The sequence below is a fragment of the Halichoerus grypus genome, chromosome 5, assembly GCF_964656455.1.
Source record: "Halichoerus grypus chromosome 5, mHalGry1.hap1.1, whole genome shotgun sequence".
NCBI classification, from domain to species: Eukaryota; Metazoa; Chordata; class Mammalia; order Carnivora; family Phocidae; genus Halichoerus; species Halichoerus grypus.
Genome location: NC_135716.1, coordinates 163706840 through 163838043, shown reverse-complemented (window position 1 = coordinate 163838043; position 131204 = coordinate 163706840). Strand labels below are relative to the sequence as shown.

The following is a 131204-nucleotide window of genomic DNA, read 5'->3' as shown; positions in this document are numbered from 1 at the left end:
GAGAAATGACCTCTGTTAAGTAGGGCCAGGAGCCCCGCGACGGCGGGTCTGTCTGGCTATTGAACTGGGGGCCAGGGTGGGCGGGGCTCCCGGGAGACCCAAGTGGCTGGGGAAGGAGGGGAGGAAGCTTCCAAGTTGGGGGATCCCGATCACACGCCGCCGTCGGCCACGCCTCCAGCCCGCTCTGGCCACGCCCCTAGGCCACACCCACGGCCGCTGCCTTCCCAGACTCCACACTAGGCCCCGCCTCCTATCTGGCTCCGCCCGGCCCTGGCCAACCTTGCATCCTGTCTCCAAGGTCCAGAAAGGCCGAGATGCCAGGCATATGACGGCCTGGGACTGGACCTGGGCCTGCCTCGGGAGGCCAGGACAGAAGTGAGAGGAATGGGTGCCTCCTCCTCCAGCGTGGGGTCGGGGAAAAGGAGAGCGTCGGGGGGTGGGGGTCAACCACAGCGCCATTGACAGGGAGGTCTCTAAGCAGAGGGCGTATCTGTGGGACCCCAGCGGTTTTTGAGGCCCAAGTGGCTGAGGTCCCTCGAAACACGGAAACACTGCTGTATTCGCGGACACAGAGCGGTATGCCGAGACACCTGAGGCAGAGGTCTCTGGGCTGATACCCCCAGTACTGGACCCTAGAGGTTGAGGTCACAGTCCTGGGGAGTGGGGGCAGCTGGTGGCCCCAAATACGTGAGCTCTCTTGGCAAGTTCAGGGACTCGGGGTTTGGAGAGGGCCAAGTGAAGGCCCATCCCTGGGTCGGGGGAGGGGGTGAGGGGCAGAGGATGGGAGGGGAGCCGGTCTCTTAGCACCAGCCCTCCATCTAGTGGGAAGTTTGGGAATCGCAGAGGGGATGCCGAGGTGGGGTGGGGGGAGGGGTCCGTTGCACTTGGAATCCTTCCTCTCCCTGGGTGTCCTGCTGGCACCTACCGCCACCATCCTCCCCAGCCCAATCGGCTCCATCTCAGGGATCGGCCCCAGATAGTCATTTGAAGCTCGGTCCCCCCCCTTTTCCCCCTATCCATATGGATGGTGTCCTCTTCTGTCCATCGAGGTGGCCGCCGCGGGTTCAGACAGCCGCCGTCCTTGGCCTGGATCTCTGCAGCTCCAGCCAGCTGCTGTCCATGCCTCCAATTTCCCCTTTTCCCCTCCATTCTTCTACTGCTAGCCAACTAGCGTTTCTGAATCAGAAATCTGGTCATGTCACTTCCTTGATTAATCTCCTTCAAAGGTTTTTTATGATCAAGATGAACAGCCAAACCTTGGCTGGGGACTTAGGAGGCTTTTCACCACTTAACCCCACCTCCTTCACACAGGCCAACTGTCAGTTCTTCACACACCCCTGCTGGCGCTCACCAAGAGGCCTTCCCCCCCGCTGTTCCTTTCTCCTGGAACACTCTTCCTTGCTGTTCTCAAGGCTCAGTCTGGCAGAAACTCTACTCCTTGGGAGGCCTTTCCTGATCCCCTCGGAATGAGTTTGGTGCCCCTTGTCTGAGTTCCCCCGTCCTGGATGCATCCCTGCCCCTCTCAGAGCGTCACTGCTTGGGTCTCATTACTTATGCACTCCTGTGACAGGATAATTTATTGAGATGTTCATTGTTTTGCTCCCCTCCCAATTCCATGCTGATAGCCCAGCCCTTTGGTTTTCCTAGCCTCCGGGAACTGTGTTGAGGCTGAACACAAAAGCTGTTTGAAGTCTGATGGCTCATCCTGACTTTGGAAAAAGCTAACCTTCTGGAGTGACTGTGCTGGGTATTCCCAAGGGATGGGGAGAAGAGGACGGAGGCAGAGCAGCTAGCTGCAGGATGGGCAGAAGGGGGGTCCTGGGAGTGCTAGGGACATGTGTCCAGCAGCCCCACCCCTGACTGGTGGCAGGAGCTGTGGAGGACGGCAAGTGGTGCATGGAGGGAGGCTGGAGCCCAGGCACTAGGGATCTAGCCTCGGCGCTCCGAAGTGGCAGAGGAACAGCTGAGTTGCCGAACCTCGAACCTCGAGCGACCACGTGTACTGAGACAATGGGCATCTCTGTGTGATCGCGGTAGATGGAAGGCAGGTGGCACCTCCTCCGTGCTTAGGCCCAAGTGGGACAGAAGGTCCTTGCACAAGACTCTGGAGGAAGTGGCAAGGGGACCCCAGGGGTGGTTGAGATTGCATTTGCTGCCAACTCGTAGGACAGGGCTTAGTGTGAGTCAGATTGGAGCTGACTTAACCAGAATACGGAGATGGAGTATTTCTTGAGTTTGTGCGCCAAGATTTCTACCTGCCACACCTGTCTGTTGTATCTGCACCGTGGGGCGGGGGCTGTGCCTCATTCAGAATTGAATCATCAGGACCTAGCGGGGTGCCTGGCACATAGTGCTCAAAATGCATATGTTGAACTCACTTTTCCTTGGTAGCTACAGAAATCTTTCTAAAACCCAGGTCTGCCTCAGTGATTCCCCGGCAACCCTCAGAATAAAATCCAGGGCGCCTGGGTGGCTCAGTTGGTTAAGCGACTGCCTTCGGCTCAGTCATGATCCTAGAGTCCCGGAATCGAGTCCCGCATCGGGCTCCCTGCTCAGCAGGGAGTCTGCTTCTCCCTCTCTCGCTCCCCCCTCTTGTGCTCTCTCTCTCTCTCACTCTCTCTCTCAAATAAATAAATAAAATCTTAAAAAAAAAAAAAGAATAAAATCCAAACCCCTATCGTGGCTGGCAAGGCCCACTGTGATCAGAACTTGCCTCCCTCCCGGCCTCATCTCGGCAGCCCATTCCCCCACACCGCCCCCCCATCCCCACACTCTCCTCTCCTCTCCAGCCAAACCACACGATTCACAGCTTCCCAGACTTGCCAGGCTGTTTCATGCCTCCGTGCCTCCTTTGCTTACCTGGCCCCTGCCCCTTTCTCTGCCTACTGAGCTTTCAATTAGTCTTCAAAGCTCAGCATAAGTGTTCCCTTCTTTAAGAAGCCTTCCCTAATGTCCTCCCCACAAAGGCGGAGGAGACCCCTCCAGCTCTGGAGCCTGCTGCTCATGTCCAGGTCTGACTCCCTCTTCCTCTAGTCCCAGTTCCCAGATGGCAGTTTCTCTAGCGTGGTGAGTCCCCCGTGCCCCGCACCCTGCCACATACACCATAGGCTTTCCAGAAATGCTCACTCTTCACTGAACATTAGCCCTGACCCTCCATAGACTTATGATGTGACCTTGAGCCACCTCTCCCCTCTGTGGGCCTCACTTTTCCCCTCTGCACAGTGGGGGTGGGAGTGGAGCTCAATGGTCTCTGAGGGCCCTTCCTTCTCTCAGCTGGGCTGGGCAGCGCTGGCGCGTAGAACACCATTCACCTGTGTGCCCTGCAGGCCGGCCAAGGGCAGAGCACGCTCAGACGTGCAGCTGCACCGGCAGCAGCCCCGGGCGCGGCCGCCCGGGAGCAAGTCCCTGCCTATATTGGTGCACGTGACACTCTCGCACAAAAGCGTGCATGGACTTCTGGACGTCGATGCTCTGTCCACCCAAGCCCCATCCCCAATCAGCCACTGGCCCTGACAGTGAAAAATTCAGCAGGAGCCAGAGCTGCCAGTCCGGCAGCAAGTTAATATGCAAGGAACGAACCTCCTGCAATATGCATGCCCTGAGGCTGATGTCCTGTGGGGATTTCTCCTTTCCAGGCTTGCACGTGCAATACCCTCCCTCTACCCCCAGGTCTAGACACAGACACGACCGGCTTGTGGCATGAAGGGCCAGAGCTTTAGCCCCAAGTATCCCCCTCCTTGATGTCCTATGGAAACCTTAAACTCCACATTCATTCCTTCATCCATTCAGCAATATCTATTAAGTTCACATCATGTGCCAGGCGGTGGTATATATGTCAATGGATATCACCCTGTCCTGCACTCAGAGGTTCACAGTCTAGTGGAGGAGACAGACAATAAACAGGAAACAGGTGCTGTAGTTTTATAGGGGGGAAAGCAGTACTAAGGAAGGATTAGGCTGATGTGATGCAAAATGACTCAGAGGGTCAAGGGGTATATAAGGAAGGCCTTTCTGAGGGGATGGCTTCAATCAAAAGATGAGGCGCCAGCAAAGCAGATAACTAGGAAAGAGGGTACAGCACATGCAAAGGCCCTGGGGTAGGAGAAAGCATGAAAAGTGTTTGAGGAGCAGAAAGGAGGCCACATAGCTGGAGCTCCATCAGTGAGGAGAGTGGTACGGTACACATCAGAGCTTGGGCCACAGTAGGAAGCCTTAACTTTTTTCTGAGAGCAAAGGAATGACCCTAGAAGGTCTTGGGCAGAGGAAACAAAATTCATCCCTTCTCTCTGCATCTCTCTTCCCTGGTATCCTTCTTAGAGACTGTGTCTTCCTCATCTTCACATCATCAGTTCCCAGCACAGGGCCTGGCATGAGCTGACATCAGACAATGTTTGCTGAATAAACGAATGACCAGTTCAGGTTCTCCTGGCTCAAGGCTTGAATGAGTGGCTCAGAGTGGGTGAGCTGGGCCACTGGGGAGTCCTTGGGCAGCTCAGATGGGAGTCATCTGGGCAAGATTAATATATTTAGGTGCCCTGTCCACGAAAAGAATCTGGTGTTCTTCATACATAATTCATAGTAGAAATAATACTATTCTGTGAAGCATAATACTTATAAGCATGCTGAAATGGAGACAATTTCTTTTTGGATTTTTCAATTGCAAAATTCTGGATAATTTCATTGAAGCAGAATTTCTTTGTGTGTGTGTGTGTGTGTGCGTGTGTGTGCATGTGTGTGTGTGCGTGTGTGTGTGTGTTTGTGTGCGTGTGTGTTGCTGTCAGCTTGCTGGTGCCCCACGCTGGACTATCTGCCCCTTAGGTCAACCATGCTAGAAGGCAGGCCTGGCCCAATGGTCCCCTCAGTGATATGGTCTTGGCTTTGCGCTCAGGACCACGAGGAGGGCTAAAGGTGCCACAGCGGCCCAGGCCTAACTGATAGCAAGTGGCCCATGGCAGTGTTATTGGCAGCTTCTCAAGGCTTCACCAGATGTGGCAGGTGCTCATTGCAAGAACTCGTAACACCCCCCGGGGCCACCAAGGCTTGCTGTCCCTGCCCATCCCTGACCGTCTGAAAACCGTACAAAGTGACCAAGGTACTAAGAGACTTCTCAGAGGAAGAATCTAGGGCTCAGAAAGGTTATTTAACTTGTGGTCACTCAGCAAGTGGGGATCAAGTTGCAATTAAGCATGTCTGGCCCCCAAGCCATCTCCATTCCGCTGCTGATGGTGGGTGGGCCAGAGTAGGCCAGAGTGCCAGGGGGCACGGCCTACCTGTCCAGATCTGATCCCCAGAGATGGCAGGAACAAACTGTGGAACTGAACCCAGCTCAGCCTTGCCGTGGGCTCTGCCCTCCCCCTGGCCTCTTTTGCTGCCCAGCTGAGCTCTAAGCTCAAAGCACTCCCAAGCCCTTCCCAGGGCCTAGAGCTGGACTCTTGTCTCAAGGTCTCCATGTGGGTCCCACAGCATTATATAGACACAGTGCTAGGCACACAGAGGGGCTCCAGAAGCTTGAACAGAATAGCCCTTGGGCTCTGAGTCCCAGGATTCACTCTCACTTCTCTCCCACAGTGGCGGACTTCACAGGTTCTATGCATCATTCAATTCCAACCGCACCTGCTCTGCTTATGGACCCTGCAGGGAATTAGACTCAGTCCCCGCCTGGGAGGAAGGTTGACCACCCTTCCCCACTTCAGTGCGCTCCCTGGAGACAGGGCTCGGGAAACTCAAACAAAGCAGATCAGAGATTCTCAGGGAGAATGGAAAGGTGGGTGGCTCAGGGCAGCACCCCTACGTACAGGCCAGTTTTCCCAAGCCAACCCCAGAGTAAGCTCTGCCTCCACTGGGCTCCAGCACACTCCAACCCCGCAACCCCCAGTGGGTGGGAAGTGACAAATGAGCCTGAGGAAGCGGAGAAGGGGAGGCAGCGATCGATAGCATTAACATGATGTCCAAATTAAATATTGACTTTTTTGGTTGACTCTAGGGATGCCTGGATTGATGGCTGGGGCTGTGCCATGCACCACATGGGATAGGGACGTACCAGCCTGGAGCAGGCCCAGTGGGGAGGCTTGCGGGGAGCTCCCCTCCCCCGTTCTTCCTGACCAGGCTGAGAGGGCTGCAGGGAGCCCAGGGCACATGCCCTATCTCCATCTTGTACCCTGGGAACTCGCCAGGGAATCCAAAGTTTCCTCCTCCCAGAGGTCTTAGAGCTGAGGTTTTGTTGAGCACCCACCTCTACCCCCCATCCCCTCTTAGGGGATTGCAGCTGGCCAGCAGCCCAACAAATGAGCAGAATCAATCTCCATGATGATATCCATTACCAGGTCTCAGGACCCTGCCTCCCAGAATGGCAGAGCTGGTTATTTTTGGTCTGTCATTATGTAGGATCTTGGGGAGGGGGTAAGAATGACCTCTTCGTTGCTTGGAAACATTCCATCATCCTTGCCAGCTAATTCACCTTCAGAGCCTACAGCGGGCCCTGAGCTTCCTCTCCCTTTTCACAGCCCCAGTTCAAGAGTTGTCTATACGGTCTTCATTTCTTCACCTCCCGCTTACTCTACGGCCCAGTCCGATACGGCCTCCTACCATACCCACGACCCTAGTCCAGCTCTTTGTGTTCCACTCCTGTGTGTCTAACCACCTACTTCCTACTTGAAATTCCCCTTTGACCATCTCCAAGGTATTTCCAGGTACACACTCAAGGCCAAAGTCATAAGGTGTCTCCCCCAAAGCTGGTTCTCTTCTGGTGCTCCAAATCTAATGGCACAGTTGTCCATCGAGGTGCACAAGATAGAAGCCCATGAGTCATCCTAGGCTCCTTCCCATACCGTCCATATCAGGGGCTGACAACCCCACTCACTACATACATATCAATTCCATGCCCCCTCCACTGAAATTTCCCTTCATGGATGGTCTCCTCACTGGTCTCTGCATCCATCCTTACTCTTCACTAATTACCCACCCCATTTTCCATTCACTCAGAGCAATCCTGTTAATATATAAATCTGATCATGCCAGTCCCGGCTCAACACCCTTCTTGACTTCCTACTAGCCTGTATGCCAAAGCCCTTATGGGAGGCTCCTCTGCCCTGGACACTTAGGATGTATGTTGAGGGCCTGAGAGGGTAGGGGTCTTCCTGGGGTTGGTGGCCTTGGAGAAGTACAGGGAGGAATAATAGGGAGTGCTAGGGATGGCCCTAAAAAGCCCCAACTGTGGGACCCCATAAACCGCCAGGGTAGGCAAGAAGCCTTGAGGGAAGTAAGTCCAGAGAGGCAGAAATTGGCAACATCCTGCACCCAGGGTCTCCCTCAGGCCTCCTTGGTCACCTCATTTCCTTTTAATTGGTGCCTAATGGAAGTGAATTAAACCCTATTGAGTTTTAATGTGTCTGTTCAAGTGCCAGTCCTAACCTGCCTCCCTTCTCCCAGGGTCTGGGGCTGCGGGTAGAAGGAAGACAGACTGTGGGGTGGGGGGAAGGTCTCCTCGGGACACCCCCTCCCTGTCACCTGTATCCCCTGAATACCTAGATTCCAGGAACACTGACTTAGGACCTACTTCGTGCTGGCACTGTGCTGGGAATTTTCCCTGTGTCACCTTCTTGAACCCTCACCATGACCCAGTGAGGCAAGTAGTACTTGCACCTCCTTTCCAGATGACACTGAACTGACTTGTCCAAGGTCACTGCCTTTATTCTGTCTAGAGCTGTGCCGTCCAGTATGGTAGCCACTAGCCTCACGCGGTTACTGAGCACTCAGAATGTCGCCATGCTGAATTGAGATGTGCTGTCCATGTAAAACAAACACTAGATTTCAAAGACTTAGTATGAAAAAGAACATAAAGTATCTCATTTGTAATTTACGGATCATGTGTTGAAATGATGTTTTTGATATATTGGGCTAAATATATTATTTTTTAAAAAATTTCAGGATGCCTGGGTGACTCAGTCGGTTAAGCATCTGCCTTCGGCTCAGGTCGTGATCCCAGGGTCCTGGGATCGAGTCCCACATTGGGCTCCTTGCTCAGCAGGAAGCCTGCTTGTCCTTCTGCCTGACGCTCCCCCTGCTTGTGCCCTCTCTCTCTCTCTGACAAATAGGTAATAAAATCTTTAAAAATAAATAAATAAATAAATAAATAAATAAATAAATAAATAAATCTATCTATCTCACCCTTCTCTTTTTAAAAATGGCTACTAGAGGGCGCCTGGGTGGCTCAGATGGTTAAGCATCTGCCTTCGGCTCAGGTCATGATCCCAGGGTCCTGGGATCGAGTCCCGCATCGGGCTCCCTGCTAGGCAGGGAGCCTGCTTCTCCCTCTGCCTCTCTCTCTCTCTCTCTCTGACTCTCATGAATAAATAGATAAAACATTAAAAAAAAATGGCTACTAGAGAATTTGAAATTTACAATTACATATTAGTTTTCATTTTTTTGTTGGACATTCTCCCAGGGTCTGGTCTTAACAACGGTAGGGCTGGTCTGCTCACCCATGACCCTGCCATGGCCGGGAGGCAAGGGAAGCTGCAACTGAGCTTGGGTTAGCCTCTGGGGCTGGCTCATCTCTTGGGGGGGGGGGGGGGGCAGGTCCCTTTCAGCACCCTGGAGAGCACCCTGGCTCCCCCTTGGTGCCTTGTATGGATAGCATCAAGGCCTAGGAAGGAATAACTGGGACAGGGGTTGATGTCACCTGCAAAATGCTCCCCATGAATAATACCAGTGAGGAAGGCTGGGTAAGAATTATCGATATCCCCATTCTGCAGATAAGGAAACCAATGTTGGTTTGGGCATTCCCTCTGTTCACTCAGTAAAGATCCACTGATGCCTACTCTGTGTGGGGCCCTCGACTGAGCACACAAACCTGAACCACGTCGACGTGAAGGACACCAATTCTGTGAGCAGTGTGACAGTGAAAGTGTGTGCCAGGGCTGAGGGAGCCGGGCGAGTGCCGACTGCTGAGACGGGGAGTTCAGGGATGGCTTCATAGACGGGCCACTTGGGCTGGAGCTAGAAGGGTGAAGGGGTTTGCCCGTGCGAGCAGGAGGGAGTTCCAAGCAGAAGAAATGGCTGTGCCTACGCACAGAGGTGAGAGAGACAGGTCAGGAGAGGTAGGCAAAGGTCACATCACCAAGGCCCTTGCATTCTCAGCTAATTCTAGGATCCTTAGGAGGCTTCCGGGCAGGGCAGTGGCCGGGCCAGGTGGATAAAGGACTGGAGACAGGAGGCAGAGAGAATAAGGACGACGACGAGGTGGGAAATTCAAGTCCAGGAAAGAAATGACAAGTTGTTCGCTATCAGCCGTAATGGAAGGGCTATCAGGCCTACAGATAAGGAAACCCAAGGCTGATAGGGCCTGTCCAAGGTCACACCTCCCACCGCAAGGCAGGGCCTGGGGGTGTGAGGACCACGGGGCAGAGAGGCGCAGAGCCTCAGCCCAGGAAAACTCTGCCCCTGACCACAGACGTGGTGAGTCTCCCGCCTCAGGAGCCTCCGCTGCAGCTGTGGTTGCTGCTTGAGCAGAATCAACAAGGTGAATACTAAGCTGCCTCAAACCAGATGCACAGCAAGAAACCACAAGGGGTGGGGGGAGTAAGCACATGGTAGCTCAGTCCCAGAGATCCCAGTGGTGGCCAGCGGAGCCCAGGGCCGGGAATAAAGGAGACAGGAATACAGGAAAGATACTGAGAAGGCTCTAGGTGATAGCTCAAAGGAAACCTGACCTGTGGCGTTGGGGGGGGGGGGGGGAACCACTGGCACAAGGTCAGGGCCAGGGGCTTTGTTTGTGCCAAACGTGCCCATCATAGCACCTCAACCTCTGCCTGGGCCAATCACAGCCCTTCCTTGGGGAGTTTCTGATTGGAATTTAGGGGAAAGTTTCTTTCTCTCTGGGGGCAAAGCCAGTGATGGGAGCTGGAAGGAGGCCTGGGGCGGGGGGAGGAGAGGTGAGGAAGCTTGCCTAAAAGAATGAAGCTGACACAGCTGTAAGGGACAGAACATCTGGAGGGACTCTGACCCTGGGTCCCATCATCTATGGGCAGCCACACGTGCCCACCACTGTCCTCGCTGCAGCTTGCAACTCCTGAGTGAACAAAGTTCCCTTTCACCCAGGCTGGCTGGCCAGGATCAAGATTCTGCCACTCACAGCCACAAGCCCCAGTACAGCCACTTACAAGGTGTGGGAGTTTGGGAAGGTCACGTCCCCTCTGTGAGCCCTGATTTCCTCATCTGTCAAATGGGGGAGTCACAGTACCTACCTTGAAGGCTCAAATGAGGTTGTGCCTGAGGGAGCCCTGTGCACAGCACGTGCCTGGGCTGCCCGAGGGGGGCTGGGGAGGCCTAGAAGGCTCACAGGAATGCAGGAGGCCTGGAAAAGCCCAGGGTTTAGGGGCACAGGTCTGAGGACTCTGCTCCAGCTCCTCTGACCAGGCCCACAGCAGGCAGGATCCAGAGAAGACTGGGGGAGCCTGGACCTTGTGGCCAGCCCCTCCTCCAGGGGGCTTTTAGCTGTGTCCCCTGCCGCAGCAGCGAGTCCCCCCCCCCTCCTCCCCCATCCAGGCTCCCACAGCACCTAGCCCCTCCCTCTGATGGGTCAGCCACCCCCCGAGACTGTCTGAGTCCCTGGGGAGCGGCCCAGGGGTGCCCGTGCTGCTGAATGACCAGGCCGGCAGCCACACCAGCGGCCCCCGCTCCCGATGCCACCTGACCACAGGAGCACCACTGCGCACGCCGCAAGACATTTCCACGTGCCGATCCTACACCCCTCTTCCCGGGTGCCATCATCCACTCGGCCGTGTGAGGAGTACACCCCAGGATGAGTCTCCCACCTTAGCCCTCTGGCCCCAAGCCAGCCTGGCCCCTTCCTCTCTACACCCACCCTGAGCCCTGGACCCCGAGGCTCCACTGCCACCCAGCGCCCAGCCGCTCCCCTGCAGCCAGGAAGGTCGGGTCCCAGGGAGCTGAGCTCTAGCTTCCTGTCCTATCAGGGGGAGGCTGATAAAGATGAAGGAGGGTGGCTCCACTGTCCACCGAGCCTGGGCTTGAAATCCCAGCTCCGACTCTGATAGTGGCCTTGAGCAAGTCACTTCCCAATTCTGGCCTTGTTTTCCCATCCACAGACCTAAAACCTTCCAGGTTATTCTGAGGGATCAGGGGTTGTGTGTGCGAAGTTCCTAGCACAGAGCACAGCATGAGACCAAGTGCCAAGTGATAATAGCTAAGCCTTTAGAAGTGTCTTCCATGCCAAGTCCTTGCTAACAACCCTATGAGGTAGGTACTATTACCAGCCCTATTTCACATAAACCAAGGTCACTAAGCTCTGCCTTGGCTCCAGCCCAGGCAGTCTGGCCTCTGAGTCCCAGTGAATAGCAGCAATGACCATCATAGCCAAGGGGTAAGGCCAGCTGCCAGGGGTCCCCATTCCACATTCCCAATCTGCTTATCCCACCCAGGCCCTGATGGGAGACAGGATATGCCCAAGGTCACCCAGGGAGTCAGGAGCAAAGATAGAGTCAGAGCCCAGGTGCCCCCTCCCAGTCAGGGCGGGCCTGACCCCATTATACGATTTGATGAGACCCACTGAGGTGAACCAAGGAGACAGAGGAACAAAGTTGGGGTCCCAGGGCTGGGCCTTCCCCCCCAGGGGGAAGCAAACAGTTCAGCAGCAAAATCCACAGAGTGAAGTTTATTCCCGACAAAGGTTCCCTCCCCCCTCCCCAGCCCGGGACAGGGACAGATAGCTGGGGTGAAGATGGGGGGCCTCTGAGAAACAGGGAAGGGCCCTGGCCCCCCCAGGCCATGCCGTGTCTGGCTCCCCCAGCCCGGCTGAGTCCACTGCGCCTCCCTGCCCAGCCCTCGGGAGAGGGGAGGGGGCGCCGGCTCCTGGGTGGTTCCAAAGTGGAGTGTGAAAATAGAGAGATATATATATTTATATGCAGTGGGCAGTCCGGTGTGGCACTCACACCTCTGTCTGGAAGTCACCATCAGGTGGCTCTGTGGGCTCCCAGGCGGCTGCTCGGTGCAGGCCCAGCCGTTCTCGGGGCTTGGGGGGCAGCGAGCCCAACGTCATAGACTTGAAGGTGCCCCAGCTCTGGTGTCTCCGCTGTTGGGACAAGCCGGGACGCTCCCCGGGGCTGGGCTTCTCCTGCGGGAGGCAGTGGGAAGGACCCGTGGAGATAGGCCAATACCCCCTCGCCCACTGAACAGCACAAGCTAAGGAGGCCCAGAGAGGGCCAGAGAAGCCCCAAGTTACCCAGCACCCAGGCACCTGAGCAGAGTTCAAACCCAGATCCGCCCGGCTCCAGAGCTGGGTTCCTGAGCCCTGGGCTCTGAGAGGCCCCTGGGGTTGTCCTGCTCTGAGCCCGCCCTCCTCAAGATCCTGCCGGAGCCCCTGGCATTGCCCGCCTTTCCCGGGCAGCCCCAGAAGTGTCACTCAGGCCATGGGTAGGCCCTTGGTGAGGCAGGCTGAGGTTGCCCAGGAAGGGGAGGAGGGCTGGGAGGGAAGAAGCCCCTCAGAGCCCACCTGACCCTGACCCAGCCCAGGCGGGGGACTTACGCTAGACACGCTCCATTCGGCTGTCCCACCCAAGGACACATTCCACCACTTCTCCCTCTGCAACAGGGGCCATGGGCAGGGTCCGACCCTGGGGGGCCCTTGTCGGGTTGGGCCCTGAGCTGTGGGCAGGGAGCACTTGGGAGGAGCCCTCACCTTGGCTGTGGACTGGCTATGGTAGCGGTCGAAAGTGTGGAATTTCTGGTTGAGCTCGTGGTAGAGTTCCGAGTGCCGCTTCCGGGTGTGCATCACCTTCTGGGAGCCACAGGGGGTCAGAGGAGGCGGACCTCACCGGCGGCACCGCGAGCCACCCCCGCCCCCGCCCCGGCCGCTCAGCATCCCGGCTCCCCACATCTCTGCCTGCTGCTGGCCCCCTAGGTCAAGGCCTGGCTCTCCCTCGACTTCCCAGCTCTGGGCTGGGGCTCGGGTTGGGGGGATGGTGCGAAGACCCCACGGAAGCCACAGGCTCGGGGTCCTTGGGTCAGGCTTTGCAATGGCGCTTTGGCTCCCGTTAGGAGTGGACCCTCCGGGAACAGACACCACAGACAGATGTTCCCCAACACACACACACGCACACGCATACACACACACACACACGCACACACACCACTTACCTCAAAGTCCAGGTCTGAATATCGTAACTTCTTTCGCTGGGAGAGAGCACCAAGGAAACAGTGAAGGAGAAGAAAGTTTTTTAGCACATGCGGGGGCTTTCGAGACAGGAACCCTGGTACCGAATATCTGCCTCGCACCTCCCCGCCAGCCCGCGCCCAGGAGCCAGGAATCCCTAAGGGTGGCCCTCGGGGTTGGAGGACCAGGGCAGAGGCCTGGGGGAGGAGGAGCTGAGGCGTGACCCCACCACAGGCCCACACTCCCGCCGCTCCTGCAAGGCCCGCACGTGCCCGAGCCCGCAGGCAGACCCTCACAGGGAGCGCGCGCACACACACACACCGCAGACATGCGACCTAAGCCAAGTGTCACAGAGACATGGATTCCCGCATGGGATCACAGAGCAGACCCTCCTTCCTCTGTGCCCCGGACTCTGCCCCTCCGCCCCATCCTGCCCCATCCTCTGCCAGCCACAGGCGCCCCTCTCCTTGGAACCTTCCACTTGCCCTGCAAACACAAGGACTCGGGTTTCCAGTCCTTCCTTTTGACTCTGCCTTGCTGACAAACCAGGTCTTGCCTCCCTGGCCTCTGCACCCCTCCAGGCCCTCGTTTGCCCAAGAGTGCATTCAAGGCCCCATTGACCTATGCAGCGTCCAGCGCTGTTCAAGGAGGAGGCCTTAGAGTCTTAGCATGTTGGCACCAGGAGCACTCAGGAGAGCAAAGTCAACTGTCCTGGGTTACACTGGGGAAACATCAGGGAGGAGGATAAGACCACCAACTAAGATCTCCTAAGTCTCGGGCCCAGCAGACATGGTCATCACCACTGGCCTCCATGACACCACTCCCTCCTGGTCCTCCCACCTCCCTGCCTGCCCCTTCGCCCTGCCATCCCTGGCTTCCCCAGCACCAGGCCCTCCACGCTCGGCCCTAGACCTTCTCCTGCCCTTGACCATGCACATGTGTGTACCCTCCCTGTTCTGGCCACATCTCTCCTTCTGGAGGCAGCAGGACATCACTTCCCGTCCCCTGATGCCCACAGGCACCACACACAAAGCTGTGCCCAACTAAAAAAACTCCGAATTCCCCGCCCCAAACCCACTCCTCCGCCTCCACTCCACTGCAGTTGCCTGCACCAGAATTCTGGACGGTATCCTTGACCCCTCAAGACACCGCCACATTTACTGCTACCTCCCACACACAGAGCCCCAAACTGGCCTGTCCTCCATGGCCCAACTCCAGGCAGGTGTCCACAGAACAAAACCTGCCGTGACGCCGACCGCGCCCCTCCCTGGCGCTGCTGTCGTTTTGTCTTTGTTATGCCTTCCTGTGTCTGCCATCTGCAGCAGGAGCGGGCACCAAATGTTCAAGAAGCATTTTTGGGAGAGAAACTAAACTTGCAAACCTCTAGCTGCTAACTTAATTTCCTTTGTGCGGAGGATGGGGAGAGGTGTCGGAGGCCAAACAGGAGAAGCTGATGGTGTCTGAGCTGTGACTCCTGACCCTGTCCTTATCCGCGCTTCCATCATCCCTCCCAGAGTTCTAGAATGTTCTGGAGTTCTACAGTGGCTTACTGCTTGTCACCTGCTTGTTCCCAGTGATTCCCTGAGGAGGCCGGAGAGAAGGTGGGACATCCACAGAAAACACACAGGCAGTGAGACAAAGGAGCTCGTGTTTTCTCGGGAAGAGAGGGTCAATGACCAGAGGCCTAGGGGCAGTGCCCGAGGCGGATTTCAGGGATGTTAACAGGATCAATTTCCAATTATCTAGCACTTTCTACTTGCTCCACAAAGAGACAAACGTTTTATACCACTCAATTAACCCTAGGAACAACTCTACAAAGAGGCTGCCCTCTTCCCAAACGAGGAAACTGAGGCTCAGAGAGAGAGGACGCTCGGGATCTCACAGCTGATCAGTAGGGCCCCGATCCACACTCAGACCTGCCAGACTCAGCGACCCAGGCTCCCAGCCCCCGGTGTGGCTTCCCTCACAACCCAACACTAGGCCCCTCCAAGGAAGACCCATTCTAACCAGTCACCGCAAAGGAGGCCCTGAAGCACGTGGAAAGGCACGAAAAGTGCGTCCTCTGCGGCCACAGAGTCCCAGCCCATCGGAGGAGTTCAGAGAAGCCAGGATTCCCTTGTATTGGCGGGAGCACACACCGAGGAAGAAAGGCACGGTGTACGCACCCCCAGCCACTTCATACAAAGGGGCCGCTGGGGGGGGGGTCACTGCTGGCTGTTCCCCCCCCCCCCAGCTGCCGCCTGCGACTCAGACATCACCTCTGACATACGGGGGAGGGCCTCCCGCCCCCAGCCCTTGCCCTACAGCCCCTCACCTCCAGGGAGCCCAGCTTCATGGTGGAGCCCGGCACAGTACGGGGCATGGTCCGGCTGCGTTCCCCTGGCTCAGATACTTGGCGGGCACTGGGCGTCGGTGGGGGCGGCTGGAAGGTCATCCCGTAGGGGTTCTGTAGAGACCCATAGGCAGGGCCCAGCCCCAGGCCCGAGTGGTCCACAGACAGGAAGCTGGGGTAGCCTTCGGGGTGGGCCAGCGTCTTGGCAGCCCGCCGAGGGGTGCCCTCGGGCCGGGCCCTCGGGGGCTCTTCGCCAGCCCCGCCCCCGCTGCCGGGCTGCAGGCTCAGAGTCCGCCGGGGCAGCACCATGTAGTCTCCCTCGGAGCCCGGCTCGGGCCGAAGCCACGTGAGGTCCAGCTGCCGCAGGCCGCCTTCCCCACACATGTACACGGGGTTGGCCTCCTGGGGGGGCGGTGGCTCCCCCAGCCCTGGTGAGGCCGCCATGGGCACCAGGATATTCCCGGGCAGTGGTGAGAAGCTGAGGCTGCCCTCGGGACCCACGAGGCAGGACTTGGGCTCCTCGTCCTCGTCCAGGGACAGGCGGGACAGTGTGCCCGTGATGGTCGATGGGTTGCAAGTGTTGACCTCCTTGAACAGAACTGAGGGCAGGAGTGGGAGAGAGGTTAAGTCCTAAGGAGGAAGAGTCCCTGATGCCCTGGCCCAGGCTGGGTAGGTACCAAGCCCCTGAGCTTGGACTGAGTCCAAGGAGAGGAAACTGAGTCCCGGAGAGATGGCTAGGTGGGAGGCACTCTCTCACACACCAGATGGGCTAAGAAGAGGGGTCAGACTGGCCCAGAGGCCCATAGCAAGGCAGGGCAAGGGATGAAGCCAAGGCCCAGGTCCCACAGGTCGGCTCCTGGTGCAGGTCCTGACCTCTGACCCCCACAGCCCCAAGGCTGTCAAAATGGCCTTGCTCCTCCCTTCCCCCCACCCCTCCAGCAGCTCCTCCCCAGGAGCCAGAACTGGAAAGAGATTCTGGTAAGAAGTATGGAAATGATATAATAATGTGACAGCCACTCTATGCCAAGCATCCTGCCAGGCATTTGATGTCCCCTAATTCATTTAAGGCTCAGAGAAGTAAGCTCTTTGCCCAAAGTCACACAGGAAGTGGTGTTCACAACTTTGACTCCAAGTTAGGGCTCTCTGACTCCACAGCTAAACCCCACAACCAGACCGTTAACAGGACCTCCCATGATCGGGCTGGAGGCTCTACTCGCCCACCCCTGGGGAACATTCTCAGCTCTCAGGCAGACTCACCTGTCTGACAAGCCAGATCCACATCCTTTTCAAAGTCTGACTATAGGCAGAGAGGGACAGAGCAGATGGGCAGAGAGAGGATTCATGTATCAGGGTGAGGGGAGGGGGCTCAGGCCCCTCCCCAGCCACCCAGAGAGGCTGCCCTTGGCACACTGCCCGACGGAGCCCAGATGGGCCCCAGACAGGGTCTTGTCCAGCCTCACCCGACAGGTAGGAAAACTGAAAGGGGAAAAGACTTGCCCGATGCCACCAAGCTGTCAGTGACTGGGCCTGAATCAAACCCGGGCTCTGTCCCCTCCCTGTCTCTCATCCCCTCCATGGATGGGAAGATGAGCCTGGGGCCGGAGGACTGGGGGGGGGGGGCGCACACACTCAGAACCCAACCACACCCTGCCTCGGCCTCCTCACTCACCAGGATCTGCAGCTGCCCATTCTTACAGGAGTCGGGGGAGTCTTCACTCTCATCGGCCCGGCACACGCCCATCTGGCACTTCACCACGTCCTGGACCTGGGGGCAGCGGGTGCCTGCTGGGCCTGAGGCCACCACAGGGCCCCTGGCCACAGCCAGCTGTGCCTCCCACCCCAGGCACCCAGGTGGGTGTGGAAGGAAAGAAATGCGTCCAGTGTAGGGGAAGGTCAGAGGGGAGAAGGAGCCCTAGGAGGCCCGAAGGCCATGGCCAAGGCTGCCCCAGGCCACCAGCTTCCGCACCCAGCTGGGGGCCCGGCTGGGGCCTGGCTCCTCCCCATCGGCCAGGTGAGGTGGATGGGACGGGGCGGGAGAAGCCCAGCCCCACCTCTCGGCGCAGGAAGCAGTGCACAGCAGTGATGACAAAGCCCTGCGCCGAGTTGAAGACAGCGAAGAGGGCCTGGAAGAGGACGGAGCGCCGGTCTGTCATGGCCAGGACGGCCGACATCCAGGTGAGCGCCAGCAGGGGCAACACTACGCAGGAGCTCCAGAGCGAGGCCCTGAGGACAGCAGCAGAGGGTCCATCAGGGTGACACCCCAGGGGACTGGGGGGGGTGATGAATCCAGGCCTGCACTAGGCCTGGGGCCCTTAAGCTGCCCAAGACTGGCAGGGCTCCACACTCCAAGACCTCAGCAATGTCCCCAAGCAGACAGAGGCCGAGGAGCCAAAGGCAGAGAGACAGAGAACAGAGACAGAGAGCAGAGAACGGCAGCGGGGCCAGAGCAGGGACCAGGAGAGGTGGGAGGGACCAACACGGTGGGGCTGAGCCAGAGGCGGCGTCGGGACGGAGACAGACGGAGAAGGCGGATAGAGCCGGTGGGAGAGAAGACGGGGAGGGAGGCAGATGCAGATGCTGTGAGTTTCAGCCCCAATCTGCGTGGAATCACAGGCCTGGGCTGCACCCCCAGAGATTCCAGGAGAGGCGGGACAGGGCTGCACAAGGAGAGATGGCAGACACGGGGAGAGAGCGTGAGACGGGCCGACACACAGATCCAACAGTCAGAGAGCATGGAGGACGTGAGCGCACACATCTTTGGGAATGGGGTCAGGCCCGGTGCAGCAGAGCCTCAGGTCCCCAGGGAGGTGGTGCCAGGCTCCGGGGGGGGGGGGGGAACTCAGAGCCCTGGGCAGAAAGAGCATAGCTGGGGCTGGCCGGAAAAGCTGGGGTCATGACCAAACCCACGCATCCCCCACCTCCTTGACTAGGGACAGCCGAGGGAAGAGGCAGACGGGCCCTGGCATCCAGGCCCCAGAGCCAGCCTGCCCTCCCCAGCCAGGGCCCACGTGGGTAGAGCAGGGCAGGCTTGCCCTACTGGGCCAGGTGCCACGCCCAGCCTACTCTGCCTCGTGAGCACCCCAGTAGGAGAGTCAGGCAGGGGTGGGAACGGCTCCGGACAAGGCAGAGAGATGGGCAGGGGGCCAAGACCTGACCTAGGAAGAGAAGCTGGGGGCTATTCAGCCTGGCAGGGGGCGGGCACCGTGGTCTCCACAGCCCCCGGGGGCGCAGCCAAGACTCAGAAAGGGCCTAATCACAGTCATAAGAGCTGCCATTGATTAACCACCAATCCTCTGCCAGGCCCTACACTGAACAATTTACATACATTAGTTCACACTGTGATCAAAACAACTCCAGTAAACAGGCATGGGGATTATTATCCCAATTTACAGATGAGGAAACTGGAGTGTGCCCAACTGGGAGAAAGAGACAGAGCTGGGATGCAGACCCAGCCTGTCCGCCTCCAAAGCCCAGGCTTTTCACTGCTAGTTCTGAGAGACTGAGTCGGGGAGGCAGACGGCTGCCCAAGGGAGAGGGAGCTTCCTACCACAAACAGCTTCCCAGAGACGGTGCCGGCTGCCTCCAGAAGCAGTGAGCCTCCCTGACCCCGGAGGTGTGCAAGACAAAGCTGGACCTCCACTGGTCAGGGAGGCTCTGATGGGTTTCCGGCCCTGGGAGGGAGGTTGGGTCCAAGGCCCCTGTGGATTCATTCATTCACTCAATCTGCTCTTACGTGCCTCTGAGTTTAGGATCCTCAGAGGATTCCAGGGGGTATGTTGGTGAATCGCTGAGATTCTCTGCCCCCCCAATTGATTGTGAGATTCAATGCCTCTAAAATTCTAAATCTCAGATTCTATGACAAATGATAAGACTATGATTCACTCATTCTAACATTCGTAGCTTCTGATTGTCTTATTCTAAGATTCTATCTTTCTAAGGTTCTATGAGCTCAAAAATTCTAAGGGCCTAAGATTCTAAAAGCCTCTGTAGGTTGGGGGGTGTAAGGAGGGCTCTGCAGCTGTGCCTGGATAAAACATAAGCTGGGAATGGGGGCAGGGGTGGGAGCAAGGGGTGGGCACAGGAACCCAGCATTTTCCAAGAGGCACAGACATTCACTCCCCGTTGCCCTTTGCCACATCAATGCCAAGCCCTTGAGTGTGGAAGTTGGCAGGGCAGGGCAAGCTTTCCAGGGCACTGGGCTCATATCCCTCCTCCCCCCAACCATGGGCACTGCCCCCCATTCTTTTGCCCCCGCCCGCCCCCACCCCCTCCCCCCCGGGGGGCACAACTAACATGGCGTTCCTGGCCGAGGCTGAGCTGAGCAGGGGGCTGGGGACCGCTCCACACGCTGAGCAGGGGAGGAGCAGGCTGGCCCAGGGGCACCGCTCCGACCTCGGGGGCGGCACAGACATGGGAGAAGGAGGGGGAGACACATGGGAAGCGGGAGGAGATGGGGCAGCATGAGCCCCAAGTGGGGTGGGAGGGGGAGGGCAGACGAGAGAGAAAGAGGTGGGTTAGGGTGGGCGAGGGGCTGCAGCGGAGCACTCCAGGTGCCCACCTTGCCTGCACCCTTGATGCACCAAGGTCAGGGAGCCCCGGTCGCATCGGCAAGCCCTGAGTCTCCAAGAGGCCCGGCCCTCCCTCCCTGCACTATTTCCCACAAGGCCAAGTCACAGCCCCCTTACCCGGCCCTCTGCTTCTTGGACTTGTCCGAGATGCCATCACGTGCCATGAGCTTGTTGAAGACGATGATCCCGATGAGCATATTCACCTGGGGGCCCAGTGCGGGGGGGGGGCGGGGAGAGACAGGATCACCAGGTGCCCTCCTGGCAGGGAAACCCCCAAGTGGGAGCTGGAGTGCAGGGAGAAGGTGGAGCCCCTACGGCCACACCCTTCCCAGGATGCTAAAGGGGCACATACCAGGACAATGACAGCTGCAGGGCCCACAAAGGCATAGAGCAGGCCGCCCTCCAGGGAGAGCCAGCAGCTGGGGTGGAGGGAAAAGAGGGGGCATCAGACACACCACCGCTCAGTGCCCCCTGGGCTGTCGATGGGGCAGAGCCTCCAGCTGGGTGACAGTGAGCCTGGGGCTCCTGCTGAGCCTCAGTTTCCCCTCTAACAAAGACCCAGCCCTGAGTCCACCATGGGTGTCAAACAAGGCTGATCCCTGAGCTAAATGGTTCTTAAAGATTATCCCCAATCCCAGCACATCCTTTTACAGTCAGGGAAACAGAGGCTCAGAGACAGGGAAGATTTTGCCCACAGCATGGCAGGCACGGGCCAGGACTGCAGCCTGAGTAGACCCCATGCCCAGTGGGATGCCCAAACAGGTCCACTAATCCCCCTGCTGCCCGCCACGGGAGGCCCACGTACTAGCTGGATGTACCGTATCCTTTGGTGCGGGTAAAGCCGACAGACACAGCCACCACCAGGGCCGGCAGACCTGCAGGAGCAGCGGGGGGGCCACAGTGAGATGGCTGTGGGTTCCCAGAGTCCTCTCATCCTCCCAGCCCCAGCGCAGCTGACCCCGGGCCCAGAGAGCGGGGGCCGGGGCCAAAGCTGACCCTGTCCTGCGGCTCCTGCCCCCAAGGCCCAGCGACACAGTCCAGCACGGGCCCTGCTCACCCCAGCCCAGGCAGAGGAAGCGCTTGCGAACGAGGCGGGTACGCATCCGTCCGATGACAGCCAGGTAGGACTGCCAGGCCTCCGTGAGCACCCAGCAAAAGGAGGAGAGGAAGAAGAAGTGCAAGAAGGCGGCAGTCATGGTGCATACACCCTGCAGGGAGACGGCAGGGAGGGAGTGGCCCCGAGCAGCCACCAGGGTGGGAGGCGCCAGGCTTCCCACACCCGCCGCTGGGTGCTGCCACGGCCGCCCCCCCGAGCCCCGCCCCCCCACAGAGCCCTGTCAGGCACCCCCGCCTTTCTGTACCCACACACAGCACGACACGGGCCCGGTGACACGCACACAGCACCCGACATCCGGGAGGCGGGCGGGCAGGCCACCCACGCACAGACGGGGCTGGCAGGGAGGGGCACAGACGGGAGCAGCTGCCGAGTCACGGCCAGGCGGGCCCCACACCTGGCACTTCGTAATGCTGGCACCGCAGAGCCGGCCGAGGGGGCAGAGGGCACGGCCGGCCGAGGGCATCCGCGGGCAGGCGGCACGAGAGGCCCCGCTCCGGCTCCCGCAGACGCAAGGAGGCCCGGGCTCCACAAACACCCAACGCATGCGCACGCGAGCTCAGCTCACGTACGTGTTCCCAGAGGCACACACACACTCACCACTCGGGGACACACACACCCCTCCTTCCCACTCGTGCCCTCCCCCAACCCGGGGCTCGGGTGTATACAAACAGCCGCCACGTGGGCACGGACGTGCAGACACGCGCCGGCCCCGGCAAACGCTCTCCGCCCTCAGCCCTTTCACGCCTCTCTCACCCTGGCGCCCGTGACCTGCACCTGCCTTGCTCAGCACCCGTGACTGGCCCACGAGGATCAGGACGTTGGACGCCAGGATGGACAGGCAGAAGTTCAACAAGATGATGGAGCGCTCGGATTTTATGAACCTGAGAGGGCACGGCGGGTAGAGGAGCTAGCCGCCCTGCCCAAGCGCGGCTGGCTGGCCACCCCCCGCCTCACCCTGCCCAGCGCCCCACCTACCTCCAGAACGCGGCATAGATGGCGAGGAGGGTGAGCAGCGCCATGCAGGACACGGCACAGCCGATCACGAGGGGGACCGAGGGGGAGCCTGCCAGCTCCAGGGTCTAGGGAGGATGAGCAGGCGGTCCACCGGGTCATGGGCCCGGCAGCTGCGGGGGTGCCCTCCCCCTCCCCACTCCCTGTCTGGCACCAACTGGCACCTACACCTTTCCCCACACTCACACACGGGGGGAACTCATCATCACATCCACGTGTGCATGGGGCAGACACAGTCACACATGTGCACGTGCGTTTATGCTCGGTCACCCGCACTTTACTACACACAACCAGACACGCATGTGTGTGTACACGCATGCAATCGCCCCCCCCCGCCACACGTCTCCAGGCACACGTCGTCCCTGTGAGCACCCTCCCGGGGGCACGGACTTGTGTGTGCAGGCCCCCGAGTGCACCCGCTCAGACGCACGTGCGGGATCACCAGGTCCCCGCCGACACCACCACGGATGGCTCCTGGCAACCTCGGAGGGAGCACACACCCCGCCCCCCCGCCCACCCAGCCCAGGCACCTCCCTCCCGCTCACCAGGTCCTTGGGCGGCTGGGCCAGCACGGCAAAGGTGGACAGGTGCTGGCACTGACAGCGAGTGTGCGTCGCCTGCGTCTCCAGCGTCTGGCAGCTCTCGGTGTCCCAGTCCCCTGAGCTGGCGTCTCTGGAGTCAGGGGAGAAGTGGAGTGATACCCAGCCCAACTCCGTGGCCCCTCACCCCCTGGTGCTGGAGGAAATCCAGGGTAAGGCCACACCCAAGAGGCCCGGTGGCTGGGAGCCCCCAGATGTGCCCTGGACCCCTCAGGCTGAGGACAGCCCCAAGGGACCCCCCTCGCCTTCCAGGTGAGACAGCCCCCTGACAGAGTGCTAGCGCTGCACCCCACACACACAGCCCCAGCCCAACTCACGCTCTGGAGTAGTCCCAGCTGGCGCAGTGGGGATCGGTGGTGCCCTGGGGAGCAGAAGCGACGAGCGCAGCGTGGGGCAGGGAGCTCGCCACCCCGGACCACCACCCCTCCTGCCGCGGCAGGCCCCGCACAGGCCGGAGGCGCAGCCAGCTATCGGACAGGCTTTTGGCTGCCCACAATGGGGTACCCCAGGGTTACTGTCTGGGTCCCCACTCACGTTGATGATGTAGGAGAGCTCCACTGTGATAAGGGGCTCAGCTGGTGGCTGGGTGGGGGGCCGCACAGTCACTGTCATCACCCTGGATGTGACGGCCAGCGGGGGTCTGGGGGACAGGTGCTGAGGTCAGCTCCTGCCAGTGGTGCCCAGAGCCCAGGAACCCCAAAGGCGCTCTGGATCAGGGGCAGGGGGCTACCAGGGAGCCACGGCCCGGGAAAAGCCCAGAGGTCAGTGGGGCCCGGGACTTCAGGTGAGGTCTAGAGCTCAGTCCAACAGCCCCGGTCCCTGGGAAGCCTCTGGGAGCTGCACAGACATCTTTGAGAAGCCCCTGTGTCCCTAGCCAGGCAACAGGGCCCGAGGTCCAAGAGGCTGCAGAGGGAGCTCCCCGCGGCCAGCAGAGGCTCAGTCCTCCTCCTCTCACCCAGGTGGCCCCAGCCACCCTTCCCGGGGACTCACCTGGGGGGCGGCAGGATGAGGCCCAGCGTGCGGTAGAGCACAGCACCGATCACAAAGTAGGAGGACGACTCCTCAGGGTCTGCCGGCAGGAGGCGCTGGTGGGAGTGGCCGGGGCCAGGGGGCACGGTTCCTGGGCCCCTCCCCCTGCCAGGGCTGCCCACTGGGCCGGAGGCAGCTGGCTTCCCCGGGGAGGAGAGGCTGAGCACCTCCTTGGGTAGGAAGAGGCGGTCCTCCGAGTGCCGCACCCAGTCCTTCATGCCCCTGCGGCCGCGCATGGGGAACGTGATGTCACTGGACACGGCCGAGACCGGTTCGCGCTGAATGCTGATCACTGCGACCCGCACCAGAGACAGAGGGACAGAGGCGGCCGGGAGAGTCACAGGGGAAGAAACAGAAACGGGAGAGACAGACACCAGGAAGGCAGACGCAGACACCGAGGTTGGTACAAACACACGGGTGGGGGACACGCACACAGAGAAACAACCCCGGGGGGTGGGGTGGGGAGGGGAAGAGACAGGGACAGAGATACAAAGAAGGGGTTAAATGAGGGAAAGAGAGGACCCAGAGAGACAGAAAAATAGGAAGAGCCCTCAGAAACCATCCCTCCCCCACAGCGGCCTGGGTTCTACCCTATCCAGCCCCCACTCCCTAGCCTGCCTCCTGGTACCCAGGTTGTCTGTGACAATCAGAGAGCTCTGGAAGGCCTTGAGGGCATCGCCCACCAGGTGAATGAAGTCCTCCACGACACGTAGCAGGTGCACAGAGCCAGGGGATACCTGGAGACAGAGAGTATATAAGGGTCCGAGGCAGGGGTGGGTCCTGGGGGAAAAGGCCTGGAAGCCCAGCCCCTCACCTGCTGAGCATCATCCCACTTTTCCTTGTTCTCTGCATCCACCATGAAGCTCACCACCTGGAAGAAGCGCTGGGGGCAAGAGCCGTGGGTGTCAGGAGGTCCCAGCCCCAGGGATGGTGGCTTCCCCCTCCATATAATCACACACGTCACCCCCATAGACTCTGCCACGGGGGCCCAACCTCCCACTGCAGTCTAGGGTGCCCTCCTTCCTTCTGGTGGGGCAGGGCGGTACCTGCACGTCGTCAGCCGAGGGCACATAGGTGGCCCTCTTGAAGGTGTCAGTGACATTCCTTAGAATGTCCACGGAGAAGAGCAGGTCCCCGCTGTAGTAAGTGCGCCGGGCCAGCAGCTCTTGTAGGCTGCGCACCACCTGGGACATGCCCTCCCCTGCCAGCATGCGCTGCCCTTTGGCCAGGTGCTCCCGAAGCTGCAGGCGACAGGTGGGCTGCTGTCACCACGGGGTCAGGAGCTGGGACTGGCCTCGGGCCCATCCCACTCCAGTCCACCCACTGCTTGCATCCAAGAGGGGCAAAAGGTCAGCGAGAGCTGCTCAAAGGGGCTCATAGGAGACAGGGTCCAAGAAAAAGACCTAAAGATACTTGAAAAAGACCAAAATAGAAACAGCTAGAGAAGGGAGGCGCTCAGATGTGTACATAAAAGATGACAAGCACGGCACAGGGACAAGGCACCTCCCCATCCCAGAGGGGTCATGCACGCTCCGAAGTGTAACGCGCCCTCACTATCACTCCCTCTTCCAAACACGAGCTCCGAGTGCAAACACACAAGTACCAAATACAGTCAGACACGCACAACACACAGGCCACATTCACTGCCGGCACTCTTAGCGCCCCCAGCAGGCCCCGGGCTGAGCACTGCGGACACAAACATAAATCCAACTTCGCCCCTGCCTTTAAGGAGCTCCCAGTCTAACGGGACACAGACATTTCGATGAGCATTCATGACACCTCATGACTGGGAGGCTCGGGGGACCAGAGGAGCAACAGAAGGAGGCGCCAGGAACAAGGGAAGACACTTGAGAGTCAGGCCCTGAGGTATGAGTAGGAGTGTGCTGGGCAAGGAGAGACACAGGCAGGCAGAGGTGGGCACAGCACATGTATGCCAAGGCACACGGGCAAGAGCAGGAAGCAAGCTCCCTCCACCCCCTGCCCGAGCCTGGGACAGACCCTGTGCCACCCCAGCCCAGCGGGGCACACTCACTGACAGGTACAGGTAGCGGTACTCGTGGGAGATGCAGCGGGCGAAGCTGGGCAGACCCCAGTATGCCACGCCCTGGGCACTGAGGAGACAGCGGCGGCTGGCAGACCCTGCAAGGGGGACAGGACGGGACCCGGGGTTGGGTGTGGGGGCCAGACTCCTACTCACTTCACTCCACACCTGAGCACAGAGGCTCAAACAGGCGGGGGGTGGGGGCAGAAGGGAGTGAGCAGGAAAGGCGGAGGTGGGGGCTTCGGGGAGAGTCACCCCACCGCTCACCTGAGGCATTGGGGGGGCACTTGTTGTAGATGATCTCGCCAGCAGCCGCCTTCTTCCACGTCATCAGCATCACATACTCATCCCTGCACATCTCGTGGAAGGCTGTGGGGACAGTGGAGGGGCTCAGCTAGGCCCACAGGCTTGTCCCTCCACCCCCTAGCGTCCTGTGGCCGATACCTGGACACCTCTTCTCACTGCAAGGCTTCACCTCCTCTCCGGTGCCCTCACAGGGGTAGCCCTGCGCACCCGTGGCCTGGCACATGCGGAAGCGGCGCTGCCAGCCCGTGTCGCACGTCTTGGAGCACAGGCTCCACGCGTTCCACGGCCCCCACTTGCCATCTGCGGCTGCAGAAGGAGGGTGTGAGTGGCCCCAGCTGCTCCCTGGGGGCCGGGCTGCCACCTGCCCCCCCTGGCACTGAGTACTCACCTGGGCACTCGAGGTTGCTGCACTCGCGGGTGTCCGTGAGGGCCCCTGTACACGTGGCCCAGGCTGGGCCCGCTACACTGCACTTCCGGCTGCGCTGCTGGGTCCCGTTGGCACAGGATGTGGAGCACGGGCCCCAGGGACCCCATTCTAGCCACTGGCCTTCCACTGCATGGGGAGACACAAGCAGGGGCGGCCGTTGAGCAAGGGCTGTGGGGACCAGTGGGGGCAGGGAGATGGCAGAGCCTGTTAGGCATTCAGACTTGAACGGGGCCAGACCCACGGGAGAGGGGTGGATGAAGGGGGGCTGCAGTGAGCTGGTGGTGCCTGGGCCTGGTCCTGCCTGCCTGTCACCAGCTCCAGGAACGCAGGATACCTCTCCACTCAGCACCGAGGCAGCACTTGCTCTCTCTTGGTAAGGGAAATGGGCCCCAGGGACACCTCTGGATCTCTGCCCACTCTTAAGTCCAGATTTGTGTCCCCTCACAGCCAGGCTGGCCATGAGCACCAAAGGGCAATGAACAGCGAGGGTATCTCGGGGCTTAGGGGAAGGGGCAGCCTTCTTTTGTTGGGGTTACAGTGTGGCAACTCCAAGTCTGGGCCCGGCCACATCACCTCCCACGCTGGCAGGTACGCTTTGCCATTCTCCCCATGCTTGGTTCAAGTTCATGGGCCCCCAAGGGCAGAGCACTGGACCTGACTGCCTCCCCTGGGTCTCCCGACCCCCACCCGGCTGGGCAGCGCCCGCCTGGAAGCCCACGGGCGCTACTGACCCGGGCAGGCGGCCATACTGCAGAGCTTAGTCTGCAGCTCGGGACCCTCGCAGGCCTTGCCGCCGTGCTGGGGGGGCACGCAGGTCCGCATCCGGCTCCGGGACCCCCGCCCGCAGCTGCGGGAGCACAGGCTCCAGGACCCCCACTCCTCCCACACGCCGTGCACTGCAAGGAAGCACGTGGCCGGTGGCTGGGCGGCACCTTGGCCCCGCCCACTGCCCATCCGCCCACCAATCAGGAGCTCCGGCAGCTCTGCGACAGCTCCTCATTGGCTCTGCACTGGGCCCCAGGACTCCGCCCTTTGGGGGGAAAATGGAAGACACAGGCTTCTAGTCCCAACTCACACAGGATACCTCCTGTGGACACCAGGACAGGGAGACTAGGACCGACCCAGGAGGGGAGCCGGGGCTCCTCCTCTCCTGGGGGCACAGGAAAGCCCAGGAAAGGGCTCAAGATCCGCCCCAGCCTATCTATCCCACCCCAGCCCTCCCGATCCCCAGACCCAAAGCAAGAATCCAACATGACAGGCCTGGGGCAAGAGTAGTGCCCGTCCCAACCCCAAGCGCATGGACACACACAGAGACATGAACCTCTACACGGACACTGACACAGAGAGCTCACACTCCGGAACACAGCTTTGCCCCAGCCTTCTGCAAGCTCTTGCCACACTCCCGGGTGCCAAGACCCCTTCCCAGGTAGCCCTACTCTAAGTCCACGGCCAGGAGCTGGTCATGGTCTAGGCACCGCTGCACTCCCTCAGGGAACAAGGAACAGGACTGGCTGAAGCGGCCCCCCACCTCCCCATGGCGGACCACCTGTCCCAGGCAGGCGCATGCACATTCTCAGTACTCCATGCTGGACTGAGGAGGCTCCCTGGGGACTGGGATGGGGCATCAGAGCAGGGAGGGGGGATGGTCAGGCAAGGTTTCATTTAAAAAAAAGAAGAAGAAGAGGAAGAAGTGGCATTTGTCTTAGATCTTGAAGGGCAGGCTGAATTGTAATAGCCAAGGTGGGGATAGGATGAGAATAAGCCAATGCAGGGGGATGGGAGAGTGCAAGAGGCGCTGGTATGGCCAGAGTGTAGGGAACACAGAGGGCAATGGGGTAAAAAGATGAGCCTTGATTACCAGGACACAGGCATCAAGGGAGTGCTGGGCCCAGAACCAAGCCCACTGGTGCGGGCCCTGGTCTGATTCATCTGTGTCCCCAGCGCCCTGTGTGGGGCTGGCCATGGTGTGGGGGACAGTCAAGTTTGCTGAATAAAAAAAAGGAGGCAACCCACCATCTTTGGAAGATGAACCTGCCCAAGTCCCAGGCAGGACCTACCCCTGCAGGCAGAGCAGGCGGGAGGATGGGCATACCTGGGCAGGTGGCTGAATTGTTGCAGGGCCGGGTCTCCCGCAGGGGCCCGCTGCACAGGGTCCCATAGGGGGAGGACACGCAGGAGCGGGTCCGCACCTGCAGACCCTGCCCACACGTCAGAGAACACACGCTCCACGGGGACCACTCCTCAGCCGCCGGGTCGCCTATGAGAGAGGGACAGCGTCGGCGGCAGGGGGCACCTCCCAAGCACTCAGCCTCCTAGGGATCCTCCTACCCTGACCCCAAGTGACAGGCTCTGAAGGAGGCCGCCCATCCCTGCCCACAGGCCTCACGTGGCAGGGATGTGACTGAGCTCCAGGACACAGACACAGACGGGCACACGCCAAGCACACATGCCACCAGACGCCACACCGTCGGGCCCCCGCCGCAGAGGAAGGGAGGCGGGCCCGAGTTACCTGTCTGCGCCATGTATAGCCCAGGCTCATCTGCAGACCTTGGCCACTGGGTTTTCACCTTCGGTTCCTCTTCCGGCTCCTCACCTGGAACACGGAGGTGGTGGCAGGGGCTCAGCAAAGGCCAGCTCTGTCCTGCCACAGTGGCGCAGAGAGGGCGGCCTTGCTCTCCCTCAGCCCGAGGGTCTGGAACCAACTGCAGGCGATGCTGAGTGAGCATCAAGTCCTTGCCCCTCCCCCACCACCATCATTTCACAGATAAGGAAACCGACGCTCAGAAGGCCACACGGGACTCGCCCACAGCCTTACAACCGTCTTCTCCTCCTCTTGCCTCAGCTGGACTGAGGAAGACTGGAGAGGAGTGGCCGCTCACGTCGACGGGCTCCGGGAGGCTTCTGGGCCATGGGCTACCCATACCTAGCTCCTCCAATCCTCCTCTGGGAGGCAGGGACCACCGTCTCTGTTTAAAGATGAGGACACTGAGGACCAGAGAGGGGAAGTGACTTGTCCAAGAGCACACAGCCTGGTAAGCCTGAGGCCCAGGCTCTTTCCCCTCACGGGACTGACTCCTCAGGCTGACAAACAGACCACCCCCCACGCCTGCCTCTGGGACGTGATTCATGCCAAGCCAGGGGCTGAGTGTCAGGCCTGGATTCTGCTCCCCATGCATCACTGGACTGTGACCTAGAGGCCCAGGTCAGAATGCTACTCCTCTGAGACCCCAGGGCCTCGGGCAGGTGCCTACAACCTCGCAGACCCTCCTCCCCACTGCTCCTGTGGCTGGGAGAGCAGCAGGTGCTCCCGGAGGCCACTGCTGCCTCAGCCTCAGCCTCAGCAGGCTCTCAGCTGACCACCCTGATTTATGTGTCTGGTCTAGGCCTTGGAAGCACCACCAGTGCTGGAGGAGGGGCTGGGAGCTCCCCTTCTCCAAAGCTGGCCCCTCCTGCTCAGACATGAGCTCATCCAGGCCCCCTCCCACGGGCTAGGGAGCATGGATGGGGGCTGACATGAGCACAGAGGGGCAAGACCCAGCCCATGTAGAGGCTGCTGGGCAGGTGGGAACAGCATTGGGGACAGGACTCAGCCCATGCTGTCCCCGGACTAGAAGGTACTGCTGGCCCCCAGCCCCAGGACCTCTTCTATATCTGAAAGCCAGGTCAGCACCAAGCAGGCACGGTGTTTGAAGGAACCCAAGAGGGCTATGCTCTTTCTGCCCCCTGCGGCCCAGTCCGGGCTCTGCGTCCGAGAGAAAGCTCTATCCAACCAGGCACCAAGAGGGCCACCTTGAGCAAACCTGCTGGGTAGGGGGCCCTGAAGTGCCACTCAGCCCAGCTTCTGGTCTCATCAACTCCAGGGCCCCTCCCTCCATTTCAGCCACTAGTCGCAGAACTCAATCTACATCCTCCCCAAAACTTCTCCACCAGCTCAGGACAACTGGAGTCGTGCCCCATGTCCCAACTGGGACACGGACAGTGATCAGCTGTGTGACCTTGGGCAAGTGTCTGCCTCTCTGTTTTCCCCTCTGTAGAACAGTACTCGGAATACCCCCTCCCTTGAGGGCTGACTTGAGGACTCCCTGAGAGGCAGGCCATGAAGCCCTTGGCACCCTGCTTGGCATGTGGTGAATGCTCCAGAAGGCAGGACCCATCTGGCTTATTTTTACCATCTCCCCCTCCCCTCACAACCTGCACCTCTTCTGCACCCTCACTTGCCACCCTTCAGCCCCCTCCCTGGGGCCTCCTCCCTTCAAATGGCATCTGCAACCCCTCCCGGCCTCACTTTGGGCCCTGCCTCCAGCAGGACCACAGAAAAGGTGCCCATGCCATGCTTGCCCATTCCTGAATCCCTTCACCCAGCCCTTCCACCACACCCGCTCAGCCAGTCCCCAGCCCTAGAGCCTTGTGACAAGCCGCCTTCTCCACGCCCACCCCCAGGCTGCTGAAGAAATCCACAGCTGTGCCAACTGGCACCAGGACAGATTCAGGGCTGCATATCCGCTGGGCGCCTGGGGCTTCTCAGCAGCACTCCCTGGCTCCCCGCCTTCCCCATTCCCCACCTTCTCTGTGCCAGACCTTGACCTCTCTCCTTGAGCTCATCTCTGCTCCCTCACTCTCTGCAAGGAGCTCCTTTACAGAGAAAGCAAACGCTGTGACATAGGAGGCCCCCCAAGCCTCGCCCCTGACTTCTTGCCCCAGACATCCAACTCCCAAATTCCCTGCAGTCCCTCTTACAAAGGCCAGCCCCCCCCCCCCGCCCTGCCCACCCTGGCCCTGCTTCTCCCCCTCCCACCTTCCAGGAGGGCTCCACCCATTACCCTCTGGCTCAGCATTTGGTCAGCATGGTCTTCCCATGGCCACCCAAGAATGGACCTCCATTCTGGGGGGAGCCCTCCTTCCTCCCCCAGCTACTGTCCCCCCGGCTCCTCCTCCCCATCAATAAGTGTTCCACAGCTGCCATCTAGTTTCTCACCTGCCACTCACATCCTGGCTCAAATGTCACCTCGCCTGGTAATCCACTGCAGTCTGGCTTCTGACCACATCTTTCTGCTGAAACTGTTCTTGACAAAGTCATCAGCGCCCTCCTTATTGCTAAATCCTATGGCCGCTTGCAGCTTCGTCCCACTTGACCCCTCGGCAGCACGGGGTCCTGTTGACTCTTCCTGCCTTGAAACACTCCTCTCCCCGACTCTCCTGGTTTCCTCCTACCTGTCTGGCTCCTCCATCCCAGTCTCCTTGACTGCTCTGTCTTCCTGCTGCTTCCCACATCGGGCAGCTATGCTCCGTCAGGTTTCCGCCGCACCGCCCCCCCGCCCCCCCCCACCCCCAGGTTTAATTTAGCCCCTCTGAATGGCTGCTCCCGAGGCATTACCCACAGCACCCCCACGCTGGGCTTCGCTCCTGTGTAGCCTCCTGCCTTCTGAACAGGTCTCCTGATGAGGGGCCCTCAAAGTCAGCCCGTCCAAAATGGGACCACCATTTCTTCTCAAATCTCTACCTGCTTGTTTCCCACCTTTTTCACCTCAAGAACTTCTAACTGATTTTCAAAATCCAGCTCACGTGGCTTCTCATTTCTGAAGTCTTCCTCATCCCCCACCCCCCAGATAGAGTCAGCTGTCCCCTCCTCTGTGTGCCCTGTCGCCTCTGTGTCCACCTTCTGACCGTCTGAACCTCCCTGGGCTCGTGGGCCCTTTGGAAGAAGGCCGTGGAAGCCATCTCCCTGAGCACAGTGAACACTGGCCCTGGATCCGGTCCAGAGGCATACCAATAAACGCCAACTAACACGCCGCTCCTAGCTTCCCCCCCCCCCCGTGGGGGTCACCAGAAATGGTCCCTTGTAAATCTTGAGGATCAGCTCCGCCCAGCAGTCCTCCACCTAGACCAGGCCCCATCCTGACACCCATGTCCTAGTAAACATTCTGCAGACGCTGCCCAGCCTATCACAAATCCAGCTGAGAATCCCTTCATCTAGCTCCTGCCTGCGTCTAGACCCTCACTGTGTCTGTGGCAACCCCCAGCCGTCAGCCTGGCATCCAGGAGGGCCAGCAAACCCGGACGTGATGAGAGCCGTCTGACCTGCTCGCTGCGGAACCCCACCACTTCCCGTGGTCTCCACGCCTCTACAAACTGTGCACCAACCCTTTGCTGGCCAGCCCCAAGACGGAACCAGAGGTGATGTCGGTGGTTTCTAGAATCCATCCGATTTGAAAATCAGAACGTGTCACAGGCCCAGCTCTTGAGTCCCTCTCCAGGCCTCCTGGGCTGGACCAGAGACGGGGCATGGGGACAAGCCCAAGGCCACAGGGCCAACACTGACCGCCCCCCCCTTCCATTCCCACCCCACTTCCCTCAGAAGGTAAGCCAGCAATTCATGTCCCCCACAGATGAAAGGCAGTTCTGCCTGAAGGGGAGGAACACAAGTAAGACCAGAGTAGTTACCCACTGAAACCACGTTTATTCAGCATATAGCACGTGCAGGCCCCAGCCGGCTCGGGGCCCACCACTGGGGGAGTCTAAGAGGCAGCTGAGCCAACAGGACAAGAGGGGGTTCTGGAGGGGGTGTGGGCACCCCCAGAACTTCCAAGTGTCTTGTCCAGGGAGCAGCACGAGCTTGGAGGACCCAGGGCTCGGATGCTCACAGTCCTGCAATCTATCGCCTTTTTCACCTGGGAGCCTGCCCTGGGTGGGACGGACCTACTGCCTGGAACCCGCTTCCCTGCTCAAGCCCAGCCGACCTCCTAACTGTTCTGTTTTGTTTTGAATAAGGTAACATTTACTACACAAGCCCTACTTGCCAGTCACCGTGCACCCTACCTCGCCTCATCTCATCCTCATGAGGATGGGCTCTCCCATGTTACTAATGAGGACAGCGGCTCCGAGGTCGCATGCCCGACAGAGGCTGAGTGACATTCGAACCCAGGCCTGCCTGACTCCTCCGGAGGCCACGCTCTTCCTACTGAACTGCGCGGCTCTAACAAATGCAGTCCAACTTGGACCTCCTCAGAGACGCCTTTCTTAATTCCATGGGACCTCGAGTCATTTCCGCCCACCTGCTCGTCATCCCCCCCCCCAAGCCCCTCACACCTGCTACTGTTATCCTGTTTTAACACCACCTTCTAATCGTTCCTTTGCATATCCACTCCCCACTCCCCACTGGAGAGCCTGATTCTCTTCTGTAGCCTCCAAAGTGATCCTCTGGGAGCCCAGCTCAAACCACACACACTCCCCCTCCCCTGCTGAGGAACCTTTGGCAGCTCCCCACAGCTACCAGTGTAAACCTCAGAGCCCGGCATGCGCTGGCCCCTGCTGACCTGTGCAGTCCTGTTTTCTTCTCCCCACCAGGCAGCCAAGCACACTGCAAGGTCATGTGGGCCAGTGAGAAGGATGTAGCTTTAAGAGCCAGACAGATGCAGATTTGATTCCCAATTCCACCAGAGTCTTGCTGTGTGCCCTTGGGCAAGTGGCCTCACCTCTCTGAGCTTAAACACCTCCAACTGAAAATAGAAATGATACATCCTACCACAGGTTCAGAATTAAATGAAACAAGAGATATGGACGGCCCAAATACAATAAGCTCTCCATGGAAAGGGAATGCCACCTCCTTCTTGTTATCTACAGGCTTTCCTCTCTGCGATTGGTGTTTCCTCCCCTTGGAATGCCCCTCCTCCACCTCAATCTGCCAAAATCTTCTACATGTTAAATGTTGCCTCCTCCAGGAAGCCTTCCTAGGCTGACCACACAGGAGTTTGGCTATGCTGGTCCCTTCTGTGGCTGAGACCCTAGGCTGCCGCTCTCTGCAGCTGTGAGTATTCTGGGCTCGTCCCTCTTGTGGCCACTATGGGAGGGTCTCAATCTCCCTCACTCCTCTTGCACAGAGGGCTTAGCTCCGAACAGCTAGACAGAAGACAGGCATTCAGCAAACATGGGCCAGATATCCCTGAGCGTTCCCCTACCCCAGTCATACAGGAGCCACTCTTGTTCCACGCCCCATCCCCCGGCACTGGCAGATAGGGTGGGCTCAGGCTCTCTGCCATTTGAGCAGACTACAGACACCTGCTACACCATGCTCTGCAGACCCTGCCCCCAAACCCCACGCAGTGCAGCCCCCTCAGCCTCCTTTGTCATGAATGTGTTAAAAATAACCATGATAATCATCACTTCCACGGGGAGAGCAGTGCGATTTACAAAGCAGTCCTCCCTCCCAGGGCTCTCTACATCCTCCCTGAGGCTGGCCCCGGGGCCCTGAGTAGGCACCAACAGATCCCCTTGAAACAGGGCTCTGTCATGTCTCTCCATGGCTTCCCACCCCCAGCAGTGCCTCAGAACCCCACGGGGAGGGGGTACCGGGAGATGGCTTTGAAAACCCCAAGCTCTACCTCTGCAGTCCAATGCAACTGGGTATCCCCATGAGAGCAGATGCCCAGCCAAAATGCCAGTTCCCCGCTGAAGACTTCCTCCCCCAAGCTGCTGGCCTATCTGCCCAGCCTCCCAACAGAGTGAGCTGGGGCCCTGCCACCTCCCCCACGTGGCCAGGAGCTCCTGGAGAGCAGGGACCACACCTGACTCATCCGACCTCATCTGGCCTCCCCCACGACACCCAACTTCTTGCTGCCTTAAGGCCCTCGGCCAATGGCGGCAGGGTCCCAGAGCCTTGACCCCATCTCCCACCACTGGGGCTACTGCCCAGTAACGCCAGTCCACTAGACCTCCCTGTACCGACACGCTCACACTTCCATGTCCTTGCATGGGCTGCTCCCTCCTGCAGGGTTGCCCAAAGCATGCGGTAGGAAATGACTTGGGGTGGCTCACAAACATGCCATTAAACAACCCTGGATCATGGACTGAGGCAGTTCCCCCTTCCAGGTCTCTTTTTTAATTAGGGTGACTTCCTGCCAATCTATCTGCCTGCGGTGGTCTAGTTTGTGCCTGCCCTGATGCAAGTAATAGGACCCCTTCCCCTGCTTTAAAACCTCACAAGTGTCCCAGTTTAGATGATAAATTATACGGCTGCTTTACTTTTAATCCTTCCAAATGCATGCAAGATAAAGTCTCTGGGGGCGCCTGGGTGGTTCAGTCGTTAAGCATCTGCCTTCGGCTCAGGTCATGATCCCAGGGTCCTGGGATCGAGCCCCGCATCGGGCTCCCTGCTCAGCCAGGAGCCTGCTTCTTCCTCTCCCACTCCCCCACTTGTGTTCCCTCTCTAGCTGTCTCTCTCTCTGTCAAATAAATAAATAAAATCTTAAAAAAAAAAAAAAAAGATAAAGTCTCTGTGCAGTCCGAGCCTTCAACACGTCCCCAGCACATGCTCATTTCTCTTTCTAACAAATTGAGAGGAGAGACGAGCAGCTAGTGAGAATTTACTACTGTCACTTTGTTTTCATTATGGTTGTCTCTTCTGTTATCTTCTACTTCAAATAAGTGATACTCCTTTCCCATTTATGATGTGAAATTTCTTCCTAATATATTAAATTTTAAAAGCAATTCAATTAAAAAATATTTCATGGGCCAGTGAACTCCTATTCACTCCTCAAAACCCAACTCAGAATCACCTCCTTTAGACGGCCTTCCCACCCCTTTGTGGTTGAATCCCTCACTCTTCCTGCTCCCTTGACATCTAGCCCATGTACATCATACCTACTGCACTAAATTAGGACAACATGCAGTGATTTATTAGGGATTTACCATGTGCCAGGGACTGTGCTAAGCACTGACCCACAGTCTCTTGCTTAATTACTCTGTGAATAGCTCTACTAGCCCCATTTTACAGGTGATAAAATGGAGGTGAAGAAACTTGCCCACAGTCACACAGCTAGTCAGTAGTGGGGTTGGGAACTGAACCCAGGGCTGGGCGACTTCGGTCTGTGGCCTTGACCTTGAAAGCCGTACACTAGTGGTCACGCTCCCCCATCAGAGGGCAGGAGGTGTGTCTGGTTCACCTTGGATCTCATTCACTCAGAGCCGACCCAAGGCCTGGCACAAACTCCACCCTGATAGAGACATGAAGATGTGCGTGATGGATGGGCTGCGACTGGGCCCCTGCTGCGATGTCTCAGGAATCTGGGCCCCCCTCCCCATCCTGTGACGGAGCACACAGAGCTCCAGCAGCACAGATTGGGGCTGGAAGGTCCTTCTAGGAAATGGACAGCCTGTGCTAGGTCTCCCTGCCCTCCTGCTCCCGCCCTGAGAGAGGCCCGGCCTCCCCAATGTCTGAGCCCCAAACAAGCAGGTAAGGCTGCACTTCCTGCCACCAGATGAGGCTGGCCAAAAGAGGACAGCAGGGCCTGAGCGCTGGGAGGAGAAGGACCAATCGAGGACAGGGTTGGGCAGGCAGAAGTAGCTTCCCAGAGGAAACCGGGCTTGAACAGCGCTGGGAAGAATGGGGAAGATCTGGATAACCAAGGGCAAAGGTCATTCCAGGTGAGGGAAACATCCCAAGCAAAGGCAGGGAGTCCAGAAAGCAGGGGCTCGGGGAGCCAGTGAGGAGCCCCGGTCAAGGGCAGGACAGATTTGGAGCGAAGGCTGAATAGCAGGGGACAGCGGGGTCTGGGGTGGGGCTGGAAGGCCAGGCTCAAGAGTCTGGGCCATGATGGGGAGTCTGGTGGTTGGATCAGGGAAGTGATGCACAGATGACGGGAGGTCCTGAGGCCCCCAGGGGCAGCCCCCGTGTCCAAGTCACCCAGCAGCAGTGGCAGAGTGGGGATTTGAACTTTTGCCTCAGGAATGGAGCCTGGATGATGGGGAGGTGGGTGAGCAGCAACCGGCCAAGGATGGGACAGTGGCTCTGGGGAGGGCAGGGCGTGTGGGAGAGGAGGGGGAGGGCTGCCAGAGCAAAAGAGCCCTTCTCCCAGGTATCACTCGGCACAGCCAACGCCCCTGGCCAGGGCCTCATCAGGTCTCAGGGTCTGTGGGCAGGAACTGCAGGGTGACAGCTCTACCTCTTCCCCCCGATTCCTGCCCCGGCCTCAGCCGGCATCCGCCGAGCTCCTTCCTGCCTGCCTTCCCTTTCTTCCTCTCTCCCCACTTAACAGATTGCGGCAGCAAGATGGCACAAATTTATGGCTCAACTCACCAAAAATAACAAGAGATCTATCAAAGGCAGTTTGCGTGAAATTAACAGGCGCCTGTACCCTCTTGTCAAACGCACTCGGCTCTGAGGCGGGCCCGGGCACTGCACTCCGGCGCGGCCCACCAGCTCCCGGCCTCATGGCTCTCCCAGTAGCGACCCAGCCCCACTCCACCTGGCCAGGCCACTGACTCTACTCCGGGTGTCCCAGGGAAGGGGAGCACAACTCCCCTGCTGCAGTACCTAGCAGAGGGGCTGGGACAAGGGTCCTCCTCTTCCTGCTCACCACCAATCTTGTCCTCCATCTGGCAGTTCCATGTGTGAGCCGGTTCTCCCATGGCTGGTACCTGTGTCCAGCCGGCCCGGGGGGCTGGGGGTGGCGCTGCCACCAGGCACAAAGTGCCCTGAGCCCTGATGATGCCCTGGCCCTCAGACGTCCCCTGCCACATGGAACGAACTGAGCCCTATGTCCATTGTCTCTTGCCCCTAAGAGATTGGGCAGAAGGGAGGAGATGGCAGAGAGGAAAAGTCTCTTGCCTGCCAGGGGAGAGGAAGGAAGTCTGGGCAGCAGTGTGCTATGCAAGCCCACTTAGGAAGACGGATGACACCTCACCCCCTGCAACTCCCCACAAGGGCCCTCCCTGCAGGCAACCCCCATGAACAGCCTGAAAACAGGCCAAGCAGGACAAGGGGCGTGAGCTGAGGTCAGGCGTGGAACAGCTGGGAGCCTAGGGCTCCCTGCACAGAGATGATACCAGGCCTCATGCCCAGGGACAGGCAGCATCCAATCTCCACCCATCCCCAGTCTCAGAGGCCCCTGCAGAGGCTGTGATGATGATGGGGACCATGGTGGCCTTCCCATCACTAGCCCTCTCTGACCCCCAAAGATACCCCAACTACCAACCAACTCCTGCTTCCGGCTTCCACCAAGCCCAGCTGGCTGCTCCTGGCTCTGTGCTCCACATGGCAGCCTGCCCAGATGTGCCCGCCCATGAGGGTAAAGCATTGCTCCATCCACTGCGGACCACTGGGCCAAGGGACCACAGGGAAAGCCAGACAAAAGAGGCTGCCCTCTGCTGAGCACGATGGGGGAGGCCCCCACAGAGTGATAGGCAGTGACCACCAGGCAGGAAGAACCATAAACCTCCTGATATACGCCTGGTGCTCTCCGCCGATGTTCGACAAAGAAGCGAAATGCAATTTCTTCCTGCAGGCACTAAATCCCAGGCCGGCCTCCAAGGCCCATAACCTGCCCACGGCCTGCTGTCACTCGGACGGCTTCATCGACCAATGTTAAAGGCCAAGCTGGCCAGGGGGAGAGGCCAGAGCAAGGCCACTGGGCACTTGCCATGGACAGGCATGGTGCCAGATGTCTCCTGGGGGAGGCTAAAAGCCCCCTCCACACGGCATTGGGAGAGGCCGCTGTCATGATAACTAGCCCCTCTAATTAATTCAGAGATACCTCCCCGTTTTACAGATGAAGAAACTGATGCCAAAAAATGGGATCCGCTGAAGGGAACAGTCAAAGGCAGTGCCCAACTCCAGGGCTCTGGCCTCCAAAGCAGGGGCGGGGACAGGTCATACTCCAACACTCCTAGTGGCCCTCACACAAGACCCCTTGCCTCCCTGTAAATACTCTCAGGCAGACCTAGATGCCTCTTCTGACTTCCAGCCCTGCATGACATCCTCATGATGGTAGGCCAGGACCTGTTACCCCAAATGGGGAAACCGAGGCCCGGAGAGGGAAGGGAACTCCCTTTTAGTACCAGAGCTGGGGACCGGAACCCAGATCTGCCTCCCCCCCCCACCCACTCCCTGCCAGGCCCCCTGGCCAGTCTCGGGCCCGGCACTGTGCGGCAGGCACATGAGATCCAGATGAGGGGCTAGGGGCCCTGAAGCTGCAGGAAGGAGGGCCGGCAGAAGGTGGCTGTGGCGAGGGAGCTGGGGTGGGAGCAAGAGCATGTAGGACTCAGGGCTCGCAGAGCTTTTGCCCAGTCAGCAGGAAGCTCTAGCTGCTGGCAGCCTCGGTCCCAGAAGACACGGGCCCAGAGGGGGAGAGAGGGGATGCTGGGAGCTGAGCCAGCCCAGCCCTCCAAGGCAGCCTTGAAGCCCAGGCCTCTTCACCTGGGCACCGCCCTCTGCCCTGACCCTGCGGCCACTGCCAAAAATCACTGACCTGTGAGGACAGGAACACATCCCTGCTCCCTGCCTACTCTCCAGCCTCCAGGCAAACTTGTCAACTTGCAGTGCCAGGACCTGCCACGGTCACTCCCAGCTTGGGGCCTTTGTTCGCACTGCTCCCTCTGCCCGGAATGCCTTCCCCGCTTCTTTGGCTTCGCTGGCTTCCACTTGTCCTTCAGATCTCTGCTCCTGTATCACTTCCTTCAGGAAGCCTTCCTTGATTGCCCAGTGTGGGGAGTCCTCTCCCTGGGTTCACCACACCGCATTGGCCGATCTCTGCCCTCCCATTCACCCACCTAGACTGCAAACTCTTCGAGAGTGAGGTCTAACCCAAATCCATTTCAGGGAACCCCAACATCGGGACAAGGACAGACACAGAGGGGACACGGGTGAAGGACCATACGAATGGCCTGGGGATCTGCCAAGACGGGCCCCAGAGGGCCCCCTGGGCACACCCAACCCCACCAGGGCCCTGCTCAGACTCACCATATCTCATCTCGGTCGTGAACAGGTCATTGCTGCTCCCTGAATGCAAATCGGCCTCAGCGGGTGGGGCCGGGCCCCCGGGCACCAGGGCATTGGACAGAGTGTGGGCAGCCGGAGGGCCTGGAGGCGTGGTGGTGGTGGCGGGACTGGCCCCCGCCTCCCCGGGGCAGCTGCAGCCCGGCTGGGCGAAGCCACAGGCCCGGCCGGCGGCGCGGCCGCACTCCTCACTCCAGCGGCAGAGCACGCCGCAGGTGAACTGGCTGGAGTTGTTGTTGTTGATGAGCAAGACCTCGACGAAGCGGAAGGCCAGGGCGGCAGGCGCCAGCAGGCGCGGGGCCTCCGAGGGCTCTGCCGACAGGCACAGCTGCACGAAGTTCTTGTCGAAGTGCAGGAAGGTAAAGGGGCCTGAGCCGCCGCACAGTTCCAGCCCCGCTGCGGCCTCCTCCTCCTCCTCTGGCCACCCCGCCTCTGCCTCCGCCCCGGCCACCGCCTCCTCTGGGCTAGGCCGCAGGCAGGTAAAGTTGACCAGGTAGTGGTCCAGGGGCAGCAGACGGGGGGCAAAGTGAGTGCACACCTGCTCCTGGCGGTTGAAGCGCAGGTAGAGGGAGTACTTGGTGGGGTCAGGGTTCTCCAGGGTCCAGGAGCAGCCCGAGGCGATGGTGGGAAAGAGGTCCTGCAGTGAGAAGGCCCCGTAGAGCACGCCTGAGGCCAGGGCGGAGCAGGCGCTGGGGGCGGGGTCGAAGGCGGCGGCCAGGCGCAGGGACAGAATCACAGATAGTAAGAGGGGACAGGCTGGGGTCATCCTATGTCCCTTGCCCTGTGGAGAGAGACGGCGGTCAGCGGTCCCAGGCACTACCAGCATGAGCTCTCAGTCTCCCGTGGCCTCCTCGCTGCCGGGGGGTGGGCCTCTCGGGGAAGACTTTGAAGTCACCCACCTCCACCTGTGTGATCTTAGACGGGGGACTCGACTGCTTAGAGCCTCAGTCCCCTTACCTGTAAAATGTAGGCACGTGGGAGAGTGCCTGACTCTGGAAGCCCTTAAGAAACATCCGTTGTTGTCTCTGTCACCCTGCGATTCCTCGGTCAGTCCCACCAGCCACAGGCACCCGGCCTGACACTTGGATCTAGCCCCATCCCCACCACCCAACTGGAATTCTCCAGAACCCTTGCTCTCAGTCGCAGTGTATCGTGATCAGCTGTGAGGCGTGTCACGTGTAATCCAGCGGTAATTGTCAAAGGAGCAATGTTTGACAACGATTTGCTTTTTTATAAATCAGAGCAATTCAAGGTTATTCCCGGAACAATGTCATTCTCACTCGCCTGCTTTTACTGAGTGGGCGAGAAAGGGGAGGAGTTACGACCGGTGCGCCAGGGGCTGCGCACAGCCTGAGCCATGCCCCTGGGGGGCATCGCAAGTGTGAACGTCATGACTACCGCTGTGGTGGATTTCCTGGTGGAAACAACGGGGCGAGGCACCTGCAAAATGGGTGCAGTATTCCCCTTAACCCCTCTTCCCTTCCTGCCATGGAGTTATCGTCCCAAGGCCTGGCTCAGGGCCCGCTACCCCAGTAAGGCCACCAAGCTATCGCCCAGCTCGCAGCTCCCGCAGCACCTGCCTGCAAGTCCATAGCCCCAGTCAGCACCTCTATCCCCTGTTGTCTCCCCCGAGCTAGCTCATTCATCTCAGGAGTCTTCAAGCTCCTAGGAGTGGAGACCGGGGTCCACTGATTTCTCCCTCCCTGCCAAGTGCTGCACTGAGCCGAACCCCCAGCATGTGCTCCAGGTGTGGGCAGGCAACCAGGCCTCAGGCCATACCCTGACAGACGCGCAGGGCGGTCAGGCCCGAGTGGACAAAGCCTAGCGGGCAGGGCACCTGCAGGCACCCTCCCACCCACCGGGCCAGGCCAGAGCCACTACCCAGAGCCTGCACAGCCTCCACCCTAGCTGTCCAGAAAACAGAGCCTGGCACCTGGGCTGGCTCCGTCCTGCTTCCAGCCCTGCGCCCGAGGTGATCCCCATTGCCTCCCTCCTCCGTGCCTGCAGCATAGCTCACAGCACTGGATGGGCCCCTAGAGCCTGGTTGCTCCACATTAGAGGAGAAAAGATGAGGCTCCAAAAGGGGAGGCGACCTGCTCAAGATCACACAAGAGTGATCCAGCTGGGACTGGAAGCCGGGACCCGAAGCCCCAGCCTGGGGTTCCCTCTCATCCACCAATAGCCTCTTGCTCCGCGTCCCCTTCCTTGCCCAGGCTTCAGGCCCGATGGACAAGCCATTAGCCCTGGGAACTGAGTCACAAACAGGATAATTCACAGATGTGGCCAGATGTTCCCAAGACCCGGAGGCTCCCCAGGCACAGATTTCCCCTTGGCTCTTTAGGAGCCTCAACAGTGACTGGAGGGGTGAGGGGGGGAGGGCAGGAATTAGAACCCCAGAATTCCAATCCCTGTGCAGCATCCGTGGAACTCCTCACTGCCCCAGATCCCGCACTTGCCCCTCCCCAGCCATGGGATAAAGGGGGCATAGGGGGACAAGCTCAAGGCAGGCTCATTTCCTGGGGAGGAGCCACCCCAGCCTCCTCCAAAGACACGCGTGGAGTTACTGGGCAGATGTCAGAACAGGTTGTGTCTCCACTCCTCCCGCCAGAACTGAAAAAGGGACACAAGAGCCCTGGCCTTCCCTGCCCCACATCATGTATGTCCCAAACTCTCCAGCCCACCCCCAGCCTGCTGCAGCACCAGCGAAGCCGGGAGCTGATGATGAGTGACATCCAATCCCCCCGCTGCCCCCAATTATTTTTAAGCAGGCTGCAAAATTCAGGCCATAGCTGCAGCTCAGCAGAGGGGAGGTGGGGGCTCATTATAACTGGCCTCACCTCCCCCACTTAGAGCAGGGTGTGGAATCTACACACACACACACACACACACATACACACACACACAGAAGCTGGAACACTGCTGTGCCGTGCAGACATGCACACAAAAGCACGTATGCACAGACACATGAAAAGACAGGTGTTCCCAGGCATTCTACATGTGAACAGACACATACGCACACAGACACGCACACAGATCAGTGAAGCCACAGATGCGTGAATTCATACGCACACCAGGGTACAGGCACTCACATGTACAAGGTGTAAAGAGCCAGCCACTTGTACACTTGTACAGAGAGGCAAATGTACTCTCTCGTGTGAACACACACACAGGTAGCTGGCTGTTCGAGGCTTAGCACATGCCAGCTAAGTGTCAGGCAGGATCTGACTTGCTGCTCCTTCCTTTGTTTGTTCTTGAAGCTGGGGACTCAGACCCCCCCCACCCCCCGCCCAATCCCACCTCCTGGTCCTCAGCTGCTCCCTCCTCCATAGCCCCAACCCATCAAGAAGTGTTAGGTCCAGACGCTCAGAGACACAGCCTGGCTTCTGCACAACCGAGCCACCTCTAAACCCTGCCCAAGCCCCCTCCTCCAATCAGTCTCCTTCAGACACCCGCTTCACACCAATTCTGGAATTTCACCCTGCATCTGTATGACCCTCGTGGTTCCTGTGGTGACATAAGACCTCTGGGGCCCTTTATTTTAATATCCTTCTCCACCCATAAAATAAGGCAAACAGCACAATTCCAAGCTAAGTCAGAGAGAGCCTCTCCTGGGAGGGGACCTGGAAGGATCCTTACCTCACAGGCTGCGCAGGTGGCTATTAGCCATGATCCCCCCCTCCCTGAGCCTCAGTTTCCCCCTCTGTGGAATGGAGACCACCTTCTCTTTCAACCTCCCAGTGAGTTCCCGGCACAGAGCCTGGCCCAGGCAGAGCACTCACACGGTCCCTTCGCCTTCTCCCCTCCGCCTGGGAACCTCACAGACTCTCCCTGCTTCCCTGCTGAGGTCCACCGCTATCTCTGGGAAGGCGCTTTGGGCTGAACCACGGAAATGGCTTTGCCACCTCCAAGCCCAGTAAGATCACAAACGTGCCCAAGAGCTGGAGAGGACAGGTATGGAGCTCAGCTCTGAGGAAGAACTTCCTAGGTCAGGAGGTTAATGGCGAGGATAATCAAAAGGCCTCCTCCCTCAGGACCTCAGCGGGCTGAGATGTGTGAGCTGCCGGGGGGGGGGGGGGGGGGGGCGGGGGGGGGGGACGGGACCTCCCCCGCTCCTCGGGCTACCTCCCCCGCATGCCTGCCGCCCGCCCGCCCGCAGACCTGAGAATCCCACCCTCTGCCCAAGCACACTGAGACCCCACAGGCCCGCCCGGCCTCGGGCTTCCCCTTCTGCCCCAGTGAGGGAATCGGAGGCTTTCGCAGCAGCTGGCAGGGACAAGAGCGGGGACGGGGGGCACCTCAGGGCAAGGGCTGGGTCTCCGGGATCGAGCCCCTTGCGCCCTGTGGGCTGGGAGCAGCGGCGCTGGGTGGCGGAGCGCCGGGAGCCCCGGCCGCGGGCGGGGGAGGGGCGGCGGGGGGGAGGGGCGCGGCGGTGCGCACCGCGGTCGCGTTTATCCACCTGGCAGCTCCAATTCGCCGGCCCGTCACTCACCCTCCGCCTCCCGGGCGCTCGCTGCGGGGCCGAGCCCAGGCCGCCACGCGGGCGGGGACCCCCCACTCGGAGCCTTCGGGTCCCGTGCCCATGCACTGGCCGGGTGGCAGGGTCCTCAAGGACCCCTCTCCGGGAGCTCTGGTACCCAGGAGGGCGCACACCTCCATCCAGCTTCTGGAGCTGGTGGGCAGGACCGAGGGGAGGGGGCTCCCCCGAGTGCGGCCCCGCCTTCTCCACCCGGCCAAGAAGGCCGCTCCTCCTCTAGCTCAGGGGTCTTTCGGTCCCGGGAGGGGCCCTCCCGCCCACCGCGGGGGAGGGAGACGGGGGGCGGGGCCGCGAGGGTAGGGGGCGGTGACTCAGCCGCCCTCCGCCCGCCTCCCCGGAACTTTGCAGCAGCTGGAGCCGCCGTTGCTACAGGAACCGAAAGCTTTTGTTCCCCAATGTCAGGGCTGCCCGGGCAGACTGGAGGCTGGGAGGCTGCCACTCCCCGGTGGGACCCAGGCCCAGCCACACTGCCCAGAGGACTTCCTGCAGCAGAACGCCACGGATTCGAGCCGCCTCTCTCCCCCTTACCCGCCCTTCACCAAGCCACTCCCGGCAAAGCCAGGTTTCTTCAAACTCTTGGGGCCCTCAGGCCGGGTCGCCCCCTAACTGTGACCTGGAGCACTAACTGTCCTGGAAAGTTCCTGATGGTGTCTGACCCCCTGGGGAGAGGTAAGAGGTTCCTCTGAGCACCATGTGCTCCTCTGGTGCTGATTTCCCACGTGGGCCCCCCTAACAGGCAAGCCTACCTTTGGGGACCTTGACTTGGGTTTCTTCCCTGCATTTATCCTACCTCCCCTACTTGAACCAGGACCTCAGAGACCTTGGCCTGGCTTTCACTGATGCCCCTCTGGCCAGAGCTGATCCCAGAGCAGTCCAGCAGATCCAGAGCACCCAGATGGTGAAGGATGGGTGAGGGAGGGGAGAGGCTGACAGTCACAGGCTCCCTGGACCCACTCTGGGAGCTGGGTGGTTTCTGGCTTTATTATCCTGGGGGTTAGAGTGAAGTCACTAGAACCTGTTCTGCACTTCTCCTCTGGGAATAGGAGTAGTGTGGAGAGGGGCCTGACCTTGGCGTTGAAGACAGCCCAATAAACCAATCATTGTTGAGCATTACTAGGTGCCAGACACTCTGTACAATCTAATTTCATTCTCCCAGCAACTATATGAAGCATTTATCACTGACCCATATTATAGAGGGCCAAATGAAGCTCAGAAAGGTTATGTAGCCTGCCTAGGTCACACAGCTTTTGAACCCAGGTCATCTGGCCAAAAGCTGAGTTACTAACTACTTACTCAGCTCCATTACCTGGGCGTTGGGAGGGAGAGAAGAGTGCAGAGACCATCTGAGACCTCATTTTGAGTTACAGAAATGCCTACCACATACACAACCACCCCAGGCTAGACCTCTCCCTTTCTGAAGAGTGATGGGGGAGAGGGGGAGCCCAAGAGGGGAGCAGAGAAGGGAAGACGAGGGGGGAAATCTGTCAGTCTCAGTCCAGGGAAGACCCTCCCTCAAGCCTCCCACCACCACCATCAGGGCATACCCCATCCAGAGTCCACATTGACCCCTATGGCAGCAAGGGGGACACTCCCCAGGTGCCTGCGCTGTCCCAGGGCCAGGTGGACTCCCCCGCCTATGCCATGCCCAAACCAGACTGAGCCCACCTTCGCCCCCACCCACCACCTAGTGGGGACTGCCATGGGGTAGACAGAGGCTCCCTGGGGACACCTGCCCAAGCCCAAACAAGCCCATCCAGACCATCTCAAATCCAGGGGCCAATCCTGCTGGTCTGTCCCTGATAGCTCAAAGGGCTCCTGAATCCCTGCTGGGATGAGCCCTCCACCCCACCCCACCCCACCCTGCCCCCAGAGCATAGGGTCTGACAACCAGAACTGTTCCCGCACGGCTAGCAGGAGGGGGCATCCGGCCTCGCCCGCCAACCTCCTCTTCCCCAGGGACTTCCCAGCGCCAGTCCCGCAGCCACCGCTGCTGCTCCGGCTGCGGAAACCTGGGGTTACCCGCGGGAGGAAAAGGGGCGGCGGGTCCGGGGCTGCGGGCAGGGGGCGCCAGAGGACGCCCAGGGGCCCGGCCGGCAGCTGGCGAGGCGGGCAGGCGGGCAGTGTCTCTGGCCCGGGAGCCCCTCCCCCCGCGGGCACCAGACCCTTCTTCGCCCGCTCTGCACCGTCCGCGGCGCAGAGGACTTCCCTCGGACCGAGCTGACTGCGGGAGTGGCCGCCAACTTCACAACCTCCAACCCCCTCCTCCCCGCCCCCGCCCCATCATGCCAGCCCCCGGGGCTGCGGGAGGGTGCGTTTGGTGCCCGGCTCTATGCCCCAGGGGTGGGAAGAGAAGGATGGGGGATGGACAGACTCCGACCAAAGATGGACACGGGAGCCAGGGATGCAGGGCCAGTCGAGATCCCGGCCGGAGAGGAGGGGGCTCGGAGCAGACATGGGGGACACGGCCCCAAGTCCAGGCTGAGGGGGAGGAGACTTGCAGCAGAGATTGGCGAGGGATAGAGAGACTCCAGGCAGATATGGGGGAGGAGGCATCGGGACAGAAATAAGAAGGGAAGCATGGTCGGGGTACTGGCGCGGGGAAAGGCAGTAACTATGGGCAGACATGGACGGGCATAGGAAGGACTCTGGGCAGAGATGAAGTGGAGGGGAGGAGCAGGGTCCGGCATCCAGACGAGGAGGGGCGATTAAGGGGAAATACACAGTCGAGCTGCAGGTTGGAGAAAGGGGCTCTAATCAAGGTGGGGGGCGCACTGCCAGGATCCAGGCTAAGATAGGAAGAGACTCGAGACAGCAATGAGGGTAAGGTCTGGGTCAGGATTGTGGGGGAGGGCTTTAGCAGAAATGGGGAAGGGGAAGGGGGTGGGAAAGGGACTCACCAGAGATGAAAGGGGCCTCGGCCCCAGGCTTGGAAGTTCCCAAAGAGATGGGAGTGGGTAGATGCAGAAAGAACTCAGTTCGGGAGGGGGAGGATTCAACAGAGATGGGCTAGGGGAGCGCCCCGAGTCCGGGCCGGTGCGGAAACTCGGGACCGCGCCGGGAGGGCTCGGTGCGGGGCCGTGTCGAGGTCTGGGACCGAGCACTCACCTGGGCGCCGTCAGCAGCAGGAGCGGGGGCCGGCGCTGGCGGAGGCAGCCACGGGGCGCAAGTTTGCCATCCCTAAGGCGGGGGCCTGGCCGGACGCGGGGCAGCTCGCGGCAGCGGCGCGGAGGGGCCGAGGCTCCCGCTCCGCGGAGCGGCGGGTGCAGAAAAGGCGCCGCGGAGCAGCGCGGGGCGGGCGGGCGCCGGGCCGGGCGCGGGCTCCTGCCACCGCCTCCTCGCCGCGCCGCCCCCCCCCGCTCCCCCGCCCCGAGCAGCGCCCGCGCCGCGCGCCGCCTCCTATTCGCGGGCGGCGGCCGCAGCCCCGGGCTCCAAAAGCCGGCGCCGCATCCTCGGTCTCCGAGCGCCGCCGCCGCCACTGCCGCCGCCAAACCCGGTTCCTCCCGCCGCTCCCGCCGCTCCGGCCGCTGCCCGCAGCGCGCGCCGGGCCGACTGACGGCCGAGGCGGGACGCGGCGCCTGCGCGGGCTGGGCCCGGGAGGGGGCGCGCGCCAGGCCGGGCGCGAGGAGCCGCGGGAGAAGGGGCGGGGGCCGGGGGCGACGCGCGCCGCCTCCTGTTAAAGGGGGAGCAGCGCCAGCCGAGCCAAGCGCACACTCCTCCTCCCCGCCCTGGGCCCCAGGCGCCGGCGCGGGAGAAGCCCCGGGTAAGCCCCCGCCCCGCCCGCGGCCTCCTGGACCGCAGGATGCGGCGATCCGCGACGCCCCTCCAGCGATACCCCAGGCCGGAGGCAGCTCGCGCAGCCAGGGTCTCCGGGGCCCGGGGTGGGGGTGGGGGCGGGGGGGGGGCCTGAAACATTTGCCCCACCCTCCCCCGTGTGCATTGCAAATTGCAAATCCCTGTGCATGCAGGTGCCACTCCTGTGCGCTGAACTTTGCATATGCTTATGCACACAGGTGCCCTATGTGCGCACTGCAATGCTGCCTGGCTGTGTGCATGCAATTGCTACACACATACACAGTGTGTTAACGTGCTCAGGTCTGGAAGGTATGTTGGCTCTTCCTATGGGTAGAGATGCTATGTGTGTCCAAGCTTACAAGCGCCACATACGTGCTGAATGCTCTGGGTCACCTGTATGTAGGAGCCACATATGTACACTGCAGTGTGGTATGCTTGGTGCATACTCTAGTGTAAACTGCAATGTTGCATGTCCCTAGGCACGGGGATGCTACACGTGTGCAGTGTGTTACATGTTTTCCTGAGTGCCTGTCTATTCCCACAAGTGCCTTTTCCTGTGCCAGGGGCGCCCCCATGTTGCATCTGTTTGCGTAGAAGCAGACGGAATGTACGGACCTGCCCCCTCCCCAGCCTGGCACTGTGCAGTTGGGTGGGGCCAGAGCCCACATGGTGAAGGTGGTTTCCCAGGGAGATGCCTATGGCTCAGGGCCCTGGTCCGGTGGTTTTGTGGCCTGGGACATATTGCCACCAGGAAGGTGGGCCGACCAGGGACGCACCACTTCGGCCAAAGACAAGTAGGTTAATCAGATGGCTCTGGTCAGAGGAGGAGCCAGCAGGGGGCAGCTTTGCAGTGAGGGTTGGGATGGTTTCAGGAACCCTACTTTTTGAAGGTTCCCTGGCCAGGAGAGGGCTAAGCCTGGGAAGCAAGGAAGCTCCAGTCCACCCAATCCCAGCCCCACCTCTCCACTGAAGCCCCTTGAGTTGTGTCACCCTGGAGACCAGGGCAGGACGAGAACACTCCACGTCCCCCTGGGGGCAGTACCAGGAAGAGGCAGAGAGAAAGCCCCCTGTTCACTCCCTCTGTCTCTCTCTCCCCCCCTCCAGCAGTCTCCGTGACATTTGTTGTGAGTGATTGTGAGAGATTATCGACTTTAATGGAAGGAGGTAATAAGGGGCGATGAAGGAATCTCACCTGTCACCTTAAGGGAATTTATGAGGCTGTATGAGACAGGGAGGAGGGCTGGCACCTTTCCTTTCCCAGCGGGAGCCCAAGGAGGCCTGTGCCTTAAGCCTGGCACTGGCAGGCAGGGCTCCTGGGTTCTTGCTGGGCACTCTCAAACATACCCGGGTCTCTGGGTTTGGAGGCTCAGCCGCTACTGTGAAAGCCAAGGCAGGCCTTGCCATCTACAGAGTGTGTCAAGAGCCACCCCAAGGGCAGTGGGAGATCCCAGGCCTCCTTACTTGGGCATTGCGAAGGGCAGTGGGGGGTGCTGGACTTCGGCCTTAATGAGGTGGGCAAAGGTGGGGAGAGTGGTCAGGATATGAGGTACGCACAAGGATGTAAGGACAGGTCCTCAGAAGCTTCCAGGACCCTGTACTCCAGAGCTCCAGCCCCTTCCACTCCCACAGGGAGCCTGCCTCCCTCTTTATGAATATTCATTGAATTAGCATACTAGAGACCCAGAGCACAGAGAAACCCAGGCAGGTCTCTTGCAGATGTAATGCAGCTGGATCCCTGAGGCCCTCCCTCTCCCCCCAGGATCCAGCTGGGTGCAGGGGTAACGGGAGGGGCTGGCTCTGGAGAGACAGCAGCCTTTTGTCTGTTTCTGTGTTCCTTGGTAGCCCTCTGACTTCTCAACCCCATTCTTTCAGCCACAAAAATGTATGCCCTGGGAAAGACAGGTGGTCAGACAGAGTGAGGGACTGACAGAGATGGTACACCATACCTGGGGGCTCACGGGGCAGGGTGGCGAGGTCAGCAAGGCAGCAAGGGCTGCGGGAGCTGGGTAGAGAGAACAGACCACCCAGGGCTTGTGCAGCAGCAGGCTAGATTAGGGCCAACCTCTGGAAGGCTCTCCCGGAGGTGCCTCCCCGCATCAGGGCTTCCCCACCTCCTTTCCCAGGAGCCCCTGCCCTTCCAGACTCACTCTGGTGATAATGCCGCCCGGGAGGACTTGGAGTAATTACAGATCGTTTCCATATTCAAATCCAGCTGGTTGAAGAGAAATTACTTCTCTGACAGCCCAGGCGGGGGTGGGAAGAACAAGTCTAAGCCCCAGGAGGGGCCTCTAGGGAGCCTAGGGCAGAGACTGGGCAAGGGAAGGGGCCCCAGTCAGAGCCTGAGCACGGAAGGTTTAGGCAGAAGAAAGGGATACCTCCTGCCCACCCCTCCGCTGAAACACAAAGACTGGGCAAAGGACAATGACCCCCAGCCCTTTAGCCCCATTTGGGGCTCCCTCTAGAACCTCTGATGGGAGGTGGGGGACCCATCCCCCAAGGGCAACTAGAAGTCAGGCTCTCTACCATGCTCTCACATTGCCTCCCGAGGTGATCTTGAGATAATCCCTCCAGCTTTCAGAGCCTCTGTTTCCTTATCTGTGAAATGGTATAAATGATCTCACCCGGCCTCCAGTGACATAAGGGATATGGAGCAGCAAGAGCTGTGCTCCTGAAAGATGCCTGTTTATTTTTTTATTTTTTTTAAAGATTTTATTTATTTATTTGAGAGAGAGAGAATGAGAGACAGAGAGCATGAGAGGGAGGAGGGTCAGAGGGAGAAGCAGACTCCCTGCCGAGCAGGGAGCCCGATGCGGGACTCGATCCTGTGACTCCAGGATCATGACCTGAGCCGAAGGCAGTCGCTTAACCAACTGAGCCACCCAGGCGCCCGAAAGATGCCTGTTTAAATCATTGTTTTAGTACCAGTTAATTCGTATTTTGTTAGCAACGACAACCACCGGTGGTCCATTCCGGAGACAGCACAGCCCTCAACAGGGCAGCTCAGGAGGGGATAGTGGGTCCGAGGGGCGCAACCCTGACCTCACTGCCCTGGCTTCAGCCCTGCCTCCCACTGGGCCAGCCATTGCCATGCTTCATTGCCCTTTAAACAGATGAGAAAATGTTCTTCTTCTCTTCCCAATGATTTATTTGGCCCAGAGCCTGGTCAGGTTTCCTTCCAGCCCGTGGGACCCGGGAGTGTCCCTCCCTCAGCCCCTACCCTCCACTGACACTCAGCCAGGCACCCATGGCAGCCCAGAGCTCTGAGTACCAAGGTCCCCTTTTAATCCCCCAACCCCACCCCAGATACCCATCAGAAGCTCATAACATGTTTCCAAAGACACCCAAATCCATGTGATAGTCTTCTATCAGGGTCTGTCCCGGAGCTCATGTGACAAATACCTTACTGTTGTAGATGTCATGGATCCTGGAGGGGTATCCTGGAAAAGGTGGACTGGCCCTCTCTGCCTGTGGGGAGTCCTGCATGTCTAACTTCCATCCTTCCTGCTGCAGATGCCAAATGGGTTAGGAGCCTGGGGCAGCCCAGGCTGGGTGTTTGTCATTTTCTTGGTGCTGTAGATCAAGGAGAGGAGGGAGGATTAGTTGCTTTCTAGCCAGATCCTCCCAGAAGTTTAACATCTGGTTTGCAGCCCTCTGGGCAGTGCCTGCATTCTCTGGCCCCCAGGGCAGGGGACAGAGAAGATCTTTAGAGTCCTGGGTGATCCTCACACACTCCTTACACCAGAGGGTGCGTGCAAGAGCCTGCCACCTAGAAGGTGCCTTTGCTCACCCATTCAACAAATATTTATTGTTTACTGTGTTCTAGGCACTGGGATCCAGGCCATCAGCAAGTTCCGTTGCTTCTACCTCCCAGAATATCCCAAATCTCTTCACTCTTCACATCCCCACTGCCAACATGGAAATCCAATCCACCAAGATCTGGTGCCTGGACCTCCCTTCTTTAATCTCCACGCTCCCACTTCTACCTCCCAGCCCCAATCCGTTCTCCTGGAGGCCACTGAGCCCTCTTTTTAACATGTAAATCAGAGCACCTCTTCTTAAACCCTCCAGTATCTTCCTGCTGCACTGAGCACCATGACCTTCCAAGCTCCACATGATCTGGCCCTTTCCAGCCTCCCCAGAGCCATCTCCACTACCCCACCTTCACCCCATCCCTACACAATATTGGAGGAACACGGGTCTTCTTGAAAAAGTCCAAATCCTTCTTCCCCCTGCCCTTGCCCCAGTTCACCCGGAAGGTCTCAGTTCCAATATCACCTCCTCTAGGAGGCCTCCGGGATTACACTTCTAAAGCAGCCCTTCCCACCCACCCCCAATCGCTCCAAACCATGGCCTTGCATTTCCGTCACAGCAACATTATTTGAAAATATGTTGTCTATTTACACATGTCATCTGTTTCCCCTGCTGGACTATGAGTTCTGTAAAGGCAGGGACCTTGTCCATCCATTCACAGTTGGATCCCCTGGCACACAGCATTATGCCAGGTATATGGTAGGTTTTTGTCAAGGGCACGAATGGTCAAAGGGCAAGTAAAGACCCTGCCCTCACAGAGGTTCCAGTCTGTCATCCTCGACCCATGTTTGTCCAATAAAACAGTGTTTCGCAGTTTCCCATGTGAAGAATATGAAAGGACTTCTGCCTCTGTCTCTCACTGGTTGTGTGACCTTGGACAGGTCACATATGCTCTCCGAGCCTCGGTTTTCTCTTCTGTAAGATGGAAATAATGATCCCAACCTAGCAGAGCTGATGGGAGTCACAAGAGACGATAAAAGATGAAGGCCTCACACAGCACCAGACCCAGGGAGGCGTCATCGGCAGGAATGCGGCCCCCTTTTGGGACTTACTGAGGGCTGCAGCTGTTCCAGGTTCTGGGGACATGGAGATGACTCAGAATGGGGCTCTGACCTTGAGGCCTTCCCAGCGCCCCCTCCATCCCACCCACGGAGAGAGGAGTTCTTATCTAATGAGATCACTGCTGTGAAGGAAGCCACCGGAATGACCAGGACAGTGTGAGTGTGTGATCCCTGCAGAGAAACTGAGTCCGAATCCACTTCTCTGCAGCACCTCCACTCCTTATTCTCTTCCTTTTCTGTCTTCCCTGTCTGTGTAAACAGACACACACACACATGTCGATGCATGTACCGATGAACCCATATCCACACACTTACACAGTCACCGGCCCACAGACATACATGTGCCTGGCAAACGCAGGTGTATAAATAACCACACACAAACCCCAGGACACACACCCCCCTCCATTTCTCTGGCCCAGTGGGGACCTGTCTGGCTCATCTATGAATCCTGTCACCTCCTGCTCCAGGCTGTGATTAGACACGACCCCTCCAGGTTGCCAGGAGGCAGCCTAGGCTTTCCTCCTTGGTAAATTCTCCTTAAGGCCTAATTCCACACTCCCCTGCTGCAGGCCTGAAGGACAAGGAGCCCTGGCAAGCACTCTGGACACCCAGAAATGACAGCACGATCCCCTGTACCCACACCCCCAGGCTGGTGGACAGGCAGAGGGTGGAGAGGTGCCTGAGAGGAGCTGCTCCCGGCTTCCTGCCCAGGTGGAAAGGGAAGGGGAATCCCTCAAGGAGGGTCTGGGACACTTGGCAGGCATGGGGCACACCGGCAGTGGGGGGCCAGTGTGCTCCCACCAGCAGGGATGCCCCATGTTCTCTCCCCCGGGCTCTGTGCCACCTGGATCCAGCTGGACAGGGCTTGTGCCAAGCAGGACACGCTGAGCGTAACAGGCAAGGGCAGGGGCGACCCAGAGGTCTAGAGGGACCAGCTCGTCCTGTTGAGCCCCTCTGTGGGCCTGACGCCGTGCCAGCTACTTTTAACTTATTGTCACAACAAACCCTGACACCGGTATGGTCACCCCCATTTCCCAGATGAGGAACATGGCTTAGAGGGAGGCAGAGAGAGAACCCAACCCCCCGTCATTCAGAAAGGCCCTGCCTTAGTTTTGCCTCTCCCTTGTCCCCCCTGTCACTCCCTCCCCCCCCCCCAGGACAGACCAAGCGCAGGCTGTGGAAAACAATTTACTTCAGGATTACAGCTGATCTTCCAGAGAGAACCAGCTCCCTCAGGATGAGAGATCTGAAGGGGTCTGACTCCCAGGGCCTCTCCCCTGTAAGGAAAGGCTGAAGCAGGACTCCCGGATTTGGGGGAGGCAACCAGAGTTGCTGAGGGTGCTGGGAAGGACATCTCACAGGACCACTGGCAGGTACACACCTCCCTGGCGGGCACAGCCACACTCCTTGCTGACACAACCCAGGAGGACGTCCCCTTTGCTAGAACATTCATCACCTCAGGCTGGCAGCAAAGCAGTCACCACTGGGTGAGAGGGTGGGCCTTCGATCTCAATGCCAAACCTGACACAACTCTGCTCTCTGGGGGGTCCCAGGCGTGGGGGCCAGGGCTGTGGATGGGGCAGGGGGGTGGGGGAGAAGGCTCTGAGCGTTGTGGTTGGAGGGGAGAGGCCCCGGGGTGCATCGCCAGCCGGCGTTCTGCATGTCAGAGTGGGAGTGAGCGGGGCTGCGCTCGGGAACACGTGTGGGTGGCTGTGTGCGTCAATGCGTGGGGACAGAGCCTGTGTGTGTGTGTGTGTATGGTGTGCCTGTGCGCAGGTTTTGTATGTGTCTGCCTAGGCCTTGTACGTCAGAAGCCTGGGCCTGGCTCTGGGATCTCTGCTCTGTGTGTGTTTGTGGGTCTTTGTCTTTGTACGCAGGGTGTGTGGTGTTTCATGCATAGTTTTTCTGTTTGTGTATGTGTATGGCATATAACGCATCCAGGCATGTGATGCCGGGGTTTGTGTATCCGCTCGGTGTCTAGGTGAATGTGGGGTGTGTTGACAGGGCTGGGTTTAGTGTTGTTGGTGTTTGTGTGCAACCAGTATGTGGTATTTCTTTGTATTCCATGCCTGAGCCTGTGTGTGTGTGTATGTGGGGGGGAAGTGTTTTCAGGCCTGTGTCTGTGCCTTTTGGGGGGGGGGTTCTGAGTCAAGGCATAGGGCATTTTCAGGTCTGTGTGTGACTGATCTCTGTGTGTCAGTGTTTGAAAGGTGTCCAGGCCAGCCCCGCGGTGTGTCTCCCTGAATGTACTGGGCGCTGTGGCAGGCCTTCCCGTGGGGGGGGGGGGGGGTAGGCACTGTGGATGATAATACTATTTGGTGTGTGACTATGGGTGGCTGTGACCCTGGGTGCCCTCTCTATGTGCCTAGATGAGGGGTGTGGATTGGTGTGTACTGTACGTCTGCAGATCTGTATGGATGACACTGTTATTCTTGTCTTCGGGCACTTTTTAAGCGAACGCCTCCCGGGAAGCCTCCTCCTCCCCCAAGACTGAGATCTGGGGCCATGCTCTCCACTCCCAGCCACCTTGGCCAGCTCTGCACTTGCCTTGCGGGGAGAGAGGGGTTGGGGGGGGTGGTAAAGGAACCCAGAAACTGCCGGCCACGGGTCAAGGTCGCATGGCAGGAAGCGCAGGGGCTCTTTCTCCGAGGGCGCCCCGCACCCCTCCTCTCTCACAAAGGGCCCTGCGCTGGTCTCCCTTGAAATGAATTTTAATTTCCGCTCCGGGCGGGCGGCCGTCGTGAGGCTGGAGCCAGCAGGGCGGCGGCGAGGTGCGGGGCCGCGGGGTCGCCGAGCTGAGGAAGGGAGCGCGGATTTGAATTTCAAAGGCGGCCGGGGCCCAAGTGCGTCTGCGTTGTGCGATTGTGTGTGCGGCGCTGGTGTGTCGGCCCAGGCGCGCCTGCGTGTGTGGCGTGTGTCTGGGTGAGCGTGCTTTGTGAGTGTGCCTCTGAAAGGCGCGTGCGAGCCCCCGCGTGGGCTGCGAGTGCGAGTGTCGGGGCGCCTGAGCGGCCGGGGGGTCTCCGGCTCGGTGCGAACGTCCACAGCGGCGTGGCTGTGCGTGCTTGCGGGCCGGCGCTGCATCTGCGAGTGTGTATTTTTAGGACGAGTCTGCACCACCGTGTGTGTGTGCGCGCGTGTGTGTCCGCGCTCCAGGACCTGCGTGTGGCTGCGAGCGTGGCCGCGCGTCTGGGCACTCGGGTGTGTGTCACGGAGTGGACGTCCGCAGGGCTGTGAGGGTGTGTCCGCGTGTCCGTGCCCGCGTGTGGACGCGCGTTTGCCCCTGTGAGTCCGTGTGGGCGTCTGTCCGGAGGAACGCGTGTCCGTCCGAGCGTGCCCGCGTCCCCGCCCCTGCGTGAGGCTGCGAGTGTGTCCGTGCGTCCGCGTGCCGGGGGGTCTGTGCCACCGGGTGTCTCCCAGCGCTGGCGCCGCCGAGAGCGGGTGTCTGCGCGGGTGTGCGGCGGCCGGCCGCGGGGCAGGGGTCGCGGAGCCCGGGAGCGGGGAGGAGGGCAGGGGGGTAGCGAGGGCGCCCCCCCCTTCGCCCGCCCCCCTCCCCCCGCAGCGGCCCAGCTCGCCGACCCGCGGGCGCTCAATGGGCTCTCGGGAGGCAGCGGCCGGAGAGGACGGGCCGTTAGCCCGAGGGGCGGAGCGGCGCCCGGTTCACGCTCTCCCTCCTCCGAGGGCCTGCGGGCAGCTCCTCCGTTGCGGGCGACCGGCCTGCGCCGCTGAGAGATCGCTGCCGCCGTGTGGCGGCACTGGAGACTCAAGCTAGAGACCGGGAAGGACCGCCGGGGGCCCCCGGGCCGCGCCGTCTAACAGGCACTGGCACACACGGACCCTAACTCAGACACACCGGGGCACATTCCCGGGCACACTCAACACACACAGGAGTGTGGGCCAGGCCGCCGACACCGGCTCAGGGGTCAGGCCCACTGGTGCAGAGCCAGGAAGGCACGCGTCCGCGTGGCCCCCCCCCACACACACACATCCAGAGACACAGGCAAGTTCGTGGGCACATCTTGCACTCACTGGAACAAACTCCCCCCCCCCCCCCCCGGGTTTTGGACCCTGTGGGGGGTGAAGAGGGCGGAAGCTCAGAAGTCCTAGGGAAAAGGGGCAGCCTGAGTCCTGGGCTCTGGGTTGGGCCCTGACGGGGCTGGCTCACCCAGCATCATACCTCTCAGAAGCTGGGGGGGAGGCGCAGGCACAAAGACCCCAAATCCAGTTAGTTGTTCCCAGTCATTCCCATAGGGTGCCATCCCACAGCTGGAGGCAGGCAAGAGCCAGGGGCTGCCTTCTCATGGGAGGTTCCGCCAGGATCCTGGCTGGAACAGGCAGGCGCTGTCAGGATGCCCAGAGGACAACAAATTAGGAACTAGGGTTGGGATGATGGTTTCAGGTTCTCCTTCTCTGCAGGATTGGGAGCATTTTGAGAAGGGGTAGGGGCTGACTCCTCCCAGTAAGGCTCAGCAAGGGGCCTGGCACCAAGGGGCTGCTCCCAAAACACTATTAACTAAATTAAAAAAAAAGAAATAAATGAGTTAGAGAATGTAGAGGACCACCCAAGGGCTGAAAGAGCACCACACAGAGGCAGAAATAGTATATCCAGGCTCTCTTCACGGCTGTGTCTGCGCACGCACATGTGTGTTTATGTTTGGGGGGAGGACACAGGAAGCTGGAGGTGAGACTGGAAACACATCACCGTGGGCCTTGTAAGCTAAACCAGAAGTAGGTTTTATTCTGAAAGCAACAGAGTTCTATGGAGCGTTCTGGATAGGAAAGAATCATAGTCAACTTTGTTAAAGGAGAAACAGCTGGGCAACTGGAAGGTGGATTTGAGGAATCCAGGACTGGAGAAGAGGAATGGTGAGAGGCTCATTCATTCTTTCAATCATTCATTTATTCATTCCACAAATATTTATTGAGAGCTTACTAGAAGTGTCTGGCACTGGGCCGCCTGGCTGGCTCAGTCGGTGAAGCATGTGACTCTTGATCTCTGGGCAATGAGTTCAAGCCCCACGTTGGGCATAGAGCTGTCCGGGACAGAAGGGGTGAAATGGATACAATCTAGGACCTCAAGAAATTTCTAGAACCTGACCACTTAACTGCTGAGCTTATGTGGAGTTCACCTTCTAGTGGGGGAGGGGAGGCAGACACAAAAGCATAAATACATGGAATGTTAGTGTTGATAAGTGCAAAGAAGGAAAATAGCATCGGATAAGGAGGCAGGGGTGTTAGAGGAGAACAGGGGGCAATTCTAGGCGAGGTGGTCAGGAAAGGTGTCTCTGAGAAGGTACCATCTGAGCAGAGGCCTGAAGGAGGTGAGGGATATGTAGAGGAAGAGCAGTCCATACAGGGGCAGTTGTAAGTGCAAAGGTCTTGAGGAGGAGTGCGCCATTCACTCACATGGGGAAAGACTTACGGGAAGTCGATGATTTCTATTTTGGACATGCTGCATTGAGGTGCCTTCAGGACATCCAGGGACAGGGCCCAGGAAACAGGAGAGATGTGGGTAAAGATAGAGACGAGGGAGAATGGAAGCCCCGGCACGGCTGCCGCAGGAGAGATTAAGGATAGATGGCAGGCAGGGAGGAGAACGGGGAGCAGCCCACGGTGTGAGAATCCATTTCAGGGAGAATGGCTGCTGGGGATGGGTAGCAGGGATGGGGACCAAGTGACCAAAATGGCACCCCCCCCCCAGAATGATCCTGGTACTAGCTTCCCCTCCTCCCCATCCCCCTGGGGCCACAGTCTCTCCTCACTTGCCAGTCTATCCTGCTGCATGGGAGAGAGCCAAGGAAACAGGCGAGGGTGTTGACAGGAGCCCCTTTCCACAAGAAAGTCCCCTGGGCTCCCTCTGCCGCCGTCCTGGCCATCAGAGCCAACCTGTCCACCTTTACAGCTTCTTTCCTCTCACCTAAGGATGAATCCTCAGGTAACTCAGCAGCTCCCTCAGCAGGACTCAGTCCCGGGGAGCAGGGGAGCCTGGACTGAGAGTCTGGAGGGCCATAGACTTCCTAGGTGGCCTCTGAGCCTCCATTTCCGCCTATGTTGGGATTTGAAGGGACAACCCCTTAGCAGGACCTTCAGGCCCTACCAGGATCAGAATTTCTGAGGCTCGTTCATCACATTTCAGATAGTTTCATTGGTGTGTTTTAACTGTTGAACCACTGGCTCTGGGGAGGGACTGGGGAGGCATAGCCTTGATCTGTAGCATTTGCCACTTTCCATGGTGTAAATCCTCCCATGATGGTCAATTTAAACAACTAATGTGAAGTCAACTGGCTGGCAAATTCCAAACCATTTAACAATGGGCTCTCATAAACTGGTATGAGCTGGTTCGGCACCTTTGCCAGACACTTTTCCGAGAGATGGAAGAGAGGCAAAAAGTCTGGGCAGGGCTTGGGGGTATGTGCTAGTGGCGGAAAAAAATTGGGATTTCTAGCCACGCCCATCTTCCCTCTCAACACCAGGAAGAGGCCACAGCCTCTTGTCTGCCCCCATTGCTCCTCTGACTTTAACCATGTGACATCCTTCCTAGGCCTCTACCCATTGCATTTCCTACAAAAGCTGGACTGGTATCCACAGCCTCACCCACTTTCCAGCCTCCCTCTCAGAGGGACCCCCCTTTCCTTTTGGAAACCGAGGCCAGACAGCCATGGGCTATGCCACCCTGACCCACAGCCAGGCCATAGCTGTGGTCATTATAGACAGGTGATGTGGATATCTGGTCCCGCTCTGCCGCCAGCTCCCAGGGCTTTCCCCTCCTGACCTGTCCTCAGTATCCCCATCTGTGAGATAGGCAGGCAGCAACCGCGGGCTCTCCAAAGGCCCTTTGAGCTGTGAGATTCTGCCATTGCTATCATTCCTTATCTCAGCCCTGATGGCAACTCAGGGCCTCCTCTCTCAGAACATTTCCCTAGCCTCCTAGACCCTCCCTGCTCCAGCGGCCCCCCACCGCCTCTGGCTCCCCAGGCTCCCCGATAAGGGGCCCAACTAATTACATTAGGATTTCATGCCAATTAGCAAACAATTACACGGGCAAATTGGTGCCTAATTTGGAGCAATAACGACAGTTCCACTGGCTGAGGCAAGATCGGTGCAAACAAGACTGTCCATCCGGCCTGGTCCTACTGGAGCCCCTGGAGGTCGGGAGCTGCCGGCTCTCCACCCCAGACCTGGGCCAAAGTCTGCAGTTCTCCTTTAAGGATCTTTAAGCCCTGTTTATGTTGATGACAGGGTCTGCCCAGGCCTTTGCTAAGAGAAGGGTAGAGAGGAGGGGGAGGAAGGGTGGATAGTAGGGAGAGAGGAGCTGGGGCAAACGGGGCCACCTTCATTGAGGAGGTGGGGAGGAATGAGGGACGGGAATTCACGGGCTAAAGGCTTGGAAGCTTGAGTGGGTCATATGAGCTCAGGACCAATGGAGAAAGCAGTTAGAGGAGAACACAGGCTCACGCGGGGGGGTGGGAGGGCTGAGGCTGTAGAGGTGGGTAAGGCCAGCCAGGGAATGCCATTACAGCCCATGAAGCATGCTCCTGGAGGCCTGGGAGCCCCTGGGGGCTCAGGGGAGGAGGAGGACACTATGCTGAGACTCATGCTGGGTCCCGACCTTGGGCCACCAGCAACCACCCATCCCACCAACAGCCGCCATGGGGTCCCCTCGAGTCTCCCGTCTTCACATCACTGGAACCCACTTTCCTTATCCAGGACCACAGAGACTACAGCTGTCGCTGCCAGTCCTGCCCCTCATCCCCCTCATCCCCGTCTGTATTTGCCCCCAAAGTGATCACCCTAAGGAAAAAAGCAAATCAGATTCCTCATTTGCTTAAACCCTCAATGGCTCCCCAGGGCTCTCAGGATAAGTTCAAGCACCCCACCTCACTATTCACTGCCTTTTACCATCCGGCCCCTGTGGACCTCCCAGCCTCCCTCCCTTTTCACCCCCACAGCCACCTGGGGTCCTCGGAACTAGACCCCCGTTTCCTGATTGTGCCAGCCTCTTTCCCACCTCCCAGCCTTTGACTCTGCTGTTCCCTCTGCCTGGATTGCTGTCCCAACACCCCTTCTTTGTTACCAAATGCATCCTTCCAGGCCCCCCTCCTCTGCCTCCCAGATTCCTCCAGGAAGCACCAATTCTTCTCTCCTCCGGGCTCCCTTTGTCAAAACCTCCTTCTGTGGCACTGCTCACTCTGCATTAAAGCTGTTGGTCTCGGCATCTGCCTGTCCCACCGGGCTCGGAGCTGCTCACAGGGAGGGCCTGGAGCTGATTTACTCTGTGTCTCCTTCATCCAGCACAGAAAACAAATGAACAGAGAAGAGGAAGGGATGAGATAAAAAATTTTCCTCTGAGATAGTGGGGAAACTGAGGCAGAGACCCAGAGAAATATTCATGAATCTGGTCGATGCTGCACTTGGAAAGCTGAGTCAGCTTTCAGCCCCCTGTTCATTGGAACCAAGCCCTGATCACATCCCTCCAGGTTTTCTTCCTGAACATCCTCCCAAAGCTTGGAGTACCTCCCTTCAACCCATTCTTATCCAGCTGTTTTCACCTCTGCTTTCAACAAATGAGGTAAAGGAAACCCCTACTAAGCTAAGGATAACCTCCAAAATAAAGGCAGCTCTCATGAGCGCAATGGCACAGTAAATTGAACTGCAACATGAAGGCCTAGGGGCAGACTCAAGGAGGAACCTACTGACCATCAGCACTCAGCCCCTAAAGTGATCTCTAAAGGAATGAGCAGTGGGGAAGGGGCGGGGCAGGGGGGGCCCTCTAAAGGAGACCCAGCAGAGGCCAGGGATGGAATGCAGACCTTCCTGGAGGCAGGGGGATGACCTAGCTGACTTTCCTGAGAGCTTGGTTCTCACTTGGGGGGCTGCCGCTCCATCTCAAGGCCCATCACTCACGTTAATTACCAAGAAAAAGCCGATTTCTCCTCATTTCCAGACTCTGAGTGACAGTATCATTAGGCTTGTAATGTGCAGAGAAATTATGCGTGTCTGTCTTGGAACATGTCCTGAGCCAGAGTGGGTGAGGGCACCCCCAGCTAGGGTTTGTCTCCAAGACGCTCCCTGTGGCAGAGGGCCAATCTCAGGAAGAGATGCTGTCCCACCAGGGCAAAGGTACTCTCCCTCTCTTTTTAGTGGGCATCTGCCAGATGTAAACAAAGCCAGCAGTTCCCTTCTCAGAATTATATAAGGGCACAAACCCCCTTGTCTCAGTCCAACTTGAACTTAGGCCTGTCTGCTATCATGGCCCATCCCAGTCTTGCCCAGACCCTTCGCTCTGAGCTCCCTGCCCACCTCTGGACCACCAGGCATCTGGGTACCATCTCATCTCTGGGAGTGGGGAGTTGACTCTTCCTGAACATTCATTCCTTCCTCCCTCAGCAAAGCCAACATCCATGAGCAGACCTCAAACAACAGCCATTGCTCACAACCCTTTACACATCTCTTCACACTCTTTGTTGTGCTTAATCCTCACTCAAACCCACTTAACGTATAAGGAAACTGAGACCCACACAAGCAAAGTGATTCTCCTGAGTTCACGTCTCAGAGCTAAGCTTGACCCCAGGTCTGCCCAATGTCAAAGCTCAGGCTGAAGACAGGGTCTTCGATTCAATCCATCTAGCACTCTGGCAATGCTTCCTCTGTCCCTGCTCCTGAGACAGAGAATTGGACCCAAACAGGCTCTGCCCTCAAGAGCTGAGGTTGGTGAGGGAGAGGCAGGATGTAAAAATATAATTATAGCTCAGTGTGTTCTGTGCATGACACAAAAGAGAAAATACAAAAGGTTTATCCTCACCAGTAATCAAAGACATGCAAATTAAAACAACAATACGATGCGGTTTTACCTACTGAAATTAATACAGTTGTGTGTGTGTGTGTGTGTGTGTGTGTTTAAAGACAGCACCAGTGTTGATGTGAACTGAAATCTGGGGCACTCTTAGACTCTGCTGATGGAGGAGTAAATTAGAACAACTTTTCTTACATTTTTTTTAAGTAGGCTCCATGCCTAATGTGGGGCTCAAACTCACAACCCTGAGATCAAGAGTCACATGCTCTACCAAATGAACCAGCCAACCTCCCCCTAGAACAACTTTTCTGGAAGGCCATCAGGCCACGCTGTTTAAAAACAGACCTCTTCGGGCACCTGGGTGGCTCAGTCGTTAAGCGTCTGTCTTCAGCTCGGGTCGTGATCCTAGGGTCCTGGGATCGAGCCCCACATCGGGCTCTCTGTTTGGTGGGAAGCCTGCTTCTCCCTCTCCCACTCCCCCTGCTTGTATTCTCTCTCTCCCTGTCTCTCTGTCTGTCAAATAAATAAATAAAATCTTAAAAAAAGCCAAAACAGACATCTTGGTCCTGTTAATCAACTTTTAGGAACTTGATCCAAGAAATAACCAAATATTAAAAAAAGAACCATGCATAGGGATACTTATTGCCTTATTTATAACTGTGAAAAATCACAACCAACATAAATGTCTAGCAGTGGAGGGTTGGTTAAATAAATTATGATATATCCACATATAAAAATATTACACAACCATTAAAAGTCATGTTCTTGAAGAATTTTTAATAACCTAGGAAAATGCTCACTATATAATGATAAGTTAAACAAAGATATACATATAGGATGCTCTTAATTTTATAAAAAAATACTTAATTCATTTAAAGAAATGAGTTAATCTGAGAGGATTGTGGGTAATTTTTTTGTTTCAATCAGTACTTTTCTGTTTCTTCTAAATCTCCTCCAAATTTGTGGGGAGAAGTCAAAAATACATGCAATGTGGGGGCAGGAGTGCAGGGGCGGGGAGGATGTCATAGGAACATAGAGGTTCCTAACCCCGGTCAGGGAAGGCTTCCTGGTAGAGGTGATGCCCATGCTGACTCTCAGAATGACTTATCCAAAGGAAGGAGGACTGGTTCCAGTCTAGGAAACCACGTGCAAAGGCACAGAGGCAAGAGAGATCCTGATCTCTTCTGGAAACTCTTAGTCGCGTATGTGGCTGGGTGAAGGGGGCGCAGGTAAACCCAGGCAGTGAGCAGAGACCAGACTGGGGAAGGCCTAGAAGACCAGGCTGAGGAGCTGGTGCTTTGCCCTGAGAACAAAGCCAATCCATGGTCCCAAGCAGTGGGTATCATAGGATCCAAGTTGTGTTTTAGTGGCTGCCAAATGGAGGAGGGGATGGGGGCACGGGAGGGAGGGCGAGGCTCAACCTTGACTGGGAAGGTGGGGAGCGCTGAGACGAGGCTGTTGAAGTGTCTGGGTGAGGGAGGGGTTTGGCCTGGGCTGTGCGTGGTGGCAGAGAGGAAGAGAGGAGGAGCAAGCTGGAGCAGTGATGATGAGGAGATCTGACAGGACTTGGTGATTAATTGGAGAGGGGAAGCCAGGTGGGGGAGGGCAGGCTCTGCCTCTGACAGTGACTAGGGCACACGCACACACATGCACACACTCAGAAATTCAGATCACACAGTTTCAGGAGTGACTTTACCCCCCATAGCCCTCAAAGGGGCGGATTTGGGCCTTATTTGATCTTTAGCTGCTGACCCTGGAAGAGGCTGACCTTGGCGGGGTCACCACACCTGACCTCTGGCTCACCTGCGCGCCCCTGTGCTCCTGCACTCCCAGCCTGCGCCCCCAGAGAGTGGGGGTGAGCAGGGTTAAGGGAAAGCCCACGGGGAGTCGGCGGAGGGGGGATGGGCAGGAGCAGACATAAAAGGCCACCGCTAGAATTTCCCTCGGGACCTAATCCATGCTGTCACACACATGGACCTGGATACACAAAGAGAGAGCACAGTCACCCACGGGGACTCTGAGAGTCAAGTCACAGGCGGAGATGTACACAGAGACCGCCTGTCGCAGGCTGCTCGACACAGGCCTGTCACACACACAGTCACACACCCACCATCAGACAGCCTCCGACACAGCCCCAGACAGGTCTCACACTCATGCCACTGGCGCCCCCAGGTCCTCCGGCTGCTCCTGCCCCCCAGGAGGGCGGACAGAGGGCTGGCGGAGGGGCCAGCGTAGGGGACTGGCACAGGGACCAGCAGCCAAACGGGGCAGCCGGGAGGGAGGCCTCTGAGAAGGGGTTGCCAAGGCAACAGGCTCCTGCAGAACCAACCAGGAGCTTAGATTCTTGACTCTTATTTTTAGAAGTTGGGTCTGGGCTGGTTGGGCCAGCCAGCCAGCCAGCGGGCCCGGCTCCCTTGGGCGGTGCCTGAAGACAGAGACACCAGCCTCAGCCCCGCCGGGGGTGCCAGTGGGCACTACCCACGCCAGGTTCCTCCCACACGCCCCCAGCTTCCTTCCACAGGTCATGCCCTGAGTAGGATCTTCTACTCCCTTCTGTCTCCACAGAGACCTGGGGTCCTACCGGCAGGACCTTCTAACTTCCAGGCCCCAGGAATGGGGGACACAGCCTACCCTCCCACTGCAGGCTGTTGATGTCTGTGGTTTAATTTACAGTGTGTTGGGGGAAAAAGGGGAGGGCGGACCTTGGCCCTATTTGTAAGGTGGTATGTGTGAGGCTTGTGTCTGAATGAGTGTATATGTGTGTGCATCTTAGGGGTGACTCTCACATCAACTCTGCGTGCGTGTGTGTGTGTGTATGTGTGTGTGAGTGTGAGAATTTGCCCTTCCACAGGGGGAAGACAGAGTTCTCCCTCTCCCCCCACCCCCACTCACCACCCTTACCCCTATCCTCCACCCCTGCCTGGATCTCTTAAAAATGGAGGGAGGGCAGAGATCTCAAGCCAGAGGTTGGGAGAGGGCCTGGGCCTTGCTGTCCCCCCTCGCCCCCCCTTGACCCTCCCTGTGTCAGAGCAGATAGCTCCTGAGTGGGGCTGAAGAGTGGTGGCAAGGACAGGGAGGGGCCAGACAGATCCAGGTGGACGGAGACTGGAAAAGGAGGGGGTTGGGGAAGCGCGCTCCAGTGAGCTGACTTTATGGTGACTCCTCCAGCTGCTGGGGATTTCTCTGTTAATCTGGGACTGCTCTGTTTGCATCTCATTTGCCTATATTTGCATAACAAGGGTCTGGCTGGCACCAGAGATCGAAATTCCTAGCCTGAGTAATTGTGTGAAAAAGCCTCAGGAGATAGAGCGGTAATTTGGGGGCCAGGGAAACAGAGGCAGGGAGCTGGATGCACTGATATTGCTGGTCCCCATTCAATCCCAGGAGCCTCCATTTCTTCCCTAATACCAGTGCAGGAGGGGTGGGGATGTCAGTGGGAATGAGGATGGAGGGGCAATAAGATTGAGAGCCCTGGGCTCCCACATGGAGCTGGGCACAGAGCAGTCCCCTTGGTGGAAATGGCCTGAATTTGGTAAGAGCAGAACTGAGAGTAGGAGTGGGGACGTAAAACTCGGCTAGTTCTGCGCCACCCCCCCGCCCCGCCCCGTCAGCCCCCTGGCATCCTCAGCCGCCACCATCTAGTTAAGAGCTGATCTAGAGAGAGTTCCTGGGATGGTCTCCTGGATCTGCCACTTACCAGCCCCAATACTCCCAGACCTGGACAACGGACGCCCCTGCCCTGGGCCCTCTACTTCAGACGGCCCTCTTCTGCATGGAATGATGAATTTCAAGGTCTGCAGGCCCACAGGTCTGCATACGAAGCCCCTCACACTGCTGCCTGGAGGCCCCCGGATGAAGAGGAGAGGGATGGGTGGAGGTCTAGGGGTCTCCTGTTGAATTCTTGCCCTAGGTTTTTTAAACATTTGGGGTGGCTCTGATAAGCTGTTTGATCTTGGGCGAGTTACTTAACCTCCCTGTGCCCCCAAGTGGGGTTAATAATAGTACCTGCCTCATGCAGTTGTTAGGAAGAACTGACTTAATTCTCGTAAAGCACTTAGTGCGGCGCCTGGCACAGAGTAAGTAAGGGCTTGTAAGCATTCCCTATTATTGTCTATATTATTCTGGGATTTGGCTTTTTCCCCTCCAGCTGCAGAAGAAGCACCTTTTCTTTCACTTTGAGAGACTGAGGAAGAAGTAGGGGATAGGACATCCCTTCCACTCCTCCCCATCATCCCTCCGAGCCCAGCCTCCCCGCTTATTTCCTTCCCCAGCTCCACCCTCCCCAGGCCAGGCTGCCAGATGCCCGGACAGCCAGCTCACTGGATCGGATAGAATGGTTTGTTTAATGTCCTTACTGGTTGAATGAATGAGTGAACAAATGAATGAATGAAAAACAAAAATTGAATGACTAAAAGTCAAACAGAAGGCCTGATTCACTGACAGAAGGACAGGCCTACAGCGGATGTTTTGGCTTTGGGGGCCCACAGATCTGTTTCCTGTTTGCATTCATCCGATGGGAAGAGGCAGAGGGGGGTTAGGGGCCAGGCCAGGCTTTCCGCAAAGTCAGCGCTGGCTTTGGCGAATTGCCCATGCCTCGGGAGGGGGTGGCTGTACCCCCCTCAGGGACTAGAGGGGGAGGGGGTGTCTGCCTGCATCCGGGTCCTTTCGTGTCCTGTGGAAGCCCAAGTGTGTGTGGGGTGGCTCTGTATGAATCCGTGCATCTCTGTGTCTGTGTGTCCCCGCTCAATAGCTCCTCCCTGCTCAACAGTGAAAGGCCCTGGGGCAGGCCTTGTCCGGGTGTGGGGTGTGGGGTGTAGAGGGTGTTGATGAGCTTCATTACCTCCTTATTCTCACCACTGCCCCCCTTTGGCAGAGCCAGGCCTCAGTGCACCCGCCTGTCAGCTGGTGGGTTAGCGGTGACAGAGAGCTCTCCTGGGGCCTGGCAGCCTCCACCATCTGGCCAGGCTGGTGTGGGGGGGACCTGTCGCAGGACGCCCCTCTGGGCCCTCAGGCTTGGCGCTGGGCTCATCTCAGAGAGTAACAGGTGTAGGGGCACGTGGGAGTGCACGTGTGTGTGAGCATCACCGCACCTGTGCCCATGGGTGTGTGATTGCGTGTGTGGCAAGACTGCGCGTGGACGGCCAGGTCTGGGTGTGACCGTGAGTGGAATTTTATGTTTGTACTTGTGACTCTCTGTGTTTGCGTGTCCTCATGGCCAGATCCTTGTGGTCTGGGGTTTCAGTGTGTGACGACCTATGTCACAGACCACGGGCGAGGTGCTTGGGTCTTCTTGGCTCTGTAGGTGTTCCACGGGAAGCTCCCAGGCACAGGTAGGAGAGGGAAAGGAGCCCATGCTCAGCTTTCAGTCGGGAGAGATTAACCTCCAGGCCCATTTCTTTAGAGAGAGTCTCATTTCTCTCCCTCTGCCTGGGTGAGGCCCAGGGCTCCCTAGTCCCCCTAGAGGGGCTGGAGGTCCCATCGCCCCAGGAGCCCTAGAGCCCTGTTCCCTAGAGGCGGGCCCTGGTACCCCCAGGCTCCCGGGGAGCTCCCACAGGGACTCCCCTCACCTGCCGCAACACAGACAGGACACAGGCAAAACCACGCTGAGTAGTCACACAATTATCATGAGCACTGGCACAGGATCACACGTGAACCAGAAACCCACATAGTTGTCACAGCTCCACTGAACACGAGCACGCGGACACACACCCGTGCATACATCTCGCCGCACCAACATTCACGCGGGCACACAGATGGAAGGCGCGTGCCTGTTTCCATACAAGCACATGCCCATGAGTTGCGAGGACACGCACGCTTCGAGTTACATGCGTGCAGACATGCTTACGTGTGTGTGTGTGTTCTCACACATTCTGTCCCTTCCCACCCTGGTTCCAGTTCTCAGTCTGATGCCCTGCTGCAGCTCTTTAGGGGTGACTCTTTGCCCGGCGGGCATCAAAGGATGGCAAGTGCTACGTGCATATGGGACCCCCTAAGGAGACAGCTGTGTCTGTGTACATGTCCAAATTTGTACACGTGCCACTGTATGTCTCGTGGGTCTGTGCGGTTCTAGCTCTGTGTTAAACAGGGAAGCGTCTCTATGTGACACTGTGGATATTTTTCTGGATCTATGTGTATTTCTGGCAGGACTTATGTGTGTCTCTATGTATACATTTTTGTGAGTGTGGATGACAGTGGGGGATCTGTATATTGTGTGGCTGGATCTTGTGGACTGTCTGTCCACAAATGTATGTCTGTATATGTTGTGTGTTTGCACATATGTGTATTTCTCGTGTGTATACGGCGCTGGGGTCTGGAGTCCCCAGGCTGGCTGGGCTGGCTCCCCTCCCTGCAGAAGCTGTGGCCTGGGGTGGGGCTGGGCGGGACTGGACTGAATCCCTCAGCCATTGACAGTCGTATTTACAGAGCTCCGAGTAGGACGTAATTGCTTCTATTAATCTTTCTCTGGTTGTTAATTGCTCACTTATCGGGTTGTGTATTATGCCGACTGTTGCTCTTAATTCGCCTCTGTAGCTGCAGGTGTTTGCTGCCTTATTAACTGTTAATCGGCGCGGCTAGGGATGGAGACTTAATTGGCCCCCAGAGTGGGACCCAAGCGGGCCAGCCGGGCACTGCCAGGCTCTTAGCCTGTCCCTGGAACCCTTACCTGTGGAGCACAGGTGGCTACAAGGGAAGGAGTTGGCCCACTGCCATCTGTAGGCGGACAGCAGTCTTGGATCCAGCGGTCAGAGTGACAACTGTAGGATATAGCCCCCATGAGCTCCTTCCTCCTCCAGGAAGCCAACCAACCAATCAGAATCCAGCTCCTACCCTCCCTCTCCATCACCAACAAACTTCGTCTACCCAGGAGAGGAGCCAAGCTCATTTATCTTAATTATCTGAACCTAATTGAGAACGAAGGGACCAACACAGAGTAGAACTGATTCTCCTCCTTTAACACCTCCTCTGCCTCTCCCCTGACCCTAGCAGTCAAGGCTAAGGTTACGGAGACTCTGCGAAAAAGGAAGGCAAGAAGGCAAGAGCAGGAAGGGCTGAAGTCAGACCCAGGAAGGACTTCCCAGCTTTTGAAGAGCCTATACAGAACAACTGGAATCCAAACAAGAGCAAGAAATTCCAGGAGGAGATCTGCTGCTCCCTCCCAACTGTGCTCCCAGTCCTGCTCAGCCTCTGCTTCCATAGCCCCAACAACAGGGAACTCACAACCTCCGTAGCACTCAGTGCAGCGCTCCTGCGGCGGTGACACAGTTCTTCACCCTGAGCTGACCTCTGCTTTTTTTTTTTTTTTGTCCCATGTCTCAGCAGAGGAGCCCCAGTTGTCCACAGTGGGGATACTGAGGCCCAGAAAGGGTAAGGGAGTGGCCCTAGGGTCCCCCCTCCACCCCTGTCCTCTCTGGTAAAGGCTCAGATGTTTGGCTCTCTAAGCAAAGTTTCTGCCCTCAGCCTCTGGCCAGACCCTGCTCCATCCCAGACATCTCAGTCCTGGGGGGACTTTCTTGGTCGCCACCTCCCTAGCTCTGGTTTTTAAGCCTCTTAAGCTCAGCTGCCACTGCTGCAGAGATCTTGGCTCCAGAGCCTTTGAGACAGAAATGCAAGGTTTCTGAAAACTGTCGGTCCCTGAGAGGGAAAGGTGTAAGGACGTGCATGAGGGTGTGGTGGTGGTGAGGGGGGGGGATGGGGGCCCATGCTTCACCCACCTGGCCTCCAGCCTCCAAGGACAAACAGGCAAACCGATAGTCCTCATCCTGTGCCTTGAATCCTGACATCTGGAAGTCCTTCCTGGTGTTTAGTTGTCAAGTCTTGAGCTGCAAAGGAAGTTAATTTGCTTTGGTTGGGTCCTGAGAGGAGCTGGATTCTAAGAAGGGAGGGTCGAAGCCATTACTGAGGGCCTGCTGTGCGCCAGAAGCAGCGTAAGTGTATACAAAAGTGACATCTCATCGAATCCTCACATCATCTGATGAATTAGGGATTAGTATCCCTATTTACAAAGAAGGAAACTGAGCCATAGAGAGGGGAACTAAACTTGCCGAAGGCCACACAGACAGGAAAGGGCAGAATTGGGATTCCAACCAGGCCTGGCATTGCGTGGGGCTGCTGGTCAAGGTCTTCGGTCAAGAGTACTTGGACGGATTCATGCCAATGGTTCAATAAAGCGACCGGGGGCCAGAACGGTAGGTCACTATTACAGTTCACCCACCCACCCCAATTCTGGGAACATTAACAAGCAAAACACTCACGCATGCGTGGCCCACGTGCCCCTCAGGCGGGATGAGAGAAGCAAAGGGAACTGTCCAGGGATAGTTGCCCAAACAAGTTCCGGCCCCGCCTCTATGTTAATGACATGCAGATATATGCAAATTTCCACACGCTACTGCTCAAACCTTCAGGAGAAATGGGATGACACAGGAGCGGTTGCTATGGAAACCCAAATGCGACCCCCCCTCCCCCTCTACCGCTCCAGCAAGCGCATAGACACGTGCACAAAGACCCAGGGTTCCTCGCTCCAGAGCCCAGAGGATCAGAGTCTCGGAGGGTGTGAACCGAAAGGACCCTCGGAAACTGCGTTCAGCCCGGGGGAAGCTGAGGCCCGGGGAAAGCCGCGGGAGAGCAGCTTCGTGGGGCGCCTTCCACTGAAGCCGAGGGGAGCTAGGTGACTTCTCCGGTCCCTGGGGACTCCTACTCAGGCCTAGCAACGTGAGCCCCGCCCAGCGTTGCTTAGCAACGTCCCTCGAGCCCAGCAACCGCCGGTCACGCCCCCTAGCAACAGCTCGCCTAATCCTTGCTCCTGGCCTCCTCTGCCGCAAGAAAGGCGAGGAAAGAGGCTTGTGGACTAGGGCCAAAACGTGGGTGGAGGTCGTACTGTCCAGCCCCCAGCCTCAAAGCACGCTGCAGGATTTCGCAGTCCACCTCTAGCCGTCTTTGCGGGGCGAGGTGCTAGAAGGCCGAGTCATCACCCCCATTTGCAAGGTGGGGGGGTGAACTGAAGCTCCGAAAGGAAGTCCCGGCCGAGAGTACAGAGCTTGTTCTTCCCTGAGTGCCCTGAGAAGGCAGCAAACGCTCTCCTGTCTCCCTAGGAGGAAGCCCGGGCCTGGGGAGAAGGGGTGCGCAGCCGTCTTCCACTTGACCTGCCCCAACTGCATTAGGAAAATGACCCAAGTTGCCGACTCAGATCAAGCTGCACGTTGCATAGTAATTTGCGTCATTTACATACAGCACCGAGGCTGTGGCGCTCACCAGCCCGTCGGAGTCGGTCAAGTTACCGAAGGAGGCCCGCCCCCTCCCCTGCTTCACTCGTCCAGTCCCCTCAGTCCCCTCTCCGTGTCCCCCTTCTGCCCCCGCACCACACCCCCGGCCCCGCTTCCGGTCCCTCCGGCTACAATTCCGTACCTCTCCCCGCCCCCAGCTCGTCCTCCGGTCGGCCAGCCTCGACCTCCATCCCTAGGCCGAGGGCCCCCTCTGCTGTCGGCCGCGGGTAGGGCAGCAGCAGAGCTCACGGGACAGAGAAGAGGGACTCCCCTCAACAACCAAGTCCCCATCCTTCCCAGTACAGCACGGTCCAGAGCGAGGCTAGTGCATGGGTAGACTTCCAGAGGGATGGACGGGGTACCCCCCTTTAGCACCGGGGGGGGCGGTGAGGAGGAGTGAGGGGTGCTGCCAGAAGTTCTTTCCTCTAAGCCAGGCCCTGCCTCTTCCCACTGGGTTAGGCAGCCAGGGGGCAGCTAGTTTCCAGGTGGGTCCTCGGACTCCGTTCTCCCAAAGTCCACCCCACATTGAAATATTTTACAATTGTAGCTGCTGTTAGGAGTTCACTCTTGGCCCCAGGCAAAGCAGCACCATCCAGCCCTAACACCACCGTCCAACCCTACCCTGAATGCCCACTCCCTCCCAGGCCAAGACCCTTGGCTTTCTCCTGTACCAGTCTCGGGGAGCTCACAAGAGGTGCAGAGAAGAGTCATCCTATATGGCTCTCCCAACTTACTCAACAGAGACCCACACGCAGACATGCAATCAGACATCCATACACACAGATGCACAGAGACGCTCACAGATGCACACAGACACAGAGACACACAGGGAATATGGTGGTACCCAACTAGCCAAATGAAAAAAATCTTGGTAACTGAAATAAATTTTTTTGGTAACTGAAAAATTTAAAAACCACTGCAACTTGCTCTCCTCTTTCTCCCTAACAATCTCTAGATGTCTGTGCCCCTGCAAAAGCCTCATTTCTAGTCCTGCCCTCTCTACCATCGCTTCTTCCTCCTAGTTCAGAATACTTGCAGAATGCTTCCAGAACCCACCATGGCAACAGTTGTGCCCTGGGGCGCAGTGATGGTTCAGGAGCTCAAGACAAGCAACTGGCAAGGCTGCCCCCTCCATCCCCAGCACTTTAGCTCTGCTACATCTGTGCATAGAACCAGACACACCTACCCTGACCCACACCTGGCCCGCTCCAGCGTCTCTCCTGATCAGCCAGCAGATGCAATCTCACCTTTGCCAAACTCTTTATTGAACCAAAAATCAACACCAAGCAGACTGCAGAACAAGAATCTCAAACAGCTGGCCCTCCCCTCTTCCTCTGCCCCTCCCTCCGGAACAGCTCAGGATTCTGTCCTGGGGACGGAATCAATGTCTCTCTTCTGGTGGGTAATGAGAGTCAGGTCTCTCCGGGGAAGGTACACTCAGAGCAAGCTCCACCTGTAGGACCCAAAGAGTCGGAAGCCTGGCCAGGGGGCTCTGGAGCTATAGGGGGCTGGCAAAGTAGGCCAAGAATTCCAGGGGCTGCAGGGGGTGGGGCAGGGGTTGGGGGGAAGAGCCCCTGGCCTGGGGATCTCAACGAGGCTTGGAGCTGGCGGCTCATGGACACCAGGGATTCCAGATGCTGGAGCAGGGCCTGGTGGGGACAGGAGGCCCTGTGGAGGTGCTGGCCGGGGCCAGATGGTGCTGCTGAATAGGGTTGCCAGGACGGGCACCGGGGTGGTTTGGGGGGCCGCTGCCCTCGCCCAGGACTCTGCCAGGTCTCTGGCTCTCCCCACAGTCTCCCCCTGCCTCTGGGGGGACTCTGCCAAGCACAGAGTCCCCTTGGAGCCAAGCTGCTATCGCCCTGGCTCGGCTGCAGAGCACCCCTTGGGAGAGGGGAGCCCTTTGGGGCCACGCTGGGACTCCTGTCCTCTGGCTGATAGCATCTCTTCTCCACTTTTCTGTTGAAGGAGACCATCTTTCGAACCTTCCCCCACAAAGGGCCGGACTCTGCTGTGTCTGGAAGCCCTGCTTTGGGGAGCAGCACAGCTAGGACCAGGCTTGAGTGAGTGGCTTCCAGGCCTGGGGAAAGAGGGAGTGGAGAGACCAAAGGCTGGATAGGAGAGAACACACAGTCCCTAGAAGCTGCATTGTGGCTGCAGCAGGTCTATCAATGAGGCCCCAGGGATAGCTTTCCAGCAGTGAGAGGGGGGCCCATGAGATGCTGGGAACAGTAAGGAGGAGGGTGAGCCTGTCTCGGGCACGGGAACGGACTCACCTGATGGAGGGTAGGGCAATAGATGGTCTGACCTCAAGACTGTATGGATTCAGAGTCTACCACATTGTCCCCAGGACAGGCAGCCCAGAAAGGCCAAGTGCTCTGGTTGGAAATGGGCACAGTCCAGCCCTTTACGCCCCACCCCCACCCCAGGTGCTTTGCTGGAGCCACGCCCTGTGCACCAAGGCCAACCTTGGCCTAGGACCGCTGTGGTGAAATATCCCTCCTTCCTGTCACTTGTTCGTGGGTCCTGCCTCTGTCCCGCTGTGTCTGCCTCCAGTGTGGCCGCCCCCTGAGTCTGCAGCCGAGCCGCCCAGCTGGGAGGCCTGGCCCGGCTCCTGACTGGCCGTGTGACTCCGGACAAGCCACCTGCTTTCCCCCTACCTCAGTTTCCTCATCTGGGAGAAACCGATAGCAGCATTCTGATGGGGTTATTCTGAGGACTCGATGAATTAAAAGAAGTGAAGCTTTTGGAACACGGCCCGGCACCCAGTAAGCAATATAGAGCTACTCCTGTCAGTCCACGTGCCCGCCCCCACTGGCCTGGCCGGGCATTGGGGCACTCACCGGGGCCTCCCAGAGGGCGCAGTCCGGGGGGCAGGGGCTGGAAGGCCGGCAGGGGCAGCAGGACCACGCCCACGTGCTCCAGGGCTGCCAGGCCATGGCGCTGCTTGTTGTTGAGGTAGGAGTAGAGCAGCCGGCAGTTCTGGGTGTCCCGAGCCCCGTGTGGGCACAGTCTGGCCACGCAGATGTCCTGCAGTTGCAGGAAGGAGGGTGGCTTTTGGAGCAGCCATCCTTTCCTCCTGCGAACACCCCTGCCCTCATCTAAACCTCTGACGACCCTGTGAGGACGCGTGACCTCACTTTCCAGAGGAGGAAAGAGAGGGCCTTGCCCAGGGTCACACAGTATCTACGGTTACAGTGGGAACTAGACCCAGACACCCTAAACCAGGCCTCTGCTCCAGAGATGGAGAGGGAGGGGGCACAGGGCTGTGGGTCCCCAGCTAGGAGGAGAGGGGGTGCCCAAGGATGGCAGTTACCTTGGCCTCGGCCGGGCAGATGCTGGCCAAAAGTTCCCAGACAGTATTGGAGGGGATGCAGCCTGCTGAACGGATCACTTCCGGCAGGGTCTGGGGGCACGTAGGATGGCCAGTCAGCTCCCTAGCGTCCCACCCACTTAGGGCACACTCAACACTGGCCACCGCGAAGCCACAGCCTTGGGCGATGAGGATGGACGGGCGGTATACCAGAACCCCGGGAAGGTCAGTGGCTGCCCAGGAAGCCCTGACTGCCCCTGCAGGCCTACAGCCTATCTGGGCCAGTCTCCTGCAGCTCCTCAGAAACCCCTTCCTCCTTCCTTGAACCTTCCACCCCCATCCCACAGTTCAGCTGATCATTCGGTCACTCGACAATCCCTCCTAACACCCTCCCCTGGACCAGGGAGGCACCACACTGCTCTCCTGGGGCCTCTTGCATTATGCGTTGGGTTACAGGGAGTCCTTGACCCCTGTGCATCTCCGTAGGAGTGGGGCTGGTGTCTCATTGCCCCATGCCCAGCGCGGGGCCAGGCACAGAGAGGGTACCAAGGCCTTGTTTTAGAATGAGGGAGTAAAAGAATGAATGAATGAAAGCGGTGTGAGCAGCTGCCCAGCCAGCGTGTGAGGGACACAACCCCGGCGAGCAGGGCTGGAGTACCATGAGGAGCCGACAGCTGTTTCCAGACACCAACTGGGCCTTGGCCCTGAACCGCTTGATGGAGAACATGTCCAGAGCTCCCTCCCAGGGCGGCTGGCTGGGCAGGGCCTTTGTGGGTCCAGCAGGCATCTGGAGCCTAGAAAGAGGGACAGAGAGACAGGGCCAGACAGAGCAGGTTAACAGGACACCCCTCAGCATCTCCCTACTTTTCAGAGAAAGTCCTGTGTTCCCAATATGGGTGCTGGAACACTAGTCTAAGCATGGCCTTGTGAGGGGGGGACCAGCAGGCAGTGATGACTGGTTCCATTGCACAGATGAGGAAACTGAAACCCATAGAAGAGGCAGGATTTGCCCAAGGCCACAAAGAAAGGAGAGCCCATACTGCATCTGCTGCCCCCCAGGTGGCTGCCCCCACTGACCCTCTCCTAGCCCCAGCCCCACACCTGTCCTGAAGCTGTGGGGGATGCTTCTCCCTAGTTTGGGGCATCTCTGGAGAGGACGCGAGGGTTGGGCTTGGGGCTCTCTGGAAGACACTGTCCCCTATCCTCCTAGTAGCTTTGAAGGAGCCTGGCAGCTCACCCGAGGGCTTCCAATCTACAAAGAATAGAAGCAGAGACTGGTGGACAGGCAGCTACATGGAGCCAGCCTGGGGCTTTAGAGCCAGGCTTTGAACCAGGTTCTTTTCGAGGTGACCTGGGACACAGGTATGCCCACCCTGCCACCTTCTCCCCAGGCCATGAATCCCTGTTGCTGCTGAGCCCCCTGCTCAGCCCCAGCCTGCCCACCACCCCTGCACCCAGCCTGTGTCTCCCCCCAACCCGTGCAGATGCGGCAGCTGGGGTCCAGGAAGTGGTGCTCGTGCTGCCCCGTGGTGTCCTCGTCCTGCTCTGTGGTGGCCTTCAACGTGGCAGGCAGGGCCAGTGGGCTGCAGTCTATGGACACCATGGGTCCCTAGGAAGCACAGAAGGAGAGAGCAGTGCGCTGGTAAGGTGCTAGGGAAGTCAACAGCTCTCCGTCACTAGGGAGCCTCAGGAATACGGTTCTATTTTTCCAAATAATACATTCTTTTATTATAGAGGTACTGTGAACGTGTTAGAGAAAATTTGTAAAATACAGAAAATTTGAAAATTACCAAAAAATCACCCCTCATCCCAGCACTCAGAGACACTTGTTAGCACTCTGGGTATCCTTGTAGCAGTTTTCCTACATACACGGTGTGGGGGTCCTCTGACTAAAATAGCTGGGGTAGGGGCGCCTGGGTGGCTCAGAGGGTTAAGCGTCTGCCTTCGGCTCGGGTCATGATCCCGGGGTCCTGGGATCGAGCCCCGCATCGGGCTCCCTGCTTGGCAGGGAACCTGCTTCTCCCTCTCTCTCTCTACTGTTCCCTCTCACTCTATCAAATAAATAAATAAAATCTTTAAAAAAAAAAAAATAAAATAAAATAAAATAAAATAGCTGGGGTAAGATATTCCACCTGTACTCTCATTGCATAACTGCGATCACTGTATTCTCACTGTGTCACTGAAGGAGGGGGGGACCGTTGTGTATGCTTCACCTCCACTGCTGGATGGTGGGGTCATTCCCAGATTTTCACCATTACAAACAGTACTGAGGACATCCTTATGCAGAGAGTATTTTCCTAAACTTTCAACTCTGTCCTTAGGACAAGTTCTCAGAACCAGATGACAGAATCAGGGAGAATGAGCATTTTTAAGCCTTGATGCTCACTGCCAAATCAGCTTTTCCCCTCACAATAGAAAGAGCTTTAACCACAAAACAAACATGGCTTTAGGAAGATTTTTTTAAAACATTCGGAAACTTGACTCTGGCCTCATAAACCAGCTGCAGAGTAGCACCAAGGCACACGCTTCAAATCACAGCTCCCCCAGGACCAACTAGTGAGCTTGGGCAAAGGGCTTCCGGTTCCTCATGCAGGACGCTGGCCTCACCTCCCCCGTAGGTCACTGTGAGATCTGAACGAGGCACTGTTGTCTAAGGGGCACACAGCTGGTGCTCGATAAGGAGTAAAGATGTTGTTATGTGTTATCCCCCTCCGCCACTCTGCCACTCCCCCCCCCCCGCCCCGCCCCAGTGAGGACTTCTTTCTGGTCTTCTAGTTCCTCCCTCTACACTTATGTGCAATTTATTCAGGGAACACAGACTGGTTTCGGCTGGGGACTCCTTTCCACACAGGCAGCAGTTCTGGTGCGTGGCCTGGACACCGGCTTGGGGGGCGGGGGGAGCAGGGATTTTTGTCTGTCATGTTCACTGTCATTTACGGAGCGCACATAGCTCAAGGGGTCCATCTGCACTGTCCAGCCCCGACACAGAGCTGATTAGAGGCGGGTGAGCATCTGACCCACAGAACACCCAAGCCAAGCCCGAACAGCCTCCCGGGAGTGACTGAAAGAAGCCAAGGGGGAGTTCGGATTGTCGGCGGGAGGCTGAGCGGATGATGAGTTCATTGATTTGAGGGCTGCGGAGCTGCCATGGCAGGACACGTGCAAGATGGAGGGGCGACGGGGAGGAAGGAGCAGGATGGACATGAGGACGGAGCAGATCTCCGGCGATGAGAGGGGAGTGTAGCAATGCCCTGGGCTCTGGGTGGTTCTGTGCCCCTAGCACCCCGAAGTCCCGCCACCAAAGAGAGTAGGTCTCTGTTCCTCACATCCCAAAACGGTCGCTGATTCAGTGTGGCCCTTCTGCTTCCCAGCCAGAGATCTGGCGGGAATGTCTGGGGCTGGGGAAAACTGCGGTGATAAGACTTATTCCCACTCCATGGCGTTAGGCCCGAAGGAGGGGACCAGCACCGAGGTGGTGAGGACAGGCCAGTCCCAGGGGTTCAAGTCCCGCCCCACGTTCGCCTGGACCCCTGCGGCAATGACCATCCCCTTGTTCACAGTGAAGACCTTGGCACTCACAGTAGTCCGGGGACTTGCTCAAGGCCACCCAGCTGCTGAGGTGAGGAGTGGGACCCTGGGCACAAGGCTCCCCCCCCCCCCCCCGGCGTCGTCAGGTCAGGCTGCCCCTTACCACCAGATCCTCCAAGGTCAGTGTCTGGTCCACGTCCCGCAGGATCTCGACCTCACCCTTGTGGGTCAGTTTGAAGGCCGGGAGGCTGCGAAGCTCCTTCTGTTGCTGCTCAATGATCTCCAGGCCCTGGAGGGGCCAAGCAGCCCAAACTCAGCCAGGTCAGGGCCTCCCAGGCCACCACGAGCCCGAGCATTCCCTCTCTCCCCCGGAGGCCCCTCTCCCGTGGTCCCCCTCTGTGCCAACCCCTCCCTCCCTTCACACTTCGGCTTCCACCATTCCTGCGCCTAACACGCCCTCCCCCCTCAGCTCTACGGCTCCACAGTCCACTCATTCGCCCTCCAAACTCAAGCCCTGCCTCCTCCAGCAAGCCTTCTTGAACTTCATCTTCTCCCACAAGTCAGTTCTGCCTCTGCCTGTGCCCCAGCCTCTGTTCTGGGAAGAATACAGTGTAGCCGAAAGAGTGTGCAGGCTCGGGGGCATCACCTGGGTCGTGACTAGGGACCCCCAAGGTAGTGTGGCCTTGGACAAGCACTCCACCGCTCTAAGCCTCGGTGTATTTGTTTTCTAGGAATCAAATTAAGGGCATTAAATTAAACAGCAAATGTAGAATGCTTGGCTGGGGCCTGGCTCACAGTAAATGCTACCTGTCATTCTTATTGTTGATCAACGTCATCCCTTCTGAAATGTTTCCTGGAAGCCTGGAGGAGGTCCCATCCGAGGGCTGGCCTCATGGGTGTGGGCTCCCGCGGTTGTACCCCGCACGGCCCTTCACAGATGCTGTCACCATCTTGAAATTCTTAAGAGTTGTTGAGCAAAAGGCCACACATTTTTGTTTGGCACTGCCCCCCACAAGTTATGTAGCTGGTCCTGCTCCTGGTCCCCCACAGGTACCTGGACAGAAGCTCAGCCTACAGTGGATAGAGTCACCTAGTGGATTCTAGGTGAATCTAATCAGCCCAGTGTCTTCCAGAACAGGGGCCGCAGAACCCCACCCCATCCCACTGGCCTACTCCGAGATCAGCCCCCTCTCCCTCAGGGGCCACCAGCAAGCATTCCCCAAAGCCCGCTCAGTGCCCACACCTTCCCTGTCCCTGAGCCGTCCCCAGGAAGGGAGAGACCCATGGACACAGGGTGTATGGGGACATGACTGTGAAGCATGAGGGCTGTGGGGTCCCTCCCCCAGCCTGGGGCACCAGGAAGACTTTTCTGGGCCTTCCGAGACTGACATGGGAACAGGGGCACCCCAGGGGATCTACCCCCATCAATGGTGGATGACAATCCTAGACTCCAGACCCCAGACCATCACACCCAGTACCCCAGCCCCTGCCCACAGCCTAGCTCCATAGAAAAGCAAGTGGAAGGTGATACTTCTCGGGGGTCACCTCTCTACCAAGTTCTCCATCCCCAGTCCCTTTCCCCCCTATTTTTGCCTCTTTTCCATTTTTTTGTGGAGAGAGTCTCTCTCTCTCTCTCCCTCCCTGTCTTCCTGCTCTTTCTTTCCATTTCCTCCTTTCTGTCTTGTGCTCCCCGAATTTCACTGTCCCCCCCGCCTCACTCTGCTCTGTCTCTCCTGCACACTCGGGTCCTCCCCTCCCCATATCCCTCCCACATCACCTATCCTGACTTGACCCAACAGCTCACCCTTTTTTCCTCCTGGTCCCGCCAGCGGGCCAGCTCTTGGGGGGCCAGCTGGGTGGAGCTCATCCGCACCAGGTCGTGGGGGGTGACATCTCCCTGAACCACTTTGAGAAACAGGTCCTGCAGGGGCAGGCATGGGGGCTGCACCACACTGCTCCAGAAGCCCCCCCCAACATCCTGCCAGGGCTCCGAGCCCCCAAGGGAGGGTCTGGGCTAGCCCCCAAGCCCCGCTCACCGGATTCCGGGGGTCACGCAGGTTGAACAGCAGGCTGCGGTACTTGGTCTTGTAGCGACAGCTGGTGGCTTGTATCAGGTCGAAGAGGGCTGTCTCAATACCAACAGCGATGCCCTCCACCGCCTCCTCACTCAGCACCAGATCTGGGAGCTCCTGGAGGCTGTGGGGCAAGAATGGAGTCATAGGTCTGAGCCCGCGAGGTGATCTAGGCACCGGCCAGACAGGCAAAGTATGGGGCAGAGTCCGGACCAACTGCGTTTCTATTCTGGGCATCTTCCTATGTATACATATTCATTCTCACCCCAACTCTGTGAGGAGGCAGTATTCTCATTCTCCATTTGTAGATGGGGTGAGCGAGGCTCAGAGAACATAAGGGGCTTGCCCAGGGCCGCATGATGGGTGGCAAAGCAAGATCTGACTGCTCAGCCCATGCTTTATCCTTGGCCCGTGGAACTGGGATGGAGGAAGCCTGGGGGGAAGGGGAAGGCATCAGGCAGGCAGGGGACAGAGCCCTGGCCCTGAATGTAACACAGATTCTGCCACCAGCTTGCTGTGTGGCCTTTGCCAAGTCCTACCCTCTCTGGGCCTTGGTCTCACCATTGTAAACGAGAGCTCCGGGCTCAGAGCTCTCAGATGCTCCCAGGAGAGTCTCACTGTGTCTGAAAGCATTTGCTGTGGGTGACGACCACGAGAACATGAGCAGCAGCAGTGGCTTAATGGGACGGCATGACCTTGAAGCCAGGGAGACCCAGGTTCAAATGTCAGCTCTCCACCAGCTCGCTGTGCAGGCAGATGACCTCACAGCTACAAAATGGGGTTAGTCATACATTCAGAAGCCCTGAGGACATGGCAGCATGGGCCTGGGAGGTGAGGACAGCTCTCAGGATGTCACAGGTGTCAGGGAAGTGGGGAGGGAGGCCTCACCGACTCCACAGCACCTCCTGTATGGCACGGACCACTGTACCCCGTACCCCGATATCCAGGGATAGCTTCTCCTGTTGGGGCTGAAGCTGAGCTGTAGGGGGAGAGAGAGAGAGAGTCACAAACTCCCATGGGATGCCGAGGAGCAAGGGGTGAGAGAGACTCAATGCTGATGGGTTTAGGCAGGCAAGGGGTGGGTCCAACCTCAGGGACCAGAGATGTCTAGGATCCAATCCCAGGCAGCCAGCAGCCCCCCTCCCTCTGGGGAAGGACTGAGGCCGGTGGGTGGGGGGGATCAGAGGTGAGAGAGGAGACTCCTAGCAGGGACTGGGGCCAGAAGCTGGGCATGAGGCCCTGCTAGTCCCCAGCACCCCATGGAAGACAAGCAGCTGCTGAGGGGGCACCCTCCCTGGCCCCTCACCTGAGTCCTCTCCCCCGTCTTGTTCACCAGCCTCCTCCTCTTCAGCCTCCACTGGGCCGCACTGCAGGGAAGGGGAGAGGAAATGAGGCCATGACTCTGGGAGCAGGCTTCCGGCCCCAGGGGGCACTGCTCCCCCCATCAGCTCCCCATGCTCCAGCGGGCAGGGGGGAGGAGGCACTCACCCCGGGACACTCAGCACAGGCCTCATGAAGAGGAGCCCGCTCCTGCAAGAGAAAGAGGATATGGAGAGGGTGGGTTTCGCTGAGGGGAAAGGAATGACTCCTCGGAAGGCAGAAGAGGTCAGAGGCCACCAGGGGCCCATGTTGTCCCTCCTGAGGACCTTAGGACAGCAGGACATGCTGGTCAGCCAGGAACAAAGGTCAGCGACTGCTCCCTCTCCAAATGCACCAGAGGCTCAGCCCCTCCCTTGCTCTGGTCAAGCTCCTGAATTCAGGAGTGCTGGACAAAGAGCACACAGACCCCACTAGGCAGACAAGTGGGGGCCTAACCCCATCTCTGGCTATTACGTTCGGTGTGACCATGAGCAAGTCCCAGCTGCATGGTGGCAGTGACAGCTCTGGGAGGCAGGTGTGAAAGTGTCTCTCTGCAGGGATGATGTCACACTGTCCATGTAAAGAACCTGATCAGTACCTGGCACCTGGTGGGGCCCTGGGCCCTGGGCCTTTCCTTCCTTCTGGGCCTCTGGACAGGCGATGCTAAGCTGACCTTCATCATGTCCTCCAGAACCTCTAGCTTTGGAGGCTGCAGCTCCCCTGCCTGGCCACGGCGGATGGCCCCCAGGAGGTGGAGCACTGTCCCGGAACCAAGCTGCAGGGGAAGAAAAGCACTTCAGAACCGAGCGGCCAAGGCCCTTCAGAGCAGCCCTCAGTTCATCTGTATTCATTCAATGTCTCTCTCCCCCACTGCGCTGTAAGCAACATGCGGACAGAGAGCGTGGATGCCTCGGTCCCACTCTACTCCCAATGCCTAGAACAGGCCTGACGCAAAGTAGCATTCAAGACATGTTTGTGGACTGCAAGGCCTCTGTGCCAGGAGAGGAGCCGGTCTTCATTCTCATCCTCTCATCTTCCCCTCTCACCTCCAGGCCTTTATAAGCATTTCAAGGTGCAGAGTGGTTTTTGGTCTTTTTATGAGCTATAGAATCTATCCTGCTGCCCTTTTTCCTCTGGCTGCCGGGAAGCTCAGCAGTAACTCAGAGTCCAACAGTTGTACTTTTCCAGGATTGGCAGAGGGTGAGAGTTTGTCATACCAAGATTCCCCTTCTCTTCCCCCTTTCCTCTTACTTTAGGCTTTTATCCCATTTCAAGTATGTTTTGATTCTTTTAGTTTATTGCAAACCACAAGGAACTACTGTGAAAATAGATGGGTCTGAAATCTAATCTTTGAATGAATTCTCATAAATGGTCAGGTTCCAAAGTTTGGGGAAAACTGGAAGTCTGAGGTTCAGCATCACAGGGGGTGGGGAGTACTACCGTGCTCTGGAGGAGAGCAGGCCAGGGGGGACCAGGATTGCCTCTACTGTGGAGGACCCCTCCCATCCCGCCAGACCTGAGGAGAGGGAGGAAGAAGAGCAGTAAGAAAAAGCAAAAACCTACGTAACACACGTGCTTCACCCCATGGGGCATTTTCATTTCTTCCTTGGAGAGAAAGGATGCAGAGATTAGGATTCAGAGGACCAGTGACCCCACTGGAGGGAGTTCACAAGAAGACACTCACACAAAGGTGAACAATGTTCAGTGCTCACAGGATTGGCGGAAAAAACCCACAAAAAATAAATGTGTACCCTCCAATGACCATCAAAGGGGGAATGGTTAATAAACCACCACATATCATACTGTGGATTCTAACTGGCCACTAAATAGAGTGAGTCATAATAAATACTAACATTCATTGAGGCTTACAAAGTAGCTGCCCCTGAAGGAAACACATCACACATGATCTTATTATGGTCTCAGATCAACACCATGAGGTATGTACCATTTCTACCCCCATTTTACAGATGAGGAAAACTGAGGGTCAGAGAGGATCTGAAAAGTCCCACAGCTACTAAGCAGCAGAGCTAGGATTAGAGCCTACTTCTACCTGACCAGGCGCCGAACTGCGGGCTATCTGGACAACACTGACAGATGTGGAAAGATTCATGGAAAGATGTCAGGGTGTATTATTTGAAGGAAAAAAAAATAGGTTACAGAGCAAGATCTGTTGCATAAGCCCATTTATGTAAATATATATTTATAGACGTATAATGAAGGTTATCTCTGGGGAATGAAATTCCAGAGGGACTTTCAGTTTCTGCTTGTAGACACTTGGGTATTTATGATATTCAAAATGAGCATGTATTTCTTTTATAATCAGAAACATATTTTTTAAATTAAAAAACAGGTTTAGAACAATGTGTGTAGTGTGCTACCATTTGCGCTAAAAGAGAAAGAATGTTTAAATTTGTATTTGCTTGAATCTGCATGAAGTATCTCTGGAAGTATCCATAAACCTAAAAACAGAGGCTGCCAGGAGGAAAGGGAAAGGGAGCTGGAAAGGAGGCTTTTCACTTTTTTTTAAACCATGGGGATGAATCAGCCTTTCAAAAAAGTAAATTGAGGAAAAGGGGGAGGGGGAGAAAAACGGGACAGCTGGGAAGAAAGCAGGAAAGATATTAAGAATAGCCCTCCGTGGCTTAAAACTTTCTGACCGGCCCCTGTCTTGGGATCTGTCCATCAGCATTATGAGGCTCCAAGACAACAGGGAGCCAAATCTGACCGGCAAAGACTTCATTTATTTATTTATCTTTAAATATTTTATTTATTTATTTGACAGAGAGAGAGACAGACAGAGAGCACGAACAGGGGGAGCAGCAGAGGGAGAGGGAGAAGCAGGCTCTCCGCTGACCAGGGAGCCCAACGTGAGGCCTGAGCCCAAGGCAGATGCTTAACCGCTGAGCCATCCAGGCACCCCAGCAAAGACTTTACATGCTGTATTTATCAGACTAGAATACAAAATATGTGTAATATGTTCAACAAAACAAAATAGGGAGTCAAACATATGAGTGCAGGGCAAAACAATATTAAACAATAACCAAGAAGATTTGGTTGGGAACCAAACACAACTTCTGGAAATAAAAATATGATAATCATGAAAATGTAAGACTCCATATCTAGGTTTGGTAGCCTATTAGACACAGCGGAATAAGTTGGAGAACTAGAAGACACTTTAAATGATCCAGAGTATTCACAACACAGAGACTGTGAAACAGTGAACGAGACAAAAGGACAGAGTGAAAAGGACTAACTGATTAATCTGACCGAAGTTCCAGAGGAGAGAGGAGAGCCAGACAGAGGCAGTGTTTGAAGATATATGGCTAAGACTTTTCCTGAATTGACAAAAGACAACAATTTACAGATTCGAAAAGCTCAGTGAATCTCAAACAGGATAAGTAAAAGTAAATCCACACCTTGGCACAACGTAGTGAAACACCAGTGAGGAGGAGATCCTAAGAGCATAAAGAGAAAAAATAACAGCTAACACTTTAATAGCACTGAAAATGTGCCACCACTCCTGTGAATGTTTTCCATTAGCTCATTTAATCCTCACCAAAACCCTATAGGCTAGGTACTGCTACTATTATTGTCCCCATTTTACAGAAGAGGAAACTGAGGCACACAGGTTAATCAGCTTGTCCAGTGTCTCACAGCTACCAGACCAAAGAACTGGGATTTAAATCCAGGCAGTCTGATTCTAGAGGCCACACCTTTAACCATAGGCATAAATGCTTCTCTCCAAGACATTTTTAGCTACAAAGGAATGGCAATTAGACTAACAGCTAACTTCTCAATAGTCACAATGGAAGGCAAAACAGAGTAGAATAATATTTTCAATGCGCTTAAAGCAATGTGCTTAAAGTCAACTGGGGACCCATACAAAATATTTTTTGAGAATGAGGATCAAACAAAGGTATCCTAGAGAAAACCAAGAGAATTATTGTTATCCTTGATAATTTTATTTTTCTCAGGAAACAAAATGGTTTTTTAAAATTTATTTATTTGAGTGAGAGAGAGCACAGAGGTGGGGAGGGGCAGAGGGAGAGGGACAAGCAGACTCCCCGCTGAGCAGGGAGCTTGACATGGGGCTCCATCCGGGCGACCCCGGGATCATGATCTGAGCCAAAGGCAGACACTTAACTGACTGAGCCGCCCAGGCGCCCCACAAGAAACGAAATGTTAAAGGATGAACTTGAGGCAGAAGAAAGGAAATAATACCTGAGAGAAAAGCTGAGACGCAAGCAGGAATTTTGAGCAAAGAAAATAACAAATATGTTGTTAAATCTAAACGAACATTGATCATATGAAACTGTAACAGTGTGTAATTGGGGGATTAAAAAATAAGATAGGAGCAATTTACTGGATAATAGCACATATATTGGGAAGGTGTATTTAAAGCAATTAAATGTAATTAACTGCATTTAATTAAAGCATTCCAGGATCCTTATATTATTTCAGAGGCAAATAACAGTAGTTAACTACCTTTAAACTTCGACAAGTTAGGTATTCGTTTTAAAATTTCCAAAATTGGGACCCCTGGGTGGCTCAGTTGGTTAGGCGGCTGCCTTTGGCTCAGGTCATGATCCCAGGGTCCTGGGATCGAGTCCTGTATCGGGAGCCTGCTTCTCCCTCTCCCTCTGTCTGCTGCTTCCCCTGCTTGTGCTCTCTCTGTCTCTCTCTCTGACAAATAAATAAAATTTTTAAAAAAATAAAAATTTCCAAAATCACCACCAAAAGAACATAAACAGGGCATAGAAAATTCCCAACTACTAGAGGGGTAAAAAGGAATAAGGAAAAAAAATCAATCTAAAGGGAGGCAATAAAAGAGGGGAAAGTATAGAAAAGGCAGGATATATATGCAAAGCACAAAATAAGACAGTAGGAATAGATTCAAATAAATTAGTAGCTACAACAAATGAAAATGAACTAATCCTTGAGATAAATACAAAAAATCAGACCTTTAAAAAAAGAAAACCTAATTAAAGAATATTTATAAGACCCACCTCTAAAATACAAAAATGCAAAAAAGAGTATGAGAAAAAAATACAATAATATGTGAACAGGCAAATACCAAGTGAAACAAAGCTTTGTAGCTATATTAATATCTGACAAAACAGACTACAGGAAAAAAACTAGGAGCAAAGACCTCACTACATAAAGACGAGCAGTTTCACCAGGAACCTATCACAACTCTAAACGTATAAGCATCTAATAACATAATCTCAAGAAATATAAAGCAAAAAGTGACAAAACTGCAAGAAAAAAAAAAAATCCACCATTATAGCAAGAAATGTTCATGTATCTCCCTAACTGTTGATCAATCTGGCTGACAAAATAGTAAAGATTAAGAAAAGATTTTATAAAAACTATTTATATAAAAAAAATTTTTTTTAAAGATTTTATTTATTTGGGGCACCTGGGTGGCTCAGTCAGTTAAGTGTCTGCCTTCAGCTCAGGTCACGATCTCAGGGTCCTGGGATCGAGCCCCACATTGGGCTCCCTGCTCAGCGGAGAGCCTGCTTCTCCCTCTCCCTCTGCCTGCCGCTCCCCCTGTTTGTGCTCCCTCTCTCCCTCTTTCTGTCAAGTAAATAAATAAAATCTTTTTATTATTTATGTGCAAGAGAGCACAAGCAGAGGGAGTGGCACAGGGAGAGGGAGAAGCAAACTCCCTGCTGAGCAGGGAGCCCGATGCGGGGCTCAAACCCAGGACCCTGAGATCATGACCTGAGCTGAAGGCAGACACTTAACTGACTGAGCCACCCAGATGCCCCCTGATAAAAACAATTTAAAAACTTCATCTGTGTACATATATGAACACTTTTCCTAACAAATAGAAAATACATATTCTTTTCAAGGATACATGTGACAGATAAAATTAAGCCTGGACCATAAAGCAGATCTCAACAAATTTCAAAAGATTAGTACTTTTTACACCAGCACTGCCCAATAGAAGTATAAACATGAGCCATGTGTGTACTTTCAAGTTTTCTGGTAGCCACATGAAAAAAAAAGTAAAAAGAAACAAGTTAAATTAATTTTAAGGATACCTGGATAGCTCAGTCAGTTGAGGGTCCAACTCTTGATTTTTTTTTTTTTATGTTATGTTAATCACCATACACTACATCATTAGTTTTTGATGTGGTGTTCCATGATTCATTGCTTGCGTATAACACCCAGTGCTTCATTCAATACATGCCCTCTTTAATACCCATCACCAGGCTAACCCATCCCCCCACCCCCCTCCCCTCTAGAACCCTCAGTTTGTTTCTCAGAGTCCATAGTCTCTCATGGTTCATCTCCCCCTCCGATTCTCCCCCCTTCATTCTTCCCTTCCTGCTATCTTCTTCTTCTTTTTTTTTTTTAAACATATAATGTATTATTTGTTTCAGAGGTACAGGTCTGTGATTCAACAGTCTTACACAAGTCACAGTGCTCACCATAGCACATACCTTCCCCAATGTCTATCACCCAGCCACCCCATCCCTTTCACCCCCCACCACTCCAGCAACCCTCAGTTTGTTTCCTGAGATTAAGAATTCCTCATATCAGTGAGGTCATATGATACATGTCTTTCTCCGTAACTCTTGATTTCAGCTCAGGGTCATGAGATCAAGCCCTTTGTCGGGCTCCACCCTGGGTGTGGAGCCTGCTTAAGATTCTCTCTCTCTCTCTCTTCCTCTGACCCTCCCCCTCAAAATATTAATTTTATATTGTATTTAACTCAACATATGCAAAATATTACAATTTCAATATGTAATCAAGATAAAAATTTATTAGATTTTTACATTTTTTTGGTACTAAGTTTTTGAATTCAACATGTACTTTATACTTACTCAATTTTAACCAGCCAAATTTCAAATGCTCAATAGATACAAGGGGCTGGTGGCCGCCATATCAGACTACTCAGATAAAAACTGCATTCTCACACCACACTCCGATTAAGCTAGAAAGCAGTAACAAAGAGAAACAGAGAAAGAAAAAAAGAAGCCCAGAGGAATGGGAATTAAGAAAAAACACTTCTGAATAACACATAAGTCAAAGACAAATTGTAATAAATATTATGAAATATTAGTAATTGAATAATGGGAAGAAAGACTATGTATTAGAGTCTCTGCATGCAGCTAAGGTGATAATTACAGGTTCCTTTATAGCTTCAAATGACTTTATTAGAAAGGAAAAAAAGAAAATTAATAAATTCAACATAATTCTTAAGATTTTTTAAAATAAGAAAATTGAAAGAAAGATGACACTTTTCACAAACATAAAATGGAAAGGATTAACAAAACCAAAAATCAATTATTTGAACAGACTCAAAACACACAATTCTCTGCCAAGATTAAGGAAAAGAAGGATGATATAACTAGGCCATATCTGGAATGAGTAATCATGAATGCACCGATATTAAAAAGATAAGATGCTATCATGAAATACTTTATGCCAATTTGCCAATAAATTTGAAAACTCAGATTAAATGGATACATTTCTAGAAAAATATAACTCGCCAAAATTTACTCAAAGAAAAAAACTGAATAAAACTATAACCATAGAATGAATTGAATCAGTAGGGAAGGAGACACCTTCCCTAAAGAAAACACCAGTCCAATTTCTTCATTACCAGTGACTACCAAAATGTTCAAAGAACAAATAATTCCAATCTTATACAAATCCTTACAGCGAGCAGAAAAGGAGCAAACACTCTGCAAAAAATGCAGAAATCGTATTTGGTCAAATGTACTGTCCATTCAGAATAATGCTCAAACCAGCAATAGAAGGGAACTTCCTTAACTTGATAAAGGGCATATATAAAAATATAGCAAATAGGGGCGCCTGGGTGGCTCAGTTAGTTAAGTGTCTAACTTCGGCTCAGGTCATGATCTCAGGGTCCCGGGATCGAGTCCCACTTTCAGTGGGGAGTCAGCTTCTCCCTCTCCCTCTGCCCCTCCCCTCCACTCGTGTGCAGGCTCACTCTGTCAGATAAATTAAAATCTTAAAACAAAACAAAACATAGCAAACATACTCTGGTGAAATGATGACCATGTTCCCTGTAAAGTCCAGAGTAACACAGGGTCTCCCTTATCATCACTTCTATTTGACATTATACTAAAGGTCTTAACTAGCACAGTAAGGAAAGAGGGCAGAGAATATGGAAAATTGGAAAGGAAACAAAAAAACTGTCATCATTTGCAGATGACATGATTGTCTACATAGAAAACAAAATTTTAATATGTAATTTATATGAATAAATAAAAGAATCCAGCAAGATTTCTGCAAAATCAATTGCATTTTTATACACCGACAACAGTTAGAAACTGCAATTTTTTCATTTTTTTTAAGATTTTTATTTATTTATTTGACAGAATAGACACAGCGAGAGGGAACACAAGCAGGGGAAGCGGGAGAGGGAGAAGCAGGCTTCCCGCTGAGCAGGGAGCCCGATGCAGGGCTCGATCCCAGGACCCTGAGCTGAAGGCAGACGCTTAACGACTGAGCCACCCAGGCGTCCCTAGAAACTGCAATTTTTTTAAAAGTTACCATTTTATGATAGCATCAAAACATACAAAGTAGTACAATCAGATATGATGTGGTTTTGGATTGAAAGACCACACTACCACCTATAAAATAGGCCAAAAACTGAATCCAAACCTAATCAAAGTTCCAGAGTCAACCACCAGTTCACAGGAAATACAGAAGACAGAGAAACAAGTGTCGCTAAATGATGGGGATGCAGTAAGCTACAGGACAACCTAGTTCTTCAAAAATAGATTGCAGGAGGGGCGCTGGGGTGGCTCAGTCAGTTAAGCGTCTGCCTTTGGCTCAGGTCATGATCCTAGGTCCTAGGATGGAGCCCCAGTCAGGCTTTCTGCTCAGCAGAGAGTCTGCTTCTCCCTCTCCCTCGGCCCTCCCCCCCATTCATGCTCTCTCTCTAATAAATAAATAAAATCTTTTTAAAAAATAGATTACAGGAAAAACAAGATATGGAGAGAGAGCCTAAAGGCTAGAAGAGACTTAAAGGCATATCAACCAATTCCAATGTATGCATTTTATTTAGATCTTGACTCTAAAAAGACAAAGTATAAAAATAATCATCTTTATGAGACTATTGGAAATTTGGATATTGAATGAATATTAGGTGATATTATTGGAACTATTGTCAACTTTCAGACAAAACAACAGATGGTTGGTAGAGTTGGGTGATGAGTACAAGAAATTTCATGCCAGGGGCCAGCAATTTTCTTCTGTAAAGAACCAGAGAGAAAATATTTTAGGGTTGCTGGTTATATGGTCTCTATTGCAACTCCTCAACTCTGCCTTTGGGGCATGAAATTAGCCATAGATAATATGTAAACAAATAGTTGTGCCTGTGTTCCAGTTTATTTACAAAACCAGGTGAGGTGGCCAACCCCTTCTTACAATTCAGTCTATTTTTACAATTATTTGAAGTTTTCCATAACAAGTTGTAGAGAATTATAGTATTTAGGAATAAATCTGAAGAAGATACGCAAGATTTTTTATGGAGAAAATACAAAATTTTATCAAAAGACAATAAAGATGATCAAAATAAATGGAGGAATATACCATGTTCATGGATTGAACATATTATACAATACTTCACATCTTTACAATATTGTAAAGATGTTGTAAAGATGTTAGTGCTCCTCAAAATGATTTATAGATTCAATATCTTTCCAGTCAAAATTCCAACAGGTTTGTGTGTGTGTGGAAATTGACAAGGTGATTGTAATATTTTTATGAAAGAGCAAAGGAATGTAAGAGTAAAGATCCTCCTGAAAACAACAAAGATGGGAGACTTGTCTTGCCAGATATCAAGAATTATTAACAACAAGCTACTATAAGTAATATTCTATCATATTAGCAAAGGGAAAAATTTTTGAAAAAGATGATTACAGGGAGACCAAAAACAAATCCCACATACATTGAAACTTGACTTGTGAGAGATTTGGCACTGCATATAAGTGGGGAAGGACAGAATTTTCAGTAAATGGTGTTGGAACAATTGAGTATCCATATAAAAAACATATAGCCCATATCATTCACAAAAATTAATTCTAGGTACATTATAGACCTTAGTGTGAAAGGCAACACAACGTACAAGAACATCTTCATGACCTTGAGATAGGAAAGGAATTTCTTCAAAAGATTTTAATTTTTTTTAAAGACTTTTTTTAAAGATTTTATTTATTTATTTTGACAGAGAGAGACAGCAAGAGAGGGAACACAAGCAGGGGGCGTGGGAGAGGCTTAATGACTGAGCCACCTAGGTGTCCTTAAAAAATTTTATTTTTAAGGAATCTCTACACCCAACATGGGGCTCAAACTCACAGTCCTGAGATCAAGAGTCACATGCTCCACTGACTCAGCCAGCTAAGTGCCTTAAAGATTTTTTTAAGTACATAACATAAGTGAAATAATGGATAAATTAGGATACATTAACATTAGGAATTTCTCCAGCAATTCTACCTCTTTTAAATTCCACTTTGATTCAACTGCCACTTCTGGGCATAGTAGACACAAAAGAATTGAAAGCACAGACTTGAACAGATATTTGTACGCCAATGTTCATAGCAGCATTATTCACAATGGCTATAAGGCAGAAACAAACCAAACGCCCACTGACAGATAAACAGATACACAAAATGTACTACACGCATACAATGGAATATTATTTGGCCTTAAAAAGGAGTGGAATTCTGATACATGCTACAACATGAACCCTGAAGACATTATGCTAAGTGAAATAAGCCAGTCACAAATGGACACATATTGTACAATTCCAGTTATATGAGGTACCAAGAATAGTGAAATTCATAGAGACAGAAAGAACAGTGGTCATCAGGGGCTGGGGGAAGAAGAGAATGGGGAGTTACTGTCTAATGGATACAGGATTTCAGTTTGGGAAGATGAAAAAATTCTGGATGGTGGTGTTGGCTGCATAACTGTGAACGTACTTCATGCCACTGAACTGTAACTTCACGTTAAAATGGTAAATTTTATGCTATGTATATTTTACTACAATGAAAATTTTTCTTAAATAATTTCTACTCATCAACAGACACTATAAGGCAAGCAAAATATGAGCAACACTTTGGGAGAATATATTTGCAAAACATACAACTGACAAAGGAATAGTATCTAAAATAGATAAAGAATCCTACAGGGGCGCCTGGGTGGCTCAGTTGGTTAAGCATCTGCCTTCAGTTCAGGTGATGATCCCAGAATCCTGGGATCAAGCCCCATGTCGGGCTCCCTGCTCAGAAGGAGAGTCTGCTTCTCCTTCTCCCTCTGCCCCTCCCCCCACACTCATGCTCTCTCTCTCTCGCTCACTCTCTCTCAAATAAATACATTTTAAAAAAAAAAAACTCCTACAGATCGAAAGGGAAAAGTTAAACAACCAAAACAATTTTTTTTTGGCAAAAGAGTTAACAGGAACAGCCAAAATGTATGCAAAGATTCTCCTTAGTAATAGGGAAATGAAAATAAAAAGTAGGGGCGCCTGAGTGGCTCAGTCAGTTAAGCATCTGCCTTCGGCTCAGGTCATGATCCTGGGGTCCTGGGATCGAGCCCCGCATCGGGCTCCCTGCTCAGCAGGGAGCCTGCTTCTCCCTCCCCCTGCTCTTACACACACACTCTCTCTCTCCCCCTCTCAAATAAATAAAAAAATCTTTAAAGAAAATAAAAATTGAAATTAAAAAACATCTGGCATTGTTAAAGTAAAGCTGAAGGTGTGTATACCCGGTAACCTAACAATTCCACTCCCAGGAATATTCCATGGAGAGACACTTGCTCATATATACCCAGAAACATATACAAAACTGTTCATCGTAGGGGTGCCTGGGTGGCTCAGTCATTAAGCGTCTGCCTTCGGTTCGGGTCATGGTCCCAGGGTCCTGGGATCGAGCCCCGCATCGGGCTCCCTGCTCCGCGGGAAGGCTGCTTCTCCCTCTCCCACTCCCCTTGCTTGTGTTCCCTCTCTCACTGTGTCTCTCTCTGTCAAATAAATAAATAAAATCTTTAAAAAAAAAAAAACAACTGTTCATCATAGCAGCACCAGATGTAATAGCGAAAAAATGCAAACAACCCAAATGTCCATATGGAGTCAATAAATAAATAAATTGTGGCATATTCATGCAATGGGACACTTGCTGCCAACACTTAGGATCTGTATAATCTTGGGAAAATTAGTTAATCTCTCTGTGCCTTAGTTTTTTAATCAGTAAAATGGGCATAATACCAGTCTCTACCTCATAGTGTTGATGCAAGGACCATCATTATTGAAGGTTCTTAGAACAGTGCCTAGAACACAGCACATTCTCTCTGTAAACACTGATGTTAAGCTTCCTTGGCTCATGCCCTGAGAGATCCCCTCCTGATACCTGACCACACTTAAGTCTCTCCACTTGATTCAAGCAATGCTGTCCTTGCTGATCTCTCCCACCTCACTCCTCCCCCTCCAGACCCCATCCCCCTACTGCTCCACCCCTGTAACACTCCAAGCCACCTCCTGCCTCTGCTCCCCTCCTGATACGTCCTTCCTACCTTCTCTGCCTGCCGAACACCTATTTCCTTTGCCCAGGCCCAACTCAGACAGCATCCTCCTCTGCCCTACCCTACCTTAACCCCTCCCACCTACCCCTCCCCAGGGTAGACGCAATTGCCCTCTGGGTATCTAAGGTTGGCTGGGCCTCAGTCCATACCTCTGGTTACTTGTTTACCTCCTCCCACTGGACCATGAGATCCCTGGAGGAGCCCCCCTGCTTGTTGAACAAATTATAATAAAGTCCCATAAAAATCCAAACCCCTTACCCAGGCCTTTGGCAGCCTGGCTCAGAGCAGACTCTGGAAGCCTCCAGGCCTGGACTCAAATACTGGCCCCAGGGGCACCTGGGTGGCTCAGTTAGTTAAGTGTCTGACTCTTGATTTTCGGCTCAGGTCATGATCTCGGAGTCGTGAAATCGAGCCCTGTGTCAGGTTCTGCACTCAGCTCGGAATCTGCTTGAGATTCTCTCCACCACCCTCTGCCCCTCCCAGCCCCGCTCATGTGCTCTCTAAATAAATAAAGAAAATCTTTAACAACAACAACAAAAATACCAGTTCCACCACTTACTTGCTGTGTGGCCTTGACTGAGTCACTTAACTTCTCTGAATCCCAAATGGGAGTATTAACACTAACTTTTAATGCTATTGTGAGGATTAAATATGAGATGGTGATATTATGTGAAGCTCCTGGTATACAGTAAGCACTCAATAAAAAGAGCTATTCTTAGGCTCCCCATCAGCTAGAAAGACATACTCCTCTCGCACAGCTCCTGACACTTTGCAGCTGCCGACAGCGCACGTGAGCTGGGGCACCTGCGTGGGGCCAGAGGAGCTCTGTGCCTCCCCGGTTGTGATGGGCAGAGTGGGGGTGCTGTGGCCGAGCTGCTCTCCCCACATCACCCGCTGTTCCGCCCACAAAGCAGCTCCAGACCTCACTGGCCACAGCGGAGCTTGGGACAGAGAAGAAAATGGCACTTCAACCCACCCTGCCGTGTCCTCCAAAGGTCCGTATCTCAAACCAGAAGAACTCAACACAACCAACCTCTCATACCGGATTCCCATTTCATAGAGGAGGCAACTACGATTCAGAGAAGAGAACTCTCTCATCTAAAGTCGCCCTGCGGCAAGCAGAGACTAATCTTGAACCCAGCTGTCTGTCCCAGGCATGAACCAGGCTGCCTCCAGAAGGTGCTAGCGCCCTGAAAGAGGCCCAGACCGGCTGGACACTATGGCCACGCTCGCCCACGCCCCACTCAGCCCTGGCCTCGACCACCTGTCCGTCCCTGTCACAGCCCCGGCTCCATTCTTCTCCTGCATCTGGCACCAGTTGCCATAGCAACGGGCTCTTTGGGAAGCTGCTCCGCTGAGCCAAGGATGGGGCCTGGAGGAGGGAGCAGCTGTGGGCTCCTTCAGTCAAGGCAGGTGGGCACCTGGTACCACCACCGAGCTCCAACAAGCCCCTCAAACCGCTGCAGTCCCCTGAATCCCAATTCTGGCCATCTGGCCCAAATAAATCATCGGAAATGGGGAGAAACCAGATGCACAGGGATGTTCGCTCCAGCATTACTTAGAAGAGCACCCAACTGTATATGTCGGTAACAGGTAACATTTTTGAGTGTTTATCTTGTACGAGGCACTGTGCTAAATACCAAACACGTGTCCCCTCATTTGCTCCTCACCACCCCCCTGTCAGGTAAGTACTCTCCACACCCCCCAGTTGGCCGATGAGGAAATGATGCTCAGAAAGGCAAAGCCACTTGCCTAGGTCAGTCGGACAGAGTCAAAGCCAGGACTGAAGGCCAGTCTGCCAGCCTCCAGGTTTCGTACTCTTAACTACACGACGGCGGTCGGAAAGGAGAAAAGGAAGTCCCGGCCCATCCTCTGGTCCTGGCAGCGCCTGTGGCCGTGACAAATGTCTGCAGCCTGCTGTGATACAGGGCTCAGGAGAGGCACAGATTCGGCAGGGCAACATGTACCTACTCGGAAGATCTCCAAACACTACAATGCTTGAAAAATAAAGTACAAATCCCAGAACAATGAAGCGTAGTATGAGCTTATTTATATATGGACGATACAGAGATCTAGATGTTCAGAACAAGGGGGCTGGAGGGACTCCAACCGTGAACACCGATTATCTCCAGACGGAGGGCAATGGGGCCTGGAAGCATTTAAAGGGACTTCCTCCTTCTGTGCTAACAAATTAATTGTGAAAAAAAATTTTTTTTAAGTAAACTCTATGCCCAACGTGGGGCTTGAACTCACAACCCCGAGATCAAGAGTCACATGTCCTGGGCGACTGGGTGGCTCAGTCGGTTAAGCGTCTGTCTGACTGTCTGACTCTTGATTTTGGCTCGGGCCATGATCTCAGGGTCATGAGATCAAAACCCACGTCAGGCTCCGCGCTGGGTGTGGAGCCTGCTTAGGATTCTCTCTCTCCCCCTCCCTCTGCCCCCTCCCCAACGCTCACGTGCTCTCTCTCTCCCTACATCCCAACTGAGCCAGCGAGTTGTGAAAATTTTTTTAAATACCAAAACCAAGTTCTACATTTGACACACGTGGTCCTATTTCCAGGTGAAGAAAAGATATGTATGCACAGGAAAGAGATGACAGGAAGGACATACCAAAAAGTTGGCATTTGGAGTTTTAAAAATTCCTTATTTTCTATGATAAACACATACTAATTTTTTTTATTAAAAATTGGTTTTGAGTGATGTTTACAAAAGCAATGTAATAGCATTCTCATGCAACTGTAACACCGAATCATGGTACGTCACAGAGAAGCTCATTTGTTCTGATCCCCGCTCTAGGAATTTGCTGTTTGGCCTTGAACTAGTCATTTCACCTCTCTGAGCCTCAGTGTCCACATCAGTAAAATGGGTAGGTATCAATAGCCTCCACCTCATCGGGTTGTTAGGAAGACAAAGTGTAGGGGCGCCTGGGTGGCTCAGTCGTTAAGCGTCTGCCTTTGGCTCAGGTCATGATCCCAGGGTCCTGGGATCGAGCCCCGCATCGGGCTCCCTGCTCAGTGAAAAGCCTGCTTCTCCCTCTCCCACTCCCCCTGCTTGTGTTCTCTCTCTCGCTGTGTCTCTCTCTGTCAGATAAATAAATAAAATCTTTAAAAAAAAAAAAAAAAAAAAAAAGGAAGACAAAGTGTTTAGTGTAGGGCCCAGCACACGGTAAGCAGGCTAGATACTCTCACTACGGTGATGCCAACAGGGAAGCAGCACAAGCAGGCAGTGCGGTGCGCTCTCAGGACAGACCGCCAGCCTTTATGCACTGGCTCCGTCGCTTACCAGATGTGTGACCTTGGGCCAGTCACCTTACCTCTCTGGGCTTCATGTGAATATTCAATCAAAAGTGCCTAGCGCAGAATACATATTCGATGAATGTGACAAAAAGTCCACTATGTGAGAAGGCGCCACCTTCTGCCTTGTCTATAAACATGATAGCTACTGGGGCACCTGGGTGGCACAGTCCGTTAAGCATCTGACTTGGCTCCCACTCAGGTCATGATCTCAGGGTTTTGGGATCAAGCCCCGCATCGGGCTCCATGCTCAGCACGGAGTCTACTTGGGATTCTCTCTCTCCCTCTCCCTCTCACTCTGCCCCACCCCTGCTCATGATCGTGCACTCTCTCTCTGTCTCCCTAAAATAAATAAATAAAATAAAATCTTTTAAAACAACATGTTAACTATTATTAATAAAATAACAATTTAGTTAAAGAACAATGGAGAGAGAAGTAGTGAATACAGGGGACACGGCTGGGCATTGACTCTCTCGCTGTGTGAGCTTGGAGGAGTTTGTTAACTTCCCTGAGCCTCAGTTTCCTCATCTGGAAACATGGAGCTAATGCCCATCTTACAGGGCTATTAACACTAAAGGAAACACAAATTTAACATAAATTAAGTAATTTACTTTGTGCGTTAGGCAGTGCTAGGCACATTATTTTACACCATCATCTCACTTAATCCTTAAAACAACCCCCATTAAATTGGAATTAGTATCCTCTTTTTACGGATGAGGAACTTAGTTTAAAAAATATTCCAAAGTCACTCGGCTAGGAAGTGGACAGAGGCAAGATTTGAACCCAGGACTCACCAATTCCGAAAGCTAATGAACCCTCATAAGATGTCAGCAAATGAAGTTCATTTTCTCTTTCCTGACATGGTGGGTCTCGGTTTACTCACGTATAAAATGGGTGTGAAGGATAATGCCCACTAACAGCCTCTCTAGCTTATTAAATTCCACTGCCAAGCCTGGTGTTAAGACCGGCCAAGTCCATCCTATCCCAACTTCTCAGGCTCAACTTACCAGTTTGGGGAAGCTTCCTGGGCGGGATTCCTCTGGCCGGTCCTGGCTGGAGTCGTCTGCACTCCTGTCTGCGCCCTGTTGCTGGACACGGGGCACTGGGCCTCTCCTCGACCTCTTAGCATACTTGGATCTTCTCTGTCCCGTGGATGGGCCTGAGCGAGCCTTGCTGGTTGCAGGCACCAGGGAGCTGGAGGGGCTGTCAGTGGGAGCAGGGGGACCTTGTCCCAGCCTCCCCCTGGACTCTGGCTGAGCCTTGCCCTCCAGCTCGGCCTGACTGGGTGAGACAGCAGGGCCATCATCACAGCCAGCCCCGGCTCGGGGCTCAGCTTCTTGCCACTCTGTGGAGGCCGCTCCCAGGCACAGTGCAGAGCTCTGTGGAGGATCCCAGGCAGCTGGCCTACAGGACTCTCCTCCATCAGGCAGTGGGACCCCGACAGGGTCACAGGGGCTGCCTGGCTGGGCCCCGTTCCCCGCAGCAGGCAAATATTCGAACTTTTCAGTCCCTGAGACACATCCCACACAGGTTTCACTTGGATCTCCTGACCCAGACCCCTCTCCCTCCTTGGGAGAGAGAGGACCGCAAAGGTCTCCCAAGGACTCCAGGTCAGCACATGGTGGGCTGCCTCCCTCACATGGGGGGTTGTCCTCACCAGGGCTCTGACCAGACCACAAGAACCAACCTGCCCCCTCCCCACCCTCTGAGCGGGCCGCATACTTCCTGTTGTTCTTTCTTGCCCCCACAGGGGCTGGGCCCGGTGAGGATGGTAGGCTCCTTTTGGGGGGCTCCTCTTTGCTGAGGGTGGGGCCTCTTTCATCACTCCTACCTCCTCTGGCCTCTCCTGGCCCGGTGCAGCTCGTCGTCCCCACCCCGGCCAACCTCTCCCGGCCAACCAAAGCTCTGTCCGGGAGACCCACAGGCACACTACACGGGTTCCCCGGCCAACTTCCAGCGAGGATGTCGTGCAGAGAAACCTGGAGCCTCTTGAAGGCCCGAGCCTTCCCCTGAGCAGGCACTATGGGCTGCTGGAAGTGGAGCTGGGGGCCAGGCACCAAATCCTGGCTTTGTCCCACGGCTTGCAGCTCCAGGGCCATCGAGTGGGCCTCAGCCTCCAGGCGGGCCCCAGGAGCACCCCCAGCCTGGGAGCCGGTACCTCGATGGGTCTCTTCCCTCAGGACCCTCTTCCTGCTGCCAGCCCGAACTCGGGCCCCAGGGCTCGCCCCCGGCACGTGTGGGGTCAGGCCTGACACAGAGCTGGCTTCTTCCACATCCTCCTGGAAAAGCCCACCGCCACGGCGGGGACTGAGGGCAGGGTCCTCTGTGCTGGAGCCCTCTGCGGCCCCCTCCTGAGACATGTCTGTCTGCCTACAGGGGCCAGAAGCAGGACGCAGGCCCTGTGAGGAGACAGACAGGAGACTGCATCATGCGGTGTCTGGCTGCCAGCCCATTCAGGACACCAGGCCAGAAAGCTGTCTCCCTGCCAGGGGGTAGGCCTGGAGGCCACAGGGACAGAGCACCCAGTCATGTAGGCACCCCAGCAGGGCCCGGGGCCCCAGGGGAGGCAGGGGAGGCCTGCCACCAAACAGGGTTGAGCTACAGCAACCCTTGAGGTCTTCTCGTCTGTGAGGGGCCCCACTTTTGTTTAAACGGGATGTAATAATAACAGTTGCCATTTCTTAACTACCTACTACGTGCATTATTTCATTTCATGCCGGCAGCCACAGGTGAGGAAACTGAGCCACACGGATGTTCAGTGAGTCACCAAAGGACACACCGGAGTGGAAGAGCGGGGATTCTCTCCCCCACCGAAAGCCCAGCTCCTAACCACTGGGCGGGGAGCAGGCAGCGAGTGGGGTAATTCCCCTCACCCGGATCCCGCTCCCGTGGATACCCCCACCAGGTTCCCACGCCTGACCGGGACAGACCCCTACCGCCCAAGCCGTCCAGAAGTTCTCACCTGGGCTCCCAGGGCTCCCCCGCCCAGGCTTCCACCCCCGAGCTGGGCGGGAGCTGGGGTCACGTGAGAGGGGGAAGCGGGGGAGGGGGGTGAGGGACGGGGGCGGGGCCTCGGAAGAGGCGCTGAGGACGGCACCCCAGGCGTGCTGGCGTCCTGGCACCGGCAGAGGGCGCGCTCTCTCTCCCGAGGGCTTCCCGGCGGAGGCGCCAATCCCTTGGGCCCCGGGGCAGGGGTAGGTGGGCGCCTGAACCAGAGGGCGGAAGCGTTGAGGGGTCTTGAGTCTGTCTGACAGTTTAAACTTGGTCCTAGGGCCATGGGGAGTTACTGAAAGTGCCTGAACTCCGAGGGGAATCAGAATCACACTTTTGCCTAGTTACTTGTTATTTTCATTGTCTCAAATATAAAAATATAATTCATATGGAGGAACATGCATACCCAAGTCCCACTGAAAGGTTAGAAATAAAAAGCTTAAACGTCCTCTCACTTCCGGGCTCTTGGGAGCAGCCTTTCTTCCTTTCACCATGTTTGTTGTCGTTTTAGTTTTTTAGTCATGCTGCTTTCATAACTGTAAATGATCTCATACTCGATTACTAATTAATAATATTAATAATAGTCTCATACTCTATTACTTGACTTATTCACAGGAATAGCCTGTATTGACTCCCTGCTCTGGTGATTGCATTAACCACCTGTCCTCCTTTCTCTTCCCAGTTTTTCTCTTTCATATTTGTATTGCTATTGTTTCTATTGATCACTATCACCACTTGGAATAATAGTCTTAAAATGTCCATTTCTTCCTTAGATTGCCTCTCTCCTCTGTGTGAAATGAACGGTTTCCCCTCCCTGCTGCTGCCCTTCCCCCAGCCACGCACCTTTTGGCTTTGTCAAGGTTTGCGGCACGCACATCCTGTCCTGTGAAGATAATTCAGTTTGCCATACTTTGCTGTAGATTGATTCTTAACGTTAAAACCAGATGACATTGATGACATTACGGCTATGTAAATATTTTCACTGCGGAACGAGGAATCTGATAGACATCACTGAGAGGGAAATGGAATTCGCTGGCAGTAAAGCTGCACCATGTGAGGCCAGGAGCAGCCCTGGGGCCGGTGTAATAGTCCACCGCCCTCAGAGCCAAGGCACTCGATCTGTAGATCAACATGGCTGCATCTCAGAGACATAATGTTGAATTTAAAAATCAAGATAATGTCGGGGCGCCTGGGTGGTGTGGTCTGTGAAGCCTCTTTCTGACTCTTGCTTTCTGCTCAGGTCCTGATCTCAGGGTGGGGAGATGGACCCTGGCATCCAACCCCGCCTTGGTCTCGGCACTCAACGGCGAGTCTGCTGGAGATTCTCTCTCTCCCTCTGCCTCTGCCCTTGCTTGCACGTGCTCGCTCTCTCTCTCTCTCTCTCAAATAAATAAATAAATCTTTGAAAATCAAGATAATGTTAACAGTAAGGGAAACGGAGTGCCAGGTATATGGGAACTCTCTGTACTAATCTTCCATTTTTTTCTGTAAATCTAAAACTCATAAAAAATGAGGTTTGCTACAAAAAAAAAGAGAGAGAGAGAGAAGGTGTTGTGTGATCCATATCGAAAGCTGTCAGTCTCGATCTGGTGTCAGGGTCACAAATGAGGTACAAGTTGAGACTGGATGCTACTAAACATCCAATACTGCTCTAAAGAAATGATTTTTTAAGTGAAAAGACCTCCCACTATGGAATGTTCCAGTCATGATGGCAGAGACTTGATCAGGTCTCCTGAGACCAGGGGAACTGTTATTCTGGTCCATTTCGATAATGGAGGTCTCCCACCATGGGCAAAGAAAGGGGGAGTGGTGTTGTTATTAGCACCACGGGGTACTGAGGATAAAAAGACAGTGATCGCTAATACGTGTAATGCTACTTTGAGCCAGAGACTGATCTACATGCTTTACCTGTGTTTATCTATGTTAATTTGCCCATATTAATCCTTACACCAAGTCTCTCAGCTTTTAAATCATGTTTTTCAAATCCACAGTGATCTATAGTAACTTGAAACTGTAGAAATCAGTGTTCAGGGCAGACAACAGTAACCACCCCAGCGTCACGAAGTGTTGGGTGTTTACCAGGTCTCTGGAAGGGCCACAAGAGTGCAGGCTAGGCTGGGCTTGGGGACACCGCCCCGAGTGCTGTCTACAAATACAGCACTGTGGTAGCCAGCCAAGATCGGGACACAGCACGGCCATTGTTGCCACTGTGTCCCAACAGTCACAAAACTGGAGCCCAGACACGGACACAGAGAACCCCAGCGCCTCTCCCACTGAGCCTGTAAGCAGGAACGGCCCAAGGAAAAGGACAGTGGCCTCCGCCTCTCACCCACCTTCCAGATCTCGCACAGTGGCACCCAGGGCCGGAAACGAATCCGCATTTGGAACACTAGCTGTAAGGGACTCTGGGAAATCATTTTCGGCTTTCCATCCGCTGCAAGATAAGAAGGCACGCTAGCACATGGGAACAGATGTGGACTGAATCAGTCTGCATTAGCCTCTATCGTATTTTACATTATTTTTTATCTACTTGATCTATCCATTTCTAAGAGGTGTATATTTTTTGTTGTTTTAAAGATTTTATTTTTATTTATTTATTTATTTGAGAGAGAAGGTAGGGAGGGAGAGAGCACAAGCAAGAGGAGCAGCAGAGGGAGAGGGAGAAGCAGAGCCCCCCCGCTGAGAAGGGAGCCCAACATGGGGCTCCATCCCAGGGCCCTGGGATCATGACCTGAGCTGAAGGCAGATGGTTAACTGACTGAGCCACCCAGGTGCCCCAAGAGGTGTGTTTTTAAATCTCATGTTATTATTGTGGACTTGTCAACTTTTCCTTTACTTCGCTGAGTTCTGCTTTATATATCTCAAACACCTTTTAAGGTGCATGCAAATTCATTTATTTTTACCTCTTTTTGGTAGATTATAACTTTCGTCAGTGCCAAATGTTCTTCTTCCTTCCTATCAATGTTCTTTTAATTCATTTATTAGTTCATTAATTTATTATTAATAATAAATTATTTATTATAATAATTAGTTATTCATTCATTATTTGCTTGAATTTATTAGTATCCTGCTTGCTTGTGGTCAGTGTTGACCTGGTATAATTTTTCTATCCTTTTATTTTCAACCTTTATGTGCAGTTCTGCTTTTCACCACACCTCTTGTACATGACGTATTGCTAGACTTTAGAATTTCAATCAGAGCATCTTTGTCTTTCATCGATGTGTTTAACCTAGTCATATGCTTGGGACTATTGATATACTTGGTCTTATTTCTACCGTTGCTCTTTATGCTTTCTTGCTACAAATTGCCTGCTTCCTTTGTGTTCCTTCTTGCCTTCTTTCAGATTTATCAAATCACACCCCCTTTATTTTCCTCAAAAGATTGGAAATTAGATTTTCCTATTTCTTTTTTTTAAGATTTTATTTATTTATTTGTCAGAGAGAGAAAGAGAGCACAAGCAGGGGGAGCTGCAGGCAGAGGGAGAAGCAGGCTCCCCGCTGAGCAAGGAGCCTGATGCAGGGCTCGATCTCAGGACCCCGGGACCATGACCTGAGCCGAAGGCATATGCTTAGCCGACTGAGCCACCTAGGCATCCCTATAACCTTCAGTAGTTACCTTTAAACTTATAACGTGTGTACTTTAATTTCTCCCTGTCAAGTGGGCGAGGCCTCTGTCAGAGACCTCCCGGGACACCCCTGGATGTGGCTGCCCCTCTAAGTCCTCGTTACAGCAGAAGTGACTAGATTTCCCGTGCCCCTGAGCTCCCAGTAGCTTAGGCAACGGTCAGGTCCTCCAGGGCTCCTCATCTCCATCCCGCAGGGTCGCGGACAGCCAGCCAGGGACGAACCGGAGCTGTGGCTACTGCAGGTGGGTATGCTTGTGTTTATGAAAAGCGGACCTTTTTCAAGGCTGCCAGGGCCTGATGGCACCCTGACCAAGGCTGCTGATGGACGCACATCACATCGCTAGGACTTATCCCCATTGACGTTGACCTTGATCACCTGGCTGGGGCCTGTTCACCAGGTTTCTCCTCTAAAAAGTTTACTCTGCCCCCAACTGTACTCTTAAGGAGGAAGTCACTGCGTGCGGCCCACACTTAAGCAGCGGGGAGCTGTGTACCACCTCCTTGGAATATCTGCATAAATCATCTGCAATTCCACATGGGAGATTTGTCTCTTTTCAATCATTTATTTCTTTTTTTTTTTTTTTTTTTAAATGTTTTATTTATTCATGAGAGTCAGAGAGAGAGACAGAGAGAGGCAGCGGCAGAGGGAGAAGCAGGCTCCCCGCCGAGCAGGGAGCCCGATGCGGGACTCGATCCCAGGACTCTGGGATCGTGACCTGAGCCGAAGGCAGAGGCTTAACCATCTGAGCCACCCAGGCGCCCCTCAATCATTTATTTCTATTATTTATCCAATCATTTATTTCTATCAGTATGGACTCATGGATACTTGTTTCATACTTTGGATTGTAACCCAACGCTGCCTTATTTATTTTGTTGCTCAAACTATTCCAGCTTTGGCCACTGGGAGCTCTTCTAGTTGGCTCTTGTGTCTCTTTACATTTTGATGTATCCCCAGTTTTGGGGGAAGACGGGGAGGGGGTCGGTATATTTCCTACCTCCTTGGAGACTTTTGACCCTAATGATATCAGAAGTCAGATGCCGCTGGGACCCAGCCCGACCCCTCCTTCCCTCACCCCTGCCACTTGCTACTGGGCCTCCGAACCCCGAGCCCTGGCTGCACCTCTGATCGGGGGAGCCCCCAGAGCTGCTGGACACACCGAACTGGAGACCCTGCCCTCTCCTCCCTCCCCTAGCCGCTGCCCTGAAGAAACAATGCCCTCTCCCCTGGCTGAGTCTTTCTGCGGGTTGCAGCCCCCAAAAGCACTTTGTAACCTTAGTAACGTAATTGCTATCCTCAGTGTGAGAATAAACTTACTTAAAGGACAAAACAAAAAAAAAAACTTCGTCTCTGTTATCTTTGAAAACTTACCTTATCGTCTCCATTCCTGAGACTTCAGATAAATGTCCTTTCGCTGGAGACTGTTTATTGTTACACACGCTCGGATCTGGTCAGCAAGGCACCAAGGTCTCCGGAGATTCCCGTCTAGGGGCCCCAGGTGGTCACTTGACCTCACAAAGCCTCTGTTTCCTTGTCTGTAAAGGGGGGATCATGAAAAGCCTTCACAGAGCTGCCACTGGATAGAGCACCTGCTAGGTATGTTAGGGGATCACTTATGAAAAGCGCCTAATAGGAGGCTGGCCACACACAGGAGGTGTTCAGCAAACGGAAGCTGTTACCACTGTTGTTAGTGGAAGTAGCCTTTCGTCTCCCCATCCCTGGCCTCTTCCTCAAATGCCCCACCCTGCTCTGAAGCTCAGACATCACACTGCCACTCTCCCACCCCGAGTCCTTCCAGGATCCAGAAGACTGCAATTCCCTGCCTGGGACTGAAGGGCTTCCGGAATCTTGCCCTGCACCCTGCCCCTGGCCTCCTCTTCCCTCTCTGCCCAAGTCCTGCCAGACTATTCACGGCGCCCTGAACAGGCCTCACTTCATTGCCTTTGCCGGTGCCCTTCCTTCCGCCCACAATGCTCTTCCAGCCTTTCTCCATCTGGGGACGCCCAGGCCTGGGTTTCTGTTCTCAGTGACAGAAACCAACCAATCAGCTGGGGCTTGTGGCTCCTGCCCGCCTCACAGCACCTCCTCGCTCCCCGTGACTGCTACCCAGCTGCCCTGCCCTCGTCCCCTCCCCCACCAGGCTGCCCCATGCTCAGGGGCCCTTTCCTTGGAGTGAGTGAGCAAGTGAGCAGTAAGGGGGAAAGCGCATGGACTCAGGGTCCCACAAACCCGAATGTGACCTGCATTTGGATCCTGGCTCTGCAGTTGATCAGCTGTGTAGTCTCAGGCAAGTGCCCTAATGTCTTTGAGCCTCATTTTCCTTATTTATAAAATGACAATAATAGTAGTTGTTTCATAAGAATGTTATAAAGTGGCTAATCCATGTGAAGCACTTTGCATAATGCCCAGCACACAGAAAGTGCTTAATAAACGGTCTGGGTCTCTCTTCTCATTAATACCAGGCAGCCAGGAGTTGCCTGCTCTGCCAGACTCCGTTTATTGATGGATTCAAGGCTAAAAATAGAGCTGCAGCTTTGGGGAGTAGGTCCTTCCAGAGCCAGGAAGTGATGTCCTTGCTACTGTGGATGGGGAAGGAGCCTGCTTCCCTCTCCGGGGGCTCTCAGAGGAACACACATCTTGATGCCTTTCTCTGTGGATTCCAGGGCAGGCATGCTGGGGCCAGACCAGCCCAGGCTGAGGAGCTCTCCTAGCAGGGGGTTCTGTGGTCCCACCAGGCGGGCTTCTAACTCCAGCCCTGCCATTCACTGGCTCTGTGACCTTGAGCAAGCAATGTTCCCTCTCTGAGGGTCATGATTACTCTCTAGCCTGGGGAATCAACAACGGTAATAACACAACTTGTGACAACAAACAGCTTACATGCACCGAGGCCTGAGGCCAAGGATAAACTCTGGGACTCTGGGTCAGGACGTCCCCTCCTGAGCCTCGGTTTTCCTATCTCTGAAATAGGCACAGTAGCCCTCACCTTGGAAGGTTGTTGTGAGGACCCAGAGAGGTCCTGGACAACAGTTGCTGACAGCAGCAACATCTGATGGGAACCTGAGTTATCCGGGGGCCCATGGTCTCCCTGTCAGAGGGTATGGAGAGCAAAGACAAATTTATCTTAACTGCTTGTAGCTATTGATCCACCAGCCTTGGAGAATGCAAAGAAAGGCATCCAACAGAAAAACACCTCTCACCCTGTGCTGCTAACAGGCTGGCCCTGTCAGTGGGGAAACCACTTCTGGGCAAACGACTCCCTGGCCATCAGTTCAGTGCTCTTGGCGAGTTGTTTTGTCTCTCTGGACAAGACCTGATTCAATTAAAGCAGAGCCTGAATTGGGGGCAGGAGCCTCCATTTCCCCTTCTGCAGCTAGTCTTAACAGTGACATCAAAGGGCATAAATCTGGCTTCCAGGAACATTGAGCCAGACTTCTTCCCATAGACATGCAAGTCCTGGATGGCCCACAATCCCAAGGCCACACACCCTGGATTGTTTCTCTCCTTGTTCCCTTCCTGGGACAGGTCCAAGTAGGCTCTAGACCCTTGCTTCTTTCTGACCATAAGATGGATACATAATTGTATGACAATACCATTAATAAAAATATACAATCTGGGGTGCCTGGCTGGCTCAGTTGGTAGAGCATGCAACTCTTGATCTTGGGGTTATGAGTTCAAGTCCCACGTTGGGTGTAGAGACTACCTAGAAATAAAATCTTTTAAAAAATGAAAAATAAATTAAAAAAAATACACAATCCCATCCCAATACACATCACCTTGCAGTCCTCAAGGAGGAAGACAGAACAGTATTCCCTGCGAGAGATCAAGAGCCTTTGGTCAGAGCACCAGGTGCAACGGCTCTCCTCCCAGCCACCTGCAAGGGGGCGGGGGTGGGGGCAGGGAGGCAGTCATGTTCTTCTGCCCAGGCTGAGCATGGAAGAAGGAAGACTGGATGATCCTGTGAGGGTGCCAGCAAGCCCTATAGCACTGATCCCACCAGGTGGGGTGTCACTCCAGCAGCACCTAAGATGGGAGGTCAGGGTCTGGATTCTCCCTCCTGGGTTTGGATCCCAGCACTACCCCTGGGGAACCCTTGGCCAGTCTCTTAGCCTCTCGACTACTTAGTGTCCTCGGTATGTATATTTATTTGTTTGCGTATTCTCAGTATTCTTGCTTGCAGACAACAGAATCCATTCTGGCCAGTTGAAGTAGAAAGGGAATTTACTTAGGGATGTTAGGCTTATCGGATGATGGAGAAACAGGCTCTAGATGCAGCTTTCAGGAGCATCTCCAAGAAGCACACTACAAGATCAGGTTGACGGGGGAGCTGCTGCTGCTGTCCTTGACCCCAGAACCATACTGCCTTGGCCACCACACAGCCCAGCCAAAGGTGTGCCCCACATGCATCTGTTTCCTCACAGCATTCACCTCCTGGTTGGTATCTCAGATGCATGAGTGGGATTGGAGGAAAGGAGGTCACATGCCTGCACTCTAGCTTCAAGGGAGGCAGGCTTCTCTGCTTTGGGAAGAAGGAACTCAAGATATAAGGAATAATCAAAATGTAGAAGGGAATTTTTAAGATTGTTGGGCAAGGGCAAACATTCGGTACATTTTCTCTCTTGTCTATTTCCCCCACCTTGAATATAAACTCCATGGGGCAGGTGTCTTGAGTGTCTTATTCACCTCTGTGTCCCCAGCACCTAACATGGAGCCTGTGGGGAATAAACAAATAAAATGTGGGTCATGAAAGAACCACCTGTCCTTTGAGGCTATTGACCAACTTGCAGTCTCTCAGGGGGCTGGAGCTCCCTGCCCGGGTTGAGGGTGGGGACATCTGCTCCTCCTTAAATCAAACAATACATTTGATTCAGAGGACCACAATGGGATGCCCATTCCTCCACAGCCCCTCGCCTGATGGTGAAATTGTCTGCATCCTTTATTTCTCAGTTCTGACTCACCTCCTCCTGGAGGCTTTCCTTGATTTGTAACTCCATCACTACCACTACCTCATTACCACCATCACCACCTTGCCCCGGGGAGCTGGTTTGGTATGGTGGTTAAGAAGGCAAGCTCTAGGGGTACCTGGGTGGCTCAGTCGGTTAAGCATCTGCCATCAGCTCAGGTCATGATCCCGGAGCCCCGAGATCGAGCCCCGCGTCAGGCTCCCTGCTCAGCGGAGAGCCTGCTTCTCCCTCTGCTCCTCACCCTGCTTGTGCTCTCTCTCTCTCTCTTTCAAATAAATAAATAAAATCTTAAAAAAAAAAAAAAAGGCAAGCTCTACAGTCTAACTGGCTGACTTCAAATACTGGCTTCAGCTCTTACTAACTGTGGGAGCGTGGATAAGTCATGGTAGCATTCTGAGAATCATTCTCCCCCATCTGTAAGGATTTTGAAGATCATTCTCCTCATCTAAGTCACAGAGCTGTTGTGAGGTTTAAATGAGATACTGTATGCAAGTTCTTCGAAAGGGGCTGGGTGCAGAGAGCTGGCTCAGTTGGCCATTGCTGCAGCTGCCTTTGCAGTCCTCACAGTTCTAGCACGTACTGAGACAACACTGATTGTTTTCATGGCTGCATCCCCAACTTAACTGGAAATCAGGAACTGGGGTGTCCTTTACTCCCCCTCTCCATACCTCTCTATGCACCTGTCATATGGATCGGGTGCTCCCACAGTGTTTATTGGATAACCAATTAACTAAGTCAAAGAAATCTACCAATGCAAAGACTGATAGATAAAACACCAAAAGTTTGTATATTAGAAAAGTAACTAAAATGTAAATGTCACCTGGGAGTGGGGAAAATGACAAGTGGTTAATGTCTATATTATGTAAGGATTTCATATACACCAATGAAAAATAGGTGGCTAAGAGATATCTGGACAAAGGTCACAAGCAAGCAATTCAAGTGAGGAAATAGAAGTAGTAAGTAAACATGGAAGAATATTCAGCCTTCAGTAGGAAATAAAAAGGAGATACCAAAGAAAGCAACAATACCATAGAATATATAATTCAATAGGAAATCGTTTGTAACACTACAAAATGTCCAGTAGCAGAAGGATGGTTCCCTAAATAACGACACCTTGATTCAATGGCATGGTGTTCCACCATCAAATTATTACCAAAATGTGGAAACAAATGCTTACAATATAGTAGGTTTACAAGCAGACTGCAAAATTGGACTCAAAGCATGATTGCAAGTGTGCAAGATATTCATCTTGACTTGATGAAAGCCTGGCAGAAAATACAAGAAAATGAAAGCCGTCGCCTTGATAATGAAGAGGAACTTCACAGAATGCCCACCATACACCGGACGCTATGCCAAGGGCTTATTTCTACTAAACAAGAGTACAGAGAAGAGATAGAAGAGCTTACAGAAATAAAAGCAAAACCACCGAAGGAAATACAACAAGCTGTCAGGATTCAGGAAAATTATGATAGCGCAGAACTAAAAATCAGTGTGAAGGTAGAACAGAGAACAGACCCTGCTGAAACACCACAAGGGACGGAGATGACAGAAACGAGAATGTGAGAAAAATAGAATGAAAAGACTTTTTAAAAGTTTAAATGATGAGAGAAAAGGACAGAGACCATACGCACGTAACAGAAAAAGTAAACCAAAAACGGCATCAAACAAATATTCTAAGATATAATTCAAGAAAACGCTTTAGGAAAAAAAGGAGACATTGAAAAGGCAATGAGACCAGGAAAATTGATTCATAATGATCACTATCAACTCTGTCCTAATAAAGGTATTAGATTTCAAAGTCATAAAAAAAATAATAATCCTTTGGGCAACTCGACAAAAGGGAACTAGTCACTTACAAGGGGGGGGATACCAGGCTGGCCTCTGACTTCTTCATGGCAGCATCCAGCATTAGAACTCAATAGAGCACCACCTACAAAGTCAGCAAGGAAAGAAAGTGTGACTCAAGTATTTTATTTTGAGCCAAACTGCTGATCAAGTATAAAGGCAGAAGACAACATTTTTGAACATGTGTGGGAGTTTGGAGGCTGAAGCAAAAGCACAGTCTGGATTTGTTGGAAGAACAGGACTTTTTTTCCTTTTGGTGACCTAAAGTTTTAGTCAAGGGTTCATTTATGCGTTTATTCAATAGACACATACATAAAGACCCTAGTATGTGTTGGGACCTGTGCCCCAGACTATAAACGAATCTTCTACCAAGTGCTAGGGAAGGTGGAAGGAAAGTTTCCTTGAAGAGGTGAGTTGGCTTTTCCAAGATAATTGGGAGTAAGTACATGAAGGGAAGGGTATTCCAGACAAGGAGAAGAGCAGGCCGGCACGAAAGCATAGGATAGATACTCTGAGATAGAATTTAAGATCTCATCAAGGGTGTGTTCTGGAATGTCCAGACATCTGGAATGGGATGAGTGGGTAAATCCTAAAGGCTCAGGATTGGGAAAGGCTAAGAGGCCTTGAATGCTAGGCTTTTAAAAGGCTTAAACTTCTTCACACAGAGACTGTGGAATCTTGGAATGGTTGAAGCATGAAAACCACTGTTTAGTTGCAAGAAGAAAAAGATCAGAGGTTCTCTGAGGATTCAGATTTCACTCTTCCCACAGCTGCTTAAGCTAGCATTCATACTTGATGATGCACATTCGAACCATTCCCTTTAAAGTCAGGAACAAAGCAAGGTTGCCCACTAATACTGCTTTTGTTCCATGTTGCATTCACAGTTCCGGCCAGCACAGGAGGACATGAAAAAGAAATTAAAACCTTAAGGATTACTGTCACCATCTAAATATTGTTTGTTGCTGAGTTAAGAAGTGTGCTTGTATATTTCCTTCCTTCTGTGTCTTTATGTTTTTCCTGGGGGTGGTTTTTGTGTTTTGTTTAAGATTTTATTTATTTATCTGACAGAGAGAGACACAGCGAGAGAGAGAACACAAGCAGGGGGAGTGGGAGAGGGAGAAGCAGGCTTCCCGCCGAGCCCCAATGCGGGCTCGATCCCAGGACTCTGGGATTATGACCTGAGCCGAAGGCAGACGCTTAACGACTGAGCCACCCAGACACCCCTGTTTTGTTTTGTTTTAAAGTAGGCTTCACACCCAGTGTGGAGCCCAACGTGGGGCCTGAACTCATGACCCTGAGATCAAGACCTGAGTTGAAATCAAAAGTCAGACGCTTAACCAACTGAGCCACCCACGCACCCCTTTCCTGGAGTTTTTAATTGTCTTTCCTTTGTTCTTGGACTATTTGCCTTTTTTTTTTTTTTTAAGATTTTATTTATTTATTTGAGAGAGAGAGAATGAGAGAGAACACATGAGAGGGGGGAGGGTCAGAGGGAGAAGCAGACTCCCTGCCGAGCAGGGAGCCCGATGTGGGACTCGATCCAGGGACTCCAGGATCATGACCTGAGCCGAAGGCAGTCGCTTAACCAACTGAGCCACCCAGGCGCCCCTATTTGCCTTTTTTATTGAGGGCAGAATCTTCCCAACAACTTGTAAGGTCAATTTTCTCATCCCCATTTTATAGATGGAGAAGGAGGCTGTGAGGGGTTGACAGAGACCACAGCCAATACATGGTGGAGCTGGGATGCTTATCGGGCTTGATGGGGTGACCCCGTCAACCTTAGGCTGGCCCTATATGAAGAGATGAAGTGCATGTCGAGGAGACGGAGGTGTGTAGTGAGGGTATGTCTCAGTTATTTGAACTTCACCAAGTTCAGAAAGAGGAGGACAGTGTAAAAAATCCCAAAGGGCATCTAATTCATGAAAAGTCTATGAAATGATGCACGGAGGGCTAGTCAATTTGGCCAATATTCAATTCCCCAAAGGGGCCAAACAACCCGTCCCCAGCGTCAGGACTTTTGCACATTCCATCCAACATCCAAGCACATTCCAGACACACTTCTTGTGCCTGGATCCTCCTCAACCTTCAGGTCACCACATTCTTTCCCCTCCTCAGAAAGCACCCCCACACACACCAGTTACTCCTCATCTACTCTTCATCTCTACTTCCCTGGATTGCTCACAGTTTAGTTACCAAGTCAGCCTCCTTCCTCCCTGAGTGAGGATACTTCTTGGAGGCTCCCGAAGGCCTGGGGTGTCCATCCCACCAGATCATCAGATTGCCCCATTCCTATAGGGGTCACAGCCTAGGTGCTAATGGACACCATCCTCAGCACCTGCAGAATTAAGGGAAATAAAGCACTTGGAATAATCCATGTTATTTTGCACCTGGAAGCAGAGGACTTCTTTTTGAGTTCAAGTGAGAACCCCTTAGGGGTTCCCTCATCTCCTTCTCTCTAAGCCCCCACATCTAATCATCTATCTATTCAATAAATTTCTTGAGCACTTCTCATGTGCCAGGCCTGTGCTGAGCACTGGGTATACACACCGGGGCAGGTCACTCACTACACAAGGGCACCCAGTTGAGAGACAAGTGGGAGCCAAGATCCAGCCGACAGACCAATCACCAGACTGGGCTCACAAAGCTGTGTCTACTCAGAAGGGTGCCTTTTTCTAATTCCTTCATAAGCACTGTATGGGCTAGAAGTAGCCCTGCACATTAATGAATTAAACCCATTTGGTACCTGCCCATGTGGAGTTACAGGTCAGTGGGGGACAGACAAATGATTAAACAACTGAATATGTAATTAGAATTCACTCTTACTTTGCTGGTGAGGACACTTGGTTTCTGAGAAGCCAAGTCAATGGCCCAAGGCCGCTGAGCTAGTGAATGACAGAGCCAGGGTTCAAACTCAGCTCTCCTGGCTCCAAAGCCATAATGTACGGAGGGCTAGTCAATTTGGGCAATCCAGGGAAGTGGAGATGAAGAGTAGATGAGGAGTAACTGGTGTGTGGGGGGGTGCTTTCTGAGGAGGGGAAAGAATGTGGTGACCTGAAGGTTGAGGAGGATCCAGGCACAAATGAAAGAGGCTTTTGGGGGTACATCAGTATTCAAGGCGAGCATAAGTCCCAACCTTCATCATCTCAGTTTCTCCCTCTTCCTGACCACACAGGTGATAAACTTGGCTTTCCCTGATCCTGACAGTCCCTCCTCTTGACCTTGCCAGCCTCTGTGGCTCAGCTCGCTTGGATACACCTCCTGCCTATTGCAGAGGCTTTTAATGAAATGACATTTTTTACCTCCTGACTCATGTGTCTTTTGGACCCTGCCATTCATCCCAGGGGCTGGGCTGAGGACAGACCTGAGGGACAGCACTTGTGCCATACCCATGATTCCGTTCACAGTGGCAACTAAAGTCATCATATATCTAGGAATAAGCGGATATGAACAAAATTATAAAAACTTTACTGAAGCACATAAAAAAGGATCTGAATAAATGGAGAGACACACCATGTTCCTGGATGGTAAAAGCTCAGTATTATAAAGATGTCAGTTCTCCCCAAAGTAATCTATAAATTTAATGTAATTTCAATCAAAATATCAAAGGTACTTCTTATGGAATTTAACAATCTGATTCTCAAGTCTAACAGGAAGAAAAAAATAGACAAGAATAGAATAGCCAAAAAAAAATTTTAAGAATTTTTTATTGGAGTAAAATATACATAACATAAAATTTACCATTTTAACCATTTTTAAGTATACAGTTCAGCAGCATTAAGTACGCTCACATTGTTGTGCAACCATCACCCCCGTCCATCTCCAGAACGCGTTCATCTTCCCAAACTGAAACTCTGTCCCCATTAAGCAATAATTGCCATTTCCCTCTTTCTCCACAAGAAAAAATGATTTTCATGAATAAAAATGAGGGGGAACTATGAAGCCAGAAATAAAAATACTTAGAAAACAAGAGAATTTTTCTTTCTTTCTCTCTTTCTTTCTTTCTCTTTCTTCCTTTCCTTCTTTCCCTCCTTCCTTCCATCCATCATCTATCTATCCATCTATCTATCTATCATGTCTTTTTTTTTTAAGGAGATGGGAGTTTATTGGATACACTGCAAGAGAGCAGCAGACAGGATAGCAGAGGACAGACTATCCGCCTGTTTATCTGTCTTAAGTGGAGCATGTCAAATCCATGAGGAAAGTGTAGACTATTTAATCAATGGCATTAGGACAAACGGCTCTCCGATTTGAAAGATAGAAAGTTTGAACTCTGCCTTACACCAGACATACATACAAAGTATTCAGAAATCAAGTATTTTTGATTTAAAGAACTGAATGTAAAAAACAAAACCCCATAAAAGCTTTAGAAGAAAAGTAGGAAAGGTGGCTGGATTTGACTACATTTAACTTTAGAATGACAGAGACTACACGAGCCGAGTTAAAAGACAAGTAATGGGCTGGGGAAAACAAACCTGCCATAGACATGCAGGAAGACAGCAAGTCCATATCCCAAAATAACAGTTTTGCTTTTAGTTTTTCCACTTCACCTCCAGGAAAATTAGTGCTTTTATAACAGGAATATAAAGGGAGAGAAACAGCCAACATTCAGATGTCATTGTTTTTTAACTTCCCAGATCATCTGCTGAAGCCCGCATCAGAAACTACACTTTTGAAAGGCAGAGACTTTGATCTGCAAGAGGCTGCTTTTGCTGAAGGAAAATGCTCTTGAAAATCAAAAGGGTAGATCCTGAAGGAAGCTAGAGATAGAGTTTATGCATTAACTATAGATTGAAGAGAGGACAGAGAAGACCCAGACCATGTGCCACCTAGAGAAATCAATGGGGACATTGGACTGGGAGGGAAGAAGGGAGTGGGATCAGACATGACCTTGGAAGAGGTCAAGGGGGACTGGGATGAGGGAACCAGACCTCAGGGGCCATAAGGAGGGGAAAGGGGTCAGTGTCCAGAGACTGCTAAGCCCTCCATCATCACACCAGAAAGCTTCCTGGGGGCTGGGCCTTCACCGGCAGATCCTCTGTGGCCACTTACATGGGTGCGTGAGGCCACTTCGGGCATTCAGCTCTTCACTCTCCAGCTGGGGCCTGCATTGACAGTTGTCTGGAGTGCTCAAAAGGAGTGATGCTTACCCCTGTCCAGAGATTTTGTGGAGGACCTCCATCCACACTTATCCCTATCAATGCCACCCCTTTTTAAATGACTTAGGACTTTTGTCAGCCTCCTAAACCAAAGGGTGGGATCTTTGACACCCATAAAGGAGGTGGTACTATGGAAGTGAAGACCCCTGGCAACCTGTACTTGGCTAGAACCAGATAATGAATGGTAAAATCTACTTTGGCTATATAAATCCACAATATATAAAGAACTCTTATAAATCAATAAAAATAGATGAATAATCCAAAAGAAAAATAGGCAAAGGATATGAAAAGTAAAATTCACAGAAGAAATACAAACCTCTAATAAGTGTATGAAAAGATGCTCAGTGTGAGCTCTAATTAGCAAAATGCAAATTAAAACAATAGGATGCATTTTGCTTATCAAATTGGCAAAAATTAGAAAGGCAGATAAGGGGAGAAAGCACTGTCATGTGCCATCGGTGGAAGTATTTATTGGTGAAGCCTTAGTAAAAGGCAAGTTGCCAATGCCATAGAAATTCTAAATGTGCACACCTTTAATCCCAGCAATTCCACTCCAACCAAAATGTCCCTCTAGGCGATGGTTGAGAAAAGCATGGGTCAAGGTGTCTGCCCAACAGGAGTGCAGTAGAATTGTTTCCCAACAATGTTGTTAGACTGAGAAATTGGGTACCAGATTGGGAGTGCAGTTGGGGGGGGGGGTGCTGCCATTTAGGGAGGGTGGACATGATAGCCTTGACGGGCAGAGTGATCCTTCAGATGTGGGAGGTGAGAAGTGATCCATGCAGACTTGCGAGAAGACATTCCAGGCAGTGGGAATAGCCAGTGTGAAGGCCCTGAGGCCGCAGCATCTTCAGGAAAGGGAAGCTGCCATTGTGGCTGGAGCAGAGGGATGGGCAGGGGGAGACGTGTCTAGAAGGAAGGCACACGGGGCACCCGTGGGAGGCGGGGTGGGTAGGCAGGTCACGTAGGGCCTCGTAAGCCACTGTAAAGGTGCTCTGATATCTGCTCTGAGATTGGAAACCAGTGGAAGGATTTCTTATTAAAATTAAAAAGCAGAATATAAGATGAAAGTATAGGATGATATGTTTAGACACTCGTTTTAAAAAGACTGAAAGGAAATAACCGAAATTGACCACAGCTGCTGAGTTAGAGTGACGGGATTATTCATTTTTTCCCCTTGATCCAACTCTTAATGCCTCTTTATAGCGTGTTTGTAATTAAAACCTTTTTATAAGAGTCGTTTTTTAAAACTGGCTCTTGAGGGGGAAACTAGGCTGGAGGAGGAGGAGGAGGAAGGGCGCCAAGAGCGATGCAGAGTTAGGACAGATCAGAGGCCAAGACACAGGCAGACATGGAGGGAAGCGGCGCTGAGCGGGGAGAGAGACAGGACTGGGAAGGACGGATGGAGAGAGGAGAGATGGCCACCAGGATGGGCCAGAGACCAGGCGCAGCCCCACCGTGGCCTCCCCAGGACTCAGGCGGCTGAGCCGCATGCCAGCATCTCAGGAGGCCCCACGGCCACTTGGATGGTCCTAAGCAGGGAAGCGACATGAGGAACCTGAGTGCTCACAGAGCCCCTATCTGTGAGCAGGAACTGGGACAAGCACTCTGAGAAGCACCTGGTACTTCTGAGAGCGAGGCAGGGGCTGCACAGCGCTTTCACACCACGCACACACACGCACGCACGCACGCACACACAGCACGGAGAGCGAGGCAGGGGCTGCACAGCGCTTTCACACCACGCGCACACGCACACGCACGCACACACAGCACGGAGAGCGAGGCAGGGGCTGCACAGCGCTTTCACACCACGCGCACGCGCACACACGTACACGCAGCACGGAGAGCAAGGCAGGGGCTGCACAGCGCTTTCACACCACGCGCACACGCACACGCACGCACGCACACACAGCACGGAGAGCGAGGCCGGGGCTGCACAGCGCTTTCACACCACGCGCACACGCACACGCACGCACGCACACACAGCACGGAGAGCGAGGCCGGGGCTGCACAGCGCTTTCACACCACGCGCACACGCACACGCACGCACGCACACACAGCACGGAGAGCGAGGCAGGGGCTGCACAGCGCTTTCACACCACGCACACACGCACGCACGCACACACAGCACGGAGAGCGAGGCAGGGGCTGCACAGCGCTTTCACACCACGCACACACGCACACGCACGCACGCACACACAGCACGGAGAGCGAGGCCGGGGCTGCACAGCGCTTTCACACCACGCGCACACGCACACGCACGCACGCACACACAGCACGGAGAGCGAGGCAGGGGCTGCACAGCGCTTTCACACCACGCACACACGCACACGCACGCACGCACACACAGCACGGAGAGCGAGGCAGGGGCTGCACAGCGCTTTCACACCACGCGCGCACATGCACACGCACACACAGCACGGAGAGCGAGGCAGGGGCTGCACAGAGCTTTCACACCACGCGCACACGCACACGCACGCACACACAGCACGGAGAGCGAGGCAGGGGCTGCACAGCGCTTTCACACCACGCGCACACGCACACGCACGCATGCACACACAGCACGGAGAGCAAGGCAGGGGCTGCACAGCGCTTTCACACCATGCGCACACACACACACACGCACACACGCACGCACACACGCACGCACAGCACGGAGGGCCCCGGAGGCTGTCTGCCACAGCCTGCACGGAGGAACTCTGGTACCGGGTGGGAGCCGGGGTCTGGGCTGGAGGCAACTGCAGCTCCTGGAAGCAGGAATTCTTTCTGGAGCCTCGGTGGGAAGGCGCCGAAATGCCTACGATGCTGGCGGGGCCGTCCCACATCCCCGGGGGCCCCTGCCTCGAGGCAGCTGGAGAGGCCGGTCTGCCGCCTTCCCCGCCTCCCCACATCTCCCTGCCTGTGTTCTCCGCCTCGGGCTGTTTCCCGGGAAGGCCTCTCAGCGCTCCAGCTGGGAACAATTTAGAAACGCAGGAAGCTGATGCCCCTGGGCCAACCGTTAACAAAGGGGGCCTGGAGTCTTGGATAAACACCTTAGCTTTCATTCAGGCCCAAGTGGGACAATTCTGAGGCTCTTCCTAGTCCTCAGAGGGGCCCCAGCCAAACTGAGCCCAGTTGCCCACAGTGGTAACCAACTCCGAGAACATCCTTGTTAAAGAAATCATTTGTCCTGTAGAACGTGCCCCCATTCTGGATTTGTCTACGTGCTTCTGTGCGGTATTATTTACCTTGTTCCTCCATCCCCCGTATTTCCTATAACTAGAAGCCAGCCCCAAATTCAACCCTTCCCACATGGCACCGCGGCGGGTGGTGTGGGCGCTTCAGCTAATCCTCCGGGCCAACCCTGGCAGCCACTTACAGACATGCCAGACCCATGCCCTTGCGGGTCTTGCACCCCGAGGGCAGTTTCTGGTCTGGAGAGGAGCAGGGGAGGGAAGGCCTCAGGAGCAGCCTTGGACCAGTGCAAGGTGGGAGCCCTGGTGGCTCAAGACCCCGGCCTCCTGGCCTCTTCGAGGAGGTTCCTGACACTTTGCAGTCCTTCAGAGGATCCCCAGAGGAACTGGAACCCAGTTGTCTGAGTGGTGGCCACTCTTTATTTCACTTTTTATTGATTTTCTTCTTCCCCTGCCTCATTTCTCCACTCTCTTAAAGGTACTCTCTGGGATCATCTCTCAAGTAAACCATTTGCACCCAAATCTTTTTCCTAGGGTGTGCTTTTGAGGAAATCCAAACTAAGGCGGGAACTTCACAGGTAGGGCTGTGCACATCATATGACATCACATCAGGGGACACACATGGTGGCACTAAGATGGGTCAGCGGGCCCAAGCAGTGACAACCCGACGCCCTCCATTATAAAATTCCCTATCGGCCTTTCATACAATAATTTCATCCATCCGTGATTATTGCCTAAAGCCATTATTTTATTAGTGGTTGTAAAAAAAAAATAAAGATGATTTTCTAATGCTATCAATCCTTCTACATTTATTAGTTGGAATTTTTAAATAAGGAACTACAGCTCATAAACGACAGCTTTAGGTTAAGATGAAATAGTACAAGAATGACAGGATAAAGGCCTAATTCTCTCCTTGTCCCTGCTAATTCTCAGGATGAGGATTGTGGCCTGGTTACCGCCAACAGTGTTTAATAATATTTGGTTGATTTGAGGCTTTCTCTCTCTTTCTCTGAATGTCAATATGGACAAATGAGTGCTTATATATTCAGTGTGATCCCATTACTCCGTGACAACGTCCTTGCTTCCTGGCTCAACAAGATGTCCCGGGCTTGTGTGGTCTATTTCCTGCCCCAGATCTGGAATCAGCTGCTTCTCCAAGGAGCCCTGATTCTGGGTGGTTGGAGAACACAATCTGGGCACTAGGTGTGTTCATTGATAGTGGGTTATCACAGCTTCCAAATTTTTCAGTGGACAGAGCTGGAAAATACATAACTTTTGAGGGGCGCCTGTGTGACTCAGTCATAGGGCGTCTGCCTTTGGCTCAGGTCATGATCCCAGGGTCCTGGGATCGAGCACCGCATCGGGCTCCCTGCTCAGTGGGAAGCCTGCTTCTACCTCTCCCTTCCCCCTGCTTGTGTTCCCTCTCTCTTACTGTGTCTCTCTCTGTCAAATAAATAAAATCTTTTAAAAAATAATACATAACTTTTGAACAGAAAAATGAAAGAATTATGAGTTTCTGCTAATATTTCCAACTCAAATGTCACATTTCAAGGTTTTTACTTAACTTCTTTGGTTTTATCCTCAAATCTCTTTTCTTTTACACTGAAGATCTTGGATTCTAGTATTAACATAATTACTTATTTGCATTATGCTATGATTTATATAAAAGAGTTTCAAAAAACAACACCAATATTTGTACTAACAGTGAAACTTCTAAATACAATTTTAAAATTTCTTTGCAGCTCATTTTGTCCTTAGTAAATATTTTTTGGGGTGCCTGCGTGGCTCAGTCGGTTGGGCATCTGCTTTCAGCTCAGGTCATGATCCCAGGGTCCTGGGATCGAGCCCCGCATCGGGCTCCCTGCTCAGCGGGAAGCCTGCTTCTCCCTCTCCCTCTACCTGCCGCTCACCCTGCTTGTGCTCTCTCTCTGTCAAATAAATAAAGAAAATCTTTAAAAACAAAATATTTTTTTAAGCACCTACCATCAATATATTGTGTTGTGGAGCCACTTCAGGTAATTATTTCCACTGAGTGGTTATATCACCAATCTGATACACATTTAAGGTCCTTCATTTCAGATTGTTTTCAAATTTTAGACATCGTTTTTTTTCTCCTTTCCTTTAGATTTAATATTTTTTCCTTTTTTTTAAAAGATTTTATTTATTCATTTTATTTGAGAGAGAGAAAGTAGGATGAAGGGCAGAGGGAGATGGAGAGAATCCCAAGCAGACTCTGTGCTGAGCATGGAGCCTGATGCCGGTCTTGATCCCATGACCCCGAGATCATGACCCGAGCCAAAACCAAGAGTCAGACACTCCCAACTGAGCCACACAGGCGCCCCTTGATTTAATATTATTTTTTTGAATGTGTGCAGTATTTATCTGATTCCAAAACCAAAACCACATAGCAATATGCATTTAGAAAATTTCACTTCCATTGCTGTCCCTTCGCCATGTTCTTTCCTCCATAAGTAATCATTTTTATTGTCATTGGGTGGTTTTAAGGTTTTTTTGGTTTATTCTTCCAGTGTTTCTCTTTGCAAATATAAACAGTTTGTATACATATTTATACCCCTTCCCACCCCCATTGTTACACGAAAGATAGCATGCTGGATATTCAGTTCCACACCTCGTGTTTTTCACCTAGCAGTATATCCTGGAGATTGTCCCATTGCAATGCATCTTCCACAATCCTTGTTACAGCTGGATAGTATTCTTTGGTTCCTTGGTGTGCATGTATCACAGCTTTACTCAGCCAGTCTCCCTAATGATAGACATTTGGATTGTTTCCAATCTTTTGTTATCTCAAATTATGCCACAATGAATAACCTTGTGCATAAATCATTTTAATATTTTCCTCAGTGTATCATTAGGCTAGAATCCTGGAAGTGGGATCATTGGGCCAAAGGGTAAATGCGTAAGTCATCAAGGAATTTTTTTTTTTTTTAGGTATCGCCAAGGTCACCTCCCAAAGAGTTGTACTATTTCACATTCTCCCTAATAACTATTTTTCAGTCATTCATTCAATAAGCATATATCGAAACAGTGACAAAGATCAACACGGTCCCCGAGCTCAGGAGCTTGCAGTCTGGTAAGGAAGCAAGAAGGAACAGGTAATCACACAAAGAATCGTCCACAATGTGTATCAGAAGGAGAAGTATTAACTCTATAAGAGTTTACAACCAGAAGCCCTAACTTGATGGGGGGGGGAGGGTGGTCAGGCAGCCTTCCCTGAGGAATAACGTCTAAGCTGAAATCTGATGAACAGGTAGGAATTCATCAGGAAAAGTGGGTGGAGGAAAATACCTAAGTAAAGAGGAAACAAAAACAGAAATCACAATAATCAAATTAAGGGAAATTTATATCAAAATCTATGGAGCACAGTGATCTTCATTCAGAAGATAATTTCTCATTTGCAATTTCTTTGTTGTTAAAATACGCTGAAAACGACTAAACTCAATATGCAGCTTAAGACCTGGAAAAAGAACAAGATAAAGAAAAGCAGAAGGGGGCGCCTGGGTGGCTCAGTTGTTAAGCATCTGCCTTCGGCTCAGGTCATGATCCCATCCTGGGATCGAGCCCCACATCGAGCCCCACATCGGGCTCCCTGCTTGGCAGGAGACTGCTTCTCCCTCTCCCACTCCCCCTGCTTGTGTTCCCTCTCTCACTATGTCTCTCTCTGTCAAATAAATGAATAAAATCTAAAAAAAACCCCATAAGTTATAAAAAAAAGAAAAGCAGAAGAAAATTCATAAAAAGATAAATTAATGAAGTAGAAGAGAAAGAAATAAAAAGCAGCGGAAAGGATAAAGAAAACCTGCTTCTTTGAAAATATTCTACCACATCAAAAACTAATGATGTATTGTATGGTAACTAACATAACATAATAAAATTTAAAAAAAAAGAAAAGAAAATATTCTGTAAAGTACAGAACCGCTAGCAAGCCTAATAAAGAACAGAAGGCATAGTGCTTTTCCAAACAGATACAGATCATGGGAAAGGAGGTACAACTGTGGGGCCGACAGGGCTAAGGGGATTTAAAGATAACATTATGGCAACACATCTGAAGGAGGATGACACTCTATCAAAATATAAATTACCAAAATTGACTCAAGAAGTAGAAGAGCTGAACAGACAAATAACAAAGAAAAGGTCTCTTGGGGCTCCTGGGTGGCTCAGTCGTTAAGCGTCTGCCTTCAGCTCAGGTCATGATCCCAGGGTCCTGGGATCGAGCCCCGCATTGGGCTCCCTGCTCAGCGGGGAGTCTGCTTCTCCCTCTCTCACTCCCCCCGCTTGTGTTCCCTCTCTCGCTGTGTCTCTCTCTGTCAAATAAATAAATAAATAAATAAATCTTTAATTAAAAAAAAAGAAAAGGTCTCTCTCCCTCCCTGACTTCCTCTCTCCCACCCTTTCAACTCTCTACCTTTATTCCGACGTTGGCTCCACACCCTCGTGCTACACAGTCTCTTTGTGACCAGCGAGAGAGCCACGGGCAACCTCAGAAGCCACCTCTCGGACAGCCTACACCTCATCCCCTTGTGAAACAAGAAAGAGTACCAGCTGTCCTGTTAATTATTATTGTAATAATAACAACCCTAATAAAACCTCCTGTCTGCCCGGCTTGAGTCACAGCGTGGATCAGTCACAGGACCGGCCTAGGCTGGGTCACGCTCCCCAACTCCATGGCTGTGGTGTTGGGACACCATGACCATGACCGACAGCTCCACCCGGCTCGCACGGGAGCAGTTACCCGAGAGACCCTAAGCCAGTACAACAGTCCACTGTAGCCGGCTAGCGCTTTCAGACAATGAAATAGGGAGGAGCCAAGGAGAGCAGGTAATAAACTGGACAACGGTGTAATGAATCATGACCTCGAGCCAGACAAACCATGTGATGTAGCTAAAATTGAACTAGATATTATCCCAGATATTATTCACTCAGCATTTAACAAATATCTATGGGGCACAACCTGGCTCCAGGCTCTGCTCTGAATCAGTAAACAAAAGAGACAGAGTATTTAAGAACACCTGTCCTCGTGGAGCTTGTGTTCCCGTAAAACATGACAGAATTTTTTTTTAAGATTTTATTTATTTATTTGAAAGAGAGAGCACACGAGGAGGGGGGAGTGGCAGGGAGGGGTGAGGGATGGGAAGGGGGAGAGGAAGAAGCAGACTTCCCGCTGAGCAAAGAGCCCCGCAGGAGGCTCAATGCCAGGACCCCGGGATCATGACCTGAGCCTAACCAACTGAGCCACCCAGGCACCCCAAAACATGACAGAATTTAAGTTCCCATCCAGTTCAAAGGTCTTTACTGTAAAATGGAAAACCATGTTTACATAGCTTAAGAGATAAAGAAATGCAAAATCCATCCCCAACCTGGGTGGGAGTGCAGCCTTCTTTGAAGAAAGAGAATTAGATAATCTGAGTACCTGAAATCCAAAGAGTAGTTCCCATGAAGGTTCCCATGTTTTAAGCTACAAAGAGGCAGTCTAGAGTAGAGATTAAGCACATGGATTCTCGGTTCAAATCCCAGCTCCACCACTTATTGGCCGAGTGACAACCTTAAGATTTATGATTGCAAGTTGAAATCTTACTAAAGTAATGCACAAGGGGCGCCTGGGTGGCTCAGTCGTTAAGCGTCTGCCTTCGGCTCAGGTCGTGATTCCGGGGTCCTGGGATCAAGCCCCGCATCGGGCTCCCTGCTCCGCGGGAAGCCTGCTTCTCCCTCTCTCACTTCCCCTGCTTGTGTTCCCTCTCTCACTGTGTCTCTCTCTGTCAAATAAATAAATAAAATCTTTAAAAAAAAATAAAAAAATAAAAAAAAGTAATGCACAATATTGGAACATCTAAGTGAGTCTGGGCTCACCATATTTATTAGTTTAATTTCCTAGATTGATAAGAATTATTTTGTACCTAGAAAGATTGTTTGTTAAGTGAGAAAATTTAAATACTTAAAAAGAAATCAAATACATTTAAATTTATCAGCACGGTTTTACAGTGTGAAGGTGTTTGAGTTTGTAAATGGGACCAAACATTTAAAGTCTCCTTAAAAATTATTCTGAAGATGAATTAGGCTTATAAATAGAATAATAAGATTTGTGAGTTGAACATAAAAATCTGAGAAGAACTAAGGTTTTTGGATTTGTAATTTTAATAAATTGACTCCATTTTTTTTTTTTTACACTTTTTAAAAATATTTTATTTATTTATTTGACAGAGAGAGAGACAGCGAGAGAGAGAACACAAGCAGGGGGAGTGGGAGAGGGAGAAGCAGGCTTCCCGCTGAGCAGGGAGCCCGATGTGGGGCTCGATCCCAGGAGCCTGGGATCATGACCTGAGCCGAAGGGAGATGCTTAACGACTGAGCCACCCAGGTGCCCCAAAATTGACTCCATTTTTAAAACCAAAAATAAACCTTCTTAATAGTCTTCTCTACAGACAAAAATCATCCTCAAGGGCACCAAAGAGCAGCATCAACAATTTCCAGAGACATCTGCTTCTTATGGGAGAAACAATCAGAGCCCAAAACAAGCTACCTTGCTGGGGACCCTCATGTTGGGGAGGGTAGGGGGTAGGAGGGACTGGACAGAGAGAGGATATGGTCACCCAGCTTGGGTGGGAATTGAGAGTGAAGGGCTGGATCTTCAAGGCAACCGGGAGGTGTGGGTGAGACACGTGAGAGGAAAAGAAGGCAGCTTCAGATGGGAGTGCTCTTCACTGAACTCCCTTTTACTCTGCTCGGGACATGTCACGGAAACTGTGAATTGCTTTTCATTTTGGTCACTGAACAGTCTTCCTTCTGACACAATTCTAGGCCAGAGGGACCACGTGGGGCCCTGGTTTAGGAGAATTCAAGGTGTCCAGGCAACTAGCTGACTCTTGAGAAGGTCCCTGCAGCTCTGTCCTGGCAAGAGGTGTGAAATCTGGAAGGCACGTGGGGTGGGGGTGCTAGGAAGGGGGTGCTGCTCTAGGCAGAGATAATTTCTGAGGCTTTTCCTCAGCTTGGAAGGAGCCACCCTCAGGACTGTCCTTCTCCTTTGACCTGAATCCTGGTTCACCAAGTAGCCTTTGGGTTTTGTTTTGTTCTGTTCTGTTTTTCAACTCCTGTCTACTTAGTGTCTGCTGGGTGCCAGGCATCATTCTCTCTTCCAGACACAATCAGCTTGTTAAATAAGAACTCTCATAAGAACTCTGGGTGGGGGTGGGTGCCCAGGGTCACTTAGCTGGTTAGTCTAACCCTAGAGCCCAAACTCAACCACAATTCTACACTGCCTTTCATTGACAGAGTTTGCTTCCCAGAGACCTTGATACCAGGTTTAACAAGGGCAGTCCTAGCAGATCTCAGTCTCCTCAGGTATAACATGGGAAAAATGCAGCCTACACATTGGGCAGTTACATCAAGCAACAGGGACAACTGTTGGATAAAGAAGGAAATATTTCTGGTTTTCTTTAGGAAGACCCTGTGCCCCAAACTCAAGGATAGTGCAGAAAAGGAAAAGAATAGACCAGCCTTGCTCATTCATATTGATGTAAAACTCCTGAATAAAATCCGTGGCAGAATGAGAAACGTGATATTTCTTATACAACTGGGTTTATAGCCTGAGTTCATACACTTTAAAAAAATATTAGCAAAGAGAAACTAATAGTGTATTAGGAGAGAAATATGCCATGAACAAGTGGTATTTATTATAGGAATGTTAAAATAGTTCAATATTAATAAATCTATTAATATAATTTATTGTAGAAAATAGACAATAATAATCATTTAAAAGAAAAATATACCATGACCAAGTGGTAGTCTTTACAGAAATAAAAAGATAGATCAATATGAGAAAATCTATTAATATAATTTATCTTATTAATAAGTAGAAAAGGAAAGCCATACAATATTGTTAAAAGATAACAAAATTGCATTTCATCAATTTAATATCTATAACTAAGTTTTACAAATCTTAGTAAAATAAAAGTGATATTTTCTTATGATTATTGTTTTCAAAGGTCTCTAACTTTAAGCATCATGCTCACAAAGAAACCCTAGAAATAGTTTCATTAAGTAAAGAATAATCAAGGATCCTTACCACTATGCATAATTAACAGTTCTGAACGTTCTAGCTGATTTAATTAGGGAAACACATAAAAAAGTATAAATATTAGAAAGAATCATTAGTTAAAGCTAATATGATTATATATCTGGAAACCTCCCCAAAATCCATATTAAGTGAGTCCAAGAATGTGGCCAATTACAAAATCGATACACAAAAATCAATAGCATTCCCATCAAACAATAAAAAGCAGAGGGATCTTGTTTGGATGTTATGTTTGCATAGAAAATATGTGGGGTTTTTGGCTTTTTTTTTTTTTTTAAGTAGGCTCCACACCCCACATGGAGCCCTATGCAGGGCTTGAACTCATGACCCTGAGATCAAAACCTGAGCTGAGATCAAGAGTTAGACACTTAATGGACTGAGCCACCCAGGCGCCCTAAAAATATGTGTTTTTGCTTAACCGGCTTGGAGGAGCTGATGGATATTACAGAGAAGTGTTTCAGTTGGGAACTGGTTTAAGCAGCAGGTAAGAGAGTTAACCAAGGCTTAACTGAGTCAGGGTATTTTCTTTTGGCTCCAGTGCCCTTATGGTGGCTTCTCATGTCTCCCACTCTGCCATTCTGCTACTCCCATACCACTAAGTCACAACAAGAAAGAAGAGAGAATGCATATAGAAAATGCACCACCAGAGTCTTCCACATGGGGGATAAAGTCACCAAGCCACACTTTGGCACCACCACTATGGAGCCTTGATTAAAAAGGGGGAAAAAAGGCCTAAGAGCTTTGAAAGTCAGCTGATTAGAGGAGAAGCACAGGGAAGTTTTGGAGAAGCCCTATATCTTCAAGGTTCCACTCCATGTCTGCATCTACTGGGTGGGCAGCCCTTAACTTCACCCTTGGCTCCCAGACAGTATATGACATTGCAGCCTTGCAGGGACATTGGCCTTCGCAGGATGGGCGGTGGCGGTGGGCAGCATTCTCCAAGAGCCCTCACAGTGGGGCCTCAGCGGGAGAGGAGTTAATGCCATCTGGAAGCAGTAGTTTACTTATTAGTTTGGGGATCCTTGTACTGGTAAGCTGGCTCTAATTTTTTTTTTTTTATTTAAAAAACCATTCTGATCTGTAGCATTCACTGATTTCCATGGGTGTGGCCAATTTCCAGCTACCATGGTATAACAACCAGCTCACAGAATTCCTGAATATTTAACAATCAGCTCTTAGGAGCCTGCACATGCGACCTCTAGCCTGCCACTCCTAGGAGCCCTTCTTTGGGGACCCCCAGAAATAACTGGAGGGTCCCTTGGAGGAGAGACTGAGGATTTGCCATCATGTGGATGGGTGTTAAGTTGTTATAAGTTGAGAATGAAAAGGCAACCAGGCAATTAAACCCAACTTTGTAGTAACAAGCTGATGACGTTAGATATCTGGGCTACATTTACATTAAAATCTTTTAATGCTCATCTCATTGTAAAATTGACAACGATGCAGATCCATCCATTCAGCAGGTATTTCTGGAGAACCTCCTCTGTGCCAGGGATGGTTTGAGACACTAGGGATGAATAAAGTGAATAAAATAAAGTTCTTGTCCTCGTGGACTTTGTACTCCAGTACATATGAAATGATGTCAGGTAGTTAACAGTTGCTATGAAGAACACTAAAGCAGAGAAGGGAGTAGAGTGATAGGACTTTATTTTAGAAAAGGCATTGGGGGAAGCCCTTGCTGATTAATTAACGTTTGAGCAGAGGTGGGAGTGAAGTGAGGGAGGGAGCCAGGCTCGGTCTAGGGGGAGCACTCCAGCAGAAGCAAGAGGAAGGGCCCTGAGATGGAGCAGCAGGATCCCAGTGCAGCTTCCAGGGCTCAGTGAACAGGGGCAGCATGGTGTGGAATGAAGTTAGAGACATAGATAGAAGCCACAGCAAGTACACTATGTATGGAGTTTGCATTTTACTCTAAGTATGATGGGCAGACATTGGAATGTTCTGAGCAGGGAAATAACAATATCTCCTTTGCATTATAAAAGGATATTGTGTCAACATCATGTGGGTGGTAAGAGAGGAAGCAGAGGGCCCAATTAGGAAGCTATTGCTACACTTGGGGGTGGGGGAAGACGCTGGTGGTTTGAGCTAAATTAGTAGAAGTGCAGGAAGTAAGAAGTGGTTAGATTGAAGTTCATAAGACTTAACAAAGAACAGGATATGAGATGAAGGAAAAAGAAGATGAATCTCAGATAACTCCAATATTTTGGTGCTCCCTGTCCAAATTTGGGGGTTGCTAGGGAACAGGAGGTCTGGGGTAGGAAGAACTAAGAGTTCAGTGGATGATGATAGGTCTTTATTTTGTCTTCATTCTTGAAGGATATTTTTGATGGATGAGTTCTGAATTGACAATTTTTTTCATCATATTAGACATGCAGAAGAAAAACAACCATAAAGTGACATTTTCAGACAGAGAAAAACTAAAACAGTGTGCCACGAGCAGATCTAAACACTCTAAAGACACTCCAAGTATTTTATCTCAGCCAGGTAGAAAATGATCTTGAGCAGAAAGTCTAAATGAATATTGAATGTGTATAGTAATAACAGTAATAATGTTAATAATATTAATAGTACCTTGAAGTTTCAAAACTAAATATCTCAGTCAAAAGGCAAAGATTGCCAGATTGGACAA

General features: G+C 53.7%; 2 protein-coding genes and 1 long non-coding RNA gene across 18 annotated transcripts; 1 reads left to right on the top strand and 2 right to left on the bottom strand.

Annotated features, from left to right (window-relative positions):
* Positions 1–11656: 11656 nt before the first annotated feature.
* Positions 11657–71173, bottom strand: ADGRB2 (adhesion G protein-coupled receptor B2). Of its 9 annotated transcripts, none has more exons than XM_036098634.2 (30): positions 71066–71173; positions 40331–41147; positions 29108–29191; positions 28691–28855; positions 27330–27494; positions 26560–26724; positions 26310–26477; positions 26133–26234; positions 25857–25963; positions 24871–25065; positions 24639–24707; positions 24453–24561; positions 23786–24116; positions 23330–23435; positions 23113–23156; positions 22742–22868; positions 22161–22264; positions 21964–22066; positions 21126–21276; positions 20874–20943; positions 20421–20487; positions 20186–20271; positions 19794–19892; positions 17552–17723; positions 17170–17265; positions 16758–16797; positions 15483–16099; positions 13153–13188; positions 12695–12793; positions 11657–12130 (listed from the first exon to the last, which is right to left on the bottom strand). In XM_036098634.2, the coding sequence occupies exons 1-30, from the start codon at positions 71132–71134 to the stop codon at positions 11945–11947; spliced, it is 4749 nt and encodes a 1582-aa protein (XP_035954527.1). In that variant the 5' UTR covers positions 71135–71173; the 3' UTR covers positions 11657–11944. The 9 variants fall into 9 exon arrangements, with proteins under 9 accessions (XP_035954527.1, XP_035954535.1, XP_035954545.1 ...); XM_036098642.2 differs by having other exon boundaries at positions 12695–12790; XM_036098652.2 differs by lacking the exon at positions 71066–71173 and adding an exon at positions 48006–48169.
* LOC118539888 (uncharacterized) lies at positions 48564–53321 on the top strand. The gene is made up of 3 exons (XR_004919376.2): positions 48564–48660; positions 49797–49856; positions 52516–53321. It is a non-coding gene; the product is annotated as an uncharacterized LOC118539888 (long non-coding RNA).
* A 2683-nt stretch (positions 71174–73856) lies between the features above and the next one.
* On the bottom strand, positions 73857–112274 carry SPOCD1 (SPOC domain containing 1). Of its 8 annotated transcripts, XM_036098701.2 has the most exons (18): positions 112176–112274; positions 106730–106893; positions 104069–104169; positions 99752–101143; positions 84446–84487; positions 83481–83657; positions 83012–83053; positions 82830–82890; positions 82412–82502; positions 81488–81647; positions 81256–81372; positions 79615–79740; positions 77400–77532; positions 77025–77175; positions 76582–76717; positions 75927–76016; positions 75454–75640; positions 73857–74690 (listed from the first exon to the last, which is right to left on the bottom strand). In XM_036098701.2, exons 3-18 carry the CDS (start codon positions 104150–104152, stop codon positions 74026–74028), a joined length of 3654 nt encoding a protein of 1217 aa, XP_035954594.1. In that variant the 5' UTR covers positions 104153–104169; positions 106730–106893; positions 112176–112274; the 3' UTR covers positions 73857–74025. The 8 variants fall into 8 exon arrangements, with proteins under 8 accessions (XP_035954594.1, XP_077929615.1, XP_077929616.1 ...); XM_078073489.1 differs by lacking the exon at positions 75927–76016; XM_078073490.1 differs by lacking the exon at positions 81256–81372.
* Between the last annotated feature and the right edge of the window lie 18930 nt (positions 112275–131204).

Coding starts and splice junctions, on each gene's coding strand:
- SPOCD1 (XM_036098701.2), bottom strand. CDS start 104,152: ATGATTTCCCAGAGTCCCTTACAGCTAGTGTTCCAAATGCGGATTCGT. Junction 77,533..79,614: donor TGACCTTGGAGGATCTGGTG/GTAAGGGGCAGC, acceptor TGTGCTTCCTAG/GGACCCATGGTGTCCATAGA. Junction 75,641..75,926: donor TCTGCCCGGCCGAGGCCAAG/GTAACTGCCATC, acceptor CTGCAACTGCAG/GACATCTGCGTGGCCAGACT.
- ADGRB2 (XM_036098634.2), bottom strand. CDS start 71,134: ATGTCAGGATTCAAGGCACAGGATGAGGACTATCGGTTTGCCTGTTTG. Junction 25,066..25,856: donor ACCGCTACCTGTACCTGTCA/GTGAGTGTGCCC, acceptor TGTCGCCTGCAG/CTTCGGGAGCACCTGGCCAA. Junction 19,893..20,185: donor TCCAAGAAGCAGAGGGCCGG/GTAAGGGGGCTG, acceptor GCCGCCCCCGAG/GTCGGAGCGGTGCCCCTGGG.